This window comes from Chenopodium quinoa, unplaced genomic scaffold (genome assembly GCF_001683475.1).
Source record: "Chenopodium quinoa cultivar QQ74 unplaced genomic scaffold, ASM168347v1, whole genome shotgun sequence".
NCBI lineage: Eukaryota > Viridiplantae > Streptophyta > Magnoliopsida > Caryophyllales > Amaranthaceae > Chenopodium > Chenopodium quinoa.
Window position 1 is genome coordinate 1,717,221 of NW_018743697.1, and position 121,896 is coordinate 1,839,116.

The 121,896-nt window shown below is 32.8% G+C and overlaps 12 protein-coding genes and 1 pseudogene across 17 annotated transcripts in view; 7 read left to right on the forward strand and 6 right to left on the reverse strand.

The window, feature by feature from the left end:
* The window catches only part of LOC110684116, a 1,435-nt gene extending 417 nt beyond the window's left edge, over window positions 1–1,018 (reverse strand). Inside the window, exons 1-2 of the mRNA XM_021860526.1 lie at window positions 719–1,018; window positions 1–438 (exon numbers count right to left, since the gene is read on the reverse strand). The exon at window positions 1–438 is cut by the window's left edge and continues 417 nt beyond it. Of these exons, the coding sequence (XP_021716218.1) occupies window positions 1–432 (432 nt within the window). The 5' untranslated portion in view covers window positions 433–438; window positions 719–1,018. The remainder of the gene's footprint in view (window positions 439–718) is intronic.
* Window positions 1,019–14,858: 13,840 nt separating this feature from the next.
* LOC110684118 (transcription factor MYB59-like) lies at window positions 14,859–16,244 on the forward strand. 2 transcript variants are annotated; one of them, XM_021860527.1, is made up of 3 exons: window positions 14,859–15,072; window positions 15,169–15,298; window positions 15,432–16,244. In XM_021860527.1, exons 1-3 carry the CDS (start codon window positions 14,958–14,960, stop codon window positions 15,952–15,954), a joined length of 768 nt encoding a protein of 255 aa, XP_021716219.1. In that variant the 5' UTR covers window positions 14,859–14,957; the 3' UTR covers window positions 15,955–16,244. The 2 variants fall into 2 exon arrangements, with proteins under 2 accessions (XP_021716219.1, XP_021716220.1); XM_021860528.1 differs by having other exon boundaries at window positions 14,938–15,101.
* A 4,605-nt stretch (window positions 16,245–20,849) lies between these two features.
* Window positions 20,850–25,846, forward strand: LOC110684120 (very-long-chain (3R)-3-hydroxyacyl-CoA dehydratase 2-like). Of its 2 annotated transcripts, XM_021860530.1 has the most exons (9): window positions 20,852–21,245; window positions 21,393–21,478; window positions 21,553–21,600; window positions 22,024–22,112; window positions 22,241–22,294; window positions 24,558–24,625; window positions 24,743–24,789; window positions 24,955–25,052; window positions 25,424–25,846. In XM_021860530.1, the coding sequence occupies exons 1-9, from the start codon at window positions 21,187–21,189 to the stop codon at window positions 25,526–25,528; spliced, it is 654 nt and encodes a 217-aa protein (XP_021716222.1). In that variant the 5' UTR covers window positions 20,852–21,186; the 3' UTR covers window positions 25,529–25,846. The 2 variants fall into 2 exon arrangements, with proteins under 2 accessions (XP_021716223.1, XP_021716222.1); XM_021860531.1 differs by lacking the exon at window positions 21,393–21,478 and having other exon boundaries at window positions 20,850–21,241.
* Window positions 25,847–26,176: 330 nt separating this feature from the next.
* On the reverse strand, window positions 26,177–27,580 carry LOC110684119 (aquaporin TIP1-3-like). Its single transcript, XM_021860529.1, has 3 exons — window positions 27,365–27,580; window positions 27,003–27,253; window positions 26,177–26,751 (listed from the first exon to the last, which is right to left on the reverse strand). The coding sequence occupies exons 1-3, from the start codon at window positions 27,495–27,497 to the stop codon at window positions 26,389–26,391; spliced, it is 747 nt and encodes a 248-aa protein (XP_021716221.1). The 5' UTR covers window positions 27,498–27,580; the 3' UTR covers window positions 26,177–26,388.
* Window positions 27,581–45,941: 18,361 nt separating this feature from the next.
* On the forward strand, window positions 45,942–48,350 carry LOC110684121. Its single transcript, XM_021860532.1, has 2 exons — window positions 45,942–46,533; window positions 47,238–48,350. The coding sequence occupies exons 1-2, from the start codon at window positions 46,498–46,500 to the stop codon at window positions 48,228–48,230; spliced, it is 1,029 nt and encodes a 342-aa protein (XP_021716224.1). The 5' UTR covers window positions 45,942–46,497; the 3' UTR covers window positions 48,231–48,350.
* Window positions 48,351–61,498: 13,148 nt separating this feature from the next.
* Window positions 61,499–64,534, reverse strand: LOC110684122 (monofunctional riboflavin biosynthesis protein RIBA 3, chloroplastic-like). 3 transcript variants are annotated; one of them, XM_021860535.1, is made up of 7 exons: window positions 64,271–64,534; window positions 63,884–63,965; window positions 63,253–63,471; window positions 62,800–63,125; window positions 62,451–62,580; window positions 62,067–62,363; window positions 61,499–61,988 (listed from the first exon to the last, which is right to left on the reverse strand). In XM_021860535.1, the coding sequence occupies exons 1-7, from the start codon at window positions 64,324–64,326 to the stop codon at window positions 61,713–61,715; spliced, it is 1,386 nt and encodes a 461-aa protein (XP_021716227.1). In that variant the 5' UTR covers window positions 64,327–64,534; the 3' UTR covers window positions 61,499–61,712. The 3 variants fall into 3 exon arrangements, with proteins under 3 accessions (XP_021716227.1, XP_021716225.1, XP_021716226.1); XM_021860533.1 differs by having other exon boundaries at window positions 63,884–64,151; XM_021860534.1 differs by having other exon boundaries at window positions 61,499–61,967; window positions 63,884–64,151; window positions 64,271–64,505.
* A 423-nt stretch (window positions 64,535–64,957) lies between these two features.
* On the reverse strand, window positions 64,958–67,419 carry LOC110684126 (11S globulin seed storage protein 2-like). Its single transcript, XM_021860536.1, has 3 exons — window positions 66,945–67,419; window positions 65,363–66,083; window positions 64,958–65,263 (listed from the first exon to the last, which is right to left on the reverse strand). The coding sequence occupies exons 1-3, from the start codon at window positions 67,138–67,140 to the stop codon at window positions 65,110–65,112; spliced, it is 1,071 nt and encodes a 356-aa protein (XP_021716228.1). The 5' UTR covers window positions 67,141–67,419; the 3' UTR covers window positions 64,958–65,109.
* A 2,231-nt stretch (window positions 67,420–69,650) lies between these two features.
* On the forward strand, window positions 69,651–73,265 carry LOC110684127 (F-box protein At5g03100-like). The gene is made up of 5 exons (XM_021860537.1): window positions 69,651–69,954; window positions 70,133–70,182; window positions 70,933–71,838; window positions 72,044–72,184; window positions 72,760–73,265. The coding sequence occupies exons 2-5, from the start codon at window positions 70,159–70,161 to the stop codon at window positions 73,084–73,086; spliced, it is 1,398 nt and encodes a 465-aa protein (XP_021716229.1). The 5' UTR covers window positions 69,651–69,954; window positions 70,133–70,158; the 3' UTR covers window positions 73,087–73,265.
* A 3,804-nt stretch (window positions 73,266–77,069) lies between these two features.
* LOC110684128 lies at window positions 77,070–79,765 on the forward strand (annotated as a pseudogene).
* Window positions 78,487–80,755, forward strand: LOC110684129 (dirigent protein 10-like). The gene has a single exon (XM_021860538.1). The coding sequence runs from the start codon at window positions 79,611–79,613 to the stop codon at window positions 80,652–80,654; it is 1,044 nt and encodes a 347-aa protein (XP_021716230.1). The 5' UTR covers window positions 78,487–79,610; the 3' UTR covers window positions 80,655–80,755.
* Window positions 80,756–84,827: 4,072 nt separating this feature from the next.
* LOC110684130 (protein SODIUM POTASSIUM ROOT DEFECTIVE 1-like) lies at window positions 84,828–87,202 on the reverse strand. Its single transcript, XM_021860539.1, has 3 exons — window positions 85,983–87,202; window positions 85,643–85,718; window positions 84,828–85,346 (listed from the first exon to the last, which is right to left on the reverse strand). Exons 1-3 carry the CDS (start codon window positions 86,793–86,795, stop codon window positions 85,159–85,161), a joined length of 1,077 nt encoding a protein of 358 aa, XP_021716231.1. The 5' UTR covers window positions 86,796–87,202; the 3' UTR covers window positions 84,828–85,158.
* Window positions 87,203–98,919: 11,717 nt separating this feature from the next.
* On the forward strand, window positions 98,920–105,807 carry LOC110684131 (calcium-transporting ATPase 4, endoplasmic reticulum-type-like). Its single transcript, XM_021860540.1, is given in 9 exon segments — window positions 98,920–100,640; window positions 100,997–101,066; window positions 101,167–101,285; window positions 102,266–102,544; window positions 102,680–103,057; window positions 103,595–103,704; window positions 104,482–104,710; window positions 104,805–105,038; window positions 105,040–105,807. Coding segments are annotated over 9 exon segments (3,183 nt in total). The 5' UTR covers window positions 98,920–99,224; the 3' UTR covers window positions 105,388–105,807.
* An 11,426-nt stretch (window positions 105,808–117,233) lies between these two features.
* LOC110684133 lies at window positions 117,234–118,909 on the reverse strand. Of its 2 annotated transcripts, XM_021860542.1 has the most exons (3): window positions 118,608–118,909; window positions 118,485–118,536; window positions 117,234–118,246 (listed from the first exon to the last, which is right to left on the reverse strand). In XM_021860542.1, the coding sequence occupies exon 3, from the start codon at window positions 118,123–118,125 to the stop codon at window positions 117,250–117,252; it is 876 nt and encodes a 291-aa protein (XP_021716234.1). In that variant the 5' UTR covers window positions 118,126–118,246; window positions 118,485–118,536; window positions 118,608–118,909; the 3' UTR covers window positions 117,234–117,249. The 2 variants fall into 2 exon arrangements, with proteins under 2 accessions (XP_021716234.1, XP_021716233.1); XM_021860541.1 differs by having other exon boundaries at window positions 118,485–118,909.
* Between the last annotated feature and the right edge of the window lie 2,987 nt (window positions 118,910–121,896).

A 121,896-nucleotide genomic window follows, 5' to 3' on the forward strand; every position in this document is an offset into this window, starting at 1 on the left:
AAACACAACAATAGCATGTACTGTGAGCATTTTCTTTGTTGTTGCATTGCTGCCATGCACTTCCTTGATCATCTTCTTCCTGTCTGAGTTAAGAGCTTTGCATTTCATCTTCAAGCTGTCAATCTCATTGAGCAAGCACCTCCTTTGTCCACTAACATCATCAACTTCCCTCTTCATGTCATTCAACTCTCCCTTCATTAGTTTCTTGTCCAGCAGCAAGTTGTTAATCACCTCTGTTTGCCAAGGTGTTCCATCTGGTTGATCCACCCACTCAAAAGCTTTACACCCCCTTGACTCAGTCACAGGATCATAGAATTTGCAGGTCCTAAACTTGTGTCCTGGGTTCTCCCTAGTCCAAGCAGTCAGCCTAGACATTGGAAATCCACATTGGCATTTTTTCTCCTTTGAGGGTGACATGCTAACTGAAGACATTCCCTTCTGAAATTCAGTAAGAACAAGAATGAAATTAATTGTATTTGAACACAATCACCATAATATAACCCTAATTTCAGTAGCCAATTCACATAACAAAAACCCCTAATCCAATTTAATCTTACATGAACCCTAAGTATTTTAATTGAAATTGGGGTTTAATTGACCTCACAAAACGCCCAATTTCAATTACTCTTAGCAAATGCAACATAATCACGCAACGAATTGCCAAAAAATTACAACAAAAATCACGAAAATTGCTAGAGAATTAACGACAATGGCTTACCTTTTTGATGCTTGTTGTCGAGGAGTTCAATTGATTGTTTGATAATTAGAGGGTTTGGGATTGTTAAGGTTGCCCAAAAATACTGATTTGTGAAGAAAATCGCAAAAATTAATCTCCAATCTGCAAGAATTTGGTGTACAAATGAAGAACTAGGTTTAAATAAAAGGGAAATCGAGAGAAATTTGGGAAAAAATCAAAAACTAGCCGTTATGCTGGGCCCCACAAGCGTTTTCCGTCACCTGAGCTCAGATGAGGTGGTAAAACTGATGTTTAATTTTTTTTATGAGGTGGTAAAGTAAATGTTTTTTTTTTTGAGGTGGTAAATTCGACAAAGTCATTATTTGAAGGTGGTAAAAATGAAAATTTCCTTAAAAATATACATCCAATAATACGGAATACGAATTCTAGTTCTTTCACCTATATCACAATCTCCAACTAATGTGTTATCCTTGGCCTCTTCTCTACCTCTTTCTTATAATTCTTGTGAGAGAGACATTGTATGAAGCACCTAATTATATGTGAGCCTTTATAAAGGAAAGTGTTGTTAATTAATTTTACATTCAAATCAGTCAATCTCATCCATATATTGTTAAAATTTGTATTACATTAACTTAGTACCGTATTTTAAAAAGTGTTGTTTATCTTTTACTGTGTATATAACAATTTTAGAAGTATCTCGTATTCTCATGCATTAATATAAATACAATCTAGTGTAAAACTTTTTTTGGTAAAAAGTCAAACTAACTCTAATAAGTCAAACAAATTGATTATGAGATATATGAATTTAGAGGGTTTTAAAGTTTAGATTTTAATGTGCCAATTCCAATTAATTAAATAACAAGAAAATGACAATACTTTGTAAGAGCAATATAATACATGGTTCACATTGCCATCAATATACACACATACTTCTTAAATATACTACTCGTAGATAAATAAAGATAAGTGAAAATTCAGAACATTATAACTGGTTATCTTCTAGTGAAACACTAAATTGTTATGAATCAATGGCTTGACTCTTGATCTATCACGCATAGGACATCCTTTTCGTATAGTAATAATCAAAGGTTAATAAATGGGACCAATATAATGTTTATAGGGTCCATTTTATTATTTGTACATATAAATCCAAAGTTGTCAAAGATTTGGGAGTGTTTGGAGATATGTGTAGCATGGGATTTAATTCATTCATGCAGATCATTTATAGGGTGGACAGTCCAATTTATCGGCGGAATTTTGAATAGTCGACCTTAGTCTTGACGGCGTCGCATATGCATGATATCAAAGAGAAATTCTTTGTGATTATATAATTCAATTCCATGTTAGAAGCAGGAACCTTGGTTGATTTATTCCAATTACCCGAATTGTCCTCAATCATATAAAATGGAGGGACTAGATTCAAACTTGTTTACGTGAGAGTAAAAGATAACTCAAGCGGTTAAAAATTCTTTCTCGATTCCACGGGATCCTAAGATCATCATTCGTCCTTGTGGCTCTTCAAACACCCATAAAAAAAAAAAATTTACTGTTAATTTTATTATGTTAAATTCATAATGTAGTCGCCAAGCTGTAACTCTCGAGTCCTACGTATACAATAAAGTCATATTGACTCTACTGTCTAAAATTCATCCGTGAACAATATTTTAAAACTAATATCTCATCGACTATCACTCCATAATCCATACTCCATATAATGATATCAGTCCTTAGCAAACTAAAAAAACACAACACTTAAATGGCACATAATTATATTCTGATGGCCCAGTGGCCAGTAGCATGCATCACTTTTTCAAATATAGGAAAGACAAGGACTGTAGTGATATTCTAAAATAGACAAAAATTACATTCAAGTATTGTTTTCTCAATTAACAGGTAGTCCATTAACACAATTACTCAATTAGTTACAACACTTACAGTACTAGTAATAATTGTTTGATACTCATTCATGGAACCTACTCGTAGAGAGGAAGGCAGAGCAAGACTACATGATAAGTTACTATGCAACAATTCGCTTAGAAAGCGGGAAGTTTTACATCATGGAATTGAATGTGATACTTCTTTTGTTTAACCAAACAATCGGCTTCTTAGAAAGTTAGAACTTACACGAAATCGAGCCTACTTACAGGTTAGAAATAAACCATAACAAGCTATGATCTTTCACTAACCACACATAGGAAATCAATCATTAATCACAATTGCCTAGAAATAACCCAAATTAGAATCTTGAATAATGGAGAATTCAGTAGTTCCAGACAAATTTAAAATGACAAAGTAACATCCTAAAGTAGACAAACAAACAAAAAAGCACAACAATGATCAGGCAATTGATGAATTATATTTGTACCCAATAATTATACACTATCCATCTACTAAAGTTTTTTTTTTTTTTTTTTTTTGAAATTCTACAGTTACGGAATCTTGAAAATAAAAGTAGGATGGTAAAAAAAAATACTCGTAAAAGAGGGACAGTCATGTGAATAATACAAGAGTAGTCAAATCCAGGTATTAGTGCTCAAACACACCCACAATAATATTTGTTAGAGTAGTCCAATCACAGTATTAGTGTGAGGGTACACAACATCTATTTGCCAGATTATTAAGCTGATTTTCACACTTTTAAAAAGTCACATCCTACACTCTTTTACCAGAGCTTATTTTACAGTATCCCAAATAAATACTTACATTAGTATGGCGGGAAACACACAAATTCAAACAATGAGAGATAGTTATGATTTTTGAAATTGATTCCTTAGGATAAACCTAAATTAATTATGGTTTACCATTAATAAGGGGGGGGGGGGGGTATAACATTTTCGTTATAGAGTACTATTCGTCTACATCATCTCCCTTTACGGCGATAGATAGTATACTTACTAGAGAATCTTTTTATTTCAAGAAGGTAGGGTGTAATTATATGATAGACAAATAGATTAATTTGCAAAATTTGAAAACTCATACCTCAGCAAATAAAAACATTTCTCTTTACTCAAAAAATTAAAAAAAATAAAATAAAATTATATATATATAAAAAAAATTATATAAAAAAAAAACCTTTCTCAAGCAAATAAGAGAATGGGCTATAAGCTACATTGGTATTTTATATAAAAAAAAATGGGCCCAAATATTTGGATAGTGAAACCCAACAAATGTCTAAATTGATACCCGCTAACTTTTGGGCCAGCGTGGAAAAATTAATAACTAAGGAAGCCCACATCAAACACCCATTTCCAGCTAAAGTCCTACATTTGTCACTCACCCTTGAGACATTAGTCCAAGTCCAAGTCCAAGTCCAAGTCCAAGTCCAAGTAGTAGTGTCCATTACATGATATACGGACAAGATGATAGCCAATAAGGACTTGCGGAGTTCTATTACAATAAGGTAGCCATATTGCTCAAGTGAAATAGCCATTACTTAAAAATTGTGAAGTTACGCCTAATTCTTTTGAACTTTTCTCAGTTAAGGTCATTTAAAAAAAAAAAAACAATTATTGTTATTGTTAATGTAATCATTCTATATTATTTAAGGGTCTGTTCATATTTATTGAACTGAACTGAATAAAGCTAACATTAATATTTTACAAAAGAAAATTAGGAGCTGAATTGAATTGAACTAATTGGAACTAAACCAAACTGAAATGAAATGAAGCTGAAGTGAAATGTGAACAAACCCTAAGTAATAAACTAATAATAAATTCAGTTTAGCTTAGCTCAAATTATTTGTTAAGTACAATATAACTTAAACAACCTTAAAATCCAAGGGCTTTTTATTTTTTCAAAAAAAAAGACATTCTTTTTCGTATAAGCACTTTTGTTTTATACGCAAAATTTCTTGATTTTGTAAGTTATTATTCTAAATATAGGTCTTTGTAAAATATGTACTAGTATATTTTCTTTGAAGTATAGTATTTACTTATTTGTAATTTTATCACTTTACAATACAAAGTACCATATAAATATCATCAATTAGGCCTTAATTTAATGGTTATAATAATATAATAAAAATCCGTGTATAATATATAGTACTCCTTAAAAACTTGTCATTTTTGTTGCCACTATTCACACATATTGTCATCTACTAATGCCTAAAAGCACACTCAAACACACAAATTTGTCATATACAGGTGATTTACGTATATGATTTTGGTTCTCCAAAGATTTGTGGTGGAAAGGAATTGTGCCGAAAAGCAGAAAAGGTGAGTATAGTGGATTGTTGCCATATCAGGATCAAGACTGAGGATGACTTTCCAAATCCTTAATGGGTACTGATTTTTGCAAAGTTTTCCATGTTTTGCGGACAATATTTTTTTGGTGGTGGCCTTTATTTGGTGCGTAAACAATTAAAAAATAACTAAAATATAACAAAAAGATATCCACAAATTACTAAAATTACATTTCAATAGGCTTTCCTCTTACAAAAGGTACCAAAAGTGAGAATATACCTCCTACATTTTTACGTCAAAAAAGGTTAAAAAAAAAAAAGGTACAAGTTATTCCACTAGAGCTACGTTTATAATTGAATAGTCGATTGGCAAACATCCAAAATGTAATATTTCCAACAACCATGATTGCGTCAATTTCTCCAATGCCTAAATAAAAGAAAATTATGCTCCTGGATGGTCAAGAATTTGAAGCAGGAGGTGAATATACTTCAAGGACATCTGAAATGAAGTTCAAATTATATACAAGGTTCGATTTCAGGACAATTTTGAGGTCTACCGGAGGCCGGAGCTATCTAATGCTTAACTAATTGCTCAACAAAGGGTTGATTAGTCACAGAAAGAAATATTTCTTAACATTGCTTAACTCGAATTACTCATTATAACTAATCTCAATCAGCCGAGGAAAATTATGTCCAAGGCCTTAAGCTACAGGTTGAATTCAAAATATTAAATAAAAATATAAGGCCTTAATCTGTAAACCTTTCAAAATAAATGTATGTGGAGGAAAATAAAAACATATCACAAAGCACTATAAAAGTATAAATAGTCTTAATAGATCAGATAAGGGCTAAAACTAAAAGTACAACTCATGACTATAAAAGGGTACAAAACAGGAATATTAGGTTCAATGCCATAAGAGGAAATTACAGTAAAAAAACATACTCTTAAACCCTACTTGGTAATGGGGTTATAAATACTGATAATGAGAATGAATTCAATTGTAATTTAACCAGCAAAATAACATTCATATGTCAATAATCTAAGCTCATCCTCAAACTTTTGTTTTCCTTCATACATGTCCATTACCACCCGATCCCACTAATAATAGAAATTTGTGAACAAAAAGAGACAGTTTAAGGTTCATTATCATTATTCATTGCCATGGCCCATGGGACTGGATATTAAGTCTCATACAAATTTATGTATAAATTCATTTTCATTACCATTATTTAATACCAATTACCAAACGGTCGTTAGATGTTAGAGAAAAAGTTCCCAAAAAGACAGAGAACATGCTATATTTGCTAATCATCCAGAAAATTAAATTAAAAGAAACAAAAAAATCAAAGTGGAAAAGTAGCTAGAAGAAAGGCAGTCTGGCACCTGCCGACAGTATTTCTTGCTCGGTCTAATTGCATTTTGATAAACACATTAAGCAGCCCAACACAAGTATTTAAGGTTTGGTGATGACTAATGGAAATCTTAAGACTGTTGCTACTTTTTCCAGGAGAAATTTATTTTGGCACACCCTTAATTAATTTTAGCACACCCTTGTGTGAGAAGAGCACCTTGTGTGAGAAGAGCATAGAAAACTTTGCTCTTACATAGAGGTGTGCCAAAATCAATTTTGATGTGCCAAAATCATTTCCTTTTTCAGGTAAATAGAACTATAGGAGTAGAAAGGGTACCATTGTAACAGTGGACAGTGGCTGGTTGATCACAGAGTTACCGACTATGGCTTTTCATCAGTCTAGATTACACCAGGAAAAACATCAAAATAATCTCTCAGCTAAAATCTCGATTACCAATTTGGTAAGCAGTAATAAGAGTAATAACAATGAAATACATAGTAATATTTTTCGAGTTTTCAGGCTAGTTGATGGTATTTTGGTAATGCAACTCCATCTTCAAACTTGTTGTTTTGTTCATATCAGAAATTTCAAAAAATAATTCAGAGATTGTATATCATACATAATTTAGCAATCTCACATCTTGGCTTGAATCTTAGGAATCACACATGATAATCATATGGTAATTTAATCTAGTTCCTCGTTATCATAAGACAGTCAATACAGCAGCCTTCATATTGCATAGAGTGTATACCATTAGAATGTTTTAAGTAATACTATAAGACATTCAATACAGCAAACTTCACTCATTCCAGAATGACAAACAAATACACATTAAATGTCCTGTCCAACAGTTGTAAGTCTTATAACTAGGAAAGACAGAATTGGTTAACAATTGGAAATAATACACGTATAAAAAGTTCGATGAAGAAGGTGAAAGTAATTCAATTTACATAGATCTACATAAATAAAAGGTTTGAAGGTAGCTAAGTTGAACCTCAAGGATAACTAGGGACCTTTTGCTCCAGATCAGATCAAAATTTACGAAGCTGGTTCAAGGTGTTCATGTAAATATGTAATGCAATGGCAAGAAATACTTTTACCACTACAAAAGAATAATGAAGAACTTGGGGGTGAATTAATAAGATAAAAGTGCCCCCAATCATATTCTGGTGATACAAGAGTCTACAATTACACAAATTTTGCCCTTTCTTATTAAAAAATACTAAAATAATTTGGCAATTTTGGCTAATAGACCCAAGAGTATAAACCAAAACTAGAATAGCCTCATCAAAAGAAAAGCTCCCCTCCTTTTTACTTAGTCCCCAAAAAAGTAGCTAAATTTTTTTGGTCAATCCAAGTGCAAGCAATTTAATCTTGCTTTCTCAATCTTAAAGACTTATTACTACTTCCACAAATGAGACTATGAGGATGCTAATTAGATTAGTTGGCAAAGAGAGTTGAGATCAAATCTATTCCACACTAGGGTATGGATCTTAATAGACCAGAATAAAAGACTCTCATTACCTCCCTTTTTGCCCACATACAACACCGTACACGCATACAACACTGTACATGCATTGCATAACCAGACAAATAATAGAATGCAGAATGCATATAATAATGTTTCATCACATATAATACTAAGCATTAAAAGGCAAACGTTCAATACGGAGTAGTTCATATCTCAAAAGGATTAGCATTAAAAAAAAATCTCTTAGTATTTTAATACCACTTCATATCTTTTCAATTATCATGTTTGGCCTTAGAAGAAAAAAACGTATTTTTTTAAAGTTAATTCAGAATGCATATAATAATTTTTCAGCAAATAGACAAATATAATACTCATACCATTAAAAGGCACACATTCAATACGGAGTAGTTCATATCTCAAAAAGATAAGCAATAAAAGAAATTCCTTAGTATTTTAATCCACAAATAGATCTAATAGCTACATCTTTTCAAGTACCATGTTTGGCCAATTGGCCTAAGAAGAAACGTATTTTTCCAAGTTCCACATTATACTACTGCTAAGTGCACATATTTAAAAATCAATTTTGTCATTCTCCCAAGAGTCCCATCACAATTTGGGGTAATCACTTTAAATTTCAAGTAAAGAATTTCATTTAAAATTCCCACCACAAAATATGAAAGTATTTAGAGATTACTGACCCCATCCATGTCAAACAGCACAAAACACAAATTGGACCCACACCCCACCTACTAATAAACTTTGATGGAGAAAATAAATGCTTACGTTATACCTGCTGAATGGAATTGTCACAATATCGCACTCTCCCTCACACTAGTGCAGAAATTTTTATTGCAGATAAACGTGCACAACATCATATAGCACTTAGCGGACCCACCTTTAGTCATAGTGGGTCCGGTGACACAGTATTTTTTTTTAAAATAAAATATCAAAGAGACCCCTTATTATAGATAGGCGGTCTCTTTGATGCTGTTTTTGGTAACAACAAACAACATCAAAGAGACCTCTTATTAAGGTAGGCGATCTCATTAATGCTGCTATTGCTACTTAAATATTAAAGAGACCTGTTATTTATATAAGAGGTCTCTTTGATGCTGCTATTGCATTTCGCAGTTTTTTTTGCGCTACTTTTTTTTCATTAAAGAGACCAGTTATATTTAATAACTGGTCTCTTAAGTTATCTCACTTTTTTTTGTATAATTTTTTAATAATTTTTTTTCCCTTTTTTATAACTTATATTTGTACAACCGATTTTAATATTTCCCCATAAAGCTTATCAATTAACTAAAAAATCATAAAGTTAATTCAATATAATAATTTTATTGTACCATTTATTTATAACATGTTATTTGTAGTATTTTCGACTTGTAAAATTGAATTCTTAAGTACTGTATTTGGTTGTGGTATGTATTTTTGTGTCCTATTTTTGGATTGAAATCAATTTGGTGAAATTATATATATATATATATATATATATATATATATATATAATTTTTGGATTGAAATTAATTATAAACAAGACATGGAAAAAAAAATTATACTTTCACAAATGATCAATAATTGATGGTGACACACTATCTCGGAAATCTTGGATCCGCCACTGATCAGCTTGTGTAATAAAGCAAAAGTTTTGGAGGAAGTAAACGTTCAAAGCAACACTAGGATATCATTTTTCACAAATTCTATCACAAAAACTATTACATAACCGCGTTTATCGGTTATTGAACGAACCTTTCAGCATTGGCTCTACTGTTGCAGAAGAGTCAATTTACAGTTCAGCAGAAGAGTTGATATATATAGCCTAAGCCTTAACCACCCCCACCCTCATTTCCTCCCCTTTTTCTCAAGTTTAATTATATAGAGCAGGTTAATGAAAAAAAAAAAAGGGGAATAACAGAAGAAAGACATGGTCCTTGCTCTACGGCTTCAGAGAAAGTAAGGCCAGTCCAATGTATAATCTACTAGCTTGACATATAAAATGGCAATAAAATTCTCCTTTAGATTAAAAAATAATAACCATGCACTTGGCACCCAATATAATAAGCAGAAATTAAATAAATCAACTATGAAGAACTAAGAATTCCTTTGATATTGTAAATATCTACTATCCAACTCAACATGTTTAACATATAATTCCATGCTGAAATTCAAGTTTTCAACAATTTTTCTCAACATATAATTTGTAGAGCTCTTCTACTGAGATTCGTTCCCTCAATTTCTTTTTCAATACATTACTTCCTTTGTCCCAAAATAAAGATTATCTTCACTTATGACACACATATTAAGGCCTGACATGTAACTATACGCTTTTTAGTACTCTTTGGATCAGCCTACATTATAAATATCAATAATTCCAAACAGCCAATCATTAAGGGGATATATTTAACAGTAATACCTCGAAAAGGAAAGAATAACTTCATTTTAGGACATTCAAAAATAATAATAGGAACTTTCTTTTTGAGACATAAGGAATCACTAACAATACAAAAATTAGGAAGGGCATGAATTCTTGCTAGAAGAGGACGGCATTCTAAGTACCATTCTCTCCTGCGACAATCCGACAGTGGACACAAGGAGTCATAAAAAATTAATCCTAACAATGGCTCCTTGATAACTACCTAAGCTTTTCGGCTCTTGTACACACACAGGTTATTTCACTTATTATCTACTCATTAATCATGATAATCATGACTCTCAATCGATTCTTCAGGAAGGAAAGGCCAAACACTAAGGTTGTATACAGGTACATATCACAAATGTCACTATCAGAGGCTCCTTAAATACAACAATAATATATATTAAACCCAAAATCAGGAATAACAGTGATAAAATAGATCCTATTATGCGACAAAGTCCTAGATTCCAGGAGCCATGGCATCAATCAGTAGTGTTCAGACACATGTGTTCCTCAAACAGACAATTAGACAATATTCCAAAATAACTTCAGAAACAATAGAATTAATCACATCCTTCACCCTCAAAAATGAGCACATAAAACCAAAGAGGCAGAGTATGATAAAACAATATATTAGGTATCATTAAAAACCATATCATGGTAGATCTAATCTTTATATAATATGAATGCTTAGCATACCTTTTGAACAAAGCAAGTGGTCCAGTCCTAGTATTTTGAGAGCTTGATATCAGCTTATCAAGGATTACTATTTTTATCTGGATTTTTCCTTTGTGGTGGTTACAACACTAGCTGCACAAGATAAGGAGTGGCATAAATTATTCAAGATAAACAATAATTAAGTTGAAGAATTACATGATATTCCACATCTGATAACGAACAAGGCCAGAGATAAAGTAAACCAGCTAAACAAACTGATAAACAGGCAAAAAACAAGAAGTGGCATCAGCATTAGTTTATTTTGTCATATCAGTTATTACTACTTCGTATCTTTCTGAAGTATTTTTGTGAGGGTTCAAGAGGCTGGGAGAGATCAATAAGTAATAATGTAGACGAGTTTCTCTCATCTTCCGTGGTTTGTAGTCAAAAGAGTCTCTTTTGGCTGCCTCCTCATACCAGATGTTATAAAATTTAAGGTTAAATTATGAGTCGACTTCATGTGTGATCAATGTATCATGCTGGTTCATCTTCTTGCAATCGATTTCACTCTCATTCCACTATATTGATCCCTAAAGATACGAAAGAGAATCTAATTTTAGAGCTGGCAAAAGCTAACACGAACAAGACACAAAAAAACAAGTTAGTGTTATGGGTTTACAACACATTTAATTAAGCTGGTCAACACGACATGACACGTTTAGTTAAACAGGTCCAATTAGTTTTGAGATTTCCAACACGAAATTGACACGACTTATCCCACCTAAGAGAAATAACAAATGATTTAATATAAATTTGAAATCCATACAAAATCTTTAGTACGAGCCAACTTCATTTTATTCAACACAAATCGGACACGAAGAAAAGCAAGTTAGTGTCAAAGATTTCCAACCTGTTTAACTAAGCAGATCAACATGACATGACACGTTTAATTAAACAAGTATTTCAACTCGTTCAACTTTGACACGAACACGGAAGCAACCTGATACATGTTTGTCAATTGTATCTAATTTATTAATGGATCATTCTTTCAACACAATAACAAATACAGTGCAAGCATCCCTACCACAAACAAGATATTGGAAATTATGCCAATGGCTTATAAAATACCATATCCCATATAGTGACATCTTCCCATCTTACAATTTCACAGTGCTACCTTATAGTTGCCTAAGTATATAATTTCTAGAAGAGAAAAGAATATCGTATGCTCCTATGAAAGTAATTGTAATTTTGTAAGCCATGGAGATCCACAGCTTTTCTTTGTTTTCAACCAAGCATCTCAATTCCAGATCTCTTAACAATAATTGAAAGTTAAGGCACATTCGAACAAACTAAAGCAGAGGGGTTAGCAAGTGATCTAAAAAGGGATAAAAGCATTAAAATTGGAAAGCAATGATAAATAGATTGTAGACATTAGGCAAGTCAATATAGAGCACTTCAATTACCAGTTATCACAGACATCCACAAGCACCAAAAACAATATCTTTTATAATTTTTTTGAAAAGCTTAAAAAAACAAAAAAAAAAAAAAAAAAAAAAAAAAAAAAACAAAAAAAAAAACAAAAAACAATATCATCATATAACAGATACATAATTAAATATCAAAAATGAAAATTTGCTATTCCATAAAAGTACACCTAGGCACCTAGCTCAACCCAAAATCATCCAAATTGTGAGCCTTAACATAAAGAAACATTTTATGAATTCAATTAGTTAATATTATCTCACTAGAAACTTTTATAGCCACACATCAGCCATCAAATAAGATTATCGAATGCAAAGAAATTAATTGTCTTTTTCTTTTTCTGGAATTTTAAATATTATCTCAGTTCCTAGATGAAACTGCTACAACCCCAATCATCAATATACTTAACCAAGGACAAAAGTAATCTGAGTAGTAGTATCTTTGTCATCAAAGAAGACGGCATCACATCTACAGATCTACTCATAGAAATTGCAGTGCTTGAAAAGGCATTGCATCTTTAATTTTCAGAGCTATGTGTTTTTTTTTCCCCCTCTTTGCATGGAGAGCTTTTAGATGTGTATTGATAACAAATATTACTGGCGCAGAACAAGAAAAAAAATGGAGAAAAAAATCAGAATTAAAGTTATCAAGTATATTAATAACTCTCTTTTACTAGTTGTCATAATTGACCATAAATGCATATATATTGAGAAAGTCAAAAGAACGATAAAAGTACGAAGTGATGTTGTAAGGAATAAGGCTTCAACGCATAGAGAAAAACATTGTAACTATGGTAGCGACATTAAACATCTCAAATAGGAAAATACGACAATCATAGTAAAACAGAAGGAGCATATAATTATAAACAAACAAGTAGATGTATTGGAGGAAGAATGACTACTTTCTGATGGAGAATAGATGAGAAACAAAAATTATAAAGGAAGGAATTAAATAAAGCTGACCAATCTCTTTTTACAAGGCCTCTACAAGTCTATGAATATACAACTCATCATTAAACCAAATATCAGGGATCTTTATCATTGGCATACAATATTTGTCTAATTGCCTTCATAAACAATCTTTCACCAAATTAAAGTAAACAAAAAATGAAAGAGAGAGAGAGATTAAGAGGCTGAAATATGGAGAAATATTATCTCATGCCCATTCCACACTCCATGAACCAAGTACTTCTACTTCCCAATCATTAATTGTTTACGTTTCTCAATCAATCCAAGCACTAGATTCTCAAAGGAAAAAAAAAAAGGAAAGAAAGAAAATAAATAATATAGAGGCAACACTCTTTGTCAAATCATTAATTCCTTTATGATAGTAAATAAATGTATGTAAATCTAATTCTAATTCCTTTCTTATTGCTTTATTAGATGTTTAAGATCATAGCATCCTGCCATCCTTCACATAGTAAAATGTAGTTATCAATATATACCAGCTCCACTAGGATTAAGCATGGTATATCGATAATCACATAAATATCTGGAAACTTCAAAGCAACTTTCTTCAGTACAAATTCAGATAATCTATCAGTACACTTAAGAAACTAAAACTTAAAAACATCATTGAATTATAAGCTTCCATAGCTTGTCATTTTCATAATTGCAATCATTTAAAAGCTTTATTTTAGCAGCAGCATATGCTGCAGTATTATATCAAATTAAAAAGGAATACTATTTTTTCTTTTAAGCAGAGAAAAGTCTGCTGAAAAAACAAACTATCAGAGATTAATAGAGCAAATACTACTTTTAAGATTTTGTCTTTATCTACTTTTCCTTTATCCCCAGCTTCATATGGGTGGCCTCCACCAAAGTCAAGGCATGCCACCAGCACATCACAATTTGGATGGGTAGGGCGCTGATCTACCAACTTCATAAAAAAAAGTAAATACCTTAAAAAAATGACAGACACCAAAATAGATTTCCGGTTTTAGTTATTCCTTCAAATTTAACTATCTATTTTATATAATTAGAGCGACGAAACTGACAATGCTTTAGCTCAGATAAGTAAGGGAATACTTGATTCTTTGAATTCTTATCTAGAGCACAGGACAGGTGTGAACAAAATCACCCCCAACGCCGCCCCCTCCCCCCCCCCCCCCCCCACCCCCCCCCCCAAAAAAAAAAAAAAATATATATATATATATATAGTTAAAAGAAAAAAGATAAACTGAAAAGCTAGAAACATGAAACAAGGAATACTTATGCATAAGCGTGACAATCAAACCGGTTCTAAAACATATAATAACACTGTGACTTAATTTTAGGTTATACAAACTACAGACTTACAGAGGCAACACTTAAAAGTTAAAACTGTTGTATCTATGGAAAAAGTGTGACTTCCTAACCGGTTTAATAACAAGTAATATCACTATGACTTAATATGATGAGAACAAAAGCCAATCACGTTAATAGCCATATATCAATTCTTCTAAAGATAAATTAATTTTTAGTGGCTTACATCACATGCATAAGTTGCCTATCAAAAGACAAAAGTGTGGGGAACACATGTAAGGTGATGATAAAATTCAGCATTTTCAAATAATATCAAGATTATCTTATAAGTTTAAAATATTGTAAATTGTTTAATATAAATACCAGTAGTATGTAGCACTCCCCATGTATCCATAAGACCATTACTAGATAAAACCAATCTTAGAAGAAGTCGGAGCAAAAGAAACTAAAAGGTCAGAATGGTTCAAGAAGAAATCCGGAAGGGTCCATGGACAGAGCAAGAAGACCTTCAACTGGTCTGCTTTGTGGGATTATTTGGGGACCGGCGATGGGATTTCATAGCTAAAGTTTCAGGTTTGAAGGTGGCGGGAGAAAAATGATAGGTATGCTTGTTTGAAGAATGGGGAGCTTTTAAAAGGAGCATCCATTTTAACCACAGTTTTCTTGTAGGTTTGAAAAGAACAGGTAAGAGCTGCCGCTTAAGATGGGTAAATTACCTGCATCCAGGGCTCAAAAGAGGAAAGATGACTCCTCATGAAGAAAAACTTGTCCTTGAACTTCATTCTCAGTGGGGAAATAGGTATGTATTTCAGTATCCTACAGTAAAATTTAATAATTCAATATCTAATATCAACAAAACTATATTATACATAAAAGTTCAAAATCAAGCATTTGCTTAACAACTGTTAAGTTTACCTTCTGATCCCATGCAGATGGTCACGGATTGCCCGAAGATTACCGGGGAGAACCGATAATGAGATAAAGAACTACTGGAGGACGCATATGAGGAAGAAAGCACAAGAGAAGAAGCGAGAAACATCTCCATCAACATCATCATCAACAACTACAACAACATCAAATTTCTCCTCTTCGTCAAACAATCGAGCAGTGAATTCAAAAACTGCTACTGAGACAACAGAAAGCTTTGACAGCACAGTAGTTCCTGATACATCAGCTCTGCAAGGAAAGAAATTTCAGAAAGATGAGAGCGGGGAGGAAGAAATTTATTCCATGGATGACATATGGAAAGACATCACTTCAGAAGAACCAATAAAACCAGTTCTCGATGGCTACCGCGAAGGAAGCAATTTTTCTTGCTCAACAATGGTTTCTCCTCTGTGGGAATATTGTCCAGACACACTATGGAGAATGGATGTAGATGAAAGTAAGATGTTTTCCTCCCCTGATCAGTTTGTTCCCAGTTGCCAGCAAAAGAACATGTCATTAACTGGTTAATTTAGCGTAATTATATTATCTATGTCAAAATAGGTAATATCATGTCAATGAACTTTGACCTGTATAGTAAGGGCCCATAATAGAAAACTTAGCTTTCTTTCACCACCCATAGTCCAATGAGCATTGTAACGATATACATCTAGCCCTTAGGTAGTGCCTATTTTCACTTTCTAGTTCCTGGCTTTTGTATGAGTTCCAATAAGTTGTATGTGCCTTAAAAACAATGTATCATAAGCATATCACTTATGTTGAAGTTGAACGAGAAAGTATATTCATGTATTCCACTATCACCCTCCAGAATTCTCTTTTCCCTTGATTGTGTATGATATGTGTGTGTTCAATTACTTCAATATGTCACAAATGACAAAAATAACAATGCCACTATAACAGTTCTTTATGCTAGGGCGTAAGAGAAGTGTAAATAAAAGAAGAGATGGATCACATTCTTTGTTTGAATAATAGCTATGGAAGAAACAGAGATGATATATCCTCCAAATACATTCTCTTAGAGCATATAAAGCCCTAAAGTTAGTGCTTATCCTGCCTTTAACTTGACCCTCTCTTTCCATCCCATTATTTCCCTTATTCTTTGTTCAAATTAACTCCTTTTTCACTCTATAAACAATAATCATGCATGGATTGAAAGTGGCAGTCAAAGTTCCTACAAACTGAGAAACAACCAACCAGTTGGTACTTGGTAAGCATTATGTTTATCATCATAAAGCAATTGTGTGAACTTTAATACGGAATTCATTAAAAGGATATACAAAACATCTGATTCACTTAGTTTCCTACACCTGCTCTCCTTTAGTGTTGGTTATCTTAGTTCTAAATTCTAATTCAGGCTTCATACTAGTAGTTTCATACTTTCGTTGAGCAATATCACAGTGTTAACAATGATTTTCAACAAGATGATTTAAGATCACTATCAAGACTCAAGAGATACAAATTTGGAAAAAGGAAACAAAAGGTTCAAAGTAGAAATATGAATAAAAGAATAAATTTCCGAATACTGGCTGAATCTGCCACAATTTTTTGCATGTAAAAAAACTTTTAAAAAAAAATTAAAAAAAAAAAAAAAAAAAAGACAACCTTTACTCCAAAATTAGCAAAGGAGAGGTAAACATTAAAATTGTGAATAGCAAAGGTAGGAGCCTTATTTTAAATTACACCGAAGTCCAATTTAATTCTTTATGCGTGCAAATCATCAAAGTCTAAAAAAAAAAAAAGTGTTTCATCAAATGCTATGACAGAAAAATCTGACAAGTGGTAATGAGAATGAGTTTGTATCTAAATTAAAATATTTGTAAGTACTATGTCAATGCAAGTGGTGATGCTAGTTCATCCTCTCTTATTCTTCATATATTTTTCAAATACCATATATAATCACTTAAGGGGTAATAGCCATAATTGATGGGAAATTACAAATTTGGGGATGCAATAGCAATACTATGGACATTAGGATGATAATTTCTAATCAAACTTATACGTCGATTTATTCATGTTACTGCCATTTAATTTCACCTGCCAAACAGGTTGTAAGGGTTATTAGATCACATTTCCTTGAGTTTCAATATTATGTGATGCCATGATGGTGTTTGGAATGAGTAATGCATGGTGTTTGGAATGAGTAATGCCAAGTCAATTATAATGCCTAGACAGGAGACGCAAAAACTATGACAAAAGTTAAAAATAAAAAATCATAAAACTCTTTGATAATGGTCAAGACGAAACTACTATTCTCTTGTTCTACCAACTTCATTACTAAGGCTTTTGAAGATGATATAACAGCACAAAGTAATTTAAAGCATCCTATGTTCCGCAGTTGCAGTAAAGAATTTCTGGCTGGATACTCCATTCAATGTCTTATAGTACAAATGTGTTAAAAGCATGATACTTCCTCCTTACTCATACATAAATTCAGCATATTAACAAAGCATAGCAAATAGCCTTTTGTATAATCTATGATCATCACTTTATTCTTTGTCCACCTACTACTATTATATTAAGTACCAACTAAAACAATATTTTGAGTAAATAATTAAAATCGGAGTGATCTTCTTTTCACATAAGAATATATTAATTCTAAACCAACATAGTGTCTCAAAATTGATATCTTCATAGTGGTTCCGGTAGTCGAACAAAAAAAAAATAAAAAAAAAATAAGTGACATTTGAGCCAACATCAAAAACTTGTCAAAGAAAGCCCCCAAGAGCTCACACACACACGCAATTAAAAAAACGATTCCACTTTGATTAGTCAACTGTAGTAAGAATATTAACACAGGAATCTGAATAGAAACAGCACACTTAAAGCTTCAATTCCTCCTTTGAGCTGGAAAAGTAAGCAAAAAGATAGTGTCTATAAAGCCATTTTTCCCTTTCAAGAAGCAAAACTTATCTTCTCTACATGAAAAAAATATATATAATAAAAAAATTAAAGGAATATAACTGATTATACTCTATTCTTTACATACTATTCCCATCGAGCATCAATTTAGCAAACTGAAACGACCTAAGTCACGTCTGATAAGAAAAGATAACAATGATGATAACTAGGGACCGCAATGGCGCATAAATACACTTAATGACGACAAATGATGGCGGAATTTGTGGTTTTACGTGTTTGGGCTGAATTATTTTCCAACTACAAATCATTTGTTCTTCATAGATCCCTATCAATTTTAACTAGTGGTTTCTAATCATGATTCCGAGATTATGTTCTGCATTCTACAATCAGAGAAACATTGGACTTTCCTAATGTACTACTATTCTTGTTATTTCAGTAGGGACAATAGCTACCCCACCTTCTTCGTCAATTAATTCGGAAATTTCAACCTAGAAAACTCCAAATTTTCATGTAAATCCCAATAAATTCACATAATTTCAATTAAAATCGAAGTTTTAGCAACAATTGTAGTAAACACAATTACAAAAAGCTAAAATAACAACGAATTGCTGATTTGCAGAAAAATTTAAAGTAATCGTCATAAATTTGAAAATACCTTCAGCAGAATTCGCCGATTCAGGACGCCATTGTAGAAGTCGCCATTAATTAAAACCTGAAAATCAACAAAAAAAAAATGAGCAATGAATTGAAGATTGGAGGAGGAGAGAGAGAAAGTGAGGTACCAATGGCGCGAAGATTTTAGGGTTTGATCGACTCAATGACATTACAGAACCTCCCGCGTAAAGGTTTTTCGGTTGAATTTTGGGTGGGTTTTTCGGTTGAATTTTGGGTGGGTTTTGTTTTTTAATTCTAGTGGTAAGATTGTCACTCTCCAACTTTAAGGTTGGTACGTAGCTTGTAAATAATGGACCAAAAATTACGGTGGTTAAGGTCTAATTTAGGCCTTTCTCACCATTTTTTTTTAAATAAAATAAAAAATGTGCTCTAGTATTCCATTCCTATCATTGATACACGGAATATGTACGCATGTTTGGTGAGCTGGTGGAGAATTAACATTTTAATCGTAGGGTAACAAGTTCACCTTGCAGAAGTATCTAACATGAAATGTAACGTTCTAAAATTAACATTATAATGTTGTTTTTCCAGCATATTTTGACTTTGGGTGAACTTATTATTATTATTATTATTATTATTATTATTATTCATGTATTTACTTTTGTTTGATTCATTTGGAATTTTCATAACGAGAATAAAAATAACTTTAAGCATTTTTAAAATATTGTGTATGAGTGTGTATGAGTGTGTGTGAAAATGTTGATGTTTAATATTTATAGGTGATATGTAGAAAGACATCAAATGCTTTATGGATCATTCAATATACATGATTCCTCTATTTATAATTGTTTGCCCTTTACTCAAATTACTTAAAAGGAAAATGGGCCAACTAGAATGAAAGGAGTAATTGGTTTTTAGGACCTGTTTCGAGTTACTGAAAACAACTAAACTGAACGGATTGAAGCCGAGCTGAACTTAATAGAGCTTAAATGAATTGTTTATGAGAAAAGAAACTTAAGAATTGAACTAAACTGAACTGAATAGAGTTGAAATGAATTGTTTATGAGAGAAAGAAATTAGGAGCAAACTGAACTAAACTGATTGAAACTGAACTGAACTATACTTAATAGCCCCTTAGTCTTTTAGATAAGTGAGTTTGTTGCTGACTTGTTGTAGTACCTGCTTGTCATTAATTTCTTATTTAAATGTTGTACTTGGAAGTTTGCTCATCTAAAGCCACAGCGAAAGCGATGGGGAATTAATTTGTTGGGAAAAATCTTAACCCACTCGAAATTGTGATGGGTAGAGTATGCATCCTACATAAAAATAACTATAATAATTAACAATATCATTAAAGCAAAGGTTTATAAGTGTAAACTAATTCAATGATAAGTACACAGGGTTTGTCTGTTTATGTTTTTTCTTTTAAATAGGGATTCCAACGCGTATGATGTATGGGGTATTGCTAATTAACATAGAATTACATGTTACCATTTTCTCTCTCATTACTACCCCCGCTCTCCCCCTTGTTTTTTATACAATAAACAAATGCTTTTACTAGACTCACTTGTAGTTTTCTTAAACTAAACTATGCGTCCACCCCAACGTCTCAAATATACCATTCAATATACGACAAAACCAGGCGCACTCGAGTTAAATGATAGTTTGTACAATACAAACTTATTAACCAATGCATAATTTTGATTAGGTAACACTTTAATCGTCTTTCATATCTTTTTAAAAATTTAAAATTAATTGTTTTGAAAGTATATGTATGACACTTAATTTACTTTTATTATTATAACACATTAACACTAACAAATTATGATAAAGTTTTTACTCATAATAGTTGATTAATATTACTTCATAAGAAGTTTTATATGTGACCGACCACAATGATGTTACTTATTGAAAGGTTACTCGATAGCCCATAGGTCAGGGGCAATTGTTTGTGTTAATATGAGCGAATCACTCACTTAACTCCCAGAAATAAAAAAATTATTGGGAAGGTGATGTTTAATTGAGCAAAATTGTGTAGTCTGTACTTTGTTTCACAATAAATGATGCCCAAATTACCCAAAATAATGACAGTTATTTATTTTCTTTTTGATGGGAGATAGTGAGATACAGTTGATATTATCCATTTATTCGTAAAGGATAATGAAACCCACACTCATAAATTTTTATACTTTCTCACCAAAAGTTTGCAGTATTTATCTGAAAAATTCCCCATTGAAGCTCTGAATTTCGCATATTTTTTGAGCAACAATGCCTCGTTTGTCCAATTTATACCTTTTCACTTACAATTTTGCTCAAACTATTGGTTGGTAATTCCTCTGCAAAACCCTTCATTTTATTTTAAAATATAATTATCAAATTTGATTATGATTATGTATTTGTTGTGATGTTTGAAATATTATTACTCCGTATTTTAGCACTGCATATTATTAGTTAAATGTCTTTAATAATTGCAGGGCAGTTGCATTGATACAGATTTTAATAGGGTTTAGTTCCACTAAATCTTTTAATGGGGCCTTTGCCTCTTCTGGGCAAATTATTTGTAAGTACATTTTTTTTTTATTTAATTAACAACTTAATTTACATTAAATTAATTTGTTTTTTGTGGGTGCCAAGGTTTATTGCAAAAAGCTGCATTCTTGGAAGTTATTCATGGAGCTTTGGGTATATGATCTTCTATCGTTATATTTTACTGAGTAATATGTTCTTATTATGGCTGTACTCGTTTAGTAATTTCTCAGTTTCACAAAGATGGTTCCAATTTGAATTTTTGATTATCGTAATGATTTATTTGTTCTTGATCTTATTAGATTTGTCTCAACATGTATTTTCAAAATATCAACTTTAATACTTAATTAGAGATATTGACGTTAAAAGTTTTACATTGGTAAACTTGAAAAGGTGAAGTGTAACAATCTTCATGAAATAGAGGTTGTACTTCTTTGGTCGGTTTTAGTTGTCATAGTGTTAACTTGAATTGTACCATTGACTTGACAATTGTGTCTAAATGAAGCGAGTATTGGAGTATGTAATTGTATCTTATGGTAGTTGCACTTTTCATTTCTGTGTTTTTTGTGGTAATGAAAGGTATTGTGCCAAGTGGAGTGTTGTTGCCTCTAATGCAATGGGGAGGAAGAAGTCATTATCTTCTGGCAATTGCAGGGAAAATTGTTGAGGTTTTAGCTTGACCCCCTTGCATACATCTTTTGAGCTCCGCTTAATTACTTAGTGTTTACATGCTTTTTATTCAATGTATTATGAGGGAGGTTCTAATTGTTAGTTATACCTTTTTAAATCTTTGCAGTTACAGACGTCTCCTTCCATTTTCATAACGTTTGTTGCCTGGAGCATCAGTGAAGTGAGTTACTTGTTTAATTTTCTGCTAAATAGTGTTTGTTGACCGGCTTTGTTGTTGTTGTATACTGTGTTCCAAGCCATATATGGATTGTCATCTCCTCTTACACAACTTGTCATTATATATGGAGTGAAACTCTTCGCTTTTGTTACAAATCTGCATTGCTAGACACAGGTGAATTAACCTTAACCATTTTTAGTTTACTCCATTGGCTTGCAAAGACCACTTTAAAACTTTGTTATTTCACTGGACCCCCGCCCGGGGGGGGGGGGGGGGTGTCTACGTTTTAAAGTCTTATAAGCTCAATGAGTTTAGCTAAAGATTGAGCTAATAAGTTCTAGACTAATAAGCTTAGATAGTTCAGCTCAGATTATAATTATAATTCATTTCCCAAAATATAAGGTGCTACAGGTCCATCTTATGATAAGTTTAGATCAGTTCATGGAGATGGTTCAGATAAACACAGATGTTAAGTACAATTTTGTTTAATGAGTTTATATGAATTTAGCTGAAGTTCAATTCAGATACTTAAGCAGTTTTCAGGTGAAAAGAACAAGCCTGAGATTGGTTGTATCTTTAATAATGCTTGAAATTGATTTTCTTAGGATGTTTTTTATCAACTACATGTTCATAGCATTCTTTTATCCGTTCAAATCCATAATATCTACAAGTAGACGTCAATGTATAAAAGCTGGCCAATCTGTCTATTAATAGGAGTACTAGGGATAGTGTAGCTGCTACTTTGTGTGTCTTAATTTGTGCTTACTACTTTACCAATAAAATAGGAGTTATAGGACAAACAGGTTCTTGATTCTTTCCAAAAGGGGGATCATGTTCTAGTAACTTGACAAATAAATGTTTTGTCTAATTCTGAATCCTTGGGATCACACTAGTTCAAGAATCCTTGACGTGTAGATCATAGATTAGGTCTTTGACATTGGTGATGCTGTGTTCAAATGGGAGGAGTTTGTGATGTAAAAAGGAACTGATAGGAGATGCACTCAGTTGTTATAGGGATAGTTAAGTTATTATCAATATTCAACTGTATATGGCAGTCACAACCACTATCAGAATAAAATAACAGTATCACCTCAGCATCAATGCTGGAGGAGCATTAGCATTATTTAGACTTTTGAGATTCCTCAGAAAGATGCAGAATCAGATTCTTGTAAAGTGGTACATGCTATTTTCTGATGGAATCCTATAATTGCCTCAAACAAAAGCCCCTTACATTAAAAAGGAAAAGGCCTGTAAGATAGAATTTGACACTTGTGAACATAAGAAGTAAAGAAGGGACCAGAAAATTGTTCATGGATGAAGCATCTTGACTAACTTGAAGGGACTTGTGTCTCTATTGCTGTTTTTCACAAATTCTAGATCTGTTTGCGCTAAATTAGTATCTCAATTCGCAGTTTATTATATTCTGTGCAACAATTTTGAGACCTTTGTTGATTGATAGAGTGTAATTTTAACACAACCTTGGAATAATATTTAATGTAACCAAAAAGGATGATGACACATCTTGGAGCATAGACCAAAGTTTGTATGTGAGACATTTACACTGGGATGGAGTATGCTAGAAAGACTAGCGTCGCTGATAAATTATCCTATAGGACCTTAAATGTACAGTTTTTGCCTTGACAATTTCATGCACTTTCTACTTGATAAGGGAATAAAGGTTAGATTTGGTGAGCATGCAAATGCTCATGTAGAGGCTTTGGCTCAGCTATATGAATGGAGTATGCTGGAAAGATTAGCGTCACTGATAAATTATCCTGTAGGACCTTAAACGTACAGTTTTTGCCTTGATGATTTCATGTACTTTCTATTTGATAAGGTAATAGAGTTTAGATTTTCTGAGCATTCAAATGCTCATTCAGAGGCTTTGGCTCTGCTATATTTGAGTTCATTTGATGATCTGGGTTTGTTTGGCATTGCTGTGGTTTTCTGTTTTTTTGGTTTTTTGTTGTATAAAAGTATGTGATATATGTCACATAATGAATAAAAAATTATTTAAACTTATCAAAATCATAATAATTTTGAAAACTGACAACAAAAAAGTGGAAACACCTTTTTCTTGTTTCCTGTTTTTGGTTTTTAGTTTAAAAAAAAAACAGGAAACTAAAAACCAAAAATGATGCCAAACAAGCCCTAATATTTTTGTTTTTGCAACTTATGCTGCCATTGCACATCCATTCATCACCTGTGCTAATTTTTCGTTGGTTATTTCGTTTGGGAATAATTTAATGTTCATAATTTTATACAGATAATTAGGTACTCGAACTATGCTTTGAGTTGTATAGGAGATTGTCCATATTGGTCAATTTATGTCAGGTTTGCTCAATTCCTTATATGAAGCTCTTGCTTCCTGTTGATAAATGTGTAATCTCTTGCAATTCTATTGCCAAGTATCTAACTATCTTTGTTCTTTTGAACAATCGCCTCTGTCAGGTACACTGTTTTCATCCCTCTGTATCCAGTGGGAGTTGCTGGTGAAAGTAAGTCCGCCAATCATATTCACTTGTATTGGCTTTCTTTTCCTTGTATTTTTGTTTGTAACATAATATAGAATTGTTTAGTTTTTTCTGAATTGTTACTGCTCAGCTTATTCCTTAAGTGCGAGTAAAGTAGTTATTAATGGTTTTGATTTTCATATTTTGCAGTGTGGCTCATGTACCAAGCACTTACTTACATAAAGGAGAAAGACCTTTACAAAGATTTTTTCAGTGTTCTCCCTTTCAGCTATCACACTTTTGTTCAGGTAATTCATAACCTGCTTTTCAATATACTATGATGCTCTTCTTTAATACCAGGTTGAGGAATTCCTATTCTAGTGTGGGCCTGACATGTTTTAACCATCTTCTCATGCTCTAGTTTTGGTTATAGCCTCAGAGCACAAAATTTGCAATGTCCAAACACTTGGCATTGAAACACGAGTGTTTTACTTGGTTACAATTTGATTGCTTTATACCTTGTTTTGGGTTCCTAGCAAGCAAATTACCAGACTAAATGTTGAATTACTTGTTCAATGCACTTTTGCACATTATTTCTTTAATACGAAGTACGTTACAATATCATACGAAAGGCCATCTGTATATGTCTTAACACTAAGACGATCCTTCTTTGTGTTAGGTTGTTCTTCTTTGCTACCCTCTTCTTTGGATGAAACTTTACCTGCATTTACTGAAACAAAGACGATCTAAGCTGCGCAAACACCATGAGAAAAAAAGGGAGTGAGCATCTTAATGCAGTCTCTGCAATCTTGCAATGGATTAATGGGTAGAATTTATATTCTACATGTATCTCCAGTATTGTTGATTCTTGTACTTGAGTTTAAACCAATAATCACTCTTTTTCTCAGCTGTGTCATATATTCTCGTCTATGCAATACGGCTGAATATTTGTTTCTAGCTAAACTTTCTGTCATTGTCACCCTCCAGTTAAGAATTAGTAGCTATATATTTCAAACCTTAGGTGCTGATGTACATTGCAATTTTTTTTGACAAAAAGTTAAAAATAGTGATGCTCATGCCTACATTCATAATTGTCAGTTTATTTGTTGGTTCTTCTTTAATATTCTGTATTTGATACCAATTCCACTTTATAATACCTTTAGTTGAATATACGGAGTATAAGTGTATAACATTATTTAGCTTCTCTTCCCTAAGGTCTGATGTAACTGTAAGATTCTGATGTTTTCTCGATATCAGATGAACCATAAACATTGATTATGGATGAAATAAATTGTGTTTTTCTTAAAATTTGTTCGTAACTTGCCTTAAGACTGTTGACTAGATATCGTTTTATTCCTAGGTTGTCTTGTTAATAGTGATAGTTAAACCTGGTTTTCTGAAATTATTCCAGATAAACAATAAATGCAACAAGTAAAACTAACATGTTTCATTGAAGCAAATAATATACTATTCATTATGATTCACAATTGAACACTACCAAATTTTCTTGGCAAAATGATAGAAAATGGAAAAAGCACTCAAATCATTTGGGGATAAAAAAAACATATACAACCCATCAACTGCCTTTCAAACATATTGGCTGATGAAAGGGGGGAGATTTTCTTTTAATTATCTGTTGAGAAATTAGGGAAGTTCCTCGTAGTTGTCTGGCTGGATGAAGATGCAGTGGTAGACGAGGGCAGCGATTGAAGAACCGATGAATGGGCCAAGCCAGTAGACCCAGTGGTTGTCCCATGACCAGCTGACAACAGCAGGGCCAAAGGACACTGCTGGGTTCATGGATGCACCGTCAAAGGCACCACCAGCCAAGATGTTAGCACCAACAATGAGACCAATGGCCAAGGGGGCAATGATGCCAATGTCACCCTTCTTGGGGTCAATAGCAGTGGCATAGACTGTGTAGACAAGTCCGAAGGTCATCACGATTTCAAAGACAAGGGCATTCCAGACAGTCACTCCAGAAGATAGAGCAAATGCAGAGGTTGGCTGAAACAAGAAAAAAATCAGTTCAGGTTAGTTTTTGAGCATTGAACCTCGAAGCATTATATGCTTAGATCAACAAAATGAAAAATAATTACAATTACTTCCAAGAAGCTTGCTTTCAGAACACCCAAGGGATTGGTTTTTTTTTTTTTTTTTTTTTTTTTTTTTTGGGGGGGGGGGGGGGTGTTATAGTGAAGAAATAAGTCAAAGTAGAACTGCATAAAAGGAATACTAGGGAATTTATGTTTAATTACCAGTCCACCGGTGGAAAAGTTGAGGAGGAGGCAAGCAACCACGGCACCTAGGCACTGAGCGATCCAGTAGAGGATAGTGCAAAAGAAGGAAATTTTACCACCAAGGAAAGCACCAAGGGTGACAGCAGGGTTGACATGACCACCAGAGATGTTAGCACCCACTGATACGGCCACAAATAGCGCGAAACCATGAGACAATGCAGCAGCTACCAGACCAGCAGGGGATGCAGGACCATCACCTGTAAGTTTGCCTGTATTCCAAAACATAATTAGTTAGTTTGCCTTTGAAAGTTTTCACCAGCTAAGGTAGTTGACTTAATATAAATATAGTTAGTTAGTGATCATGGATTAGTGAAACTTACCAAATGCCATGCCAGAGCCTTCTCCAGCAAAAACAAAAATAAGCATGGAGATAAACTCAGCCAATGCAGCCTTGAGGGCAGCAGGCTTTGTGGCCTCGGCCGGTGAGCCGAAATCGATTCTAGGGATTGCCATTCTTGAAATGCTAGTTAAACTCTTAACAGCTTTTACTTGCTATTTAGCTTGTTCTTCTTAGCTCTGTGATGCATTAGACTGCTTTAGGACTGTATTTATATAGCTGTCATGTAAAGGTTTTGAAGAGAAAACTAGGCTCTCCCTTTTTATTTTCATTTTTTTTAAAAAAAAATTATAATTGTTTGTAATATAAAAATTAAAAATAGAAATAAAAATGTGGGTTTGAAGTCAATGGATGGAGGGAGGGGGGGGTGGCTTGATGTTTTTGCCCTTTTGGGCAGGGCAAATAGTCGGAGCCTCCGGATTGTTCCTGTTTTGCCACGTGGCATATAGATATGATCAAACGGTGGATATCACTGTTGATCACCGGCCAAAAGTAGTGGTGATGGGTCCATCAATCATTGTTAAAGTCTTTACATGAACAGGCCAATTAAGATTAGTTTATAAACTTAAAACAGTTTAATGTGTGATTAGAGGAGTGGTTAGGTGAGTTGGCTTGCCTCCACTTCGTTGTTGTTAATCTTATATTCTTATGTCATTTGTTTATTTTGATTAGTGATAATAATCGAGTGCTTGTTTTTTGTGTAATAGAGTATTTTAATTTCTTGTTTAGTGGAGAATTGTAGATTATTGAAGTGCTTAATTAATTTGAAGTTAATAATGGAGAAAACTCCTAATGTTTAAATCATCTATCCTCCAACCAAATTAACTGCGGTTCTTTTATGCATGGGAGAGATTGATTAGTCAATTACTCCTTATCTTATCTACTTTCCTTTGTTTCATATTTGTATAGGACGGTTTTATATAAAAAACATGATCTTCAAGGTTGGGCTGAATTTATAAACATGTGATTTTCTATGTAAGAATCAAGATTTTAAGTCCGTTTTTAAAGATTTAAGACGTAGAAAGTTGTCTATTTGTGGTACCCTTAACCTTTTTCTTTTCTTACTTATAGGTTGTTATTATTGTTATCGTTATCGTTATCGTTAGGTCAACATTTTTTAATATCTATCCTTATTGTCAATATTTTGCCTTGTCATCTCTCCCTCCTCTTTACAATGATCCTATCAAAAAACAAACACTGTTGGCTCCCCAAATTTCTGTCTCTATTTTATATCTCCAGTCTTCGGGGAGATCTCGTATTTTTATACAGAGTTGAAGTTTTTTCTGGGTTCTTATTTATTGGACATAGGTAACATCTTACAATTGAAAGGGACTTTAAGTACTTAGTTAATTGGTATTTGGTTGGTGAAAACGTCATATGCTGATTACTGTGAATATATTAAACGATTCCATGTTCTTGCTCTTTTGATCCTAATCTTGTGCTATAGTTTTTCAATGTCAAGAGAGTAGTAACATAAATCGAAGGTAGCAGATGTGTTGTTCGGATTAAGTTATTCTTAGAATTGAGTCAGATTATATTCAAGTTTGTTATCACTTAACCATCAAAAAGCATACAAGTATTTTGTTAAAGTAACAAACTTTAGTTTAGTCATATTAATAGATTTAACGTGAACAAAATAATTCAACTCGAAGTGCAATTCAAATCTACGTCACATAATTAGATGCATATTTCAAAGTTTAAACATAAAGGAAGTGGGCGATATGTCGAATTCATATCTTCTTATCCAAAAATATACAAGACATCTATAATTTATACTAAGGAAGTCTGCAATTAGAAGTCATATCCACGTGTATCCTACAATTTTGCATAAATATATAATCCTCCAAAATGTTAATCTTAGCCATAGTTTTGGATGAACAAAGACTTAATGAGTTGTAATTTAATAAAAAATTTGATAAGTAAACTTTTGCCAGACGAGAATTACAAGGACTTGTGGGGACAATTAAGATAAATGTATAAGCTTATGGCATATGCTTTGTTTGTGGAAATGGAACCTACCATTTGTCATTTTCAGCTTCAATTATTCTTATATTTAGTGATTTGATTATAGAGAATATAATATGATTTCATGAATTAAATACACTAATTATTTCATTAGTATTTATCTTGGTATAGAATATTGATCCCTTTGTAGAGATTTTTGTTTAGTTTTATGTTTTGTTCTTATCTCTAAATAGCTTGATTTATATGAACGACGAATCAACATCTATGTCAAACAAGTAAAGTTTAAGCTTCTTAGACATGTAATTACACTATTTCAACTTTAGATTCTAAAAAAAATAAATAGAAGATCAAAATAGTATTTTGTATAAGCCATGGTGACATAATTCTCGAGGAACATGTGGGTTAGTTAATTTTTCAATATGAGGTAGCTTGAGCAGTCCTTTGGGAAAAAAAATTCTTAGTTCTAAATTGAATTCAAATACGAAGTAACTTTTTTTTTTTCCTTTTGATTTCAAAACAAATATTAAGCAATAAGCTCGAAAATCATTATTGAGTACACCTTGAATATATTCTGTTCTAGTGTTCTTTACTTCTTTATATGTTTTCTCAAACTTCTTGATGATATGGATTGAAAATCAATCTAAAATTTTGTTACCTGAATCCAAAAAAAAAAAAAAAAAAAAAAAAAAAAAAAAAAACCAAGCAGCTAACTGAAAATCATGTTGGACTCAACTTAACGGAACTTCGAGTTTAAGCCCAAAAATGAAGGAGGTCAAGGCCCAAATAAATCAATATCTAAGCCCAAATAACTAGTCGAAGGCTAAGATTAAGAAAAATAAAAGGCTTAAATTCGAGGGCTGAATATTTAGAGCATCTGGACCAAGTATAAAAAGGCCCATATAAATATTTCTCTAGTATATGGGCCTTATTCTTGGCACTTCGGCAGATGCTCTAGGCTTTAATTTGACTTTCAATTATTCGAATCCTCTGCATTATGAACCACTATGATAGTAATGGCACTATCCATTAAAATTGTAAGAAATCTGATGAAACGGAAAATTGAACCCCCTCACCCTTAGGTCCTCCACGAGGCCTCAGATGATAATCTGAGTGCTTGTTTGATTTACCTACGAATTACGGAGTACTAGATTTTAATGGAAAATTACCTTCTTACATGTCTTATGAAATGATATATTTACGTATACATATTATATACAATTTTTAAGAATTAATATAGATGTTGCAGCTTACTAAAAAGGAGGAGGGTGGGTAAGTCATTTTCCCATGTCCTCCTATATAGATGTTGCAGCTTACTAAAAAAGAGGGTAGGTAGTATCTTTTTTATGTCGACCAAATAAAATGTCACACTTGCAATTCTTGTGACAATTCACCTCGATTTTTTTTTTTTTTTTTTTTTGGTGTTTAGAGAGCCACAAGGGCGGGTGATGAGTTTTGATCCCAATAATATCACCTGGAATCGGGAGAGAAGCTCTAACCACTTGAGTTATCTCTCACACTCATCTTCCTCTTTTTCTCGCAAGTTGCAACCAAACAAGCACTAATAGTTATAAGAAGTGTTCATATTATAGCTAAATTGACAATCACTACGGCTGTTAGCTTAGGAGGCTAGTAGATGACAATAATATATACAGCTTTATACATAATCTTGTAAATTAAACTTACGAATGTCTATTTTCCTTTATTAACTTTCATTGTTACCATCCAATTTTTATCCTAAAGTGGTGAGGAATGTATGCAATTTAAAATTTAATGGAGCTTCTTGTCCAAAATTTACAAAGTATAAGTCGCTCAATAATTACAAATTCTTGGATGCATTCTAACGCAGCCAAGATGGCTGCAACAAGCCAAAACGCAGGTCTTTATTAATGAAACGCAATTTGCTATTTTCTCCTTCAACTTTCCCTTCTTCCAGCTAGAACTTCACTGAATATCCCCATTTTCTTATGTCATTTATTTCGTATATGGATTGATTCCTTTTTGGTTGCAATTTTCTCTCTCCTTTTTCTTTTATTCCATTTGATATTTTCTCTCTCCTCTTCTTCTCTTTTAATCAAGATTTTCTCTCTCCTCTGTTCTTTACTTAATAATGGAGGTGGTTGCTATTCCTCATGAAATCATCAATGGAGGTTAGTTTTTGTGTTGTTTATAATTAATTAGTTTATATTTTCGTTGAATTTGTAATTGTTTATGATTTTATAATTTTATGAATTTCAATATACTATTGATTAATTGATTTTGATGACATTGATTTTGATGAATTGAATAAATTTGATGATACATCTTGCTTTTCTGATTTTATAATTTGATAAATGTTGTTCTGCATTTTTTAGATTCATTTTGTGATTTTATAATTATGAATTTCATGAATTTGTTGAAAAACTATCTACATTTTGATAAATTGCACTATTTCAATTTACAATTGCTATTGATTTCTTCAATAAGTTACGAAATCTTGAATTGCTTAATCTGTTATGTTTTTTTTAATTGAATTTGTTTTTGAGTTCATTATATGAACATTTTATACATTTAACATTGTATTCGTTTATGATTTACATTTTGAACACATATATATATATTCAATGTGAACATTCCATTTCTATACTATGAACATTCATTCTCCAGAGGTGAGCAATGTACATTCAATTCACCAGACAATGAACACTGTTATTTCACTATATATAATCATTGTGAACATTAGTATTCCACTTTATGAACATCTATTGTGCAGGTCATGAACACTTTGTTATTTTTATTTTTTCAGAGAGTACAAGCCGAAGTATCCAAATTAATGATGAAAGAAGTTGGAAATGAGCAGCAACTTTGTTATTTACATTTTTATTTTTGGACGTGTTCATTTAAGTTTTTTTTTAAAGGTTATATTCTATTGTAATTGTATTTTGTTAAATTTCTACCAATTTGATCTATGTATGAATTTCGATTATATTAGGTGGTGATTTTGTAATGTATTATGATCGATTTGATTAGGTTTTTGAACATATAATTCATATGAATTGAATTTACGACCTTTAATTATGAACATAAGAAAATTGGAGAAAATGATTATGAAAGGTAAACATCATAAGTTTTTACAAAATATGAACATGCATTAAAAATATGAATATATGCATTTTAGAAAATGAACATACGCATTTAAAATATGAACATATGCATTGGTTCGTTTTTTGAATGTGTATGAATATAAGAATTTCAAAAGGTGAACATATACATAAAAAATTATGAACATATGAATTCAAAAAGTTAACATATACATTTCAGAAAGTTTACTTAAGCATTCAAATATATGAATATAAGCGTTTAAAAAATTGAATATATGCATGAAAAAATATGAACATATGCTTTTTCTGAAAGTGAACATAAGCATTAAAATTTGAACATAAGCATAAATAAACAAAATGAGAACATTATATGAACATTAAGAATATTTATCATATGAACAACAAATATTTATATTATGAACATTTCAAAACATTTTATGAATATATTGTATCAGTTTGATTTCACAAACATTAGGTTTGTAAACATATAATTCATATGAATTGAATTTACGACCTTTAATTATGAACATTAGAAAATTGAAGAAAATGATTATGAAAGATATGCATTATAAGTTTTACGAAATATGAACATACATGCATTAAAAATATGAATATATGCATTTTTGAAAATGAATATACGCATTCAAAATATGAACATATGCATTGGTTCATTTTCTGAATGTGTATGGACATAAGAATTTCAAAAGGTGAACATATACGTACAAAAATATGAACATATGAATTTCAAAAAGTGAACATATTCATTTCAGAAAGTTTACTTAAGCATTAAAATATATGAATATAATCATTTAAGAAATTGAACATATGCATTTTCAGAAAGTGAACATAAGCATTAAAATTTGAACATATTCATAAACAGACAAAATGAGAACATTTTATGAACATTAACAATATTTATCATATGAACAACAAATATTTATATTATGAACATTTCAAAATATTTTATGAACATACTGTATCCGTTTGATTTCATTAATTTTTTTAATATTTCTAATAAAATTTCGAACAAAAGAGAAATTAACAATACTCAAACGAATTTAAGTGATATTCATAAAAATTCAAACAAAATTAAGTGAAAATAACATAAAATTGCCTTTGTTGGAAGGATTCATTTTTTTTTTATCTCATTTCAAATATCCATGGTTGTTTTTTTGGAGGGAGTGAATTGTGTGATTGATTGTTACAGAGACACTAGTAGAAAAATTGCATTTGGCACCCCCCATATGGCACCGGTTCAGCTCAAACCAGTGCCAAAAACCGGCCCAAAATTGGGCGGGATTTTAAACAAAGGGAAAAGGCACCGGTTCAATTCAAACCGGTGCCAAAAATGTAAAAGGCACCGGTTTGAACCGGTGCCAAATGAACCGGTGCCTCATTTGAAAAAAAAAACCGCGTCTTCTTTCTTCCTTATTCTTCCTTCTCTTTCTCTTTCTTTTCACTTTCGCTGTTCAAAATTATCTTCTTCACTGTTCCATTCTCTAAACCCCTCACCTCACCTACGAAACCCCTCACCTCACCGCCGCAACAGTCGCCGGCCACCATCACCGCCGCCACCCCTGGCCTTCTCTTTCTCCCCTGCCATTCTCTTCTCCCCTGCCATTCTCTTTCTCCCCTCAGCTCAACCCCCTCCACGCCGACGTTACTTGGACCTCTAATGTTTCTGAATTCTTGCTGAAGGTTGCTTGGTAGCTCGGCACCGTTGATGTTAACAATAGTTAAGCCGGTAATTTCTGGATCTGAATCTATGAACATTACAGTCTCGCTTTGAATTGCTAATCCCTGTGCTGATTTTGGTAGTAATTTGTTTAATTATTAATTTTTGTTAGATTTAGGGTTTCAGATTTCAAATCTAGTTGTTATTTCTTTTGAATTGCTTTTATGTGTGTTGTTTTGGTTGTAATTCGTTTGATTATCGGCGTATGTTAAATCGAATTTAGAGTTTAGGGTTTGCTGTTTTTGTGTGAGTTTGAATTTCGTTGTTATTTGCTCAAGTGTTAGGGTTTCAGTTCAATTTGCTCAATATTGAAGCCAAATTTATTCTTATACCAAAGCTTACGGTGGCGGCTAACTGACTATGGTAATTCTTTTTCTTTCCATTTTTTTTTTGGGATTTTTGTGCTGTTTGGAGAAATTTTATGCTTTGTTGGATTGATGGGCTAATGCTATTTGTAATTGAGAGATTTATTGAGTTTTATGCTGGGATTAGATTGCCTACCAACTGTTTGATGAATTTTCTGAATGAGGATGGTGGAATACTAGTGAATCATACTGCTAGTTGATTGCATGCTATATGAATGCTATTGGAAATACATATATTTTTTTTTTCAACTAAAATTTCTGTATATATCTATTGAGAAATATCAAGATGACTTAATGAATACTGCATATTTTGAGAAAAGTAAGCTAGAGGGTATCCTGCCTTGTTCAAGTTTTTCCCCTATATTTGCTGCCCTAATCAGTTCAGTTGTTTTCAGTAAATCGGAATAGACCCTTGGTAGTTTTTTTTTTGGGTGATATTGAGCTGATAATGATTCTGTTTTTGTACAATGCTTAAATCTCCCAAGGGCTTCTGTGTTTGATATGTGTATGGTAGTGTGGATTTGGCATTGATGAGATGAGATTGTATGAATGTCATAGAGAGTCTTGTAGAGTAGTGATGTAGAAGAGATTGAATACCAGCATTGAATATTAAGTTGATCAAACTTTTTCTATGGTAGTAAATATTTGCTCATTTCCTTTGCATGTTTCACTGATGTGATTTGTTTGTCATATGCTAGTGCGCACAACAAGAGAATGGACTTGATTGTGCTTTGTATGTGATGAGATTCATGCTTGACATTGTGACTCATTGTACGGACACTCAACAGCTTGATGAGGTAAGTCCTAAAACTTCTTGAAATGCTATATTGATGTGATTTCACGCCTTAGACACTTAATATTACCCAACAATGACATGTTATGAGAAACAAAAAAGCTATTTCACAAGAAAGGTAGAAAATGGGCTGAATAGAAGTCATATGGGCCATGTTAGGGCCATTTTGTGTTAATATGTTCTTTTGATGTGATTTCTTTCCTTATACACATGTAACTAGATAATATTGACATGTTATGAGATAAATAAAGTTCATTTAATAAGAAATGTAGGAAATGGGCAAAGTAAGGTCATATAGGCCATATTCGGGCCATTTTGAGTAAAAAGCGTCGTAAACCTTAATAAAATGCTCTCCTATATAATTTTAGGGCTTACACACATACAACTACCCAACATTGACATGTTATGAGAAAGAAATAGTTCATTTGATAAGTAATGTAGAAAATGGGCTACATAGAAGTCATATAAGCCCTATTTGGGCCATGTTGAGTAAAATGCGTTGTTAAACTTCTTGAAATGCTATATTGATGTGATTTCTATCCTTAGACACCTAATATTATCCAACAATGACATGTTATGAGAAACAAAAAGGCTATTTCACAAGAAAGGTAGAAAATGGGTTGAATAGAAGTCATATGGGCCATATTAGGGCCATTTTGTGTTATTATGCTCTTTTAATGTGATTTCTTTCCTTATACACCTATAACTAGATAATATTGACATGTTATGAGATAAATAAAGTTCATTTAATAAGAAATGTAGGAAATGGGCAAAGTAAGGTCATATAGGCCATATTCGGGCCATTTTGGGTAAAAACCGTCATAAACCTTAATAAAATGCTCTCCTATACAATTTTAGGGCTTACACACATACAACTATTCAATATTGAAATGTTATGAGAAAGAAATAGTTCATTTGATAAGTAATGTAGTAAATGGGCTATATAGAAGTCGTATAGGTAATATTTGATAAAATACATATTTTTTGCCTAATTAATTATTTTTAAAATAATGTTTTTGTATTTCAAGTTTTGCAAGGTCCAAAAGGATGGTCCGTTGACAATCAAGGAGCTTAATGAAGTCCGTGACATGTTGGCGTCTTTCATCACCTTCAACATGTAAATGGCATGCATTGTAATTGTAAATTATTTATGTTAACTTTTGAACTATATATAACTTATTATTCATTATATATGTGTACTTACTATTATTTGTATATGTAAGCAACTTTTTTTTTTGTATTGCGTTTGGGAATATTTATATCTATATATATATAATTGAATTCTTGTATCTAATATTATTTTTGTATATAATAATTAATAATATTATTATTAGTTATTATAATAATAAAATTATTAATTATTATATTTAATATAATTGCTGGAATTACAGGGTATTATTATTGCATGTTTTTTTTAAAAAATATTATTGCACGATTGAAAAAAAAACGAAAAAAAAAAATTTATACAAAAGGCATCGGTTAGGCAGGAACCGGTGCCTAAACTATCCACCACCCAAAAAAAAATGGCGGGAGAGCAGTATTAGGCACCGGTTAACCGGTGCCTATTCTACCCTATGGCACCGGTTAACCGGTGCCTATTAAATCCTATGGCACCGATTTTGAACCGGTGCCAAATAGGGGGTTTTTGGCACCCCTCAAATAGGCAGCGGTTCAAACCGGTGCCGTAGACCGGGTTTGAACCGCTACCTAATGCGTTTTTTCTACTAGTGAGAGAAAATCAAATAGAGAAGTAATAAATATTAGAAATTTAAGTTTGAGAGTGACAGTTACAAAAAAAAAAGTAAGATTCTTTGCTTATATATGGAGTTCTTGTTAAATATCTATGGTGATTTTTGAATTTTTTTAGAGAGAGAAAAAATTGAAGAGAAGAGAAAGAGAATAATTACAGAGAAAAAAGAGAAAAAATTGCAGAGAAGAGAGAGAGATTTGGGTTGAAGCTTACTTTCCATGGAGTTTGTAATTTTTTAGAGAGAGAAAGTAAATTGATGTTGGGAAGTAAATGATTTTTTGGGAGGAGAAGTTGAAATTAATGTTGATGATGGTGGTTTAAAAGTGATGGTTTTTTTTCTGAAAGATTGATGGATTTTGTTGGGTGGGCCATTTTTAGTGGCCTGGTCCGCGTTCATGTTTGAGCTGTAGGGCCTTGTTGCAGCCATCTTGGCTGCATTAGAGTGCAGCCAAGACCTATTGCTCAATAATAATAACGACCCAAAATTAGTTGGATTAGATTAAATATATACACATACCTTATAACAGTCACATGGGACATCTTTTTATACCATCTTTGAGTCTTTGACTAAAGGGTTCTTTTTTCCAACATATTCTAGTGAAATTTGTAAGTGTATAATTAATTTTATAAAAATTATTTATTGATTTAGTTAGTTAATTGTTGGTCAATGTTCAATATTCCTACAACAAAATATATACTCTGTATATTTAGTTCAAGACATTAAAATGTATAGATATAAGATTTTTACGACTTGCATAAAAATTTTCATACGATTATGACTATAGTTTAGAAATTTCAAGCACACATCATGTGAATAAACCCTAATAAAGGATATTTACCTAAGCTAAGTTGGTAGGCCGAAGAACATAATAACAGCGGAGAAAAGAATTCCAAAAACGTGGGAAAGAAAGATGAAGACAAATTAGACAAGTAAATAAGAATGATGACATGAGTAATAAAAAGGAACATTTTATTAATTACAGAAAAAAAAACATGGAAATGATATTTATAATGTTAATAATTATAGTAAGGTATAACAAGTTCTCAAAGTCATATTCTTCAATGATGATAAAAAGAAGTAGGTTGCAGGGTATACCTTTTGCACTTTATATAATAATTAATAATAATGAAAAAAAGGTTTGGTGTGTAGCTTTCTCTTTTAATGATAGCAGTTAGTTAAGCAGCAGCATGAATAAATATGATTGCATGACCTAGCTACTAATTATTTTTAGTGTTGAATTGTACAAGTTTTGGTCCTTTTGACTGGAATTCTTATAATATTCTTCCATGCAATATAACTTCATTTATGGTGCTAGCTAATTTATTGTTAGGTGATGGTCAAGTGCCTAATGAATTGAAGGATGAAGGAATAGACACTTATAGTTAGCTTCTAGTGATCAATAGAATCTTCAACCATTTAAGCAATGTTGTACGGTTTGATTCTACAGAACGAAAGTGCATCTATCAATTTCAAATTGTAAATCAATTCAATAAAATAAGACGGGTGTGAAATGATTTTAAGCCTTGTCATCACCTTGTTGCATGTAAGAATCACCAAAATTGTAACGTATATATATTAGACGGGTCTTTTAGAAAGAACGTAAAACACTTTGCCACATGCATTTAGATAGGGCTAAACTGTTAAAGTTATTACAATTTTTATGAAAATAAGAGGTATACAAATTTTAAGAACACTTTATTGATCTTTGTTAATTATTTGCTTGGCGGTATCCAATAAGGCAATTTTAACCCTAATATAAACACCTCGATCTAGGTCACTACTACACCTAATAAGTTCTTAATTTTGTTGAGGAGGAATGTGCATAAAATATATAAAGTACATCTTTTTAGTGTATAAATAATATTTTTTAAGTGTATAAAAAATCACAAAGGACAGTGATGTATATGTGATATGATCTCCAATCTTAAATACCACTATCAAGGACAAAAAGTGCTAGCTAAACAACTAAGGCAATTAACATTCACCAGCTAGCTAGTAAAGTGTATATGACCGTCCCATTACATACATGATCACTAGAGAGACAAGTTAGGAAGGTTGTCAAGTATCCTAATAAATCATCTTGATAAGGAGTATATCTTTTGAAACGATAGCAAAATATTTTTTGAGATGATGTAGGGTCACAAAAAAAAAATAATATAAGAATTCTTCTTTTATGTTTTGACATAAGTGAAAAATAGCAAAACAATCATGATTATATGCCGTCATTTTCATCATATAAGTAGCTTTTTTTTTTTCCAACTTAATCAGTCAAGCTAGTTATATGTATGACATCGAAGTGCCGGCGGGACTAGGAGTCACGGAGTATAATGTACGAGAACGAACCTTGCTGTATTTCCCTTTATTTTGCATTTAATGGAGTAGACATAAAAGAGCGATGGGTTATCCATTTATATTTGGTAAACATTTCAACATTTGACCGTATTTATGAATGTATCATATAGTAGTTTCTGATCTTTCTCCAAACTATACCCCATTATGACACGATTTGTACTCCAAAAACACTAAACTAACTAAGGTCTTGTTCTTTCGAGCTTCTGGATAAAACAGAGCAAATTTTAGTTAGTAGGCATCAACATATCAAAACAGCTCTAAAGAACAGGGTCTAACTATTTGTTTAAGTGTACCGATTAATTGTACAAGACTAGGAAGTTTTAATTTTAATTTCTCACTCTGTACAAGGTAATAAGCTAGTATGGATTATTAAATATACAAGTCAAGTAAGGTAGTTTAATTTTACTCATTCTCTTCCAAGCTAATAAGCTAGTATGGATTATTAAATATATGTACAAAATATATAATTGTATAAATCAATATAATTTGATATTTTAGATAATGTACAAATTGAAACAAATTTTCTAGATCCCATATGATTTTGTTCCTCATGCATGCATGTATATAATCTACTATTTTTTTTTTGAGGGAAATGTATATAATCTACTAAACAACGTCAAATACAAGAGACACAAATAACTCATTTACTTAATTTCAATCCATTCAATTACTGAACATTTTTTTTCCTTTTATCTAATCTCAGTATGATGTGTATTATCTTTTTAATCTCACGATTCTTCATCCATGTTACAAAGTTTGAAACTTTTAATTAATTGTTAAACTCGTGTGATCTAGAATGGTATTGGGTGGAAGCCGAAAAATGTTAATGTTAATGTGGTACAAGCACCGTCGGAGAATCGTGTAGCGGCGGACACGCAAGAGATGTATGTGTGAGTAGACTTTTTTTGTATGTTTGCGCCTTAGATTTCATGTTCGTGGCTTTCGTTGCCTCTGGACCCCACTTCACTTGTCACCTAATCTCCATGTGCACATTCACAACAAACAATTTTATTGGTCATACCTCTTAATTCACACTTAGCAAATACGATTAAGCCCTGTTCTTTTGAGCTTTTAGGTAAAGCAGAGTAGATTTCAGCTCAATAAGGCAGAACAGAGCATATTTGATTCAGCGGAGCTGAACAGAGCAGGGTTTAGCATTGATGAGTAACTCTAAAGAACATGGTCTTATAGTACTTTCGTCATTTTTTATTAGATTCATAACTTTAAAAATAATTTATTGACTATAAGTGAAAGTGATGCATCTAAATCGAAACTTCCTTATATAGAAGTAATGCATCTAATGGAAAACAGAAGAAATACTATATATATAAGAAGGTTTTTTTTTTTTTTTTCATTCATCACATATAATTTGACATACATACATACATACATACACCACTTCATGATCTAAAATTAAGGTATTATTTAGACTATTAGTTTTGAATATAAATCCTCCAACTTATAAAATGATCAATTTACAAAATCCTCTTTTTTTGATGTGAGACAATTTACATATAAACTACAAAGAGGTTAATTATTTTTTTCAACATATATACAGGAGCTAGTAAATGCATACTAGGTATATAATTTGATTGATTTCTATGGTAATTAGTGATAAACTACAAGAAGTCTATGCATGGAGCAAAAAATTATCATCATATTACGATGCACGTAATATAAAAAAGGCAAATGACTTTTAAGTATGTCAACTTTTCTTGAAACATAAGATATGTTTTCTTGTCTACTGTATGTATTCACGTAATAATAATTAAAATTACAGTCCTTTTCAACTGCTTATGCTTTATTTTACTGCCCTGTTTACGACTTTAGCACAATTAACAATTTAATTAATTACAGTAGGTGGCAAAAGTAGTTTTGTTGCATTTGAATGAACATTGGAGAATCTTACAGATTAAATTTAGTTTCAATAGCTAGGGGATGGGTTTATCTAATACTATCAACTCATCTAAAAAGTTAAGTTATATACATGTATTTTTTTTAATACCCAACTCTAATTAAATATTTCACTTTAATTCGAAAAAGAAAAGTGAATAAAATTTAAGCTCCTGACTTTCTTATTAAATCGACTCTTAATGTAATGTTAAAAGACCAAATTAACCAAAAACATGATGATTAGGATATAAGATTGGTTTATATTCTATTAATTTTTATCTTTACCCTTCTCTATTACTTCAACTTGTCCTAGCTCGTGACTTAGCTAAATAATCACTAACTCCATATTAAAACTGTGATAATAATTGGATGAAAGAATAAAAAAAAATGACACAAAATACAAAGTTGGCAAATGATAATGGTCGGCGGGTAAAATCGTTAATGTCCGTTAAGAATATAAGGAATTGGGTCTTCACTTTAATGGACCACTCCTCGGCGACCCCGGAACAAATAACTCGTCAATCACTAAACTATTACTCCTACGCATTACCTTAATTAGTAGCCTGACCTATGTATCCTACGCCAAGCTTTTTATTTAGTTAGCTAGCTAATAATATAAATACATAATCTTAACCTAAGCTAGGTAGCTAGCTAGTTTAGTGCCATAATTATATTTTAAGTTTAGACTTTATATTATAAATTATTAATACTATTAATTACTAGCTAGTTGTGAGCTTATGATCAAGGAATATTTGTAAAATTGTAGATATATTACTTTGTGATCGACTATTGGATGCACGTAATTTAGGCATTATACTTTTCATCAAGGTTTATCAAACTATCATACACGCACATACATAAGGTTTCATTTTTTATTTATCTTATTGCTCTTTATTCTAGTAAATACGAATTACAACCCAGAATAGTACGCTATACGTACCTATTGATTGAAAATTCACTGGAAATATTGATAACATCAAGAAAAATAATAATGGATAACTAAAGACAGATTCGAAAGGATGATGCATGCATGCAATGCACGGGTTTTATGAAGTATATACATGGATGCTAATACATGTGTTCGGATTAGGGTTTAACAACCAACGATATTGGTTGTGCCAACTCCATCCTGGCCTATACGGTAGAGAATGACCCATATGGCCATATACATGCCACCTTTAATTTGCAGAATACAAATCAAATATCTCTCTATTAAACTATCCAAATAAACACATATGTTAGTCTCAATAATACAAGTAATAAAAAGTGGTTAATTTCATATATGATTGTGTTTTACAATTAAGAATGATATTTATCACGGATAATTATAAAGTAATACAACTACGAGTAGTAAAAAAACAATAAAGAGTCATCGATATTTATCTATGTAGAAACTTTTGGATCAATGATTAGTTGTTGATAAAGAAGAATCAAGATTAGAGGCAAAGGGGTCAGGTCAACTCAATCTAGGCACATCGAAACAATAATATTTATTGATATAGAAGAACATGATCATGAGTTTAGAGTTCATGTAGTAGATCAATACAAATTATATATATTGCATAAACTATTACAAGAATGTGTAAATTGAGTTGCTAGATACATTGTACTTCGAGTCTGTTTATTACACGGATTTAATTATTGAGATCAGCCGTTTTGTCTTTAAGTATTAACCTTTTTTAAGCAATTTTATAATCTTTTTCTTAATTTGTTTTTTGTCAGTTTTCTATAAGTGAGGGAACCAAGTAATACATTAACATCAAAAAAGGAATCCCATTGTTGTGTTTATGATACAATCATTAATGATGTGATCTATTGTCTGTATTAGCTAATTTATATCTTAATCACAATATAAGTATATAACATTAAGCTTCCTGCATGATTATTAAAGACAAAAAGACATTGTAATTTTTTCTTCAATTGGCTTGATGATGATGATCTATACTTGTAGTAACTTGTACTTAATTTATGTAGTATGGGTTTTAAATCTTTTTAATGATTAAAACAATTATAAGAATGTTAATAAAAGTAAATGAAAAGCTAGTTCATACTTGTGTTATTTAAATTGTAATGTTATGATATATTGTATACAGTATACGCTATATTAATTAATTACGAATTAAAAAATAACAACAAAGTCAAAAATATATTTAATTTCTTGAACTTTTAAAATGTTTACAAACCTTAAAACAAAGTGTTTTTATTGAAGTACTTATTATTTTGATTTCTTAATTGTGGAATATGATGCAACCTAATAACACTTGATAAAAAAAAAAAAAGCCGTATTAGACTAAAATAAACTCAATTATTAACATCTTTCCTTTGTATGTACAAAACAGGAGTAGGCTTCAATTTGATGCTACCCTATTCTAGATTACAACACTGTATAAGGTGCCACAAAATAATAAATATGACATAGATGACATTATTATATCTCGAGGTCACTTTTTACAAACTTATCTATGAGATCTAGATAAGCTCGATCATTTATATTACTTAATAATCCTAATTAGGGACTTAGGGTACCACTATATATCATTATTATCATCAGAAAAACAACTTGGTCCTATCCATCATATCATGCAAATACAAAGCACATAGTACACTTTAAAAAAATTCAAGCTATGCTAGCTGCGGCGACGTCGAACAAGTTAAACATTTTTTTCAAGGGGGATAAGGAGCCGGCGGGGCTAGCTAGCTAGACCATAGTACAACAACATACATTATTTAACATCAAAATTAATGGTAGCATTGAATAATTCACATATATAAATTTGAATGGTCTAGGTTTTGTTATTAGTAGCAAACAAAAGTATAAGAAACACATGCAAAAGCATAAGAGTCCATGCAAATAAAAAGACAGAAAAAGAATACAAGAAAATAATAAGAACGTACAAGTCAACAAACAATGTGGGTTTAGCTTAAGTTTGTCACATAGTGAAAACTAAAGAATATGTGCGCATATAACTATATAAGTCAGCCAAATATGTAGTGCCTCGTCCTACTTTTCTTGGGCAGTTAACTTTGCCATTTGCGCCTCCCACCTACGGTATATATTTCTCATTGTTGCAATTATATATGCTCATTTTTTAATCCATTTTTAATAAACTAAGAAATTCTTTAATTTTATCCATAATATAATATATATATAGCTCAAATTTTTATTTTGATACGAGTATATAGTTTAAGATGGTTAATTAGCCGTTTACTTTTATGCCGTAAGTCCGAATTTGTGGACTTCAATTCGCGAGTAACGATGTTTTGATGATTAATTATACGAATATCAACAACATTCTTTTCATGATTTTACATAAACCAATAAAGCTTTAATACAATTTTTATATAAGCAAAAAATCAGCATGTATATCCACTTCTTTATACCCATGCATAAGATCTTATGTTCATATTTTGTTCTTTTTTTTTTTGACTTATCTAAACAAAATAAATTTAGTCAAAATAAGTTGAAGACAAAATGATTTCTTTAGACCATTTCATACACAAATAAGTTTAATTATTAAGACAAATTATATTCATCAACACAAAATAAGTCTATATATATATACATACAAGTTTAGCTTAGATAGATCCATGCAAATTTAATTGAATATAATTTTATTGACCTTGTTCATTTAACATGATTTATACTATGGAGAAAGAAGTATATCGCCATATATAATTAATTATATTATATTACTCTAGTAATTTTGTTTTCTCCATTTATTGTGGTATGTATTCTAAGTCTCATATTAATTTGAAGTTTTTTTTGTTTATAAAAGTTGGAATGATTTTTTATATTTAATTAATGGAGTAGAATGTGAATTTTAGGGGGATATCAAGGTATGAGATTCTAGGGTTACAGAGTGAAATAATTTAAATTCTGTTGGTATGAGGTTCAATTCCATACCTAATGGCCTAACCAAACAATAAAATAAATGGATTAGATTTAAACTAATTCCAAAATGTCCGAGCAAATGACGATTCCCGAAAAATTTACTTAAAATTCGAATTCAAAGTAAGATAAATAAAATAGAATGAAGGAACGAAGATACTAAAACTTTGGTTGACCTTTATTTGGAACAATAAATACTATATAGACTATAGGAGTACAATTGTACAAATGTACAATATATTATCCCAAAATTAAACAAGAATAAAATTTCAAAACTTCGGGTCTGTTCACATTTACTTAATTTCAGTTTAGTTCAGCTCCTAATTTTCCTTTCTTATAAAATATTCATTTCAGCTCAGTTCATTTCAGTTCAACTCCAATCAGTTCAGCTCCAATCAGTTCAGTTCAGCTCCAATCAGTTCAGTTCAGCTCAGCTTAGTTCACCTGTTTGATTCACCTTAATTTTGCTGAACTGAAATTATTTTTACTGAACTGAACTTATTTTTACTGAACTTAACTTAATTTTACTGAACTGAAATTATTTTTACTGAACTTAAATTATTATTACTGAACTGAAATTATTTTTACTGATTTTCTATTATAATTTTTCTTTAAGAAAACTGAATTTTACTGAACTGAACTTATTTTTACTGAACTGAAATTAATTTTACTGAACTGAATTTATTTTTACTGAACTGAAATTATTTTTACTTAATATTATTTTTTTTAAGGTGAAGAGAACAGGGCCTAAATGTGAACAAGTCCTTAATGTCCAAAAAGAATAAATTTCAAAAATTCATGTCCAAACTTAATTAAATGGATGGATTAATTTAAAAATGCTGACTTAGCTTGTGAATAAATTTAACAATTCGACAAAACTGCGTAAAATGGGGAGACCTTAGTCTAGCTTACCATACTCTTAAACATGTATTTACCATAAAACATTAATTACCATATAAAATTACCCTGTTTTACCATATTAAATTTAGAAATTATTTAAAATCATGACCAACCCGCCTTAAATTATTATTCTATCTAAAAATATTTATTCCTTTCCTTTATTAACTCAATAAATAATAAATTAAAATAAAATCCGCCCCTTCTTTTTTGTCCTTATTTGCACCTTCCCTTTTCACACTTCACAGCTCTATAAATTACTCATCATCTTCTCCATCCTCCATCCTCCATCCTCCATCCCCTACTTTCTCTCTCTCTCTCTTCAACTTTCTCTCTCTAATTAACTCTCTCTTAATTACAATTAAACTCTTATTAGCAGAGATAATCAACAATACAACAATGGAGGACATTGATTCTTTCTGGAGTTTTCCTGAGGTGGGTTTTTCTTCAATTTCCCCTGTTTTTTTTTTTTTAACTAAATTTGACATTTTGCTGAAATTTTTAGCTTTTTTATTTTAATTGCCTGGTTCATTGTCTAATATTCTGAAATTTCAATGAATTGATTCATTTTTCTCATGTTGGATAATTTGTGTTGTCATGACATTGTATAAAATTCGGAAGTATTAAGCATTTATTACAGTAATTTAAATTAATTCAAAATTATTATAGGTTAGGAGTATCAATTACTTGTATTATTTTCAGTGGTTAGCTTAAATATTAAATGAATTAAATAAAAACTTAAAAAAAAAATTAAATAAAAGGGTTTTCTCTAGGTACTATTGATGATGATCAGTGATAGTGAAACATTGGCATTTTACAGTGAAATGAAGAGAAAAATAAAAATAAAATGTGTCCATGTTCTTTGGATTCTGATCAACAGTACAATTAATTTCTTTCTTTTTGTTTTTTATATGTACTTTGTATGTCCAATTCATAACGGAAAAAAATTTGAGTTTTTTACTAAAATGAACTTTAAATCTTTTTTCATGGGGTCCCTTTGATTTACCCATCTCCCTAACTTTACAAAAGGTTTTTGTTTTTTTTCATAAAAATCCCCCCTTTTTTTTTATAATTTGTTCATGTAATTTATTATTATTTATTTTACTAATTTGCCCCTTTTTTTTTCTTTGATTTTACAGAGTGTTGTTGAGTTAAAACAGAAGCTTGAATACAAGACATATGAGTTAGAAATGACAAAAAATGAGACAAATGAAGAGATAAGGAAGAGCAATGAGCAAATCAAGAAATTGCTTCAGCTTTTACAAACAGCTTACAAAGAAAGAGATGAAGCCAAATTTCAATTACAAAAAGTCCAACAAATCATGGCATTTAACAAACCAAACAACAATAACAATGCTATTGATCATTTTATTCCAACTACAAATTCCTCTGCCTTTTTGGCTCCTCCTTTCTCCCCTGATAGCCCTCTATTGTTAGCCAATTTCGCCGTGACGAAAGCAAACTCAACCATAACTGATTCAAGCAGTTTTTCCTTAGAAACTCACACTACCAACAATCACAACAATTTTAGCCATCCTCACTCTCTTGTTTCATCTCCAGCTGCTTCGTCTCCGGACTCGAGTAACAATGTTTTTAGTACTCCTCCTACTCTTTCTCCTAAACCTACTCCCAAAAAAATTGACCAAGAATCATTGATCATTGCAAATTTAGCCAAGGGGAAAGCGCTCCCACCAAAGGGGAAGCTCTTACAGGCCGTGCTCGAGTCAGGACCACTTCTTTCGACATTGATGGTAGCCGGTTCACTTCCCCAATGGCGGAACCCCCCAGGTGTATTGACTCATCATATACCTCCTGTTAACCTTAAAGGGTGTGGGGTAGTGATAAATCAATCTCCGGGAGGTTCTAAATTTTGCCCGTCTCAACCACCACAAGCATCTAATGTATCGCCGCAAATTATAATGCCTAATAATGTTACAAATAGTTATGTCGTCAAAGGGGTGGGTAATTCAGAGTTGTACAATAATTCTAGTGGGTCATTTGGTATTTGTACAAGTCCAATGTTGGATTTTGGGAGTGGATCATCTGGGTCTTGTTTGATTGGTAGTAGAATGATGATTAATCCTAACGTTGGATTTAATTGTCAGATTCCTAAGAGGCAGAGAATAATTTGAAAATAATTTTTGACTCTTTTTCTTTTTTCCAATATTTATTTTATTATTATAATTATTATGTATATTTTGGCTGAACTGCTTTTTTGTAAATAAATGATGAATTGTTGCTTAATGACTTAATTATTACTAGTGATTTTGGTCTATAGAAATCTTGTTTGATTATTTGTATTTACTATTTAGTGAAAAATCATCCTGATTATTTTGCAAATAATATAGGCTCTTGGTTCTTTTGTATAATTGGCATTGTCTTATATTATGCCTTAAGTTAACTTTGAACCTATGGACTATGGAGTAACATTTTTTAATGAACTTTGACCATATTTAATTCATAATAATGCAAGCTCATCAACATCCTTAATAATATTTGTCCTTTTAATTCCTGCGTTAATACGTGTAATTTCATATAAATAAGCAAAAGGCTTGATTACCATTTTTAAAACTGCTAAGTTTTTATATAGAAACATTGATACTATGACATTATTATGGTCTATTGATCCTTGACCTCCATATATATACATTTATATTGATTAATTATATCCTTATTTTTAAAGTACGTACGTAGTAAAGAACCTTAAGGCATGAGGCAATATCTTGTTTATTTAAGTTATGTTCATGCCAAGGCTTTAAAACTAATTTGGTATGATGATGAAAGCAATAACCTTTGATGGTGTCAAACAAACGCCTCGCCAACACTTGTAACATGTCTAAAACTCACACATTCATCACTTTTGAGATATGACCATTTAGTGTTTTGACACTAACAAAATTTAATTATCTTTGTGATGAGTCTCCTTCATGATCAAAAGAGAACGAACACACCTTTTTTTTTGTCAATATTTGACCATTAAATCCATTGTAGCATCACATCAACAAGTTATACATTAAATTGAACACAATTTACCCATTCAATTGCTAATATCTTTATAAATCAACGATAAATCAAATCCAAACCGAACTTTACATTTCTTGTCATTTAGAATAGAGTAACCAAAAAAAAAAAAAAAAAAACCCAATTTTATATGCACGCACATCACTCCGGTCATATTCCGATCAAACCCCATGGAATCAAACTCATTAAGCTAGAAGTTGTGCATGGATCGACCTTACTCTCACAAAAATTTGAACTCATGAATCATGCATTCATTCATGTTTCAATATAGTAGGTTCGACCGTTGGAATACATATATATTTTTTGTTCTTTTCTACTAATTTTGCTAGTTTGGAACTATAAGTGGGGTCATAATAGAAAAATATCTTTCCATAAACATAAGAAAAAAAAACACCCCACAATATTGCATGACCAATTGAAAGGGCCGGCTTTTAGTGGCAATATATTATGAGCAAAGACAGAAAAAGAGATATAACGACAATGTTTATTTGCTCCATTTTCTCCTTGCCGTCGTAGACCTACTTACACACCCAACTTCATTGACAATTTTATACTCCTACTCCTAATCTTCTACAATACTTCTGTATTTTCATTTGGATAATAAGAATCTTCTTAAAATAATTTCACTACTGTTTTATATACTTGCAACGTGTTCCTTTTAAATATCGAGTTGCAAAATGCAATATGATCTAACATTATTTTACCTTATCAGTTGTTATTTTTATCTACTGTGTATATGTTGATTACAACATGATGAGTTCTTTCTATCCTCTTCTTTACAAAATAGGAGAAGCATTTATTATAAGTTTATATATGGAGTACAATAGTACATGGCTACATGTAGTAATAGCAAAAAAATATGATAGTGAGAAAATGATATGTTAGCCTTAGTTAGGGCAATATGTTTGACCAGTTTTTGTCATAAAAGTAGAAAAAGACCCATATATTTAGTAGTTTCAAAGCTGTTTGACTGGTCAGGATGATAGTTGGAGTTTGGTCTGACTTGATCGATGTGGGAACAAAAGTGCTACTTCTTCTCCGAGTTCCATCTTTGGCCAGTATATGTCTTATACTTTGTATGTCTAAAGTAATCACTCTAATCAGTATTATAGGCTTAATTTACGACCGTTTTTGTTAAACCTCTTTTAACTTTACAATTACATTAGGCTCGTTTACAAGATTATATTAGAGCTCCCTCCCTTTGTCTTATTATTTTTTACCCCTTTTTGGTTTAGAACTTTTTTTTGTTGTAGTGTGCTTTTACTACTTTTTTGCGTCTCAATTTTGCTCATGCATGTGCCAATTACAAGTAATTTTTTTTTTGTAGAAGACTGAATTGTTTATCCTTAGTTTTATGCTTGAATTACACTAGTTGTACAATAGTAAGATACCTTTTATGGACGTTAAAATGGAGTACTATAAAAGGTATTTACAAACTCACTTTGTATCCCCAATCAGAACGTTTTGAGGGTAGAGGTTTTCCTTATCTTTTCCCCCACTTATAAAGTGTCTAGTTCAAATATTCGATTAGATTGACTTGTAAAAGATTTCGGTTCCACAAAACAATTTATTTTACCTACATTCTATAATCCTTCACTAATACTTGTAGGGCTTGTTCTGATATGATTATTTACAGTTCAGTTCAGTTTTAATAAGTTCAGTTCAGATCTAATAAGTCCAGTTCAGTTCAGATCTAATAAGTTTAGTTCAGTTCAGCTTTAATAAGTTCAGTTCAGCTCTAATAAGTTCAGTTCAGTTCAGTTCAGGTCAGCTCCTATCTCTTATAAAATATTCATTTCAATTCAACTCAGTTTAGCTCTAATAAGTTTAGTTCAGTTCTAATAAGTTCAGTTCAATTCAATTCATCACTAATAAGTTCAGTTCAGCTCAATTCAATTAAGTTCAGTCACTTAGAACATACCCAACTCTTCTACAACTCCTATAATCTCAGGAATACAACTCAAATTCTTATACAGGTAGAATGTTACTATCAGGCAGAAGCACGTGCCATCTACCAATGCTAATAGTCTAGGTCTAGCAAATACATAATACATTAGCATGTGCCATAATCTACGGTCCTTAAGCCACGTGTCATGTAAAGAAAATGAGAAAATAAAGAACACGTGGCTGACCCTTATTGTTCGATAAAATGTGAAGAGACCCTACATAAATTGGTGGGCCCCATTAGAAAGTGCAACAAAGTGGGACCCTTCAGGCTACAAGCTACAGGCAGGCTGCAAGACTTGGAGTTGGGATGGCTAACACGGCTATACCACCCCATGTGCAGCCGCACAACAGGAGACGGGTACCTTAATAGTCTTGGATTAGGCTTTATTCTTGGTCAAATTCGATTATTCACATCGTCACATGATTATTTTATTTTTCTCAATATTTGCTCCAGTAGAAATTTAGAATTAGGTTACTTAATTTCCTTTTCTTTTTTTTAAGAAGATGAGTGTGCTGTGTGCAATAAAAATTGTTAAAACGAGTGCATGGTAAAGATATGCTTCTTTTAAAATAATGTTAAACTCAAATTCATTTGTGAGTGTTTTATATTAGAGAAAGTATTCTTTCAAAAAAAAAAAATTATTATTAGAGAAAGTAAATAAATAATTTCTTTTTATAATGGTGGATTAAACTCTCCACCTCCTTGTTTGAGTTGCTCAAACTCATTTCATATTATCTTGAAATTTAACATAGTATCAGAGGGCTCCGGCTGCGAGTCTCTTCTAAAATAGGACCCTAAGAGGATTATTGATCAAACTTGGACACTCGCAATCCACGTTATAAGGTAAAGGAGTTACTCATACTATCACGGTATCACCAATTGATTTTCATATAGAACCTCTTTGGCCTTATTTGTGGACCAAACTTTCCTCCTCCTCGTTTGAATGGTCTAGGCCCATTTCATATTATCTTAAAATTTAACAAATAATTACTTCCTTTGTTCCCTTTTTTTTTTTTTTTTTTTTTTTTTTTGTCCCATTGCAATTAGATTATGGGTCAGATTTAAAAAGTTTGACTATAAATTTTAATTAATTGATAAGAAATAATATAGTCATGTGCGATCTATTTAGATTCATTTAATTGTATATTTTATAAATATCAAGTTTTTTTAAAAAAATATTACGCATATGAACATAAATAACAACTATGATTAATTTTCTTTGGCCAATCTCAAGTAATATTCTCTTATCATAATTATCTTCTAGTTTTAACTTTTATTCCGTAATTATTTTCTTGATAAATAATTACAGTAAAAGCTAAAAGTTATTACAAAAAGAAAACTCCATGAACAAGATTATACTTGTGGTTGTAACAAGAAAGTAATCATATCTTATTATTATAGCATTAAAAGCTAACAACATGAAGGCATTATTGGATCAACTCATAAAAGTTTTTGGTACGGCTTTAAGCATAAAATCAAAAGGTAAAAAACAAAGGTTGGTCGTTCTAATCTCTTAAACTTTATCGGTTATAATTTTACCCCAAAGTTTAAATGTTCATTGCAACTTTTAATTAAGTGATTATTTTACGATTTTTACCCCAACCGTATTTGTATTATATAATTGATCAAATATTATGATTGAACCGACAGGTAAAGTCGTTACCCGTTTAAGGGATCCAAGGGGACGAAAGTGGAGCCTGTCTTTACTTTTTTGGACCATTTTTGGTGCTTTAATTATTATTAATAATAAATTAATCTAATAAAGATTTACTTCGAGTAGAAAAAGTTGCACCTACGCTGCCTATATTTGTATGCCTACCTAGCTAGGGCCCTTACTTAACAGTTGAAGACCAACCGCTAACGCCTACTATGCTCAGTTGGTTACTACTCCCCTAATCTCTAATTAATTTTTGCTCCGTTAATTTACGGAGTAATTGGGTCAAACTTTCAATTTGGATAATATAATCATTTTAAATCTTGTTGGATTTGTTTCATCGTATATTTTATTAATATTAAATTTTTATAACTTTTATGCGTATGGAAATAGAGTTAAATAATACTCCATAATCTTTTAACACACAAGTCCTATAGTCTGTTCTAATTGCATGAACTAAGCTGAATTGAACTGAATTTATTGGAGTTGAAATGAACTGAACGAAATATTTTAATAAGATAAGAACTGAATTGAACTGAATTGATTGGAACTGAAATGAAACCGAACTGAAAATAAGGTGAAGAGAATATTATAGGCCCTTAGAGATCGTAAATAGCCAAATAAGGCAAAAAATGAGAGACATTTAGTAAGTATTTGCATGTATTTCGTACTATGTAATAAGGGCATGTTCTTTTACGTTGAAATTCAATTCAGTTCAGTTCAGCTCAGTTCAGTTCAGCTTAGTTCAGCTCCTAATTTCCTTCTCTTATAAAATATTCATTTCAGTTCAGTTCAATTCAGTTCAGTTCAGCTCAATTCAGTTCAATTCAGCTCAGCTGAGTTCAGTAAATGAGAACAGACCCTAAGAGATTAATTGAATTAATAAGCCACTTCAAAGTGAGCAATTTATTACAAACTCTAGGCATTTTTTTGCCAAATGAAATTAATCCTAATATGATCAAACATCGACCTTTAAGGATTCTTGTTAGTTGTTATGGTACTTTTTTTTTTTTTTTTTTTTTTTTCTGTCCAGACACTTAAAAGTAGGAGAAAAAAAAATATAATATACTATTTTTAAAAACAAAATTAAAAAATACATGCGTCATGCATGTATTATGTATATACAATGTATAGTAGTATGTAAGTATAACTTAAAAGATGACGTGTATGTAGAAAATTCCAAACATTTTTTTATTAATAGTGAAAGTTTAACGATAGTGAACAAACCCTATAATTTTAAATACTGATTCTAATAATTATATGACGAATTAGTAAAAGTATGATTTAATTTCATCTCTCTCTTTGACTCTAATTAATATGCACGCTAATCAATAATCATCACATATTAGTAGTATATTAGTAACGATCTTTTGAGAGACACTAATAATTTGGGCAAGTAATAACTAGACTTGTATGTAAAAGTCTACACATACAATTGTTGTATGTGGTTCCTATATACAACTCTAATTTGTCATGTTTTTATTGGCTAGAATAATGGCTCCAAGTTCCATTATGTTCAATTTATATTTGAATTCTAATTTTCTCCCCTTTCCTGATGATGTGTCAAATTTCTAATGGTGTTGTATGTAGGGACAACATACAATGGTTGTATGTGTATCAGCTCTCGAGTTGTATTGTCAAATTAATGAGATAGGTGGAAAATCAACCATCACAAAGAATTCCATTTGATGATCGATGTGGGACAAACGTATCACATCACATACTCGATAGATAATATAGAAAAATTTAAGAGCTTATTAATATAATGATTAGTGGTCAATTAAACACTTTCTTACTTTCTTTAGTCGGGGATTAAGCACTTACTTGCATTATAATTTTATAAACAAAGAACAAGGAAATAATGGATATGATGTATGGACAGTACACCCTTAGTTTAGGGCTTAGAGAAAGAGGAATATATACTACGTATGAGTATATAACACTCCTTACTCCATGTAATTATATATTTATACAACAAAGTCAATAACAAGGAGTATGTTGTATTATTACAACTTACAAACTACGAAGTATAAATCATCATTCCTTCAAAAAAAAAAAAAAAAAATCATCATATAAATTTGTAGATTATTCCATTACAAATGAAGTATATATAAGCACTAATTAAATTTTATTTTCAATTTTTTTTTTTAAATTTATTATTAATGATTTATTTGTATGCTTTGAAACATAAGCCAACCACTAAAAAAGTTACTTCAAAAGACAAACGTTACTTAATTGTAGTTTACAATTATAAGCCTTTGTGGAACGTACGATCAAGAGGTGGTGACGCAATAAGTCGATATGCTGATGAAATTATAATCAATCTAACGGATGAGATTGAATTTATGGTAATTGTTTGAAGCAAGTGAGTTAATTTATTAATAAGGTGCTTACTATCAAAATATTTAAATAAGTAAATTAAAGTAAGGCACTTGTCGGGTATTAAGAAAGAAAATAGTCTATTTTTGCGACGGAATTCTCCCCAGTCCACGTTCATTGTCTTTGTCACAATATAGTTTTAGGGAATTGGTTTTTGGTTTTATTCCAAACACATTATTTTAATTTTAAATTAATTGTGAATCACCAATTTTTTCGAACAGTTTAATAAAGAATCAAGTAATCAACCATAGTAGACAATAGCATACTACATACTTGTATAAAAATTAATTATTGACATTTATCATGTTTTATGCACTAGTATATAGTATGCTTAATTATACAAGAAAAGTTGAGTGACAAAACTTATTGACATTTATCTTATTAAAAATTCAATTTTCACAAAAAAAAAAAAAAACCACATTATGGCTATACATCCTTATATTAAGATAGGAGAACGAATAATATCCAAAATATGCGTGCCATGCAGTATGAACTTGCATCCAATATCTCATTACTCTGTAGTCCGTAACAAGAAGTTTGTACCGTAAAATATAATACAGAGTAATAAATTTCAAGTGACGCGCTCTCTTATTTAAAAAAAAGAACAATTTTTGTTTTGAGTTTATGTTACTTCATAAGATGTCATTCTTACTTCGTAATATGCAAATGTAGTTCTCCGTAATTTTTTTAAAAGAAAATTACATGCTCAATCCATTACAATAGCCCTCAAAGCTAATTTTTGGATAAAATACATACTCCTTAGTCCTTACCAATGAATGGATCAAAAATTTGGCTGCTTATCAATTATTTGTTATATTCTATAATGATGATGGCTAATTAATTACATGCAAATTTTAACTTTATGGAAAGGAATAAGGATATAGGTGAGAAAACGCGTAATAGTAATTAGTAAAGATAATTACAAGCTAACAAGCTAAGCTAGGATGGAAAACCTTTTAGTAATGAAGGAAAAGGTGGATCACATCTATCAATGAAGGAATATTAGTTATGTAAACTTGTAAAGTGAGAGCTTGGAATAATTAAGGCAATCTAACTGGATTCTGTAACTCGTATATAATTATTATTACATGTCCCCCCCTTTTTTGCCCTTTCTTCTCACCATCACTTTGATAGATAGGATCATAATTAACATCACCTACATTTCCATAAAAAGTTAGAGCGATTCAATAAGGTTAATATTCTGTGCAGTATGTATTACGTCTGTAATTTATGTATCTTTATGCCATTAACATTTTATTAGAGGATTAACCTTGGCCACATTTAAAATCAATTGAAAATAAAATCTACTTCGTACGTCCTTCTAGATTAATGAATAGGAGTATTTTATTTAATTTACAACATATGATATTTAGGGTCTGTTCTCATACGTTTATTTTCAGTTCAGTTCAGTTCAGCTCAGCTCAGTTCATTTCATTTCAGTTCAGCTTCTAATTTCCTTTTCTTATAAAATATTCATTTTAGTTCAGTTCAGTCAATGGGAAAAGGCCTTTAGACGGTGAGACTGTGTCAAAATTTTTACGCTTTTAATTTACTTGCACAAGGCGTACTACTTTGCTCAAATTGAAGAAAAAAAAAGAAGAAGGTATGTACTTCATATTTGCTAAATAAGGTTAGAATAATAGAATGATATACTCGGTGCCTATTTTTTACAAAAAGAGTATTTATGGTATCTAAACTGAACTTATTATTAGAGCTAAACTGAGAACTGAACTGAAATAAATATTTTGTAAAAGAAGGAAATTAGGAGCTGAATTGAACTTATTAGAGCTGAGCTAAACTGAATTGAAAATAATCGTATAAGAACAGGCCCATACTAATTAGCCCATTGTAATTGTCAAGAAAGAAAAAAAAGAAGGAAAAAAAAAAAAAAAAAACCCTTGTACAATTTTCAGGAAAGTCCTCTATTTTTTTTTTTAGAAAATATTACAAAAAAGAAAACCCTCAAAATGGCAGCAAATCTCTCAATTTCTTTAGTACGTACTACTCAAAATCCTCAAAGATCATGCAAGTAAAGAACAATTACATGCAAAAAATTTCAACTATTAAGAAAATTTTATAAAAAACGCGTGACAGAAATAATTAGCTGGAATGAAAAATCCTTTTTAGAAAGAAAGTGAAAATAAAAAGTTGATCACATCAAAACAAGGAAATTAGTCAAATATTTAAGTAATAGCAAGGAACTATTTATGCCTTTATGGTAAATTAACAGGATTCTACCATAGAAAATCTTAATTTTATGGAAATTTTAAAAGCTAGTTTCTATTGATAAAATTATTTGCCCCCAGTGGCGTCACCAGGATTTTCGAAGTGTGGGTTCGAAACTTCGGAAATTTGAAATCGTAATTAACAAAAGAAAAAAAATATAATAATTAAATATTCAGTACATAAATAAGTTCAAAATATGGATTACAAATAGATTACACATAGGTAAATGAAAAGAAAAAAAAAAAAAAAAAAGATTACAGAAGCATTCTTCGAGTCTTCATACTTTGAAAGTGTTCCAATACATCATCATCACTAACTCTTGAAAATAAATCTCTCTTAAGAAAAGTGACTAAATTATCATTCAATAATTGATCACCCATACTATTTCGCAACTTATTTTTTACGTATGTCATTGATTAAAACACTTGTTCCACGCTTGCAGTTGCAACCGGAAGGATCAATGCTAGTCTTATAAGCAAGTAAACTTTTGTAAGTAGTATGCTTATTTGTTTCAACAAGCATCATAGAAAGCTCATGAATACCCTACGATATCAAAAAGCTATTCAAAATTAATTTAGCATCACCAAATTAATAATAGAAGCAACCTACTATTACTTCTATTAGACCACCATTAGTACTAAACAACAAAATTCAGCACAAATGACAAATCCCAAGATTAATCCAACATCCATAATCCATCCAATCCAACAAACAAACAAAAGATAACACCAAATTCAAACAAATTCCAAATCAAAGTTCATAAAATAGCTTAAAAAGTTAAAAGCCAAAACAAATTACCTTGAGGGCTTGAGAAAAATCAGCAAGGTAAAACATCGAAACAAAGAGAAACAACATCACTGAAACTCTGAAAGTTGCATTTTCCACCATTTACAATATCAAAAAGCTATTCAAAATATCACAAAAAAAATCCCCAAATTGAGAAGTAAATTACATTAGCCAAAAATAAATCCCCAAATTCACTTACCTAGAGTCCTAGACGAGTAGACACGGGCACACGGATGTCGGGCTGTGACTGTGACTTGCTGACTTCCGCCAGTCCGCCACTGGGTTGAGTGGTTGTGGCCTGTGGGTCTGCTTCGCTTCGCAGCTTCGAGCCTTGGCTAGTACTCAGCCTGCATTTGCGCCGGTGGGTTGCAAGAAAAGGAGGACGAAAGAGAAGAGAGAGAGGAAGAACGGGAAGAGAAGGAGGAAGAGGTTAGGGTTTTTCAATTTGGGGGAATGAGGAAGACTGGAAGAGGAAAGGTTTCATTCTTCAGTGTTAGGAAAACAGAAAATGAAATTAAAAAAAAAAAGTGTGAGTTATGGATTTTGAACCCACAACTCTTGTGTGATGGGAGCTAAAAATAACCACTGGGCTACAGCTTTACTTTTTATCATATATTACACAAATATTCTATTTAAACCTATTTTAATTTTTTTTTAAAATTTTTTTTTAATTTTTTTCAAAAAATCAGTGGGTTCAATGAACCCACTTGAACCCATGCTAGTTCCGCCCCTGCCCCCCCCCCCCCTTTTTTTTTGCTCTATCCTCTTAAATTATATGGATAGGATCATCAAATTCTTAAACTCACCGTCCATTTATTGTCTTTATATTATAAAGTCTTCAACTATATAAGTATTATAAATTTCTTACAGTTCACCAATATCTAATTCTCTTACATTATAATTTCTCTCCTTTTTTATTTCTCTAAACTTCCTACTACTACATTCACAAAAAAGCTTAGAATAAGATCATGGATAACTTGGAGAATGTGGAAGATTTAACTTTTTTGTGGAATTTTGACGAGGTTTGTTTATCAAGCACTTTTTTTTTCTTCCTTACATTGATTCAATCGCTTGTTTCTTTAGTAGTTAGTTATCCATGGGTCGGGAACAAGCAGATCCCAACCCAAGGACATTAAACAACCTTATGGAAGGTTGGTAATGGAGCAATGTACCTAGAATTCTAGATTGCTAGGATGTTCTAGCATTGAAATTAATTTGATTCGCTTTCGTTTATGAATACTTGTACTTGATGCAGAGAATGTTCTAGCTAGGTGTAAATGTGTAATTATCTAGTGTTAGTACAATAAAACAGTGTATCATGTATGGCGGCCGGCTGACTATTTTCCAAACTTTATACCATCATTCAAAAAATAACAATCATTTTTATTTTGTTTGTTTTTTTGACTTGGAAGGGACTTGTAATTTGATAAGGTTTATCATACTGTTGATTTAATCTTTCTCCTAACTTTAGAATAACATGTACGTACATTTAATATGTTCGTTAAAAAAAAAAAATGTACTCTCTAGTCTTATTTTCCACACTGAGAAACAGAGGAAACAGAGGATTAATGTTACAATAATGTTATAACCTATGATACTGTATGTGCTGAATTTTCTTATGTACGATTGATTTGCAGACCGAGAGCGATCTAAGGATGCAGCTACTACGTGTGACGAAAGAACTAGAACAGGCAAGAAGAGAAAAAATTGAAAAGGAAAAACTTAACATGGAGAATGTCAAGAAACTGATTTATCTTTTGGAATTTGCCTACAAGGAAAGAGATGAATTAAAACACCAATTGCGTACACTTTCGATGGTCAAGGGTTATAATAAACCTTGCGCTTGTTCATTGCCAACGACAACAACAACAAACACGTACACAAGTTTACCAAATAAACAAGAACAAACTAATATAGGTTCTGTTGTTGGTCAAGTCCAGACTGATTCAAATGCATGCAACCTTACTTCTAACCCGTCTATTACCCTACCAACAAATCAAGGCTTTGTTATTGGTCAAGTCCAGACTAATTCAAATATATGCAACCTTACCTCTAACCCGCCAATCACTTTACCAACACATCAACAACAATTTGGTACAAATCACCTTAACCCTAACAACACAACAAATTTTCCTACCATGTCTTCTCAAAGTCCCTTGATGATGGTTAATAACAATGCCAACCTCTCGGCTAATAAGGTCAACTCGAGCATGACTACCTCATCATCGTCCATGGATTCATTCTTCGACGTAGGTTCTTCATCCGACGTAAGCTACTTGGGTAATCCTGATAACCTAATGAAATGTACTAACTCAAGTTATGATGCAAGTGTGTTGGACAATTTAGCACAAGGGAAGACTAAACCTGAGAAAGGGAAGCTTCTACAGTCAGTGATTGAGGCGGGTCCTACTCTTGACTCTCTTTTGGTGGCCGGACCACTGCCCGAGTGGTCGAACCCGCCGCAACTAGCGTATGATCCACAACTACTTCCTCCTGTGCCTGTTTCAATGAGCAAGCGACCACAACACCATGAGACTTTAGAGTACTAATTAATAATTTGAATTTTTTATTTGCTATTTTTTTTTAAAGTTTAAGTAGAGTAATTCGTAGTTAAATTGATTTAGTGAATATTCTAATTAGAATGACTATTAAATTGTTATTGTTATTATTCACAATCTTTATTTTTCAATTAATTGGAATAAACTTTTTTTAGCATTAATTTGTATACTCTTATATTTGCTCCCCGGCTCATATAATAATTATCGAGTATTTTTTTTTTTTGACCGGTAAACTACGGGGAGGGGCCCCATTCTATCTCAGGAGTGGGGCTGTGAGGAGTCGAACGCCCATCACATGGGGGGGATGGAGGGACCAACCATCCCTCCATCCCTCACTCCTCAATTGATATCATGACTTTGAAATATAATGGCTACCCAACTATTGTAGTTGGGTAATAATTATCAAGTATTAGATAGAAGATAATTATTTTGATTAATTTATGGATAGTAGTGTTTTACTTTAAGGTTAGTACGATTGTTCATGTATTTGATACACAGCATAACAAATTAAGAGCAAAATTGCCTCATTATTTCCTGAGTTCCTTGTTCAATACTACTCCGTAGCTGTTTGTGGAGCGAGTAGAGGAGTCGCAATTGAGGTTTCAGATCTCCAATGAAGAATATTTATGTTGCAATGTTGCCTCTTTACTTCCTTCTCCATAACACATCTATGTTGTTACCAATTCAACTTACAATGTTAAAGATAGATTGTGATCAAATTTGTGCCCTTAGTAGATGGGCCTCAGATGTATTTATGGCTTGAAATCGAAAATGGGCCTAAAACAATGATAATGGGCCAAAAAACAATGATAATGGGCTATAAAACAATGAGACAAAATTATCATTATCATTCAGAATCCGGAATATGATCTTTGTACAAGCTATTTTCATGTACTGTACTTGCTTGTGTAATTTTAGTTGTATTTAATTTGCAAAAGAATAATACAAGTAAACCTTTTCTCCTATAATGAAAAGATTAAACTGTTTTGATAAAAAAAAAAAAAAAATATGGTATGTTTAGAAGGAATATGTACTAAAAATTTCAACCTTTTTCTTCTTCACTCTCTTGTGTATCCGACGAATCAATGAAACCCGCCGATGATTCTTGTACATTAGATCCATACATATGCCCCATCTTAACACGTTTGGTTTCCAAGTACCTTCTATTTTCACTAGTTATAGGTGTTAAGACAGGAACTCTTCCTACCACAGCCAAGCCATAACCCTTCAAGCCAGTGAATTTTGCCGGATTGTTGGTCATCAGCCTCATGGTTCGAACCCCAATATCCCTCAGAATCTGACAGTGAAATTTGCAAACCTAAGATTCAAAGTTGAATATATATAAACATATTTGCTACTTGTTACAGAAAAAATTGCAATTAGCATGGAAAACTACCTGTGCACCAATACCATATTCACGCGCATCAGCAGCCAGTCCTAGTTCAAGGTTGGCTTCAACTGTGTCATGGCCTTGGTCTTGCAAGTTATAAGCTTGAAGTTTATGTCCTAAGCCAATTCCTCGCCCTTCATGGCCTCGTAGATAAAGAAAAACTCCTCTTTCCGCTTTCTCAATCAGTTCCATTGCTAGAGCTAGTTGGTTCCCACAATCACATCGAGCAGAACCAAATACATCACCTGTTAAGCACTCGGAATGAACTCTTACTAGGATGTCTTGACCATTTCCTATGTCTCCCTATACATAAATTAAAGATTAGATTTTAGTGCCTTAAAGTAGGATTTAGAATTGATTTTTGAAGAACAATAAGCATCGAGTTAACACCTTTACAAAAGCTACATGCTCAATTCCATCTAACTTGGAGTGATAGCAGTAAGCATCAAATTGTCCCCAATCTGTTGGAACCCTTGAAACCACAGTTCTTTCTACTAATCTTTCCCTTTTTCTTCTATATCTGGTATCAATCACAAACACATGAATCTAGAATGTACTCACCTACAGAAAAATACTCGATAATATGTAAGAATTAGCTATGACAAGAGCTGATCATGGCCTCATGGGCTGGCTAGGCCACACCCCAATATTGGCGGCTTTTATGGCCTGACTCGTTGACAGTTCAGGTCGTATCAACCTTGATCAGCTATTAATATATATACGATTTTGTAGATTTTACCTAATCAAATCAGTGATGGAGACTATAGGAATGTTGTGCTCCAAAGATAGTTTTCTCAAGGTGGTTAAAGAGGCTAGTGAACCATCATCTTGATCAATTATGGCCGAAAGAACTGAAACTGGTCTTAATTCAGCCAACATAACTAAATCAACAGAGGCTTCGGTATGTCCTGCTCTCCTTAGAACCCCACCATTTCTATACTTGAGGGGGAAAACATGACCTGGCCTTCTGAAATCTCCGGGTTTAGAGTCCGGAGATGCAAGAGCAGCAACTGTTTTTGCCCTGTCTGAAGCTGATACACCAGTTGTTGTGCCCACTTTAGCATCCTTAAATTTCACAGCAAATTAAATTATGTACTCATACAATATAATGCATTCCGTATTTTGGTTCTATATGTCTTGTAATCTAGAGTTAAAGCAAAAGCAGAACTTCCCGGCTATCTGAGACACATACCACAGTGACAGTGAAAGTAGGAGCAGCAGAATCTGCATTTTCGCTATCTGGTGACATTAGAGGAAGCTTTAGTCTTACAAGATCATCCCCCCTCATTCCTACCGATACGATTCCTGTTCCATGTTTGACCAAGAAGGCCATGGCTTGGGGACTGACTAATGATGCTGCCATTACTAGATTTCCTTCGTCTTCATTTTCATCATCTACGACAATCACAAACTGGTAGTTTGACAGGTTACTAACCATCATGGATATTAGAAAATGCACAAATTTATCCTTAATGAAAATTTCACTTGCCATTGGAATAATCAAATTTGTAACGTAAATTGGCTATGTTATACTAGAAGTTACCAATAAAGAATATTTATACAAGTACAATTACATAAATCCTATGTTTTCTTAGCCATCTAGGATTCTAGGATATCATACTTGGACACTTCAGAAGTTCAGATACTACATCTAAAGGTTCAAACATACACTAATTGATGTAAATATTCAAATCGACCCATAAGTCACCCCTAGAATATGAGACCGTCTTGTACAAGATTTTGCTATTACAACAAACATATATGATGGGTAAAAGTAAAGAATTAAAACAGAATGATGAATTGGTGGGGTAAAAAAATTTAACCTTTCCTTGTTTAAGAGTGATGAGAGCCTGATCAATAGAGGAAAAACCTTTGGTGGGGCAATCAGGATCACCTTCAGCATCACTAACAAAAAAATCAATGGATTCTGAGTTAATTTTAGCATCTAATGCGCCAAAAGAAGCTGAATTATTATTCAGAGACCCATTTTGGTTTTCCAAATTATATGAACTCAGATCATCAAAGCTAGAAGCACAGCAACTCAAATTCCACCATCTTTTATTGTGCTTAAAGAACAAGGATCTGGGTATTCTGAAATTCAGTGGAAAATTAAAGTGTGAAAATTATAAAAATTATTAGCTAGCCTTAAAAATAAATAAAAAGGGACTAAAAATTATGAAGCTTGAACTTAGATTAATCTATGATAATACCTTGATCGAGTGGAAATATGAGGAAATATAGGATGAGTACAGGGGATGGAGCCCATTAAGTTGAGTTGAATGAGTTTAGAGCCAATAAGAATGTGTTGCTAAACTAGAGCTTTGGCAAGTTCATGGTTTTACATATTTTGTTTTCAATTATAACCTCTAGTTTTGGATTGCGTTTTGTGTGTTTGGGAGTGGACGATATAGTCAATAGCTATCGAGTTTTGTCTCCTTCATTTACTAAGGTAATGTCATGTGTTTGTTTTGCCAAATTATGCTACTGTAAAAATAAACCACTTACGAAGTAGTATCATATTGATCCGCCCATATTTAGGTACTATTTGAACTTATTTCTTCCTTGATGAATTTACAAGAAGAAGGTATTGTATTTCGCGGTTTAATAATCTAGTACGGAACTTATTGTATTTGAACTTATTGTAGTTGATATTAATGCGTAGTAGACATTGATGCCTTGATGGTATGTTCTCCCCCATGTTATAAAGAGTAAAAGAGTGTAATCTTGTAATGGTATGATTTATTGTCAAATTCTGGTATGCCTTCAATGGTACTGAGATCAAGGTCGTTTAGCTGTAAATTGAATTTAAGTAATCCTTATTAACCTTTCTCTTAGAAAAAGATGTAAATTGAATAAATTGGTATACTTCATATTAGAGTAAAAAACAAACACAAAAATTGACTAAAAAAACCATCTATAAATTCTCATTGAACATTCAAAACAGAATCCATAATTAAATAAAATCTCAAGCATCCTATACGCGAAAATCGCTTATTCAAATAGTCCAACCATAGTATCAATTGCTGGTACGTACTCAGCATTCATTTTCTTAATTTGGAGGGGGGAAGAAAATTTCATCAGAAGTCCTTGTTGAGCGGAATTGCTGCTCGATCTCAGTAGGCACCTTGAAGGCGGCTTCCAGCACTTGTGGCGATAATGCCTTCCAGACTGAAGTCTTCCCTGCTAAGTGTGTAAAAACAGGACTGCAAACACACAAAAAAATAGTTGTTAGAAAATCTATCTTGAGTCTCAATAACAAAAGGCAACTCAACTGATACAAAAGAAAGGATTCTGTTTCTTACTTTGGAGTAGAGATGATAGAAAACCACTCCAAGCCATCATCATCCGCAATCTTTGAAACAACAAAAAACCGGGGCACAATGAACAGATTGCCTGCTGTGATCCTGGTCTCCAACACCCTCTTACCATCAACCCCGACTACTTGAACTCGACCACTACCTCTAACGATGTAAGTCACCTGGTAGGCAGAGTCACAAGAGAACCCTGGAGAGCACATAGCTTTTCCATAGAGCCTAACAAGGTCAGCCCCAAGGCCTACCTCACCTACCAAAGGCAAGTTCTTGGTGTTCAAGACGACCACCTTTCCACCACCCTTGATGTCAACATCCAAGGGAGCTTCCTCGCAGTTCAATGCCATTCCATCACGGTGTTCCTTCTTGGGTTCAGGCATTTTGTGGGACTCGCTAAGCTTGACAATGCCTTTAGAGGATTGGTTACTGACAAGGGTCTTGACAACATCTTCAGGCAAGTCCCATGCCCTGCTAACAAATTCGGGTGTGAATCCAGTAAAGATTCCATTAGTACCGGTCAGGAAGAAATCAGTGAATTCACCGCGTTTGTGAGCCTTAGAGGTTTCACCCAAGAAGAGGACAGTTAGTTCAGTGTCCTCTTTGTTGTACCACCAGGTGACCACACCAAAAGGAAGCGCGATTGCATCTCCCTTCTTGATTGCAATCACCTTCTCCTCCTGCTCAGGGAGGACAATTCCAGCTACTCCTTCACCTAAAACACAATCACAACACAATATACGAAAGATTTATCAACCACAATTATTTGTTAACATGTTCAGGTCATTCATAAAACAATACATTAAACAAAAGAAAATGTGATAGCTAATCCTTAAAAAGTCAACTGTCCATTGACTAAGGGAGAGTGCAGAGCATAAATCTGTGTTTACGTTAATTATTAAACAAATACAAGTATAAATTATTACACCTTCCCTTAATAATAGGCCACGATTAAAACATCCCTCCGTTTTTTTAGAGTTTATTCTAACGATGAAATCATCCGATTTTTATAGTATTTCATATGATTGCAAGAAAGTATAAAGTACCCATCAATCAAAATCATGGTCAACGAACATCGAACTATTCTAACGATTAAGATCACACGATATTTCTTTGGAAAAACATCCTTTTCAAGGGTTTCTTAACATTAACTATTCAAATATTGAATGATCGATCAACCAAAATCATTATTTTAATTGAAATCAATCAAGATTCAAGAATAATCATCATTTTAACCCGACAAAACCCTAAACAATTTACCGATTATTGAAATCCACAAAGTTTATCAACTTCAAATAAGATTTATTATAGTAATATAAATTCGTTGTTTGATACAAAAATCATAAATATTAAACAAAAACAAAAAAAGCATTGACTTTCGATACAAATTAACTCTAACAATGGCTATAATAAAATAATGCACAAAATCGAATTTCCAACTTAAATTAATCAACATGCATGACACCCACTAACCCAAATCCAAATTACATCATAATAAATCATCAAAATCAAATTTTTTAAAAAAAGAAATCAAAAATCAAAGAAGTAAATTAATAAAGATTGAAAAAGATTATACCTTGAAGAACATAAGCAACTTTAGATGAATCAGAATAACGAGGAAGGGCAAATCCGTATTTTTCAAGGGAAAGCTTAGCAGCTCCAATGTTGCCTTCTTTAAGCATGGGAAGTTCAGAAGGATTCCATGAATGGTAGGAACCTCCTTCACCACCATAGATCTTCTTTGACAATTTTGGGGACAAATCAAGCTCCATTTTTTCTCTGTTTTTTTGATCGAAAAATCAAAACTTTTTTTTTGAGGGTTTTTCTTTTTTTTTTGAGGAACGTTTTTGTTTTAGAATTGAGTGACAGAATAGGTGGGTTTTAAAGGGTATTTATAGCAAAAAAATAGGAGTATTAATTATAGGGTGATTAGGAGAGATAAATATGGGAATAAGAAATTTTGATAAAACAGAATAATGGATTATGTTTACGATTTACACTTTTTAGATAAAATCAAATTGGAGTAATTTGATTCTTATTATGAGTCAATATTTGCTTTAATTTATCGGTTTCTACTTTTAATAATCAGCTGTTACAAATTTAGACTTATAAACAATTTGTAAAAGGTATCCCTCAATTTCATAATGTTAACGCCTGTTCTTTTCACCTTAAAAAAATAATATTAACTAAAAATAATTTTAGTTCAGTAAAAATAAGTACAGTTCAGTAAAAATAAGTTCAATTCAGTAAAATTCAGTTTTCTTAAAGAAGAATTATAATAAAAAATCAGTAAAAAATAATTTCAGTTCAGTAAAAATAATTTAAGTTTAGTAAAAATAATTTTAGTTCAGTAAAATTAAGTTCAGTTCAGTAAAAATAAGTTCAGTTCAGTAAAAATAATTTTTGTTCAGCAAAATTAAGGTGAATCAAACAGGGCCTTAGTCTCATATACTATTTTGAGCGTTTTAAAAAAACTATCCATATATATTGAATATATTTCATTTATAACTTGATTTTTTTTTAATTAATTGATTGTGGATTGATGACATGACTCTAAGTAAGGAAATTTTTACCTTAAATTATACAATTATGACTTGTGCTTTCCTAATGAAAAATCAAAAAAGTTAAATACGGTAAACTAATTATGAAATTTGTTGTATTTTAATGTTATAGATTCCAAATATATTTGTTTTCTTATTTTATGTAATTGATTCCATATGCAACTAACATTATGAAATGGAGGGAATAAATTATTACTTCGTATTAATTTAAAATTATGTAGTTACCATTGAAAAAAGAATCATTGAGAACAAGGAAATTGCTCGTACAAATTATTTAGAACGAGGAAAAGTAATACTCGAATAATAGGTCTTAACTTTTATATTATTAAAATATAAATTTATCTTATATGTGATTCTACAATCTTTGATTTGTCCACATTTACTTGCAAAGTAGTGAGGATAATGTGCCTTATATGGTGATTTATTAATTTTTTTGGGTGTGAATTATACACATAATCCAATATTTACTTTCCAACTTAAAAGGTAAACTCTTTACTACTTTTTGGATAAAATTAAAAAGGATTATTTTAAATAAGTTAGGATTAATGACATATAACGATAATGAAAACCATAAGATAAATCATAGAAATACAATTACGTAGTATGTAGGGCGTGTTCTCATACGATTATTTTCAATGCAGTTTAACTTCTAATTTCCTTGTTTTATAAAATATTCCCTCTGTCCCTAATTGTTTGCCCTAAACCATAAATTCACTTTATTAAGACTTTGGGCAAAAAATGGTGCGGTTGACACAAATATCAACTAGGAGAGAGATAGAGAGAGTGCATGTGGGAAAACATGCCAAAAGTAGTATGGGACAATCTTTTGGGGACACCTTAAAAAGAAAAGTGGAGCAAACCATTAAGGATAGAAGGAGTATTCATTTCAGTTCAATTCAATTCAATTCAGTTCAACTCTAATAAGGGTCAGTTCAATTCTGTTCATTTTAGTCAATGCGAACGAATCCGTAGTATATTGAAAATAGTATAGTGCACCCGGAAAGAACATTAGACATATTTTAAAGAACATGGGCAAAAAAAAGAACATGCTAGTGTTAGACAAAGAACATACCTATGTTTGACAAAAGAACATGTTTGTGTTTGACAAGAACATGACATTACAAAGAACATAAAGTCTTTACAAAAAGAACATATTGTTTTTCATGGTTATTTAGGTGTTGAACGTGTTTGAAAAAGAACATTATATTTGACAAAAAAGAACATGTTCGTATTTGATAAAGATGTAGGTGATCATTGGGTGGGCCGGGCCAAGGTTAAAAAATCAGCTCACTTCTCAGGTCGGGCCAAATTTTGGGCCGAAGTTTTTGTGCCCAAAATTGTCCGGTCGTGCGGGCTTTTCGGGTCGAGTAAAAAAATCAACTAAAATGCATAAAACGCATTCCCAAACCCACCCAAAAAATTAAATTTAAGGGCCGGGTCCGACCCGATTTTGGGGGCGAAAAAAATTCTGCCCAAAACCTGTCCAAAATCGGGTCGGCCCTTTCTAACTTTGATCACCTCTAGCCAAAGAACATAAAGTCTTTACAAAAAGAACATGATCATACATTAAAGAACATGTTCTTTTTTCAAAATTAAAGAACATATTATGCTCATGTTCTTTATAAATATATATAATGTTCTTTTTTTGCTTATGTTCTTTTAAATATACCTTATGTTCTTTTAAATATACCTTATGTTCTTTTCGGGTGCACCACTCGGGTGCACCAACCATACATTAGTAGTATATATGATCACTTAAATTAAGTTTTATGTTTAGCCTCGCTTCTGTCATTGTTGGTTCCTTAAAAGTCCAAACACAAATTAGAGCCCGGCCCGAAAGGCGCGATATTATATTATACTCCAGTACAAGTTTGGGATACTAAAGATTTGACTCTCCTAAAAAAAAAAAAAAACTCCTCTTTTGTCTCCGCAATATCGCCGTCAACAACGCCTCCTATTGTTGTTACTGCTTCGCGGACTCACGCAGATTACAAGACGATCTCACCGCGGGTTCTTCCTCCCTGCGTAATCTCTCCTCGAATTCGATTTATTTTATTTTATTTTTAGTTATTTGTTTCATATTTTGATGGGAATATAGTGTTTTGATACTAGTATGATTCGAGTAAGTTTAAGATTTATGATATTAAATAATTGAATTCTTTTACAATTTTGACAAACATTCGAGATTGATTGGGGATTTCAGGGGTGTTACGTAAAGAGCAACAGCCCATGCCTCCCAAGCAGAAAAGAAAGGTGAGTGTTGTTGAATCTCCATTAATTACTTTTTTCAGACCTAATTTTTCCTATTAATAAACGAAATGGAAAATTTGTACTCCCTCTGTTTTATAATGTTAGTCCTGTATGCAATCAATCACATAAAATAAGATTAAAAATATATTTGGAATCTGACATTAAAGTAAACCATAATTCATACTCCGTAATTAGTTTACCTGAATTAATTTTTTATACTTAGAGCCATGTCATCAATTCAAAAAAAAAAAAATCAAGTTATAAATGAAGTATATTCAATACAGGTATATCTTTTTTAAACGTCCAAAATAATATACTCCGTAACTAAATACTCTAAAACTTGCAATGTTCAAAGTAGAACCGTTTCCGGTGTTAGCGGTTATACCAATGATGGTAAGAAAACCGCTACTGGTGTTAATGGTACCATCTAAGGCCATTTATTTAAAAGTTTGTAATTTGAGTAACATGCACATGTTAAGGATATATTACGCTTGGGCAGGGAGTGTTTTTCTTGCTCTTTCTCTTTTGTCAGACGGCTAGGAAATGGTGTAGCCCATGAACTTGCTTTGCTTAGTAGTAGTTTCAATGAGTTTCGTGTTTGGCTTGAAGAGTATCCCCTGGAATTACATGGGGCGATTTGTAATGATCTTGAAAACTTGTTGATTTAATAAAATTCTAAGCTTGATGTTTGTCAAAAAAAATAAAAATATTTGGGATTGTTTACAAAAGAAATGTTGTTGATTTAATTGGCAGTTGAACATAGATCTGAATAAAGATCCAAATGAAGATGATGAGAGTGGGAATGTGGATTTGATAAGTGGGTTACCTGATGATGTGCTGATCTTGATGTTGTCCTTAGTGGATATAAAAACAGCAGGAAGAAGTAGCCTTGTTTCCAAGAGGTGGAGACATCTCTGGACTAACCTAATGGATCTTGATTTCGACAACCCCGAAACCAGTGCTATTGCAAATGCAATGATTATATCATTTACTTGTGCAAGCTATGGGCAACCCGAAATGGATAATTATGTTAAATGTGTTAACCAGGTTATAAATGCAAGTGGAGCTCCATATCTTAAAAACTTCAGTATACATTTTCCCCTGGGCATATTTTATGCTGCTCATATTGAAAATTGGGTCAGATTTTCCTTGAGTAAAAAGGTTCGCAATTTGGAGATCAATTTGATGACAGCTTATTCAAGAATCCTTTTTTCTAACATAATTACTACCAACCCTGCCATGGTTGTGAATACTACGCTTGAATCGCTTCTCTTAAGTTACATCACTATAGATGTACCTCTGCTTGAATGGGTACTATCTAACTGTGTTAATCTTCAGCGTCTATCGCTTCATTGCTGCAAGACCAGGTCTCACACCCCTCCTAAACACCCAAAACTTGTTGTTACATCTCTTAAGCTCAAACACTTGGAGATTTTTTCCTGCTTCAGACCTCTCAACATCCAAGCACTCCATATCTTTGCTCCAAATCTTACTTCTTTTGTATTTTTTGAGACTATTATTGATGTGGAGTATCATAACGTTACATCATTGGTGGATGCTTCTTTTGGACGGATACATTGCCGTCACATTTTCCATAATTTAGACATCCTATCTGGCTTCTCTTCTCAACTCGAAAAACTCTCAATTGAGTGGTCCATGGTTAGTTTGCTTGCTAAAATACTTCCTATGTTGCTAATTGCTAAATTTATGCTACTCAAATTCAAATTATCATGTCAAACACGGGCTCAAGTGGGTATTTGAGGTGAAATGACGAGTTGAGTAACATAGGTTATAATGGTTATTAGGGATTTAGGAGCATACACAAGTATATCCCAAATGCTTTTGATTCATTCTTATTTTGTAGGTACGCTCTGCATCTGGTGGATTTCCAACTTTTGTTAATGTTAAGCAACTGGAGGTTTTTTATTGCCAAAGTGATGGCGAATGTTTTTCCTTGGCCTCTTTGATTGAGGCATGTCCTTTGTTGCATACATTTAAATTAAAGGTAGAATGCATCCTCATATAATTTACTGGTATATAAATATGATTTTTGATTACTATTTTTGCTGGGTTTTTTTTTTTTCTATTAAAATGTGTCAACTCTATGGTGTAAATTGGATTGCTTTGCTTGAAGCAGTTGATATCTTCATCTACAAAACCTGGTATTGTAGACTATTTTGCGAGTACATTCTCCACACATCACTTTGACAAGAATTTCTCCTTATCTTTTCAAGATTACTATTTGATCACTTTATACTGTCACAAATTTTGTTAATGAAACAAGGTTGGTTTTTCTTTTACCTGCTTGGCCTTTCAAGACCATCTTCTCTTTTCCGGTTGATGTTTCTATAAGATAAACTCATAAACACAATCTCATGGTAGCCTATAAAATACAAGTGGCCAAGTAGGGAGAAGAATTTTGTTATTTATTGGGGGCTATTAAGCTAATGAAAAATTTCGTTAGTGTCCAAAAGATGAAGTTTCGAGTTTTATGTTGTGCTTTTTATAACTCGTTTGAGTAATGCACTTTTTTCTTTAATGTTGGAGTATTGACATGAATGAATTTATGTTGGTTTACAGCTACCCCTGTATAGGAGCTTGTTCGAAGGGACAAATTCAGCCCCGAAGGATGCTCAAGTTAATGCAATACGTTCCCACCAACACCTTAAGACTATAGAGTATGTTGGCTATGGTGGGTGTGCAAGTGCTTCCAAGCTTGCACTTTTTCTAACATGGCACGCTTCTATGGTTAGCAAGTTTATTTTTGATCCTCATCGACCCTTATATGTAGGAAAACGAACCAGTGTGTATAGCAGTGTGGATAAGGATAAATTGAAAATTGCGAGAAGCTCTGCTGAGCTGCTTGCGAAACAAATTCGAAGAGGTATTGATGTGGTGATTTTGTGATGGGATGTTTTGAATCGTTTTATGCTTCAGAATATTATGTGACTGAGGCGTTTGGGAATAATTTTGCATTTTGTCTGAAATTTACCCAGAACCTTTGGAATTATAATTTATCTCAATGAGATGTACACTTTGCTCTCTAGTCTTTGAAACACTTTCTGTTTTGACATTTTTATAGTCCATACCCGAATTCCTTTTCTGATTCTGTTTATACTACTTATTGTTATTATTTTGACCATGAAACTACCAATGGGCTTTGGCAACAAACCATTAGTTTGGCCCATAATACTGCCAATAAATTACAATGGGCTTAATAATAGGTGGATCCAAGTAATCAAGATGGGTGGGCTGAGGTTTGTCTAAGGGGCCTGGGCTTGAGTACTTGACCCATTGGCCATTATCAGAACTGTTGGTGAATGAGCTCTGGCCAATTGTGAAACTCTCCTCCCAACTCCCAATTCTTGAACTTTAAGATATAAGTTGCGATCCCCACAAGGCCACAACGCATGGTTATGTCTCAAAGTATTGTGTGAACTGTGCGATAAAATTTAGCGCTTTTAAATGGTCGCACCCTTAAGTCTCATGAGTGCCCTAGAGAAAACGCCCAAGTTTTTCATATAAGGTGGCCACTTTTACACTCGTGTAGGTGACCACCCTGAGATATGAAATCATTAAGAGTGTTTGCTCATCCTCTCAAAATTAAAGCGATGAATTCATCAAATTCGTCTCTATAGGACCACTCAAATATTGGGTTATGAAATCATATAAAGTTTAATTAAAACTAACCTCTCATAACCAAAAATGGTGAATTCTTGAAGTGTGCCTCAATTAACACTAACCTCATGGGTCTTTAATCCATTAAAAGCCCAAAAATTTAACCTCATTTAAACATCACAATGAAAAATATGTCATTGGATAGGTAAGTAATGCTTATTACCACTATGAGTGGTTTTAACCCTATCACTGTTGTATTTCATAAACTACCAATGATCATCCTATGTCCTAATCTTCTACCATAGTGCACAACATTCACCAACAATAAATGAGACATATTTTAGCCACTTTGTTCTAAATTCCACCTATTTTAGAGCACTAAAGTATATTGAACGACATATCATGCAATTCATTTTAGTAAACTTGACTTATCAAAAAATAATCCTTGAAAGTGACATAATCACTTTAGTGAACAATCTCCATCATTTTAAACACTAATTTTCATTAATACAAATTTATTCATAAGAAATTCTAAATGCACAGTTGTTAAATTTGGGAGTTGATGGAAGAAATGAGAAGAGAGAAACATAAGCTACTAAACTTATACTACAGTACTAAACTATACAATCAGCTTGCTGAACTGCTTACACTTTATACCACCACTACAACCAATCATACTACATGAAAACAATCTCAAGTTGATGTAATCAACCCAACATCCAATATCACCCTACAACTTGCACAACATCCTGCCACACTTCAATTCATACCATATCCAAATGATTATCAACAGTAGGATCTTCAAGAATAACAAAACCAACCACCAACTTACAATCAAACAAAGATAACATCTTCTCTAAAGTGAAATCAAGAACCACAATCAAAAAACACCGAGCATCACAGAATTTATTACCCAGTAGTTATAACCCGAGAAAACACCAAAAAATACTTCCAATTCCTCAAAATACATCAAGTAATTTCTTGAAAAGGAACGACAAATTGTCTCGATTTCAAACTTCAACAAACCCAGAAATTCTTGATTAAATCTTTCCCATTCGCCACTGATTAATACTAATCACTACACAAAAAAAAATTAATAGCCGCATTCCATGTATACCAGTGGTATACAGTACTCTGTTAATCAATATTTGCACTCTGTTCTACAAAAAAAAAATAAAAAAAAAATCAATTTTGTACGCTAATTATACGCAATCGTAACCTCTAATTACCTTGAACAAATATTGGTACTCCGAGAATCATCTGAAATACTTGATGGGGTATGCCGTCCAATTCTTGTACAATCAAATCGGTCATTCACGGGGATTTCCCCATTAATACCAATACTGCCATTCCATCCAAAATAATTACGCATATTACGTGCGAATTGAGCTGTTCCGACGTCATCAACCTCCAACATTGGAGCAGTTACCAAGTGGCATAAAAACAAGGCTTCGATTCGACCCCTTAAATGCGGATTTTCCATCGCATTCCATGGTATTTTCTCCAATTCAGAAATTCTTTCTCTAATTCTTGATAATGTTCCAGAAATATTGGTTAGCATTTGAAGATTTTCTCCAGTGAAAGGCTGAATTTGCCGTAACCCCAAAATTTGATTAATTAAATTTGTTCTCTGAGCTCTAAGATTCTGTAATTCTTGCGGTATTTCATCGTTATGTGCATGAGCTATACAATCCCTCATGCACAACAGGAGCTTCATTCGTTGGAGTGAATAAGCGTCCATGACATTGAATTTGCAGAAGGAAAAGATGAAATTCGGAAGGCAAAAAGAAGGAAGATGAAGTAACGGCTAGTTTTTTATTTTTGTTTTGTTTTTTTGGGTTTTTTTGTCGAGACTTTGATATTTAATAAGGGGTTTCACCTTCTTAACCTTTACCCTAAGATTTGGGCTGAAATTTAACCTCAACACTTAACCTTCTTTCTGATTCAATAAAGAATTAGGCTGAAATTCATTTTGGCTCAATTCATAAAAAATGAAAAAGAACTTGCGCCAGATTAAAAGGAGCCCAAAAAGTCCTTGAAAATGACCCATCCAATGTCTTCTTTTGAACATTTAGTTTAAAATAAATAAATAAATAAATCTAGTAAAAAAATATGAATAATTTTTATGTTCATATTTTATAAAGAAATGTTCATTTTGTATATTATAAATGTTCAATTTATATTACAAAGCTATTGAATTATTACGAGTCATATAAAATTTCACAATAATTCAAAATTTGCAACTGTTCAGATTTTTTACTAATTGTTCAAAATTTGTTATCATTCATATTTTTTACTAAATGCTCAAAATTATAGGTGTGGTGCATTGCGATTCTTCAGATTTTTGTTACTAAATGTTCAAAATTTGCGATGCTCGGATTTTTTAACAAAATGTTCAAAATTCGCGATTGTTCAGATTTTTTACTAAATGTTAAAAAGTATAGGCATGATGCATCGTTATGTTTAGATTATTGACTAAATGTTCAAAATTTGCGATGTTCTGTTTTTACTACATGTGCAAAATTTGCATTCTTCAAATTTTTTACTAAATGTTCAAAATTACAAGGGTGGTGCCTATTTGTGTGAACCAATTAGACCCAGCCCAAAAGTTCCAATTTTCAACCTATCCGGTTATCCCCTCCCCATCCCGCTATCAAATCATTATTTCCTATCAAAAATTTACAAGTCATTATTATCGAGAAAATTACAGTACGAATTATTACGGAGTATGAACTAGGGGTGAGCAAAAAATCAGGGTACCCTGAATCGGAACCGGAACCTGTTAGGAACCTCAGGTTCCGGAACCAGAACCTGTACAAGAGGTTCCGGTTCCGGGTAGCAAACTGGAGAACCTGTTGTAATAGGTTCCGATTCAGGTTCTCAATTTTTTGGAACCGGAACCTGTAGGATACCCTGTACCTGATAAAAGTATCACTTAATTTCAAATTATACACTAATTCTTACTCAATTTTTAAATAATAAATATCAAAATTACAATTATAAAAATATATATATTAGACAACTACTATTAGTTTGTCTTATTTGCAAGTTGCAAACATTATAAATTAGTGACCAACTTGTTTTTTATTAAAATTTCCGCGAAAAAGTTAGTGAATATATTAAAATTTCCGGTTCCCAATTTCCAGGACAGGTTCCGATTTCGATTCTCAAATTCCGGTTTCGGTTCTTGAAATTTTTACAGGGTACCCTGTTATGCTCACCCCTAGTATGAACTTGTTAACTGTTACTAAAACAGTAAACAGTTGTTTTTGAGAAAATACAATTTTATTCGAATTACTCTGTTTTTCCCCGAAATCATTCAGAACCAAAACGAAGTGATGTTGAAGATTCATCACTCAAAAATCCCAAAAACTATCACCAAATCACAATTTCAAACCATAACATCTACTTCAAGACCTCAAAATCGAACTCACAAACCATCTTCAAAGCGTCGAAAACCCAAACCAATTCCATTTCTTGATGATCTCAAGCAACTCCATAACCCAGATGAAGCTCTCTCTCTCTTCGAAGATTACACCCAAAAAGGCGCCAAACATGACTACCCTTCTTACGCTTCTCTCCTCTACAAGCTTGCTCGCTCTCGTAAGTTTGATCAAATCGACCCACTTCTTGATTTCATCAAAAATCGCGGGATTCGTTGCCGGGAAGGGTTGTTTATAGCTTTGATGCAGCATTATGGGAAATGTCAATTGGTTGAGAAAGCAATTGAATTGTTTAATCAAATGCCCAATTTTAATTGTGAAAGAAATTTGCAGTCTTTCAATATTTTGCTTAATGTTCTTATTGATAATGATCGATTTTCTGATGCAAATGATTTGTTTTTGAGGTGGAAAGAACTGGGTTTTAAGCCGAATTAGGTTTCGTTCAATATAATGATGAAGGGTTGGTTGGTGAAGGGTGAGTTGGAGAATGCGTGTAAGGTGTTTGATGAAATGCTTGAGAGAGAGGTTCAGCCTACTGTTGTGACTTATAATAGTTTGATTGGGTTTTTGTGTAAGAAGGGTGAGGTGAGTAAGGGTTTGAAGTTGCTTGATGAAATGATTAGCAAAGGAACGCACCCGAATGTGGTTACTTTTGTTCTATTGATGGAAGGATTGTGTTCCTTAGGGAAGTATAATGAGGCTAAGAAGATGATGTTTGATATGGAGTACAGAGGGTGCAAACCTCGTCTTGCCAATTTCGGGGTTTTGATGACTGATCTTACTCAGAGAGGGAAGTTTGATGAAGCAAAATCATTGATTAATGACATGAGGAAGAAGAGGCTAAAGCCAGATGTTGTAATTTATAACATATTGGTGAACTTTTTGTGTAAAGAAGGGAGAGCCGAGGAGGCTTATAAGGTGCTTGTTGATATGCAAATTAAAGGATGTGAGCCTAATGCAGCTACTTATAGAATGTTGCTCGATGGGTTTTGTCGAGTTGGTGAGTATGAGAGGGGTTTGAGCATCCTAAATGTAATGATGATGAGCCACCACTATCCGCGTTTGGAAAGTTTTTATTGTTTAGTTACGGGCTTGCTCAAGGGAGGGAAGATGGATGATGCTTGTTTTGTGTTGGAAGAGATGGAGAAGAAGAACATGAGATTTCAAACTGCAAGATGGGAGTCTCTTGTTGTAGAGCTCTGTGGTGATGGTGATGACTCTACTGTTAAACTTGTGAGTGAACTAAGCTCAGTAATTTCATAAACTTAAAATAATACATAAATTATTTCTAAGCTGTGACATTTTTTGTGTGCTTGTATGCCTAAACATATGCTTTTCAACTCTTTTGATTTACCTAAGTTCTTGTTGGGCATATCATATGCAAATATTGCATCTCAATAAAGCCGACATGACTACTGTCCCAAGACTCCCAACGCCCCCAAGGCCTCAAGTGGGATAACTAAGCTAGTTAATAGCTACATGCTAAGGCCGTTTTGAGGAACATATGGTATACTTCCACTATATGGAATTAATACTCAGTGATGCCATAGGATGCCTGATTTTATTTTTTTTCTTACATATATCATAACACTGGTTTATGTTTGGATCTTCTAACACACCCTAGTTAGCTAGGAGTTTGTAAGAATAACATGACTATTATCTAAAACTTGTATTTCATATCTTTTATGAAAGAGTGGATGATGTGACAACTAATCCCGTAGTATGGAAGTAATATATACAGTATAGAAAGAAGGTTGGTGGAGAAGTGGAGGTTAAAATATTAGAAATCTGAAGATGGACTGTGTTGTGTTGCTTTGCGCCCATTTAACTGATTATGATTTTTAGAGTTTCTGGCTCAGAGAAATTTACAGGAAAGAGAAAGAGGTGTCTGGATTGTGTTGTTGATCCATTGAGAACCATACTATTATGTTCGAGGTCGGACGGTGGGTATACAAGTCTAATAGTTATGGGCCTTGCTTGTAAAAATATGTTTTGTGGGCTTTGCCACACATCCTAATTGAAAAATAATGTAGTGGTTACCAGATGCAATTGGGGCTGAGATCCATAAGCAATATTTTAAGTATTATAGTGAGCTGTTCCAGTAGCAGTTAGCACCTGAATTTTTCCTATCTAATTATTTTCCCAGTTGAGATATTGAGGTTTAGGTTTCCATGTTCTAACCAACACACCACAATATGATTAATGGCCCAACAACTGCTCCATCCCATCAACTCCATCTTGTTATTCTTCTTCAACTCACTTTTGCTTGCATATATAAACTCCAATGGTAGATTTCAATTTCATCAATCAATCAATACAATTCCAACCAACTAACTCCTAAAAAAAACTCACTGCTTTAGAAAATCAACAATGGCCTTTTCATTCAAGAGCCAACTTTTCCCACTTACACTACTCTTTCTCATTGCATTTGCCACTTCAGCTCGAATCCTCGATGAAGTAGCTGCACCTGTCCCTGAAGCAGATGCCCCAGTTACTGATGAAGCTTCAGGAGTTGGCTCTGGAATTGGGGCTGCTGGTGGAGCTGCTTCCTCTGTAGGAGGGGCTTCCAGTGGAGTCTCTAACACAGGAGGTGGGGCTACTGGAGGTGGGGCTGCTGGTGGAGTTGGTGGAGGTGCAGCAGCTGGGGGAGTTGGTGGAGGTGCAGCAGCTGGTGGAGGTGCGGCTGCTGATGCAGCAACAGGAGCCGATGCTGGAGACGTGGCACATGGGGAACACCCTGAATTGATCTTTTTCATGCATGACATCCTAGGAGGATCTAACCCTACAGCCAAAGCAATCACTGGTGTTGTAACCAATCCTGCTGTTAGTGGGCAAGTCCCCTTTGCTAAGCCCAATGGTGCAATCCTCGCTAACCAGAATGGTGGCCGTCAGAGCAATGGCAACTCTGGTACTATGAACAACAACAATGTCCCCTTCCTCACTGGTCTTGGTGGCATTAATTCTAATGTGATGCAGAACAGTGGTAACAACTACGTAGGAGGGAATGGTTTCCCTGTTGTGAACGGAGCCCAGCTCACTTCAGGGACATCCCTGCAGCAGCTTATGTTCGGAACTATGATTGCAATAGATGACGAACTCACTGAAGGTCATGCACTTAACTCAGGTATGGTAGGCCGGGCACAAGGGTTTTATGTCTACAGCTCAGTAGACGGTAAGACCCAAACCCTGGCCTTTACTGCTATGTTCCAAGAAGGTGGTTATCATAACAGTATCAACTTCTTTGGGGTTCATCAGACTACTGTCTCTGAATCTATTGTTTCCATAATGGGTGGAACTGGAAAGTACGTCAATGCAAAGGGATTTTCCGTCGTCAAAACACTGCCACCTGTTGATCAGCATGAGACCGATGGCCTTCAGACTGTGCTCGAGTTCTCTGTTTTCCTTACATACTAGTGTGCGTTATTGTGTAATTATTGTGATTTCTGATTTTTATTGTAAATCTGAATATGTGTAAACCAATTTGAGTGCTATGAAAAATTTGGTTATTTTTATTACGTTTGATTTGCACATTATTGTCTTTCATAATTCTAATGAGGCCAATTAGCATTTTCTTGATATTAATTTGTAATCAGAATAAATACTACCTACGGGTTTTGGCAACGAACCCATAGTCCGGCCCATAACACTGCAAATAAGTTCAAAAGGTTTATCCTAATAATAGGTGGATCCAAGTAAAAGGGGCCTGGGCTTGAGTACTTGACCCATTGGCCATTATCAGAACTGTTGGTGAATGAGCTCTGTCCAATTGCCCAATTGTGAAACTTTTTCCCAACACACAATTTTTGACTTGTAAATTTTTTATTGTATCACGTCCAATATATATACTTCCTCGGTTTCTTTATATTTGCAATACTTCTCTAAAATGAAAATAGCACAAGACTTGCAAGTTGCAACGCAATAAAATTAGAAAGTTTTTTTTTTGTTAAAAGTTGTACTAATGCCCTTATTTTAAATTTTTAATCTCATGGCCCACTAACTTATACTCCTAACCATCTCTCACCCTCATTTAATTGTATAAATTCATATGAGGCCCAATTTTCTTAAATACCGTGAAAAACGTGTGTTGCAAGTATAAAGAAACAAAAGAACTATAAACTATTTTTATCGCCAACAAATAATAATCCTTCATAACCTTAGTGATCTCAAAAGAACCATTTGATCATGAATTTGGTTGATAATATACGAAGTACGCTGATAAATTAATAGGAGTTCTAAATTTTCACTAAAGTACATAATAATGATACTTCCTCTATTTTTTTTTTATTATTTATAGTTACCATTATTTATAGCTGAATAAAAATTATTCTAATTTATAAGTCGTAATACATATTACGGAGATGCATTATATACAAAGATGTATCACAGATTCACAGTTGTAGATAGGCAAGCATATAACTTTTTTTTTTTTAGTTTTAAATTTGGGACAAGATAAGTTTATAAACTCTACCTTTCTCTCATATAATGATTTGAATTAACGAGTTTTCAAAACAATTGAGCCCCATATACGTAAATCAAGTTGTAAAACTACAAAACACTGAAACTAAAGTGATTAAAGTGGGGTGAACAATGAACAAAGCAACAAAACAAAGAAATCTTTCATCACCCAAAAAGTTGTATGTGAGTCAACTTTATCCGGCCAATTATCCTAAAAATTCCAACACAAGTAACAACTTTCATTTTCAGCTTATTTCTTTAACGCCGGTAAAATTTAACTTATCTTTTTTACTCTTTCACGCATCACTTTCGGTCTTTATTTAACCTACAGCCTACAGGTGTACGAAATATATATCAATAATCATTTGGTAATTTTTATTTTTGGACCATTAATGTATAAAGCATATCATGAACATTATTTGTATATATTCTTTATAAAAATATTTTTTTTTTTAAAAAAGGGATGTTATCATGCATAATTAGATACACGTAATTGGGGAGATAGGGATATTTCAAATGCAGAATAACGATTAAAGTAACATGCATTCATATTTTTCTACCATTGTAATTATTGCTGACTAAGTGAAAGTCATCCCATTTTATTTATTTTTTTAAAATAATTTGTTAAGAAAGGTTATTTCTTTGTAAAAAAAAATAATAATAAAATAAAATAAACTTTAATATATGATCATACGTGTGTTAGGTCTTAGGTATGTACTGATCATGTACGATTAAAGGCAGTGCCAAAATTAGGTGAGTAACTTTAAGCAAATCTCTTATCTTAATCTAGCTTTATTATCCTATACTTTGTATTTTAGAAAAACAACATACTTCATGTTTGGTATTTCAATTCTGATCCATATTGCTATATAATTTGGATCATATAAATTAATGTATGATATACTCTATATATCTATGATTATTGGCCGTCACATAATCATCATGCAAATAGCGTAATTAGAATTCTTAGTACAGTCGTACAGAGTATAACTTAATTCAGATATAATATGTATAATTAAAAAGTATTTTAATTTGCTATACATAATAATGCATTAAATTACATTTTCTTTCATTTACATGCATATGTACTTATGCGTTTATTATTGGTACACAGTTGTTTCATTCGTAAAAATAGTTTAGATAGCCAAGATAGGTGTGTGAAATCATCCATATTATATGTTTATTATTCCATAAAGCTCTAATATTTTCTTGTTATATTATAAATGTTCAAATTAGGAGAAATAAATTAAATACTACTCACATGCATTTATGTACATACTACCTGAAAATTATAGAAAAAGAACAATAATGTTGCTTGGTTGCCACATAACATAACAATTAACCACCCATGGTGCGCCGGTCATATACATAAAAGTTAGCTGTCGTTAACTAATTAATTTCTAATAATAATATTAATGTCACTAATTATATACTCCAAGATCCTTAATAGGTGGATTACCATGGATGTATGCTTTTAGTCTTTTTCCTACTTTCTTCCAGTATTTTCCTTTTCAGCCGTCCAAATAGTGTTATAGTCAAAGAATATACAAATAATTTAAATAAAGCCACGCAAAATTAATTAACAAACAATCACAAAAATTAAAAGAAAAAAGATAAAGTAAAGTGAGGTAATTATTGAGGGAAGTTAAGCAAGATATCATATTGAATAAAAATGACCAAAAAAAAAAATAAAGGATAGAGAAATGTAAAATTTGAGCTTGATTCCAAAAAATGGTAGTTAAAATAGTGATGACATATAATTCTTTTTCTACCTTTGAAGGATCTTTAAGGAAGATGATCGTCCCCTAAAGCAAAAACAAAGATGGCAAGTTTATAGGATAAAATGTCGACCCCACTTTGTCAACATTGTGGTTCTCATGTACATATTAGTAGTTACAAAATGCTTTTGGAAATTTTTGGAGGGTAATTGTAGACTTTTCTTGAAAACAAATATACAATCTAGACTATTTATTAAAAAAAATAAAATTGGATGATTTATTTTAGATAGATCTTGGGTTTATGATTTGTAATTTTATTTAGTATAGAATGATATTAGCTCTCTAATGAGACTAGGTTATTATATGAATGGTTACTACTTTTCTTATTTATTATAGCTAGATTGACAATACATATATCCGTTTTTGACTTCTTTCAAATAAAAGAGTACTTTTTATCTCGTTACAGAAGAAAAATAAAATGTGAGTTGGTATTTTGTCTTAACATTCATAATAGACATCAAATGTACCTTGCATTAAACACGGGTATTATTGGCAAAAATAGATGATTTTCATAAAAAGACCTTTAATTGGGTAGTACTAGGTAATAACTATATAATTGGTATGAAATAACTACAATACATTTAGGTACTCCACTTATTTTGACTCTTACCTATAATGGAGTCCAACTTATTGATTTTCATTTCATAGAAAAGAACTAGACAAGAATTCAAATTCTATCCAATTATAGATACATACAAGACAAATAAAGGAGCAATAAGCAATTCAAATTCAAACAAAATGAAAATCCAAAGTAGCTGAGATATTCCAGATGAAAAACAAAAAAAAAAAAAAAAAAAAGATAGAAAAAAAGGTAAAGTATATTCAAATAGAACCTGCTCCCAATGAAAGGTAAAGTGAATGATAGATGCATAGGAAAAAAATGAATCATGTCTGTAATTTGACCCAACATAAATATGTTTGGGTGCTCACTACTCAATTGTTACTTTCAATGAGTAAAAACTATACAACGCATGCTCTAATTTTCATGCCACATTATTCATATTGGATCATGGCCATGCTAACTCCTCGTGCTTTCACACTTATTATTATTTCTACTATAATTATCATATGAGTATGTAAAGTTTTTGCTAACAACACTTGGATCCTTACAAACAAGGTTGGTTCTTCTTTCCATTAGTCAAAGATCGTGTTCGATATGAGTATATACTGGTGTTCGATTGATACAATGTAAGTATTGGTTGTATTCAAAGTTGAGATGCTTACAATACTTCCACAACTAATTTAACATCCGTCTTTTAATAACATCTGAGTGTTACATAGTATGAAAAGCAGAGTATATGCATTACTACCTACTTCAAAGTACTGTAGATAATTTTGTCGAACATGTCCTAAGTTGAATAATAGAAGAAAAGTTATCTTATAACATGATTCAATTTGAGTCATTCTATAAGAACAATAAAATTTGTAAACCCTCGTAACATATATTTTAGAAATGATATAGTTTACACACTGTCGAAGTTGCTTGATTGGCCGGAATTTACAGTACATAGTACTATACCACAAAAATAGAAAATAAGGCAAAAGTTTGATCATAAAAAAGCTAAGCTAGAATATGCTAATAACTTCACAAACTTCGTTCATCATGTAATTGGAAACTGCTTCAAACTAGTAGTTTAAATTCACACTAATAATTCAATGATTCCGAAAGCATAATTTCCTTGTAATTAGTTGAAGTCGACCGTTGAAGAAGAAGTTGATGAAGAAGAGGAAGATGATGGCGAAGCTGATGCTTGTGATGGCCAAAACTGCGCGTTCTTTACCTTGGATATACTTGTTAATACACTTAATGGTGTCACATTTCCTATCACGGTCACTTTTTTTGTTTCCAAATCTATGCTAAATGATGTCACCCCTGCATAAATCATGCCAAAATCTTAGTATCATGGTCTTTGATTTTTCGACACTATAACCTAAATCGAGGAACTACTTCAATAACATTAACTACAAAATGTCAAACTCCACCGAAGAAATACTTTGTAATGAGTCACCAAATTCCCAATTCTGTTATGATTTTAATCGATAAAATAATATAGGAACCAACATAACTTATAGTACGTGTGATATCTCAGTGTATAATGTATACGGGTATTTTATACTAATGTATTAAACTTTGTAATTAAAAAAAAAAAAAAAAAAGAATGGACTGACCTTCCATTTTAGAGAGATGTTTCCTAAGCTTGCCTTCACAACCTTTGCAGTGCAATGATACCCTCAGTACCACAACCTGCATATTCCCAATCAGTCAAAAACTACTCCAAAAAGGACAGCAAAAGACAACAAATTCATCAAATTTCATGTAAATAAAATTTTATAATACCCTTTTAACATATTCATAAACTCGAAATACTAACAATAATATTCATTTATAAACCAATAAAATCCAATCAAACTTCTGAGCATAAAGATACCCATTATTATCAAAAGCATCATTTTTTTAAAAATTAACCAACAAATTAATTATTAAGAAATAATCGATAAAGATAAAAACCTGGTCACGAGATCGAGCACCAGAAGAAGACGATTTCTTTACAACAAGAGAATCATTCCTGCCATATCCCATACTCTTTTGTCTCTGATTAATACCATCATAATCAACCTTATTATTCGACTTAATATCATTTCGATCACTCGAATTATTATTAACAAGTACTAATGACTTGCTAATCTTCTTATTATCTTTTTCAGCATCTAAGAACGACCCAAAACTCTTCGTTTCATGAGCTTCTTTACTCAATATAGGAGTACTAGGAATCAACGCCAAAGCATCATCATCATTGTTACTATTACTAAACTTTCTATTTTTAGTAATTTTGCTTTGATGATGAGATGACTCATGAAGTGAATCCAAGAATTTGGACTCACCTAAAAGGTACCTAGAGGAATGACTATGAGGTGGACTACAACTACCATTGTAGGTGCATTTATCATAGTACCGTCGTCGAACCTCGGCTATATCAACCGAGCTATTCCTTCTGGGGGTGGTGAGATCACTATGCTTGACAACAGAGCTTGAGGGAGGTTTTTTTCGGGTTTTTTCGCGGTATGACGAGGAAAGCCTAGGAGTGAAAGGAAGCTCAGAAATGCAAGGTGCTCTAGGAGAAAAGGAATAATTGTTAGTGTTAATAATGTTGTTATTAGTGAAATTTTTGTAATGGTCGTTTAAATATGAATTTAAACGAGTAAGAGATTTGGTAGTGTTTTTGACCATGTAACGTTGGTCTGTACTAGAACAAATGGCTGTTGAAGCTGGTGAAGTACATGAAAAATCTAAGCCTTTCATATTTTTGATATTAATTGGCATTTTTTTGAGAGAAAATACAAAATATATATGATATAAATGTAGCTTAAGAATTTTGGGTAGGTTTTTTTTTTTTTTTTTTTTTTTTTTTTTTTTTTTTGGTTTGGAGGAATATAAATTAAAGGAGGGAAGAAAGAGTTTTGATTTTGTAAGGGAAGAGGGTTGAGGGGAGGTGTTAGTTCTGCTTTTAAAGGCTGAAAACAGAGGATTTGAAGGGGATAGGGGTAGGAGAGATTTTTTAGGGGGGTTTATGTGGGGTCCATTATTATTGTTGGTTAAAAATTGAAATGTTGACTAAAGAATTTGTGTGAATGTTTTGTGTAGGAATAGGAGCTATTATATACTTCTAGGGGATTTTACCTAGGATAATTCATAATCATATTCATATGATTTGATATTGGGAGAGAAAAAAAAAAGTAAATATATGTCTCTAAAGCAAAACTTTCTTGTTTGGATTAGATTGCTAATTCTTATAATTATGTGATTGTTTATATTAGAAACTATACAAATATGATAAAGTTTATGTACTTTGTCCTTATTTATCTTTAGTGTTGTAGTTTAATTTTTTACACTATTTATATATCAGTAAATTAAACATAAAATTTTATTTTTGTTGATTAGTCCTTTATATAAGTCTCTTTTATATACTTTTGTTAAAATGTCAATCAAAGATAATATTAGTCAAAACTCAAAATAATATCTTGACAAACATGTTAAGTTAAACCATATAACACTTAATAATGAGAAAATAGTGAGAGTGAACAAAGTTGATTTTAAAGACGTGCTTTAGAAAGTATACACGTACTTACAAATTTATTCTAAACTAAGAAACCTTCTAAGATTACATTCAGATAGAGATATTGTATTTTTTTTTTCTCTATTTATTGTATATACAAAATTCATTAAATTTGAAAAAAAAAAATGACTAGTAGTGAAGAACTATTACCATGAAAATATCTAACAACCTCATGAATTATCCAAAGAGTTGAACCACCACAACATTTTATGATTAAACAACGACCTTTCGAGAAGAAATAAATTCTCAAACATTCCACTTATATGATCAATAGTCTTGCTAGTAGCTAAAAGTTACTTCCTAATCTCCCTCTTTCAATGAATGTACCTTTCATATTAGCAACTTGTGCCAAACTTTCTCTAATTTTCTTTCAATAAAGAGGTCTTCCTAATTAAAAAATTAATTAACTAATATATATCAATTAATTAAACTAATTTTGGGTGATATATTGGGTGCAAAACATCATCATTACTACCACTACTATACAAGATAGAGGTAATTTTCAACCCTAACTAATCTTATCATAATCATCTTAATTAATTAACATAAAATATAGATTAATCACCTGTTAATTCAAGGCCCTACCAAAAGTTTAATAATTTCATGCTTTTACCCTCAAAAGATGCACATGGGTTTTATCTCGACCTTCAATGTTGTAGCATAGTCTTTTTCTCATGGGGGACAACAAAGTTGTCACTTGGAAATTAAATTTTTGGTAGCAACATCATTATTACACATTTTTACCACTATAGTACTAGCTATATATGTTAAGGATTTATATGATCATTAACAAATCATTGTTCGCAAAAGTTTACTGAGCTAGCTAAGCTAAGATTGAATTTACATTCGACTTTTTTCTTCTTCCTAGGTTCCCTTTCCCTTCCTAATTAACCGTTTTACTTGGCTTATTTAGAATCTCACTTTAATGGATGAATGGTGTAATTGCTATTAATATAAATTAAGAAGTTGAGACAATTTTATGATTACTTTGCAAGTTCGCAACACAACATAATCGTATTATCTTTTTCATTGAACGTAGCAAAATGAAATATCCACAATTTGTTAAAGGTAAAATACACAAAGGAGTAAAGCAATCTTGAATTCTTTATGTAACTACATGAGGTAACCCAAAGATGCGACATAATTTACTACACCACTATTTAATCTTCTTGTATACATAGCCGAACTATTTGGTGTTGTTTCCATTCTCTTTAGCATGGATGATTACACACTCACTAAACAACAAAAATAAAGTAAAATTATAACCTAATTAGGTGTACATGTAAAAGCAAGCTATAATTCTCCTACACTTGTAAAGATTTTTATTTTGTTAAAGAATGTGGTTAATATATTGCATGAATTTACCGGTACGGTGGCGCGGCTAGCTTTTGCATTAATCTCGGATTACAAAGAATCTTCCCCTACTTAAGCTCACTAATATTTTAATTTGAATTTTAACTTTAATTTATTTTCAATGGTAATTGACAGAGTAGCATCTAAGCTAGCATAAGTAATCTAAAGCAACAACTAGTAATAAATCTTAGTATAAAATATTAGTTTGAAAGGGTCCAAAGAATTGCTTTGGATCTTCCTTGGTAAGTTTACCAAATTTTATCCTTTAATTTGTTTTTGAAGCAACAAATTTTATGGGGGACTACCAATTCAATGACAACATTCAAGGGATATAAATTAATACTACTAGTACCTTTCTCTGTTTTTCATTATTCCAATTGTTATTGTCATGAATTTATAAATACACACATGCAACTGAAAGTTGTAATTAAAACCCTTTCCTTCAATAAATAGTATTGGCCTACTCAAAGCAACGGTCAAATTGTCAGTCATCTCTCCCTATTGTATAATAAATATACGTAACTACTGTTAGCTTGGATGCTACATACATACAAATAAATAAAAATTGCACTCTTTCGAATAGACAACAATATGATCTAATCGGGGTAATTTTTGGATGATATATCGCAATATATATTGCAAGACATTAAATTTACTTAAATTTCAATATAAAGTATTGTAAAACCGTCTCATACAAAAGTTTGCACACGGTTGTTATGGAAGAAGATATTGAATTAGCAAGAAAAATTCTTTTTCTTAATGTTTGTCGTATGAATATATGATCAACATAATGCAAATTACTTAAAAGCCAACTTTTAACGTTATGTGGTGTATCGTGTATGAGTTTACCATCATTTAAGATAAGGAAACCTATCGATTCTACAATACATTACTCCCACCATCCCAAATTTATAATTAATCAGATCATATAAGTATACTTACTGTATATGTAATTTGATTTGAACGAGTATTGTGACAGTTAAACCCTAACGAAGAATGTAATTAAAATATAAAAAATGGAACAAGAGGCAGAAGGAATCAGCGTCTGCGGCACGTGAACATAAACGGTAATGTCCAGGGAAATTAGATGATAAGTGTACTTAAAAAGAGTATTAAGAAGTGGAGTATAAACTGGAATCTCCAGTTAATAATACTTGTACAAGGACAAGCTTTTAATACTGTTTAACTGACAATTAATTAATGCATCAGAAGGAGTAAATTCTTACTGATTACATCATTGAATTCTATGCTTCATTTTAATTGTATAACTGTAACTTTAGATGGATCATATGTTGCAGTATGTTAATTTAAGGCAAAGTTTAAGATGTGTGTTTTCATAACATCACTCGTGACTGACGTTGCCAGCCTTTGCTTGGTAACTAAGATTGTTAATCTATTAATTAATTAATTTATTTAATTACTAAGTCCAAAATGATTCAGCTAAATTCTTGGTGTCAAAGTTCGAGATGTTCTTTGCATTTTTGTGGACAATTAAAGTATTGAATCTTTATGCAGTGCTTAATTTAATTATAAAACTTTGTTATCAAAGAATTAAAACATAATTTAATAACTTTAATTATTATGTGTTGGGATGTAAAATTGTGTTTGCCGGAGAACACTAGGTTATAGGAGTTTTTAGGATCACCTTATTTACACTTATAAAGTAGGTGAATTCAAAATTGGATATATTTTCACAAAAATAAGTTATGATACGGATTAATGCATAGGGTGATATGCACCCGAATTTGTAGGGTTTGACCTTGTTTAAAAAGGTGAATAAGGTTTAACCTCAATTTTTAGATATTATTAATTTATTATCATAAGTTCATAACTCAGGAGTGTAATAACATAATTAGTACTCCCTCCGTTCCTTAATACAATGTCTCTTTTGAGCATTTATTCCTCACATAATAAAGAGAAAGAGGCATTGTATTAAGGGACAGGGGGAATAAATGACATAGATCCACTTATAATTTGTTGATTTTGAGATATTGTGCAAGTACATACATAAAATTAAAATGGACTTTTAACTGGCATATAAATATCTAAATTCAATTATTTCTACGTACTCTACACAAGATATCATTGAATTGGTCTTTTGTTTTTATATATAACATTATATGAACCAAATAAGTTTGCTCCACTTATCCACTATATGGAACTAGTGCTTTCTTGTAAAATTAATGAGATTAATACACATCACACAAAACAACTACGTAGTACCAACAAGATTTATTGTTTTCAATTATTATCAAACGAATTAATAATATGATGAAAAGACATTGGTCTTATTCAGTTGAGAATTTCAAATTTTACTTAGCTACTAGAATATGTTTTAGATGCTATTGAAAATTATCATGAGTTTCTAGGGCTATACGGAGTAATGTTTTTCACATGCCTATTTTCGTAGCAACTTCAAGGAGCTAGAATCTTCAAGGAGATCGAGAAGTTCTCCGTAGTAGTTACTAATTAGTGCATGAATAATGAAAAATTAAACTTAAAACAACGATATATTTCTTTCTCAAAATGGCAAATTAACCATTTGTAAGATTGAACTGTAACATAATTTAACTTTTTACGTATCACTAATTTAAGCGACCGGATGGTAATCTAAGATTAAAATAACAATACAGAATAGGATCATGATGAATTACAAAATCCTGTAATGGAATCCGATGCAATTGTTATGTACTACTTGCATGTTTTCCTAATTGCAGCACACTTGTATAGTGGTGTGTATGAGAATTAGCAGCCAAGAATGACGATACATCCCTTTCTCAAGTGTCATACGATTATGCCTCTTCATTCATTAAGAAACACCAAATTTGTGGGTCTTTCTTATGTCGACCGACCTATTATCTTATATACCAAAAAAAAAAAAAAAAAAAGTGTAATCCAATATGTTTGTAATAATTTACAAGAATTATGTGTGGGTCTCTACAATATTATTTGTTTTTTAGTCACGCGTTTAAAGACAACAATCCTTCCTTGCTAATTGTAAGAGGGGCCATGTTATTATGATCCTCAAATATCCTTTTCTTTTCATGTTTCTACGAAGTACTGTATCTTTTATTTAATTCTGTTAAATCTGTTTTCTTCATTTTTAAGTTTATTATTACTACCCCGTATGAGGCTCCATTTTAAATAATTATTAACACTTTACTTTTATTACTCTTGTAAATGAAAGACTTTGATCGAGTAAGTTACAAAATTGATGTTTCAAAAATAATGCATATTGAGAGTTGTAAGACAAAATCGAAGAAATATATATCTACACGATCACTTTTGACCTAATTTACATCGTAACACTTTGAGCAAACACATTTGTCTATAGACAAAATTTAACTATTACGAATATTATATTCAAATATCAATTTGTGTAAACTATAAAAATGTTGATAGATATTATAAAAATAATACGAAGCACATTGTAAATTAAATTTGTAATTAGTACTCCAGTTCTGATGTATAAAGAAGTTCCCTCATGAGGAGAGCATTTTAATGATTTATCTTATTCAAAATTAAAATAAAAAAATTGTGTGATTATTTTTTTCAGGACCAAAAAAGAATTAAATAGTGTAAATAGTTAATATAAAGCTCATAAAAAATATAATTAAAGGAATTCAAGTTTTTCTTACCTACTTCGTATAATATTAGCGTAATACTACGTACAAAGTAGTGTATGTGTTTTACAAATTAAAATAAAAAAATTGATGTGTGATTAATAATTTTATATTTGATAATTTCTTTTAATACAATAATAATAATGTTGAGGTAAAGTGAAGTGTGTGTCCTTTTGTACCTAATCATCCCGACCCCCGTGCTGGCAACTACATAAGGGAAAAAGACTTGGCCCATTTATCAAGAACTGAACGACAGTTTTGGAATTTTTGAATCGGGCCCATCTTACCAATCTAAGCAAGGCCCACTTCCATTTCTTAATTCCATTACTCGTACTATTCTTGACACTTGGAAAATTTGTGGTGCATCACACTATTCTTCATTAATAATGTTGAGATCAGTTACTCTCACAATATTTATTACAAGTATGTTTCAAACATTAATTGAAGATGACAAACGTTTGAACTCGATTTGTTTACATTAATTCGGTTAAGGTCTATTTCGGATTGAGAATTCATATAAGAGAAGAATGAAATTGAGGAAGTCCGTGACATACATTCTAACTTAATTTGTTTGAAATGATTAAGTTCAAATCAGGTCTATATTAAGTTGAAAAACAACCAACGTGCATGCACCTTATGATATGATATAATATAATATGATATAGCTTGAAGGCTTTGAACAGATAAGTGCAACTAATTGGGCATTAATTTAATATAGTATGAATTCCATCTTCTATACTATAAAATCTACTCTACTACCAAATTTCTTGTAAAAAAAAACATTTTTGAAAGTCATATACTCGATTCTTCCCTAAAAGGTTGGTAATGATGCTACTATTATAGGAGTTACTCCTTTAAATCAAAGTTTCAGAAAATATTGGACTTATATAGTTCAGTTCTATGAATGTTTTATAAAAAACTTTTGTTACTATATGCCTATATTCATCATTATTGAAATTTATTATAAAATAATTCAATTTTTTCCTTACAATTTTGATTAATAATTCATGAAAATTGACAAACTTTAGCCATAACATGACTTTCTAATTCAAAAATGACAAAGTATGATAATTTATAAATTGAAGTATATAAAAAGCCATGAGTTTCGGCTTTCGTAGATTAAGATCATGATAAAAAAGTTATCTAACGCTTTTATCTTCACTAATTGTAGAACTAATGATGACTTCCATCACCAAGTTTAGTTTAATCAGTTTATCAAATGCCCTAAATTACCCCACTTTTAAAAGCATTATCTGTACTTTTAAGCTTTATTATTAGCCTCTAGAGCTATAAAAGACAATCAATGACCTTTAACAGATCATTAACATTGCCTCAATTTTTCGTGTAGCAGCCATTCGTTGGCTTGCTAACATGACATGTTCAGAATTATAATTCAGATAATTATTTATCTAATCGACTAATCATCTGAATATTTGTGTTACTATGACATTTTTATACTACTAATTCATATAATTTGATCTTTTGTTAAGCGTGGTAGGAATAAAAATTGCTCATAAAAACTAACAAATAAACATGGAACGCAATATTCCCATCATCACAATGTTTCATATATGGTTGGTCACACTGTATGACTGGGGTTATTTAGTCAATGGTTACTTGGTCGGTTAGAGGTCACTCAAACAACAAGGAATTACTTGGTTAATGGTTACCCAATCAGTATTTTAGTGTGTGTTAGCCTGCCACACAAAAAAACGCGTTGTATTTCCAATATGCCGAGTATGGTTTTATAATAAAGTAATTAGTAATCACAAATACAAACACACTGAACTTTATTATCAATTGCAAATGAGGTTCTAAAATTTGGAGTGAAGCAAACAAAGTATTCAAACAGGGTACCTCCTCAAATAACCATGTATAACCGGTAAAGTTTAAAAATCTGACATAAATAAATGATCTGCCAATTATTAATACAAGCATTTTTTTTTTTTGTTGGATTTCACAAAAAATAAATAAAAACATATATATATATATATATATATATATATATATATATATATATATATATATAATAAAAAAAAATAAAAAAAAAAAAAAGGGGGGGCCAATGAGCTCTTACAAGGGTGCACCTTGGCGACCTTGCATTTTGGGTTTCTTATGAAGAGCACCAACTTACGTGGGCTAATTTGGTCCAATTTACATGGTCCAGTGTAATAACCAAGTAGCTTTAACTTATAAGGTCCAACCGATGGTTTGTGGCCCGGAATAAAAAGGCCCATAAGAACAAGTCCATAAATTTTCTCAATTGTATTTTCTACCTAAGTGGACCGATGTTACCAAACCATGCAAAATGTTGTGCATGATAGTTGTTCATGATAGTCTCCAGCTAGTTAAAACTTATACTCGTAATTGAGTAATCATCTCAAAGACAATCTCCACAATGTTAAAACTCATCCTAAAGGTTAGGGGCTAATGAAGCAATATACAATGCCTAAGGTTTAAGCCTGGCCTCTTGCTTATATTGATTATAATTAAAACACTCTCGCCATCCAAAAATATAGTTATGGTGCATTTTCTTCATCTGATTTCATTATTTTAACCTATCTTTTAGTTGTAAATTGAAATTGAACATTTTATATGAACTTATATATCTTAATTTGAAAGTTCATTGAATTAACTTTGATCTACATGCACATGATTTACTAACAACATGCATGCATGTCACGCTTAATCAGTTAAGTTAGTTTGGTTGTAAAACCAATTGTGAATTAACTATCGAAGCAATCAAGCAAAAACTTCTATGCATAGTATGGTACATTCGCACGGGTCAAATAGTGTGGCACATTTGGATTCTCCCTTGGGTTTTCTAATACGGAGTACTAATCAACAATAAATAAATCTTAACGTACTTAAATTTGTTTGGTCACATTAAATTAGATTGTTTGCACAAATAAACAAACACAATCAACATTTATAAAATCTCTATGTAGATTATTTAATGCATGCCTCTTTTGTGTTCTTTTTACCTATAACACTCCTCATTTCACGCTTCTTTATATTAATTTGATGTAATGAAATTGAGGCGAATCTAACAAGCTAGATGTCACATAAGTATATTTTCCTTAAGCTATCAAATTACAAAATAGTAAAGTTAGAATGCTACGAATAAAAATAGGTTGGGAAATACTCGTACATCATAAAACATATTGCTCAATGAACATGCTCTAGAAAATTCTAAGGAGTAATGTTTATGGTTAGGTGACCAAAATATTTGGACCATCAATTAATTCCTAGCAAGAAAGTAAGTTCGAGAATTTGTTTCTAAAATGCGGGCTTGTGGGCCCAACGAAGGCCCAACAAGGTTTAAAGGGATATTTTAGTAGTATTATAAACACCTACTCAAGTAGTCAACTAGCTAGTGACACTGTGACAGTACATACATCAGTATGTGATGTACAGATGTAGTGATTTGGGGAAGTCCAAAAGAAACACAAAAAAAGAATGGTCCGACAAGAGATCTACTTTTGTTGTGTGCCTCACGAATCACGATTTGTATTGATATAGGAACCCCCACTTAATTTAGGTACTCCTTTTTTTTTTCACTCTTTTACCTTTTTTTTTTCTCGAGTGCTACATGGTCTACACGAATACACTCTTGTACTCTACATCGAGTATAATATTTGATGTAATTGGTAGACGATTAAGGAATCGCTTTGTAACTTTGAGATTAAAAGATCGAATTCTTCTAATTACAGGTTACTTAAGGTGGTGATCTAATGAGAATATATTTTTTTTCTCCTTTTGCATACAACATACTATAAAAATGATCAATGTCAAATTTTTTTTTTTTAAAAAAAGTCTAAAATATAAACTACGAGTGTTATATTTCTAGTTATACCTAAATAGATGATAGAGTTTCATATTGATTAAAAATGCTAATCCTATAAATTCAAACCTTTTTTTTTTTTCTTTTAAACCAGATTCAAACTTATCTTGAGGCAAATACAATGTTAGATATCCATACACGATTCAATTATATGACCTACATTTGGAATCTAGTCGGTTGAGTGATTGCCTTTCTTATAAAGATGGTAGTCAAGGAACACATCACTTCACTTAGAAAAGACCACAAAACTAGAATTACATAATTATAGGCTTTTAAACCCAACATAATAAAACTCATTTAATATATTTTGCTCACTTTAAAATTTGCAAAATAAATAAATCAAATAAATAAATAAATAAAAATCAAATGAACAAAAAACTACTCCATATCAAAGTATATTTGACTAAAATATACAAATGGCGTAAAAAGTCAAGTATTACATGTATCGCTACTACCCAAGTCCAAAATAATAACTATTTAAAGTTGATTTAATTAAGGTCGTGTGCTTGTTCACACAAATGCGTCAATGCACATAAACTCATGCTATGAAACACAGGCGCAGCAAACGGGATATGTCAATGCTCGAGGGACGAGGGTACTCTGTATGAATTGAAATTACAAGATCCGTACACATGGAAGGACCAAGGAAAATGTTCAAAGTTAAAAATAACCAATAATTTCTAATATTATTATAGAAATCAATGTAACAAAAAGTTTTGTTTGAAATTAGGAACAGCTGTATATGTATGGAGTAGCAATATAATTGTCAGATTATAAATATATAATATTACTAGTAGAGTGGATTATATTGTATGTAAACATGTGGTACTAGATCCATATTTATGCTAATCAAATGATATAAAATTAGTTTAGATCTAATTAATATGGAAGGTTGCTCATTACACTATGCAAAAGATAGGTGTTCATCTTATACAAGTTTAACTTTAAGGAGAAAGAGGGTGGAAATTTCTAGATTTATTAATTTAATTAGATTATTTAATTTGTGATTAAGCTTTGTATCTTAATAAGGAGACCTTTTGACGAATATTCTATGCATAGATTCATTGTGGTTGCCAGAAATTCTCAATTACTCAATTCCCATTTTCACACACAACATGCCGTGATGCCTAGCTTAGCCACATACGTGTGCATCAATTTAAGTACATTTCCATATGATACTTCTTTTTATTTTCTCAGAGTTTTTATTTTTATTTTATTTTTTAATATACAATAATTTTTTTATATATTTTTTTTTAATATAGTCACGGCTAATCATGTTAACCCATTGTTTAGGAAGCAAAATTTGGTGAAATTGGTAAGGAATTCACATCGTGAATTTGAGGTCACAAGTTCGAACCCCATTAACTACGAAATCCTTAGGAGTAGGGGTATTTCATACAAAATCCTTACCTTCACCTCTAATCTCAAGCGTCGACCTATAGAGAATCTTTCATCTCATCTTTTTTTTTATTTTTATTATTTTTTTTTTGTAATGTCAACGGTTGAAATCCTTAACCTCGATCTATTTTTTCTTTATCTTAAGTGAAGATAACAAAACCTTAAATCGCTTCCAATCTCATAGTTTTCTTTTGTTTGTCATATGATCTCTAACGCTTTCTTGAGATATGCTTTACAATTTGCTTTATCATGCATAAACTCAACCTAATTTTTTTTTGTTTTGATTTGATTTTAATTATGTTTTTCCAATATATCTCCAATTCAAATTTTGTCAGACATGTTAACAATTATAGAAAAAGGCTAAATAAGTATGTTTTCTAGTTGCGTAGAGTTTTATATGTTCATGCATACTCGCAAAACATACCAAAATAAACTCACTACATAGGCTAAACTTTACTTAAAAGTGCCCAAACCATTTTAATAACCAATGCATAATCTTTTTCTTTCACCAAGAAAATTCCAACTTTTACTTTGAACTTGAAAACAAATCTAACCAACCAAAATAAGTCTTTACTTGCCCAAACCATTTTAATAATGGTTTGTTAAAAATTTCTAAGTCCAAGGAAACAACCTAGAAAATTCACCGCACTTTTAAGAAGAAAAAAAAAAATCAGATAAAAAATGGAAAATTTCTTTGTTTAACAATTAATGAAATTTTCCTCATCCTCTAGTACATCACAACACTCAACCAATTAAAAAACTCCACGTCAGAAAAAGACCCCACAAGAAAGCATGAACCTTACCTCTCCATTATTTACCTGTCACAATCATGACGTGGACCACATTCATTGGCTGTCCTTAGGTGGTACACTATTCGCGCGAATTCAGTTACAAGGGCAAAATAGTCATTTCCTTACTTGAACGATAATAAAAGCGGAAGAAGAAGAGAGAGAAACTAAATAAAGGGTGGAGGGTAAAAGTAAAATTAATATTAAAAAAATAAAAAAACGAAATCTCAATTTTAATCTTTCCTATTTGAGGAGAGAGAATACAGTATAGTAGCAGCTTGTTGCTTTAAATAAACCCTCAATTTCTCCAGGAATCTGGTACGGAGTAATCTCTTTCTTCTACATTTTGTTTAATTTTGATTCTTTTCTTGTTTTTGATTTCATGTTTGCTTGATTTGATTCAGTAGTTTTTTTGTTTTTTTTTTATTGGTTGATTGTTGAATTTGGTGTGGAATTGGTTAGGGTTTATGAATTATTTGATTCGTTGTTTTGGAGGTTAGATCTTGTGATTGTGATTAATTTGATAGAATTTTGATTGATTTTCAGGAGATTTGAATTTAGGATTGAGGATTTTGAATTCGATTTCTGTGGAAAATTGTTTGAGTTTTGATAATAATCGAGTTGGATTCAATGGGGAAAGGAGGGGAGGATTATGGGAAGAGAGAGAATTATAGTGGTAAATCGGATAAGAATGATGATTCGATTAAGCCGTGGGCGATGAATGTTAAGGAGTGTGAGGAGAAGTATGGTGTGAGTCGTGATTTTGGATTATCGAGTGAGGAGTATGAGAAAAGGTTGCAGAAATATGGTTTGAATGAATTGGAGAAACACGATGGGCCGTCGGTTTGGAGATTGATTTTGGACCAGTTTAATGATACATTAGTTAGGATCTTGCTTTGTGCAGCCGTGGTTTCGTTTGTGTTAGCGTGGTATGATGGGGATGAAGGCGGTGAGATGGGGATTACGGCTTTTGTTGAGCCGTTGGTTATCTTTTTGATATTGATTGTGAATGCCATTGTTGGAGTTTGGCAAGAGAGTAATGCGGAGAAAGCGTTGGAGGTTTTGAAGGATATTCAATCTGAACATGCCTCGGTGATCAGGAATGGGAAGAAAGTGCCTAGTTTGCCTGCTAAGGAGCTGGTGCCAGGTGATATTGTTGAGCTTAGGGTTGGTGATAAGGTGCCTGCTGATATGCGGGTTTTGGCTTTGATAAGCTCCACTTTGAGGGTAGAGCAAGGGTCATTAACAGGGGAGAGTGAAGCGGTTAGCAAGACTGTGAAGCCTATCGCTGAAGATTCAGATATTCAGGGGAAGAAATGCATGGTTTTCGCTGGGACTACTGTCGTCAATGGGAACTGTATTTGCTTGGTTACTCATACTGGGATGAGTACCGAGATTGGAAAGGTGCACTCGCAGATACAAGAGGCTTCTGAAAATGAGGAGGATACTCCACTGAAGAAGAAGTTGAATGAATTTGGTGAAGTTTTGACTGCTATAATTGGTGTAATCTGTGCTGTGGTTTGGCTGATTAATGTGAAGTATTTCCTTTCCTGGGAATTTGTGGATGGTTGGCCCAGAAATTTCAAATTCTCATTTGAGAAGTGTACCTACTACTTTGAGATTGCTGTGGCATTGGCAGTTGCTGCTATCCCAGAGGGGTTACCAGCAGTTATCACAACATGCCTAGCTCTTGGTACACGAAAGATGGCTCAGAAGAATGCTCTGGTCAGGAAACTGCCCAGTGTGGAGACTCTAGGATGCACGACTGTAATTTGTTCTGACAAAACGGGTACCTTGACTACCAATCAGATGGCTGTGGCAAAGCTTGTAGCCATGGGAACCAGGGCACAAATTGTCCGAAACTTCAATGTGGATGGAACTACCTATAATCCTGCTGATGGTGGGATACAAGACTGGCCTGCCAATAACATGGATCAGAATCTTCAAATGATTGCTAAAGTGGCAGCCATTTGCAATGATGCTGGGGTTGAACAAACTGGCAATCAATTTGTTGCAAATGGTATGCCTACTGAGGCTGCGTTAAAGGTAATAAACCAAACTCGATCAAACTTTTAATTTATTTTTTGTTCTTTTTATTATGCTGATAAGATGTTTCTTTCATGTGTAACATCTGTAATTTTGAATTGATGTCCTTAAAGAATTGTAACAAACAAAAATGAATATTCAATTTATTCACAACTTATGAAGTTTGCCATAATCTAGTTTGGAATTGTAACTATTGAAGTACTATGAGAATTGTTTTATGATGCAGTTGTTGGTTGTTCGTGTGCATTTCTATGAATTTTGACTGGTTGCATATCCAAGTTGGAGAAGTTTTTAATTGGAATGCTTCCCCGGCTAAGACATTACATTGATGCAATTTTGTTTCTGTTTCTTTACAGGTTATGGTTGAGAAAATGGGGCTGCCCAATGGATTACAGCGTGCTTCATCAAGCTCTGATGATTTGCTATGTATGTTGGGCTAACTGCTGTCTATGTACGTTGTAATTGTCTCTGCCATTTGATTTGAATGTTGACTTGTTTTTTTGTTGTTTGTTTTGGGATATTTAAGGTTGCTGCCGGACATGGGCGACTTCAGAAGATCGCATTGCCACTCTTGAGTTTGATCGTGATCGAAAATCTATGGGAGTCATTGTCAAAAGATCTGGGAAGAACTCATTGCTTGTGAAGGTATGTGGATAAGCATATATTTTCAAACTACCCCAAAACTTTTATTTTTTTTGGGGTCTAGAGAGCCCCTTCTTCTTAAAAGAAGAATTAAACAGAAGTAAGCAATGAATACAAGAGGGGAAATATAATAGGAACTTTCAGAATCATATACATGTCCCTTTTTTTTTAAGAAAATATGTATTATTGTTTGCACGGCTTTTAGCATATATCTGAATGCTATATTCTTGTTTGTTTAACATATACTTTACGGTAATTTGAAGTTTCTTGCATGTAGAGGAAAGTAGAGTTATTTGGTTGGCTGAAACATGGGAAGTATCACTTCTGAATTTCTTTGGAAGTTTGAGCAACTTCCTATGGGATGTATACTTCTCATGTTCTGTCAAACAACACCCTCTACTTTATAAGAAATGTTATTTCTTGTTCAACTCATTGTTTAAAGGTGATTGATATATTTCTCGAATACTTCATTGTCATGTTGAATTATGAATCACTTTGGTTCATGAACTTTGTTTGCTAAGTTTTTATTATCCTTTTGCTTCTCAAATAGTTCTATTTCTAACTTTCTCGAGAGTAATCAATTATCATTATTGTTGACATATTTCAAACCTTTATATCCATATTATCCTGTATCTGATTTGTGTTAGCATCCATTTTGTCTAGCTTTAATGGTGGATGACCTGGATGTGAGATCTATCTGTCGCTTGAGGTTTCTGATGTTGGCATTATTCATTAACATTTAACAAATCAATTGATAATACTGGGTTTTTTTTTATAAATAAATATAATTTAAAACTCTTTTTACTCCATTAGACCACTAGTTAGAATAGATGACTTTGCCCAAGTTTTTTTCTTTTGGTTCACTGTCTTTGTTAGAAACAAAAATATTGTCTTGACCTTCAGTTTTTATGGTAGTCATTTTTTTGCATATGTATACATATACATGGAACAACTATGCCTTATTGTGAATGCTGCTATTGCAGGGTGCTGTGGAGAACTTGCTAGAAAGAAGCTCCTATGTACAGTTGCTTGATGGTTCTATTGTAGAATTGGATCAAGCTATGAAGAACACTATATTGGACAGTCTTCATGAAATGTCTGCCAGTGCTTTGCGTTGTCTAGGATTTGCATACAAGGAGCACCTTGAAGATTTTGCAGATTACGATGGTGAAGAGCACCCAGCTCATGAGCTCCTACTTAATCCATCCAACTACTCTAACATTGAGAGTAATCTCATCTTTGTTGGTTTTGCTGGCTTAAGAGTAAGTGATAACTTTTTATTATGTTTGCTGCAAGTTGCAAATCCTGAAATACCTTATACATATATCTTCTTTTTTTTTTAAGCTAATGTTAAAGAGATTTTATTTATTTATTTATTTATTAAATTGTGACTAAAGGATCCTCCTCGTAAAGAGGTGCCCCAAGCAATTGAGGATTGCAGAGCTGCAGGCATTAGAGTCATGGTGATAACAGGAGATAACAAGAATACAGCAGAAGCAATCTGTCGTGAAATAGGAGTTTTTGGGTCACATCAAGACATAAAATCGACAAGCTTAACAGGAAAAGAATTCATGGAGCTCAGTGACAAGAAGAGTCATTTGAGAAAGGCTGGAGGCCTTCTTTTCTCCAGGGCTGAACCTAGGCATAAGCAAGAAATAGTGAGGTTGCTTAAAGAGGATGGTGAAGTGGTTGCCATGACTGGTGATGGGGTTAATGATGCACCAGCCTTGAAATTGGCTGATATTGGCATAGCCATGGGCATTGCAGGGACTGAGGTATCCCCTTTGATTTTTCAGTAATTGAGAATGTTATTTATTTATTTATTATTATTATTATTTATAATTCGAGGTATAAACACTTGTGCTCATCAGTCCGAGGTGTGGTACCAGGATGTGGTTTTGCATATTCATGATATTACACTTTAGAGTTAGGAGCTTGTTATATATTTTTCTTTGCAATATCCAATCTTATCTGTTAGATATTGACAGCATTGTAGGCTGACTAGTAACTTACTATAATAGTTCTAATATTGTTAATGTCCCTCATTCTGTGAATTGGTAGCTTTGCCCTTGGACTTCATGCATTTTACACTTGCAATCACATTTAATGATAATTCAGTGTTAGAAGAAGATGAATCTCTAAATTATTGTTGTCACGTGATCTGTAGTATGTCTCCTGTTTTGGACACATAGGCATATTATATCTATGGATCTTGGGCCAAAAATCCACCATTATCTGTAATCAAATTTTGTTCCATATTTTTCATTATATTATGTATGTTCATCAGTCTCTTCTTATTTTTACTGGATCAGGTTGCAAAAGAGGCCTCTGATATGGTGCTAGCAGATGATAATTTCAGCACAATAGTTTCTGCTGTCTCTGAAGGTCGATCAATCTATGACAATATGAAAGCCTTCATTAGGTTTGCCCCCTCATTTTTCCTCTGTCTAATTTTATTATTTGCAATCAGAAATTGACTTGCCCTTTTCCTTCGTTTTGGAAGTCCTTAAGTAGACGTGTAACTTTTGTTGTAAGTTCCATATGTTTGGGGCATAATTTACATGCAATTGGTTTAGAGTAAGGAAGTTGGTGAAAAGATGTTACCTAATATTGGTAGATTTCTGCAAGTTATTATACCTGAGCTTGACAAAAGCGATCACCACTCAAAACAGGGCATTTATTACGATTTCGGTTTCATTATGTCTGTGGTTATCTAAGCTCTGTGAATCCTTGAAGTCCCACGTAAAGTTTAATGTTGAATTGATTCTCTCTCCCTTTCCTGCTTTGCCCTCTGAATTGCCAAATTAGTGTTATTGTGCTCTTAATATTTTTTTTTTGTTAATCAACATTGATATTGTCTAAAACTACAACAGTAGTTGATTCCTGAGATGGTACTTGTCAAAGCTATAAGCATTTAACATTACAAATTTTACAATTTACTACAATGATATGAGTCCCTTCTATGGTGGGGGTTTAGGATACAATGGTTGGTGAAATATTTGCCTTAAGGCTGGTTAGCTTGCACAAGGGACTAGGAGATAGAAAAGATGGGGAGAGAATGGGTTGTGAAGTGCAAAGGGGACGTGTATCACACGCTTACATGCCCCATAGTTTCCTATCAGAGGTGCTGTCCTCGGTAATTGCAGTCTTTGCAGATGCTTTTAATCTGTCAGAAACTAACACTATTTGTGAAATACAGGTATATGATCTCTTCAAATATTGGTGAGGTTGCGTCCATTTTTCTCACTGCTGCTTTGGGTATTCCAGAAGGTCTTATTCCTGTTCAGCTTCTGTGGGTCAATCTTGTTACTGATGGTCCCCCAGCGACAGCTTTGGGATTCAATCCACCTGACAAGGATATAATGAAAAAACCTCCCAGAAGGAGTGATGATTCTTTGATCGATGCTTGGACTTTGTTCCGGTATATGGTAAGTTCTCTGCCTTGATGAGTTAGGTTTGGATTTAATGTGAGTTAAGCTCTTTTAAGCTGTCTGTTAAATTATTTTTCTTAACTGAATGCAGGTGATTGGGCTTTATGTGGGGGTCGCAACTGTTGGAGTATTTATAATTTGGTATACGCATGGCTCATTTTTTGGTATTGACCTAAGCCAAGATGGGCATACTCTTGTGAGCTATTCCCAGCTTGCAAATTGGGGTCAGTGCCACTCTTGGGGGAATTTTAGTGTTTCTCCGTTCACTGCTGGAGCCCAAACATTTAAGTTTGATGATGATCCCTGTGATTACTTCAAAACTGGAAAAAATCAAAGGAATGACCCTTTCTCTCTCTGTGTTGGTTGCCATAGAGATGTTCAACTCCCTCAATGCGCTTTCCGAAGACGGTAGTCTTTTATCTATGCCACCATGGGTAAACCCTTGGTTGCTGCTAGCCATGTCTGTCTCTTTTGGCTTGCACTTCTTGATTCTTTATGTTCCCTTCCTTGCCCAAGTGTTTGGCATAGTCCCTCTTAGTTTCAATGAATGGATGCTTGTTGTGCTAGTTGCTCTTCCAGTCATATTAATTGATGAGGTCCTTAAGTTCATTGGGCGGTGTACTTCTGGGATGAGGACAAAGTCCAGACAGACACCAAAAACCAAGGCAGAGTGAGAAAGTCAATTTCTCTATCAGCAGGATTTGGCGAGATTCTGCCCTACTCCAGGCTTCAAGGTTTGGATAATTTTCGAACTCCATTTTCCTTGAGCTATTACTGCTTTGGCACTTCAGATTACTTACAACTCCGAACTTTTAGTAGCTGAACTAGAACAGTATGTAAAACTATTTATAGGCGATTTTGCAGAGGAAGAAAACAGTTGTGTTTAATCTATGCTCAATTTAACATTATGGGGTCGTGGCTGATTGATTTTTTTTGTTTGACCATCACAATGTAAGCTGTATTGTGTCAAACAAGCAATGGAATTAGAGTATATCTTCAGCAACATTTGCTCAGTTGTGTTTCAGACTGGCTTTGTTAGCCTCCGGAAAACCGTTCCTTTTACTAACTAGATATGATATTTCTTTTTTCCTTCAGGTTATTAAAACTATTGAAACTGCTTTATACAATGACCCTTTCGTCGCTTCTCTCTCCTCTTCACCCACCAAGCCGGACTGCCACTTCAATAAAATCGTGCTACCCACGACCAGGCAGGCAGCCAGTCCATTCATCCACTATCACATGTTTATTATCTCCTCACTTCCCCGTCACACCACCTCCTGACTAGGGGACTCTCAAACATGTAAGGTGAGAGTGAAGTATAGCTCAAGTAGTTAAAACTTCCCTTTTGATTTCAAGGACGACCACATTGATTGGTGTGATTAATTTAACTAACTAAATAAATAAGAAACCTTAATATATCCATAAGCCTAACACAGATAATTCATTTTTTTTATGGTTGCCCACCCGGATTCGACTCGGGTAGCACACCTGCTTATGGTGGGTGAGTCTCCTAAAAAGAGTTTCTGCATACGGAGAGACTCGACCCAAAACCTCTTTTAAGTGACATTAAGTTGCTTACCACTTGAGCCAACTCTTGTTGGTTAGACAATTCATTCATTTCAAGGATAAGTTGACTTTTGGTACCACCAAATGACTACTTTGATTTTTGAAACCTATCTAAATTTATTTTTATTTTACTCGTACTACTTATCGAATCTAAAAGTATAGCTCTTGGTACCACTTAACGGATTTCTTTAGTGGTCAGCTAAATACTACCTCTGTTAAATGTTTTTTGCAACTTTGGGAGGGTTTGCGGTTCACGAATCAAAATTTGATAATGGTAATTAATGTATTTAGGGGTATGTAATTAAGGTAGAGAGAGAATATTTGGATATTTAATCAACCACCCACTACCACAACCAAGACCAGCCAACAGTCCCACCGCCTTCACCAACACACCACCGTGGCACCGCCTTCACCAACACCACCGCCGCCTTCAACGCCGGATTCACCATCACCACTACCACCACAAACCCACGAAACCCCCACCATTTTAGATCTGACGGATTCCACCACCACCATTCTCACGAAACCCCATAAACCACCATTAACCCCACGAAACCACCACAAAACCACCACAAGCCCCACGAAACCACCACAAAACCCCCACGAAACCAATACCAACCCATAGATTCAACGAAAACCACCATCACCATTCTCAAACCACAAAACCCCCCCACGATACCCTCCACGAAAACCCTCACGAAGCCAAGAAAACCACACGAAACCCCCCACAAAACCACCATTAGCCCCACGAAACCACCACCACCATAGATCCGACGGAAACCCACTACGAAATCTTCACCAACAATTCAACAAACCTATCACAATTCAATTTCTTAAAAGTTGAAGAGAGAGAAAGAAAAAGAGAGATAATGATATGGAAAGAGGAGAGAGAAAATATGGGGGAAGATGAAGATAGATGAAGATGAAGATGAAGATGAAGGTGGTTTGGGTTTCTTGAGTTGAAGATGAAGAGTTGATAAATTTGATTGGGTTGGTTGGGGTAAAAATTGGGTGAGAAATTAGTGATTAAGTAAATCTGATTATAGTTAGTAAATTATGTTTTATTTTTTTAAATGAGGGTAAAGTTGACATTTGACTAGTTTTTTTTTACTAAAATAGGAAAGAAATATTTTTGTTGCACTTAATGTTTAGCGGACTAAAATAGTAAAAGTTGCAGATAACATTTAACGGAGGTAATATATTTTTTTTCCTCGTTTTGCGTATTGAAATATACTCGTATTTCGTTAAGGTTTTGGGGTTATTTTAATCCTTAAAGATCTTAATTGTGCCCTGCATTGGCAAAATAAAAACGTAAGTGTCTCGTTTTACGTGTCGTTAATTTTTTAGTCTCGAAAATTGTTAAGATAAGATTTTGGAGGTCGGTTAAGTTCTTAAGGGATCATATTGAGCTCTGAATTTGCAAAACAAGACACTCATGTTATTTTATTTTTATTTTATTTTTTTGTCAATTTCAAGCTTAATTTGGATACTTAGAACTAAATCGACCCCTAAACCTTACAAGAAAATTTTTCGCAACAATAAACTTAATAAAACGCAAATTGAAACATTTTGTGACACACAAAACAACAAATACTAATAGTAACAGAAACGAGAAATGATTTCAAAACTTTAACACAACGTTATTTTTTTTTGGCTAGTTCTGAGCTCAATTTGGAGCCTTTAGAACTAAAATGACATCAAAACTTTAACTAACATTTTTTGGCATGAAAACGAGAAATAAAAAAAATTAATTAGCTTACCACTAATGAAACCCAAACGGAAATCGTTAAGTGATATCAAGAGCTATAATTTTAGAATTTAATACTAGTAGTAAAATAAAAAAATAGTTTAGATATGTTCTAAAAAAATAAAGTAGGGTCTTTTGATATTCGGTGTGTCAAAACAATTTTATTTCGTAAAATCAAGGCAAAACATTTACTTATTTAAATAAATATGGCAAATCTAGCCAAATAATAGTCATTCCTACAACCATTCTTTAGGCTACTAAGGCCCTGTTCTTTTGAGCTTCTGGGCAGAGCAGAGCAGATCAAAGCATATTTCAGCAGAGCAGATTGAAGCAGGGCAGGGCAGAGCAAAGCAGAGCAGGGCAGATTGAAGCTGCTATTTTTAAGTACTATTTTTAAGCAGAGCAGGGCAGAGCAGATTGAAACAGAGCAGATTTAAGCAGAGCAGAGCAGAGTAGAGCAGATTTCAGCAGAGCAGAGCAGAGCAAAGCAGCTCTAAAGAACAGGGCCTAACATAGTCACATTCCATTTAAGTAATTTCGTGAATCGTAAGTAAAGACAATTAAATAATACATGGAACTCAAGATAAAGATATAAAATTTACAAGATAACAAGATATGCTAATACAGTAACACTCTACTCAAGATTAATAGATAAACAAAGCACCTGAACATGATTCAAGATTTCTTCAATATATAATATGGAGTAGAGCTCTCATTCGGGTAAACAGGCCGGGTTTGGGTCGAATAAGAGTAGGTCGGGTCAACTTGGGTCTGGTCAATTCAGATTAATTCCATAACCTTTGTGGGTCGAGTTTGGGTTAGGTCATGTTTGAGTCGGGTCACGTCGGGTCATACTTCTTATCGGGTTTGGGTCGGGTTAATAATAGGTCGGGTTACATTCGGGTCGGGTGAACAATAGGTCGAGTTTAATTCGGGTTTTCACGAGTTAAAACGGGTTAGGGTAATTCTCGGGTTCGGTTCAAGTCAATAATTTGCGGGTTAGAATCAGGTCGGGTCATTCTCGGGTTTGAATCGGGTTCAGTTCAAGTCAATAATTTGCGGATTATAATCAGGTCGGGTCACTCTTGGGTTCAAGTCAATAATTTATGGGTAATAATCAGGTTGGGTCATTTCCAAGTCGGGTCATTCTCGGATATAAGTCGGGTTAAGTTCAAGTCAATAATTTACAGGTTACAATTAGGTCAGGTCATTTTCGAGTCAGATCATAATCGGGTTCAACTATATATATATATATATATATATATATATATATATATATATATATATATATATATATATATATATATTATATGGCAATATGCAAGGTAACTATAATCTATAATTTAGAAAAATAATTATCTCCTTTGACCATACAACAAATCTATACTATATTTAACTCTTAAATTTGAGGATGATGCTCCTTTCTTTTGTTGGCCTAGACCGACTTGATCTCCCAAGAAAAAAATATTTTGATCAACAATAATAAGGTGGTCTAATTGCATTTAAGGTGATTTGAAATCGGGTTAGGAATAATTTGGGTTGAATTTAGGTCGAGTCAATAACAAATCGTGTTAATTTCGAGTCGGGTTAGTAACAAATCATGTTGAATTTTTGGGTTGGGTAAGTAATAGGTGTGGTAAAATTCGGGTCGGGTCAATAACAATTCCGGTTGATAATTCGGGTCAGGTCAATAACAAGACGGGTTGATTTCGGGTGGGGTTTGTAACAGGTTGGGTTAAATTCGGGTAGGGTTAGGATCGGGTCGGGTTGAATTTAGGTAAGGTTAGTAACAAGTCGGGTTAAATTTGGGTTTTGACGGGTTAAAATGAGTTTGGGTCAATTTCAGTTCAAGTCGGGTTCGGTATAAGTTAATTAAATTGGTCGTTGTATACCAGAAAATCGGTGCAAGTTGTAAACCGGTAAATTGGCCGTTTAAAAGCAAATTGAATGGTTAACCACACCCAATTGGACTCCCGGAGGGTATTATGGACAATGGTAAACATTTCGGAAGTTTTTATTTCCGGGAAAAAAAAGCCAAAAATTTCCAAAATTGAAGGCTAATGTCCACACTTTTTGAGAAATTTTGGAGGTTTCGGGGCCCTATGTCACAAAGTTTTGAGAATATAGGGAATATCTCTGGGGGTTAAATAATGCCGTTTGGAACCATATATGATCATTATATGTGTGTCGTAGATGTTAGTGGTAGGCTTCAGTTAATGAAATCGGTGTAAGTTGTAAACCGGTAAATTTGCCGTGTAAAGGCAAATTGGATGATTCCACCCACCCAATTGGAATCCTGGAGGGTATTAGGGACCATGGTAAACACTTCGTCAATTCTTAATTTCGGGTGAAAAAAAATCAAAAAATTCCAAAATTGAAGGCTAAGATCCATGCTTTTTGATGAATTTTGGAGGTTTCGGGGACTCGCTGTCGAAAAGTCTTGAATTCTATGGGATACATCTCGGGGGTCATATAATGCCGTTTTAAACCATATATGATCATTATTTGTTGTCATAAATGTTCGTGATAGGCTTGAATTAATGAAATTGGTGCAAGTTGTAAATCGATAAATTGGTCGTTTAAAGGCAAATTGGATAGTTGTTACTCACCTAATGGGACTCCCGGACGGTATTAGGAACCATGGTTAACAAAAAAAGTCAAAAGTTTCAAAATTAAAGGCTAATATCCACCCTTTTAGAGAAATTTTGGAGGATTCAAGTCCTGATGTCGAAAAATCTTGAATTTCTAGGGAATACATCTCAAGGTCATTTAATGCCATTTGGAATCATATATGATCATTATTTGTTGTCATAAATGTTCGTGGTAGGCTTGATTTAATGAAATCAGTGCAAGTTATAAACTGGTAAAAAGGTCGTTTAAAGGCAAATCGAATGGTTCTACCCACCCAATTGGACTCCCAAAGGATATCAGGGATCATGGTAAACATTTCAAAAATTAATATTATTTCTGGGCCAAAAAAAGTCTAAATATTCCAAAATTAAAGGCTAATATCCACGCCAAGAAATTTTGGAGGTTTCGGAGCCTGGTATCGAAAAGCCTTGAGATTCTAGGTAATACATATCGGGGTCATATTATGTCGTTTGGAATAATATATGATCGTTATATGTTGTCATAAATGTTTTTTTTTTGTCTTGAGTAAATGAAATCGGTACAAGTTGTAAATCGGTAAATTGGCCGTTTAAATGCAAATTGGATGGTTCCACCCACCTAATTGGACTACCGGAGGGTATTAGGAATCATGGTAAACATTTCTGCAATTTTTATTTTCGGGCGAAAAAAGTACAAAAATTACAAAATTGAAGGCTAATATCCACGATTTTTGAGAATTTTTTGAGGTTTCCGGGCCCGGTGTAAAAAATCTTTGAGATTTTAGGGGATACATCTCGGGGTCATACAATTCCGTTTGGATCCATATATGATCATTATATGTTGTCATAAATGTTCATGGTAAATTTGAGTTAATGAAATCGGTGCTAGTTGTAAACCGGTAAATTGGTCGTTTAAAGGCAAATTGGATGGTTTCAACAAGCAAATTGGACTCCCAAAGGTTATTAGGGACATTGGTAAACATTTCGGCAATTTTTATTTACGGGTGAAAAAAACGTCAAAAAAATTCCAAAATTGAAGACTAATATCCACGCTTTTTGAGAAAATTTTGAGGTTTCGAGGCCCGGTGTCGAAAATCCTTGAGATTTTAGGGGATATATTTTTGGGTTATACAATGTCGTTTGTAACCATATATGATCATTATATGTTGTCATAAATGTTCGTGGTAGGCTTGAGTTGATGAAATCGATGCAAGTTGTAAATCAGTAAATTGATCGTTTAAAAGAAAATTGGATGGTTCCACCCATCCAATTGAACTCCAGGAGGGTATTAGGAATCCTGGAAAACATTTCAGCAATTTTTTATTTTCGGGCGAAAAAAAGTTAAAAAAATTCCAAAATTGAAGGCATATCCACGCGTTTTAAGAAATTTTTACGTTACAGGGCCCAATGTCGAAAAGTTTTGAGATTTTAGGGGATACCTCGGGGTCATATAATACTGTTTTAAACCATAAATGATTATTATATATTGTCATAAATGTTCGTGATGGGCTTGAGTATGAAATCGGTGCAAGTTGTAAACCGATAAATTTCCCATTTAAAGGCAAATCGGATGGTTCCACCCACCAAATTGGATTCCTAGATCTTATTAGGGACCATGGTAACATTTCGGCAATTTTATTTATAGGCAAAAAAAAAAAAGTCAAAAAATTCCAAAATTTAAGGTTAATATCCACGTTTTTTGAGAAATTTTGAAGGTTTCGAGACCCGGTATAAAAAATCCTTGAGATTTAAGGGGATACATCTCGGGGTCAAATAATGCCATTTGGAACCATATATAATCATTATATGCTGTCATAAATGTTCGTGGTGGGATTGAATTAATGAAATCGGTGGAAGTTGTAAATCGGTAAATTGGCCGTTTAAAGGCAAATTGGATAGCTACACCTACCCAATTGGAGTCCTAAAGGGTATTAGGGACCATTGTAAACATTTCTGCAATTTTTGTTTTCGTACAAAAAAAGTCAAAAAATTCAAAAATTGAAGGCGAATATCACGCTTTTTTAAAAATTTTGGAGTCTTCGGGGGCCGATGTATAAAAGTTTAGGAATTCTAGGGAATACATCTCGGGGTCATATAATGTCGTTAGAATCCATATATGATCATTACTAGTTGTCATAAATGTCTGTGGCAGACTTGAGTTTATGAAATCGGTGCAAGTTGTAAACCAGTAAACTCCCCATTTAAAGGCAAATCGGATGGTTCCACCCACAAAATTGGACTCCCGGATCGTATTAGGGAACATGGTAAACATTTCGGCAATTTTTAGATTCAAGCAAAAAAAAGTCAAAAAATTCCAAAATTGAAGGCTAATTATCCACGCTTTTTGAAAAATTTCGAATGTTTCGGGCCCGGTGTCGAAAAACACTGAGATTTTAGGGGATACATCTCGGGGTCATATAATGGCGTTTGGATCCATATATGATCATTATACGTTGTCATAAATGTTCGTGTTAGGCTTGAATTAATGAAATCGGTGCAAGTTGTAAATCGGTAAATTTGTCGTTTGAAGGCAAATTGGATGGTTACACCGACCCAATTGGACTCTAAGAGGGTATTAGGGATCATAGTATTTCCCCAAATTTTTATTTTCGGGCAAAAAAAAGTCTAAATATACCAAAATTAAAGGCTAATATCCACGCTTTTTGAGAAATTTTGGAGGTTTCGGGGCCCGGTATCGAAAAGCCTTGAGATTTTAGGGAATACATGCCGGGGTCATATAGTGTTGTTTGGAACCATATAAGATCGTTATATGTTGTCATAAATGTTCGTGGTAGGCTTGAATTAATGAAATCGGTTGAAGTTGTAAATCGGTAAATTGGCCGTTTAAAGGCAAATTGGATGGTTCAACCCAGCCAATTGGAATCCTAGAGGGTATTAGGGACCATGGTAAACATTTCGGCAATTTTATTTCCGGGTAAAAAAAAAGTCAAAAAAATTCAAAAACTGAAGGCTAATATCCACACTTCTTGAGAAATTTTGGAGGTTTCGGGTTCCGGTGTTGAAAAGTCTTGAAATTATAGGGTATATATCTTGGAGTCTTATAATGTCATTTGGATCCATTTATGTTTATTATTTGTTGTTAAATGTGTTCGTGGTAGAGTTGAGTTATAGAAATCGGTGCAAATTGTAAAACGGTAAATTGGTCGTTTAAAGGCAAATTGGATTGTTCCACCCACCAAAACGGACTCCCGGAGGATATTAGGGACCATGTTAAACATTTCGGCAATTTTTATATTCGAACGAAAAAAAAGTCAAAAAATTTCAAAATTGAAGGCTAATATCCACGATTTTTGAGAAATTTCAAATGTTTCGGGACCCGGTGTCGAAAAGCATTGAGATTTTAGGGGATACATATCGGGTTCATATAATGTCGTTTGGATCCATATATGATCATTATATGTTGTTTATAAATGTTTGTGTTAGGCTTAAATTAATGAATTCGGTGCATGTTGTAAATCGGTAAATTGGTCGTTTAAAGGCAAATTGGATGGTTCCACCCACCCAATTGGACTCCAAGAGGGTATTAGGGACCATGGTAAATATTTCTCCAATTTTTATTTTCGGGCGAGAAAAAGTCTAAATATTCCAAAATTGAAGGCTAATATCCACGTTTTTTGAGAAATTTTTGAGGTTTCGGGGCACGGTATCGAAAAGCCTTGAGATTCTAGGAAATACATCTCGGGGTCATATAATGCCGTTTGGAACCATATATGATCTTTATATGTTGTTATAAATGTTTGTGTTAGGCTTAAATTAATGAATTCGATGCAAGTTGTAACACTACTAGAATACATGCAAATGGTGACGGATTAGTTCCGACGGACCCAGAAGTCCGTCAGAAATGTCGAAATTTCCAAAGGATTTCTATTCCGTCGGTTATTTTTGACGGAAAAAAAATCCGTCGGAAATCCGTCGCAAATTTCCGACGGAATAAAAATTCGTCGAAAAATATGTATTTTCTGACAGATTTTCCTGTTGGAAAAGATATTTTCCAGCGGATTTTTCTGTCGGAAAAGATATTTTCCGACGGAGTTTTATTCCGTTAGAAATTTACGACGGATTTCCGTCGGATTTTTTTAAAAAATAAAATAAAAAATAAAATAACAAACCCTAAATACCTATGCGCCGCTCTTCTTCTCTTTCCTTTTCTTTATTTCTCTTTCTTCCCTCTTCTTCTCTCTCCTCTTCCCTCTCCTTCTCTCTCCTCGTCGTTCTCCTTCTCTTCTCCTCTGCATCTTTTATTTCATCTTCTCTTCTTTCTCCTCTAACTACCACCTCACATCTCCCACCACCACCGCAACATCGACATCAACAACATCTTCTATTCTTTCGTTCTACTCCTCTTCCGTTCTCCAACTCCTCCATATTTTTAGACATTATTGGTTTTTTTGGTCAAATTCGACCATAAAAAGTCTAGATAATTATAAGGTGGTCTAGACTAGGGAACTATAGTTTATAATTTAGGAAGATAATTATCTCCTTTGACCATACAACAAATATATCCTATATTTAACTCTTTAATTAAAGGATGATGCTCCTTTCTTTTGTTGCCTGGACCGACTTGGTCTCCCTAAACAAAATGCTTTGATCAACAATAATAAGGTGGTCTAAATTGCATTTAAGGTGATTTGAAATCGGATCAGGAACAATTTGGGTTGAATTTAGGTCGGGTCTATAACAAGTCGTGTTGATTTCGGTTCAGGTTAGTAACAGATTGTGCTGAATTTTTGGGTCGAGTTAGTAATAGGTTTGGTAAAGTTGAATTTGGGTCAGGTTGTTAACAAGTCGGGTTGGTTTCGGATCGGTTTGTAACAGGTTTGGTTAAATTCGGGTCGGGTTAGGAACGGGTCGGGGTGGATTCAGCTCTGGTTAGTAACAAGCCAGGTTAAATTCGGGTTTTTACGGGTTAAAAAGGGTTTGGGTCTATTTCGTTTCAAGCAGGGTTCGATTCAGGTCAATAATTTGCGGGTTACATTTGGATCGGGTCATCTCCAGGTCTTTGGGTGCAGGTCTCACTTACTCGGGTCTAAGGTTAGTTTCAGATTGGGTCAGGTCAGGTTTGGGTCACTATTTTTTCAGGTTCAAATAGGTCGGTTAATAATCGAGTTTGTGTCATTATTTCGGATTGGGTCAACTTTGACAGCTCTAATATAGAGAACTGCATAAGCGTTGTTTTTAAAAAATTGAAGAGCCTCTCACACGTATCATTAGTTAATTAGTTTCTGATACAAATTATGGAGTAAAAGTTTTCCCCAATGTTAATCGAAAAGCATTGAAGTGGTCAATATTTAATAAACACGTCACCAATAGTAAATAGTCCATAAAATATCAATACAATAACATCTAAACCTTCTTAGAGCAACTCCAATGGTTGCTTTTAGGGATTAGCTTGCAATTTTAATAATTTTCAAGCTAATAGCCAAACCATTGGAGGATAGTTTAATAATTAGCTTAGAAATTAATTGTCTCTAATAAAATACTAATTATTTAAAAAATAAAGCTGAAAAATCTAAATGTTAATTAGCTTAACTATTGTGGCATAAATTAGCTAGATGGAAAAATAACTTTGCCGTTGGAGTTGTTCTTAGCTCTTCCTTCCAAAAAAAGGTTCCTAGTTCTTAGACGCCCTGCCCACTTGACACAAATTTCAGTGACAAATACTCCCCTTGCTCCTTCAATTTTATGAGATGTATGATCTGAACCAATATCAAATTCTGCTTCACCGCGCAATTCTTCTTCAGGGAACTGAAACCCCGTCGAAGCACTAGTTGCAATCAAGTCCACTTCAATAATCAGAGATGAATTTCTAGGTACGGCCACTAAATATCTTGGCAATGGAATGTTATCACCCTTGGCTACCCATGAAGAGTCTTTTTTCTTGGTGTTGTAAAGCCAAGTCTTAAAGTATTTTTTTTCATAAGATGTCAGATACTCGTAGGCTCCATAACGAACAACTATTGATCCATGGACAAATGCGGCAACATCAGCACCACCGTTAAAGTACATCTTAGCCTCCACGGTAGCTTGGACAGCATCATAAAAGATTGTATGATGCACCACAGCACAACCGTCCTTGCCCTTAATAACAGAACATATGCATTTGTCATACCAAGAGAACCGGCTGATGTTCTCTAGACTATGTAAGTTCCATTGCATGCCCCCTATACTGATTTCACGCCCCCGCATTGGATCTTTGATATCGGTTCGTAAACAAAAGTCAGCATTAGGAGCAATTCGGTTAGGGCCTGATAGAAGTAGACTCCCATCACCCAGCAGAACAGACTCTGAAGTTCCTCTTTCATCACTCTGGAAGAGAAAATAAGGATCATCTGCAGCATCATCAATAACAATACTACCAGAAACACTCCGCACGTTATAATTAGTCCCACAAATTCGAATGGAAAACACCTCAGCCAAATAATCGCAAAATACTACAGGTTCAGGCACAGCTGGAATTGAACTTCTGAAGAGAAAACACAGAATATACAGCAAGAATTAAGAATAGGTAGAATAGATGCTGTTAAATTAATACAAAAGGCACACGAGACAATAAGGGGGAGAAAAAATAAAGCATACCCCCAGACACTTCTCCCTTAGCAGAGTCGATGATATGGGTTGATAAAGTCCCAAGCCACTTGCACTCGGACAAGACCATTGAGTACCCGTATTTTGTGAACATAACAACCATGATATGTTGCTGGGAATTCTACGGAACCACAAAAACCTTTACCACTGGAGCTAACTAAGTTGGCTTCGACTATAAGAGAAGAATATGCTGGCACAACCACAGCATGTTGACAGATCAACTCACTGGTGTTGGTCTGCTCCAAGCCATGTAAAGGCCTCTTTAAAAGTAGCATCTCAAAGTAGTTGGAATCCTCATTGTGAGTTGGATACAGTTTGCTATTTCCATAATGTGCAGTCACAATGAGATGAAGATCTGAAGGCAGGTCACGACCATAATCCCCATCAATGAGGAATTTCAGTTGAATTTTCGACATCACCCCATAAAGCACCGTTGCATAATACACTTTTGCACACCCATGTAAACACTTAAGAACAGCAGTTCGGAGTTTGTCATAATGATGATCTTCATATTCTATGATAGACCCCAAACTACATTGACCACCAACAACCTCCACATCGCGAACAGAATCTCTAAGAGCCAATTGCATGATTGCTCCTCCTCTAGATTGTGAGATGAAACCAGGAGATTCACCAAGCATTGGTCCCGTTAAAGACAGAATGGCATTGTTCTTTTGTAAGACCTCGGGATCATGGGTCTCTCGCTCATAGAGAGTAAAGGTTGTGCCATCTCCAACCTCAATAACATTAATTTTACCATATATGCAATAAGGTGTTTTATCTTTGAAGTGGGTGTCAAGGCGCACTGAAAACACTTGAACAAGAGGTGCAACTTGGCAATGACGATTATACGGTTTTTCATCATCTTCTGAAACACAGCCCATATGAGGCGGTATATAGTTTAAATTCTGACAACAAACACTGTTTTCATTTTCATACTCATCTACTGTTGTAATAGGAGTGCTATGGATTTGTACATCCGACTTTGGCAAAAGGTGGTTCAACCTACAATTTTATTTTATTTTTTTTAGTTAAGTCGATTCATAAATAACATCATGGTTCACTCCCAGTGTGAAAAAATTTAAAAACAAAAAAAGAGGTTGCCTTTACATTGCAAATAGTACTCCAAATTGAAATACTATTGTCGAATTAAAGAGAGATTATACAAAACCTCAAATCCAATAACATCACATGTTAATCAAATTAAAGAAAGAAAAAAACAAAATCTAAGCATGATAATTACCCAAGCTGACCAAAAGCTTCAAATGATGAGGATGAAAGCGACGAGAACAGAGCTACAGAAGAAAACAGAGAATTATTCGCAAATCATAAATTATTAAATAATAAATAAAAACGAGTTACTAACTTTGTGTGACGTTGGAGGGAAGGTATCTGGTGGTAGAGGAGTTACGGGCGGTGGTCGTACTGGCTGAATTGATTTCCTTTCCTGATCGAACATCTCCATAATTTAATCAATTTCTCAATCTAAATTCCTGATTGAAATTCTATTTAGGGTTTCGATGATTTGGAGTTTTTTTTTTTTTTTTTTTTTTCCAAAAGGTTTTAATACATATAGTTTCTGATTCTTAATAATCTAATCTAATTTCCCGAGTTTTTAGAGAGCCACGTAAGATCTAATTTTCTCAGTGCGCCATGTAGGATTATAAATCTTAGTAGTAGCAAATTAAATAAGAGATTATTAATTTCTTTTAGAATTAAATAATTTAAATGTCATGTAAGCAAAATTGGCGAATGAGATTTTTAAGTTTAAATTAATTAAATATTATATATTATCCTTTAATACTAGGAATTTTATCTAAATATATAATAAATTTTAGGCTCATAAATACAAAAAAAAAATATTATTTAAAAAAAACAAACAAACCGTGCATCGCACGGGCTTCATCGAGTTATAATCATATAGTCGAGTTGACCAAATTCATATGCAAATAAGGTTATTTTTAAACTAGAGATATTGTTTAATTTTTACCTTATTATTGGGTCAATATGATTATTAATTACGAAGCACGAAGTTTTAGTTTTCTCATTTGATCAAGTTATGTGTAATTTTTATCTTTGAGGAAAATCGAGATTGAATAATTATCGATGACTTATTATACCTATATAAAGTGAGAAGTGAGACCGAGCTAGTGATATATTGACGAACAATATATCCTTTAAAACTTTATTTATTTTGCTTTCATAATTGTTTCTTATAGGTTGCATCAGACTAGTAGTAATGTGATTTATATTGATATAATTGGTTGTAGGTGTTAGAGAAAAGTATTATTAGTTCATAAAATATAAAATAGGCTTTAGGCAGCATTTAACTAGAGCTTTACAAGCAAATCAATTAACTCCCGCTTAATGTTTAGGTTTATTAGATCTTGTGGCATTTATTAAAGCTTAGAAAGTAAATTAATATAATTGATATGTAAATGAAGTAAACTTAAGACTCCGGATTATTTCTTTGTAGTCAAAAAGTTAACTTATTAATAATTAGTAAATATATAGTATAAGAACTTGAATAAAAATAATAAATAATTATTTATGATCGGGTTAAATTCGGATCGGGTAAAAATCAAATCGAGTTAAAATCGGATTGGATTAATATCAGTTCGGGTCAAAACAAATCGGATTAGATCGGTTATTTTTCGGGTCAATATCGGATCGGGTTGAGCTCGGGTCGGGTCAAATCGGTTCGGGTTGAGTTCAGGTCGGATCAAATCGATGCCGGGTTAAGTTCAGATCGGGTACGGTCAAGTTCGGATTAGGGTTGAGTTCAGTTCGATTACAAATCGGATTTGGGCCTTGAATTTCTCGGATCAAATCGGATCGGTTATAGTTCGAAACGGATAATTTTTTTTCGGGTCGGTTCGGTTTTGACACCTCTACATACAACCATGTGCAATTCAGTGCAAATGGTTTAAAAATGGTTGAGTTGGGAAAAGATGTTACCTAAAACTCAGTAGATTTCTGCAAGCTATTTTACAATGAACTGGTTTTTTCTTTCGATCCCCTTGCCCTTTGATTTGCCATGATGAAAAATGTGGGTAACCTGGCCAGTCCGTGTCTTAAAGATGACTTTAAGGCTTTGTTTGGTTCATAGTTAGTAAAGGAAAAGAAGATAAAGAAAAGGAGGGGAAAAGAAAGGAAGAGAAGGGAAAAGAAGGAGATTTAATTTCCAATGTTTGGTAAATGAAATGTAATGAAGGGAAGAGAAAGGAAATATGCTTTTATTTTTTCTTTCCAGCCGAATTCCTCCAAATTTGGGAGGAAAGGAAAGCTGAAAATTTGTAAAGAGACTATATTTTCACTTCCCTTCCTTTCCTTTAAATTCGTCAAACCAAACATGGGACAAAGGTTTTTCCAGTGTGGCAAGCCACATGGTGCGGCACGGATTACTTGTATTTTAGGGTTACTTGTATTCTGGGGTTACTTGTATTCTGGGGTTACTTGTAGGGTGTTACTTGTATTCTGGGTTACTTGTATAGGTTACTTGTAGGGTATTACTTGTATTATGAGGTTACATATATGGGTTATTTGTATCGTGGGATTACTTGTATTCTGAGTAACTCTTACAAGTAACTCCAAACCAAAATCTCATACCAAACCAGTAATACCCTACAAGTAACCCCCGATCAAAACTAGTAACACCCATACAAATAACCCTAGAATACAAGTAACACCTATAAGTAACCCCTGACAAAACCAGTAACACCCTACAAGTAACCCCGATCAAAACCAGTAACACCCATACAAATAACCCCAGAATACAAGTAACACCTACAAGTAACCCTTGACAAGATCAGTAACACCCTACAAGTAACCCCGATCAAAACCAGTAACACCCATACAAGTAACCCCAGAATACAAGTAACATCTACAAGTAACCCCTGACAAAACCAGTTGTACTCTAAAAGTAACCCTTGCCGTACCATGTGACCAGCCACATACAAAAATTACATATTAAAACCTTTTACTTTATTTTCTTTTCCAGCCAAATTCCTTCAACCAAAAAGGGCCTAAGGCTCAAATGAGGGAAAAGAGTGTGAGGGGAAGAGACAATGAGGGTTAGATTGCTCTTATATGTTTTTGGAATTCAACTAATTGTAGCTGGTACTTGTCTAAGCTGTAAGAATAACGTAATAAATTTTACTTTGGATCAGCTAACACCATAGTTTCCTATCAAAGGGGGTGCTTCGTTATTGCTGATGTTTTTAATCTCTGTCCTCTTCACCCACCAAATTAGACCACGCCGCCCCATTAAAATCGCCCTATTCATGACCAGGCAGCCACCCCATCCATTTGTCATCACTTTTTTTTTTTTATCTCCTTACTTCCCCATCACACCACCTCTTGGCTAGGGGACTTTACAAACAGAGTAAGATAAATAAACTTCTATTTCTGATAGTCTTCTGTCATTTCCAAATACTCAACAGCGTAACAAGAGCCTATTATGTACATCCGGAGTCTTTTGTTCATTTAACCAACAAATGAGTAAATAATTATATGCTCATTTGTTGATTAAATGTTTCCAACTGTATTGTAGACCCAAGTAACCTTAAGGTTATTTGAAGATTAGATGAAAAACAATGATCATTAAAATGAGTACAAATATACATAGATGTACGGTACAACCGGATATATATATA

Bases quoted from the DNA above. Each gene is read 5' to 3' on its own strand.
- LOC110684126 (XM_021860536.1), bottom strand. From the start codon at position 67,140: ATGGAGCTTGATTTGTCCCCAAAATTGTCAAAGAAGATCTATGGTGGT. The intron at 66,084-66,944 runs GTATAATCTTTT...ATTGTGTTTTAG, and splicing joins AGTTGCTTATGTTCTTCAAG to GTGAAGGAGTAGCTGGAATT. The intron at 65,264-65,362 runs GTAAGAAACAGA...GTGTGTTTGCAG, and splicing joins TCTATCATCTCTACTCCAAA to TCCTGTTTTTACACACTTAG.
- LOC110684118 (XM_021860527.1), top strand. From the start codon at position 14,958: ATGGTTCAAGAAGAAATCCGGAAGGGTCCATGGACAGAGCAAGAAGAC. The intron at 15,073-15,168 runs GTTTGAAGGTGG...GTTTTCTTGTAG, and splicing joins TTTCATAGCTAAAGTTTCAG to GTTTGAAAAGAACAGGTAAG. The intron at 15,299-15,431 runs GTATGTATTTCA...GATCCCATGCAG, and splicing joins CATTCTCAGTGGGGAAATAG to ATGGTCACGGATTGCCCGAA.
- LOC110684127 (XM_021860537.1), top strand. From the start codon at position 70,159: ATGCCTCCCAAGCAGAAAAGAAAG. The intron at 71,839-72,043 runs GTTAGTTTGCTT...CTTATTTTGTAG, and splicing joins TCTCAATTGAGTGGTCCATG to GTACGCTCTGCATCTGGTGG. The intron at 72,185-72,759 runs GTAGAATGCATC...GTTGGTTTACAG, and splicing joins TGCATACATTTAAATTAAAG to CTACCCCTGTATAGGAGCTT.
- LOC110684122 (XM_021860533.1), bottom strand. From the start codon at position 64,326: ATGGGCTCCATCCCCTGTACTCATCCTATATTTCCTCATATTTCCACT. The intron at 64,152-64,270 runs GTATTATCATAG...ACTGAATTTCAG, and splicing joins CATATTTCCACTCGATCAAG to AATACCCAGATCCTTGTTCT. The intron at 62,364-62,450 runs GTGTTAACTCGA...ATTTATGTATAG, and splicing joins AGCATGTAGCTTTTGTAAAG to GGAGACATAGGAAATGGTCA.
- LOC110684119 (XM_021860529.1), bottom strand. From the start codon at position 27,497: ATGGCAATCCCTAGAATCGATTTCGGCTCACCGGCCGAGGCCACAAAG. The intron at 27,254-27,364 runs GTAAGTTTCACT...TTTGGAATACAG, and splicing joins AGGCTCTGGCATGGCATTTG to GCAAACTTACAGGTGATGGT. The intron at 26,752-27,002 runs GTAATTAAACAT...TTCTTGTTTCAG, and splicing joins ACTTTTCCACCGGTGGACTG to CCAACCTCTGCATTTGCTCT.
- LOC110684121 (XM_021860532.1), top strand. From the start codon at position 46,498: ATGGAGGACATTGATTCTTTCTGGAGTTTTCCTGAG. The intron at 46,534-47,237 runs GTGGGTTTTTCT...TTGATTTTACAG, and splicing joins CTTTCTGGAGTTTTCCTGAG to AGTGTTGTTGAGTTAAAACA.
- LOC110684120 (XM_021860530.1), top strand. From the start codon at position 21,187: ATGCCTCGTTTGTCCAATTTATACCTTTTCACTTACAATTTTGCTCAA. The intron at 21,479-21,552 runs GTAAGTACATTT...GTGGGTGCCAAG, and splicing joins CTCTTCTGGGCAAATTATTT to GTTTATTGCAAAAAGCTGCA. The intron at 24,626-24,742 runs GTTTGCTCAATT...CGCCTCTGTCAG, and splicing joins TATTGGTCAATTTATGTCAG to GTACACTGTTTTCATCCCTC.
- LOC110684129 (XM_021860538.1), top strand. From the start codon at position 79,611: ATGGCCTTTTCATTCAAGAGCCAACTTTTCCCACTTACACTACTCTTT.
- LOC110684133 (XM_021860542.1), bottom strand. From the start codon at position 118,125: ATGGGCTGTGTTTCAGAAGATGATGAAAAACCGTATAATCGTCATTGC.
- LOC110684130 (XM_021860539.1), bottom strand. From the start codon at position 86,795: ATGCCAATTAATATCAAAAATATGAAAGGCTTAGATTTTTCATGTACT. The intron at 85,719-85,982 runs GTTTTTATCTTT...GGGAATATGCAG, and splicing joins GTGCTCGATCTCGTGACCAG to GTTGTGGTACTGAGGGTATC. The intron at 85,347-85,642 runs GTCAGTCCATTC...TGATTTATGCAG, and splicing joins ACATCTCTCTAAAATGGAAG to GGGTGACATCATTTAGCATA.